Here is a 144,179-nt window from a genome sequence, read left to right on the forward strand (position 1 = left end):
ACTCGTTGTGGGCCGCATGCGGCCCGCAGGCAGCCAGTTTACCATGCTTGCTGTACAATATGAGGGTCTGCGTGTATTTGAGTTCTGACAGAGAACGTATTCATTGATGCTTAGGGGCACACCATCAAAAACCTTCCTTTTTATCCATGTCATGATAACCAATATGGTTATTATGTACTGAATAAATAAGTGTGTAACAAAGCTTTTGATAAAGAACCCATTTTGAATGCATCCATTCATTTTATGAATCCCAGCTCTGGGTCCGTGACCCAAGAGGCAAATATTATTTTAATTCTGTGTGTGAACGTAAGGAGGGAGGTGGGGGGGGGGGGGTTACTTGTTATCTTTATAGTACAATTAATGTTAAAAATTTTTTTTTTTACAAACAGAACAGATGTAACCTCCTGTCCATTTCCCCTTGAGGCAGATGTGAAAACTGTACTTTTCGTCACATATTCTCTTCAGTGGCCCTCAACTCCCTCCTATACAATTCATAGAGGCATACTGCATGACCACCGGGGAATGGGCCAGCTTAAGACAGTGGTCTCTGGTGCATCCCACTTGATGCGGGGACTATTGTTCCTCCACTGAAACTTTTACTGGTTTACTTTATTTAAAGAAACCCAGCTAGGATTTCAGTCAGACTAACCACAGCCGTGCAACCTTTTCTACACAAGTGGCTGAACAGTTGTATAGATAACTCTTAGTCAATAGATGTAGGGAAGTAAAGTGTATTAGTTCCCTTCTTATAAAGCCTTTCATTAGCTCGAAGGGGCCAATCAAAGGCCCATGGCATGTTCCTACCTATCTCCAGTTTCAGAACATCCATGTTCTCTGTCGGTGACAGGTCAGATACAAAATGGACTCTTGTTACTTTAAACTTTTAACTTCCTTTGAGAGGTTAATGATATTGATCAGGACCAATAGCGGTACTTTAGCCTCTTCGTGGCTGCTCTCCTGTTAGAGGAACAATCCACCCTAACTACCCCTCAATTGTTTGTTGTTGTTGTTACAGGGTAGGAAATGGGATGGGGGGGGGGGGGGGAGTTGGGCGGTACTCCAGAGCTGAATCGCACAATTTTTAGCTTTGGGGAGCCCCCAATCGGGGACACCCCAATCTCCAAAATACTTACTGGTAGTGTTACCATTATTACTTCCTGGCTTTTACAGGGGATGTAAATGGCCATATAATAGAAAGCCGCAACTGATGATTTAGCAGCCTCCTATTGGTCCAAGATTTGGAATCCATTTTGTTTCCCCTAGGGGAGATTTAAACCCAGTAACTTCCCCGGTAAGTGTCTCGGGAACAGGGGGCTCCCCGGGGGGGGGGGGGGGGGGGTCACCAAAGCTGGAAATTGTGGTATTTTGTTCAAACAGACCATCCTCCCATCCTGTAAAAAATAGGGTCTAAAAAAAACGAATAGGTTTAATCTTCCTCCTCTCTTTAGCTGCTGTTGCTTAAGAGGTCAGAGTAGCTCCACGTAATACCTAATTAACTAGCAGCAGGTAGATCATTATCTGTAAGGAAGGCCTGAGTTATAAGCATTGGGAAGAAGGGAGCACAGAAAGTGAATACGGGGACAAGAGGAGTATGAAGAGATAATGAGGTCCAGAAGGGGCAAAGGGAGAGAGAGTAAGTTATAGGGGAGGATTTGGAGTGTAAAGTAACAGAGAGGTACAAGGGAAGGGGATATTATCATTGCACACAGTGAGGAAAACAAGGTAAGAGGCACAGGGCAGACAGGGATGGGTACCATTTCTCACCATTAACTGAGCCTCCCATCAACCTATTAAAAAAATTGAGCTCACACGAAACAAGTCAGAGTTACTGTACTAACCTCACTTTTGCCTCCCCGGTTTGATTATTGAACAAGAGCACACAGCCTCATTTCCCCACTTAAGGGGTATTAATCTGTAAATGAAGGGGACATTTTTATTTTCCTTGGACCACAATTTCCTGGAAGCCCTGTATTTTTCTAGCAGCCTTTTTCTATATATACAGTTGTTGAATAGGTCTATTAATGGGGTTACCAGCACCTTACAACCTCTTTTATCTCCGTAGTTGTATCAGCTCTGATCACATAATATTATCCATCTTTGTCAAGTTCCATCGATGCATGTTTTTCTTTGAGTACTAGACAAAAGCATTGTTTAAGGTGCTTACTTTATCCTTGTTTCTCTCTACACATCCAAGCGCTTTGTCTAGCATTACCACCGATCCTGTGTATTTTCACACGTTATGTATATAAATTAACCTAAAATAAGTTGTAAGCTCAGTTTCTCATCTGATTTGCCTTTGCATTCCCTATTGCTGCACTCTTATATACTATCTGATGTAAAGCCTAATTCTATTTCTTTTAAGTTGGCTTCTTAAGTTTTAAATGTTCTGGTGCTAATAATTGTATTGTATGTCTTTATTTATATAGCACCAAAAGTGTACTCAGCGCTTCACAAAGAATACAGTACAGGGAATTATAATTATACAATAAGTGCAGCAAAATCAGACAATAGGAAAGGAAATCACTGCCCCGAAGAGCTTACAATCTAAGAGGTTTAATGGGAAACTTACAGAGACAGCAGGTGAGGGAATAAGTTCTGTAGATGGCAGTGCTTGGTCACAATGGGTGGTAGGAGTGACTGAGTGTGGGACATTAGCCATGAGGGCAGGCTATTGGGATGCTTGATTTGTGGGGTAAAATTTAAGGAAGGTCAGTGTTAAATGAAAATGTTAAAACCATTTACAAGGAAGAGGTGGCAGGGAGGCATGAGTGAGATCAGGCGTGTATGTCTGGCTTCAGGCTTAGGGAAGATCCCCAGCAGCAGGAAGGAGTAGATAGAGGGTGAGAATAGAGGATTTGTGTGGGTGTTTTTTATTGAGGGGTAAAGAAGTTGTTGGGAGAGAGGTGTATAAATAATGGTGCAGTGGGGAGTGGGGATGTTGTAGAGAACAGAAATGCTCACAAAGGAGTGAGGAAACTGTAAACAGAAAAAGAAATAGGGAGGGCATAGTGAGATGCAAGAGGAGAGAGTTCCAAGGTACTGGAGGATAAAAGTGTACAAATAAATCACAGATGTTAAAAGTTAATGTCTCATAGTGGCAAAGTTGTAATGCAGAGTCCAGATCTTCCTCCAATCTTCACCTCCAATTTCAATTCCAAAATTAACTCTTGTAGACACTTTTGATGTACACTTATGATCAGGGATAGCTTTCCCTCTTGTGGGGCCCAAGGCGGCATGCTGGCAGCGGGGCCCCTACTTCAGACTCCAGACTCGCCCCTTCTCCGGTAGCGTCATGATGTCATTACATCATGTTTGCATGTGACGTTGCGTCACCAAGACAATGCAACGCTGCAGGACAAGGGCCACTCCGGAGAAGGTAAGACACCCCGTAGATACACACACACACAACCCACACAACAAACACATAACACATGCAACACACACATGTTGGGGTGAGCAGTGGAGCAGTGGTCCTGTGCTGGTCCCGGGACTCCCCAGCTCCCTCCTCCAGATCTCCCCTCTCCTGTTGGGTGGAAGTTGGATTCAGCACCAATAGGCACAGGGCCCAAGACAACCACCTTGGCCTAAGGCCTGCCCAAAAAATTAACAAATAATATAATAGTACATTTTAATGTGTTTAATACTTTTTTTTTACTGACAGAGAACACTAAGGTCTAAGGCAAAGCTCCTTTAAATCGGGGGTCATAATGTAACGTTACCAAAAACAGAAGCAGTCTTTACTGTATGTTCCCTGAGTGAACATAGTATATTCAAGTGATTTGAATAGGCGCCACAATTACCATGTGTATTGATAAAAAAGAAAAATATTAAACAAACTAGACAAAAATAAACCACGAAGTGTAACCCGAAAAGATACTTCTCAACCTTTCCTGGAAATATGCGAAGATTTCCAACAGATGCAGTCTTGGTTTGGGGTGGGACGGGAGCGATCAGATCAGGAATATATCATGTGAATAAAGAAAACATAAAGACAATAATTGTGCAGTATATTAGTGCAATGAGGACTAGATGAGAATCTTGGCTCTTTGGGATTTCCTACTTACAGCAAAGTAAAAAATAATATTGCAGTGATCTGACTCAGTCAGAAAGTATGGAGATAGGTTGCTTTTCTCTTGATGTAAAATGGCCCAGATAGATTCTCCTGCAGAGGGACTATTTCGGCAGAGATGATGCTCAAATCCCAATATGATACATGCAATGAAGAGACTTCTTCTCTAAGCAGCTGCAGCAAATAGGTGGCTCATATAGGCCGATAAATTTGAATTTCGGGAATTAATTCCCTTACGTCAAATTTATCGGCCTATATGAGCCACCTATTTGCTGCAGCTGCTTAGAGAAGAAGACGCCGGACGCTTGAGCTCTAACACAGTCCCTCTCCCAGCGTGTCGCCATCCAGTACCACCGGATGCGGTCACCCGTGAGCAGGAAGTGACGTCAGACGCCACCGCCGGCGGCGAGGCTGGAGATACAGGAGGAGTGTGAGAATACTACTTGGCACACTATCGCCGAAAGAAACCTTTATATGTACAATCTATTTGTACTTATTGTGAGTACATCTCCTATTTCTTTACATGAGATAAACTATTTGTTTTGCAACCTAGACTATTGGGCTGTTTTGTCTCTTCATTGCATGTATCATATTGGGATTTGAGCATCATCTCTGCCGAAATAGTCCCCCTGCAGGAGAATCTATCTGGGCCATTTTACATCAAGAGAAAAGCAACCTATCTCCATACTTTCTGACTGAGTCAGATCACTGCAATATTATTTTTACTTTGCTGTAAGTAGGAAATCCCAAAGAGCCAAGATTCTCATCTAGTCCTCATTGCACTAATATACTGCACAATTATTGTCTTTATGTTTTCTTTATTCACATGATATGTCCCTGAGTGAACATGCTATCCTCAAAGCCATGACATGTTATCATAGCATAACATTGCAATTTCTCCCAATTATGTGACTTTAAGTACGTCTTGGTGTTAATCTGGTCTGATCAAACCCTGAAATAGGTCTTCAGCTCGAGTTAAGAAAGGGAGGAGAGGCCTATAATGACCGGGAATATTATGGCCCGGATACATCAAACTCAGTAAAAGCGGAGTTAATATCGCACCCGGTAAAAAATAAATACAAATTAAGGGCCTTATTACCTCAATTTTTAGTTAGTATTCATTAACATTGTGGTAATTTACTGGGTGCGATATATTCGGCCAAAATTGCGATGCAAAATTAATGTGGCTGTTAATAATGTGTTAATTACGACATTGCGCTAATATTTGTATCATAGTCTTCTATAATAACTATTATTACAGAAGCCTATGACTGAAATAACATTAACCTGTTTGAGGTCTATGGTTACCAAGGTATACCACGGGCACCAAAGGGGTTAATACATAACAATATATATATATTGTTAATATATATATTACACTACCTAACCCCATTGGCCACGTTAGTGCCGAGTAGAGCATTGCTTTACCTAGGACCTCTCAAAGGGGGGCCTAGATTGCCAATGTGGCTATCAATGGTAAGCTATAAGTAAAATGAGCAAATCACAATATTAAAATACATTACTTATCGCCTACCTACTGCTAAGGTAATGAAAGGGTTAACCACATTATCCACACCTCCCTCCCCCCCCCCCGAACCCCGCTAAAAAAAATCTACCCCCCACTAGACTAATGCCCAATATCCCTATTTGCCACATCTGTCTAATATTGCTTTTGGGTGTTCATCCCCCCCCAAAAATACACATGTATGAAAACATCAATCAGAACATTAAAAAACAATGTCAGTCAATGGTACTCAATAATTAAATAAAAGAGAAATGTACAATATTAAAAGACATTACTTACCCCCCTTCATTACCTTGACATGGTAATGCTTTACTAGCCGCTAATGTGGGTATGTAGTGTAGTTTTATGTTTATATTAGCCACTCTGTAGTCAACTGTTCATGAAAAACTATGACTAGTTGACCCGTGGGCTACTAAGGGGTTAATATGTACTTTAATGTATTTTAATAACTATTTTATAATATATTTCAGATGGGTTTAACTTATATTTTCTATGTATATAATGGCAATATATTGGCTAACGCCAACCTAAAGTAGCTGATAAAATATTTGCGTTATTTCTACAGTTAACCCCGTTCCAATAAACACCGGAATTTGTAGGATTGCATATTTTTACAAAAAGATTTGGTATTCTGACTATTTTTACTACTACCGATATTTTTAAGGCTTTCGATAAAAAAGTGCAATATTTTCATGGTGTAACATTACTAGATAGCACTATAAAAATAACGCATTTTTACTTTACCGCAACTTAATGTATCCAGACCAGGCATATATGTTAGTTGAATTATGCAAAACTGGTGTTGTACCCATCTAGAACCTGTAAAAGTCATATTTCAGTGTCTTAATGACTTATTACTTAATTAACGTAACGTTAAATCCCTGCGTTAACCTTAACAGATAGACAATGCAATGATACCACTTAATTTACATATCATTTGCATGTCCTCATCACGAATACTCGTTTTTGTTAACGCTAACATTACATGAATTAACTTTCGGTTATTGTCCTTTGAGGATCCACCGTTGGTTGTAAAGTGATGTTGTTATATGTTGTGGCTAATATGGTGTTTGGGCGAGAATCAGTGAGGTAAAAGTAGGAACCTGGCCAATGTCCAAATGCTTCTGAGAAGGACATTGGGAGTCCTACAGTATATGTGTAACCCTCGATTAGGCTGTATGAACTCATAGTGATATTTTAAGAGTCAAAAGCCATTCTTCACTTCCCCTGTGCGTTTATAACCAGCTCACACATAGCTGTTGAGCATCATGAGAGCAGGACTAGCACAAAAACAGGCTCCTGCTGGCATTGAGCAGTAATGACCACAGTAGGAGAAAATAGTAGATTTTAAGATTAATACTACAAGACTGAGCTGTGGGAGAGAAGACAGCTGCCTTTCTCTATGCTGTCAGGTTATAGCCAAATACTGATTCCCACTTGAGCAGCTGTTCCTCATTTTTCTCCTTCATAAATATATTTTGAGTCTATTTATCAGTCGCACAGCTGCAAAACTAGGGCAAAATCAGAGAGAAACAGCCAAAGAAAAGGACTCCCTTTGAAAGCAATTAGATTGTTTTTATTTGATAAATCTGGTGCTGTTTGTGTCTTGCATTGATTTTCCTCCAATTTTGCAGCTGAGACTTTAATAATTTTTTTTATTTTTACTGTGAATGCGTTTTTCCCCCCTTGTTGACGTTTCCAGTTATCTATACATGTGTCAGTGTATTTAGCGTGCAACTGGGAATGTTTGTACCTGCAAATGTTTCAGCATTTCTATATGGGCCTTACATATATGTATGTAAGCAGGTGTGTGTGGGTGGGTGTGGGTGTGTGTGTCTGTGTCTGTGCATATCCAGAAACAGGAAGAGAAGAAAGATATTAAACACAGAAATAATCTAGCATCAAGGATCACTGAAAACATATGTGTCAGTGCACTGCCACCCAAATCAAACTGTAGGGCAGTGGTTTCCAACCTTCTTGGTTAAGGAACCCTAAGTGAAATTCTGAGGAACCAACACTCTCCAATAACAACCCTGTGATCAGATGCATTGTAAATTCTTCTGTGTTTGATACAATTTTCAAATGACCAGAAAATTGCAGGGAGCCCTTTAGGGATGCCAGGGGAACCTACGGGTCTTTAGGAACACTGGTTAAAAATCACTGCTCTAGAGGAAGAAATTTGAGGAACTCTGAACCTGGTCACAGATGTTGCGATGGCACAATATATCCGGTAGATCTTCATGATCAATTGATGCCAAGTGACAACTGTGTAGTCTGGTCTTCTGCAACATCTGATAAACCTCTCCGACTCTCCATGTGATCTTTCACGTTGCATTCACTTGACAATGCTGTTATCTTTAAAAGAAACACATTTTGAACTAATATTGTATCATGCTTTTGACCATAAGTGAAGCAATCTATGCTGCTTTTGTGTTTATAAAATTATCACTGGGGAGGTTTCCTAGAGCGTAACTTTTGCTAGGTCATGGTTCTGGGGAAACTCCTGGGTCTGCTGCTATTTTGTTGTTGTTCAGTCCTCCGAGGAAAAGAATATCTTCCTGGGAGCATTTTATGGCCACGGAATTATCTTGTTACTGATTGACTGGTGCCAAGTAGAGATGTGCAAATTATTTGCCGACAGACTTCACCGCGAATATGGCTTTTTTGTTCGCAAGCGCCAATGTTCGCTGATCAATTTTAAAAAAGGGCTACTGTATTCGCCTACATTAATTCGAATATACAGTATGCAATACCGCTGCCTGCCACTATTCACACATTCGATTTTCCCCGAATTTCCAGACCCTGAAATACAGGTATGCGAGGGGAGAGACTGCTATTTTACTAGAGTCCAAGTGTTATATATCCCTTTAAACAACATTTGGAGGGACACCTGTGTGCAAACAATGGGCACATCTGAGATATCTTTAGTAGGAAATATGCAAATTATATATGCTAATGACTCATATTAGCATATTTCCCAGGTGTCTCAGGTGTGCCCCATTTTTGTGCACAGGTATCTCACCTTCCCTGTAACAGAGTTCAGGGCACTGACGAAAAGCCCAAAAGGGACAAAAAGCAGGGAGCCTACTTAGTGAAAAAACCGTAGAGGCTTTATTGGAACATTAACAAAGTGGTACTCAAAACAGTCTGTGTCCTCCCACGCGTTTTCTCAAGGAGTATACTCACTTATTCCCCTGACGGATTGGAATGGATTTCCTCATTTAATGGGACTTTACCTGGGTTTTCACTCAGAGGTTAGTAGCTACATTGCAGCCTCCAGGACCTTACACAGTTCCCTAGCGGACCTCCTACCATTCCTCCCCCCGGTCCAATTTTACCTTCCGTCATCGGAATCAACGCATTCCGGAGTGCACGACAGCACTACTCTCTCTCTCACCTTCCGTCCCCAGCAAAACCCATATTTCAGGGTCAGGAACTTCTAGGTGAATCGAATATGAAGTCGAATCGAATGTTGAAATGGACCGCCGTCATAATTTCATATATTTGGTCAATTTACATTTTTTTTTAAAAACATCTTCACCTGCAAATATTCACCCGCAAATTGAATATTGCCTAAAACTCTGCGAGTTTTTGGGTTCAATTTGGACACATTCTGTAGTGCCAAATTAACGATTCAGTCATGCAAGTAGAATAATTTATCTCCTAGATGTAAGTATGTGGGAACATATGTGCATGAGAGGGAGGCCTGTGGAAGCTCGGCGTGGGACAGAGGGATAGAGGCATGCAGGCTGCTGCTGAGGGGAGAGTCGGGGTCCGGCCGCGAGATCACCGGCCGGAGCCAAACTTGCAGTGCCGGCCGCCGGGCCCCCACATCCACTGGACCCAGCCTGATCATCCACAAGGTAAGTAATTTTTTTATTATGTATTTTGGGGGTCATTTTAATATGTATTGTGGGGGTGGGAGTCTTTTTTTTATATGTATTGGGGTGGGCTTTTTAAAAATATGTATTGGGGAGGTGGGGGTCTTTTTTAATATGTATTGGGGAGGTGGGGGTCTTTTTAATATGTATGGGGATCTTTTTAATATGTATTGGGGGGATGGGGTTTTTGTATATGTATTTGGGGGCTTGGGGGAATTTTTATATGTATTGGAGGGCTTGGGGGAATTTGTATATGTATTGGAGGGCTTGGGGGAATTTGTATATGAATTGGGGGGCTTGGGGCAATTTGTATATGTATTAAGGGGCTTGGGGGAATTTTTATATGTATAGGGGGACTTGGGGGTATTTTTATATGGGTTGGGGTATTTATTATATGTATTAGGGAGTGTTGTTTTTTTATATGATGTGTATGTATATGTGTATTGTAGGAGGAACGCGCACAGAGGTATGCAAGGGAGACTTGTTATGGTGAAATTAAATAAGGCTTTTATTGCGCCTGTTTCCTTAACATCAGAAAACAATCCAAACAAGGGGTCAAACAAAGCTTCTATTCACTTGGGAGTATTTCTAGTGAAACCTATGCAGTCCACAACTCCCTTTAGATAAGCATGTCTCCCAGCCCCAAACATATATCTTGATATGAGCAGATATACCAAAAGTCTTATAAAGGAAAGTCTTATCTGTTTCTTGTAGTTGGAGGGAAGTCTTCTCTGTTCCTGGGTTGCTGCCTTTTTCCTCAGATTTTGTCAGCATTCAGGTTTAGAGGTGTTTCCCCTGTGTCTTGCAAGCAGCTCTGCTGTTTCTTCTGGCAGGCTCAAGACATCTGTCCCCATGGTCAGTCTCACAAGTTGTGAGACTCAGGAACAATCTCTCTTCCTGTCTCAAAAGACAGGCTTTTTTAAGAAGCTAATCAGGCAGGTGGTGTTGGATAATTGACTACCAGCAGTTAACCACCACACTGCTGGATTAGAGGCACATTTCCTGAACAGGGATAACTCCCCTGTTACATACCTCCCCTGTTTGTGGGAAGCTCGGGCTTGCCATGGCCAAAGCACATCCTTCCACTCTCATTCTAGATATCTCTGTGACTTGAATGAGAGTGGATGGAGGAAGAGAACCCTCAGTCCCTCTGGGATCAGAGCCCTTTCTCCAGTTCATTCGTGTCTCCTCCCGAAGATGCTTGAGATCAGCACTCCTCAGTCGCTTGAGGAGGACTTTTTCTAAGTATCGTCTTTTTGCTACGTGCGCGGTCATGAGATTTCCCTCGCGTCGGGTGCTCGTTTTATTGTAGGCAGACTGTATGGCAGCAGTTGCAGAGCGTATAAAAACAGTCCTTTGAGTTTTCCGCTCTTGAAGCTGTCTCTCTGCACTTTTCCCACTTAATGGAGTTGCTAGTTCAGCCTCTTTGGGATTAAGTTGCAAATCCATATCCACTTCCAGAGAATGTCCCATCTTTTCAGCTTCATCAGCTAAGGATTCTTCTGGTTTTGATGCAGCACGTGTACCTTCTTTTGTTGCCTGTTGGGTGGCTGAAGGTTTTGCTAGTGCTTGTTTAGGTGGTTCTAATTTTGCAACCTTGTTTTTCAGATGAGTGGTATTCCCAGCTCTCACTGTACCCTTGTCTTCATGGGTTTTTGTGGCTGTGGGATACTGACGCTTAGTCAGGGTCAATACTTGTCCTTGTAGAACTGTCATCTCATCCGCGAGAGATCCCTGTTTTTTGAGTGCGTCTTGCAAGTCTCTTCTCAGGGAATTTATCTGCACACTTTGCTTTCTCTGAGCTTGCTTCCACATTTTCACTGCATTGTGAAGCACTATGAATTTCTTTGCTCGGGCCACAGTTACTTGTCTCAGTTTCTGGACCTTCTTGTGCTCCCTTTTGTGCCGGGTCACCTGGGTTCTAAGCTTGGCCTCTAGCGATGCTTTGGTGAGGCTCAGGGTAGCCTTCAGTTTCTCATGCTGGCCTGCGGGGACATACTGGGTAATCAGAAGTTCCTGCAGCACCTGTATTTCTTTAACAGCCTGCAGATTGTCTTTCTGCAGAGTTTGCTGCTTCTCCTCGGCCATCTGGAGGTGCGTACGCAGACCTTGCAGTTGGTTCTGCAGTCGGTGCTCTGCTTCAAACTTCTCACCTTCTAAAAGTCTATTTATTTCTTTAAGCTCGTGCAGCTTTTCATTCTTTTCCTTGACGTCGTCTGTCAAATGAAAATTTTCTTCTTCCAGTTTTAAGTTTTCTCTTTTTAATCTTAAATTTTCTCCTTTTTCAGTCTCTGTACTATTCAAGGCCTCTTTGCAGTCCTCCTTCCATTTACGCACATCTGCTTTGAGAATGACAGTCTCCTGGCGTGAGACTTCCTTCTCTAGGTTGAGGGTCTGAAGCTCCTTCTGAGAGACTTTGAGATCTGTATTAAGATTGACAATAGTTTCTTTAGAAATGTCCAGCTCCTCAGTGAGACTGTGAAGTTCCTTCCAGGTCTATGCGGCAGCTGTTGGTCTCATGATGTGAGGCATCCAGTGCTCTGCAGAGTGTCAGAACCTCTTCCTGAGATACGTCCACCTCTGTCCGGACACTGTTGACCTCCTGTTGTGAGGCATTCAGCTCTACGCGAAGAGTGTGAACCTCTTGATGAAAGACTGTCATCTGCTTCAGTGCCTCCTCATACTTCCGCTTCAGCTTAGCCATCATTTTATCAGATTGGCTCTGCTTTTCATCCATGGCAGAAATAGTAGCATTTGCAGTATCTAGCTCAGTCTTGAGATCGTCCAATTCTGTCCTGGTCAAAGAGTAAATTGTGAGCACCTCTTTCTGTAGCCTCACGTTATTTTTCTGTAGCTCTGTGTAACCATCTTTCTTTTGTTTCAATTGTTCATGGAGCATATCACAGTCATGCCTGGCATTTTTCAGGGCATATTCAGGGCTGGTCAAGGGATCGTCACTCACTGGTTCCGGCTCCGCTTCCCTGTGGTGATTGGTTGAGGGTTCCTCACTGATGGTACCGGACAGACACTTCTTTGCGGTACACGACTTCTGCCTTGGGCCCTCTGGATATTCGATTATTCGTGGGACAAATTCTCCATTTTCTCTAGGCTGCAGGGCAACTAGGTCCCCCTTTATCTCCACAGGATCTGCGGACGTGTCTGTTCCTTCCACGGTAAGTGAAGAACCGCTTTTCTTTTTCCGCCTTTTTGTTTTGGATGACTCCGTCCGATCCGGAATACTGGGGTCTCCTTCTTTATTTGCTACTTCAGCGGCTTCATTGTATATGCCAGGCTTTTCTTGCAGTTGCTTTAGCTGACAGAAATATTTGTTGATCTGCTGCTCCCGCTCACTCCTGTCGACCATATTCGTCATCATAGAGAGTGGTCTTTTTGGTTTGTGCCGAGTTCAGGCACCCCCACCATTCTTGGGGTGTTTTGTGGGTGTGACTCAGTTCGGGTTCCCCGAAAGAGATGCCTTCCTCTTTATTGGACTGGAAGGGCCACTCGTCCGAGGGGTAGGGTTCATTACAGGCACGCTGCATCTTGTCCTCCATTTTGGGGCTATCAGGTGTCATTTTCTTCCTAACCTCAGGAGGCGCTATTGCAGCTGTTACCACTGTATTTGCTAGAACCCCCAATTGTGGTAGTCCTACAGGTGGGCATATTTTGCTTGTAGAGGTCGTAGCTCTCACAGGCATCTCTGTAGACTTTTCTTTTTCTTGGGTAAGTTTTACAATATCAGCAGTCCTGTGCACTCATTCTATCTCTTTAGGTATACTGGATGTGCAGTTGCTAGGAAAAAACTTCTGTTTGCTTTACACCATTTACTTACTAGGTATAATCTCTCATTAGGTATACTGGATGTGCAGTTGCTAGGTAAAAACTTCTGTTTGCTTTACACCATTTACTTGCTAGGTGCAATACCCTCCGCTTCAGCCAAATAATGTGGTTTTCTGCTTGAGATTAGTAATGTTCAGTCTCAACTTTGGGTATTATGGCATTCACTCTTCGCACTTTGGGATACCATTTACACAGCTCAGCAATTCCTTTTTCCCCAGTAGGGCAATTTTACCCTCAGCACTTGTTTACTGAAAATGCCCCTGCTTCAGCACAATCTTGCATCAATTTTCACACTTTTCTGCATATACTCCATTCACAACTGGTAGTCCTATGCGGTGTGGCAGCCTTTACTTGCAGAATCAGTACCGCTCGTGTGTCACCATCTGTATTCACTGCTTCAGTGAAACATTTGAAAACAACAAACACCTATCCCTTTTAAGGGCTAACTTACTTCTTGAACCCTGACTACTGCTGGAAGGAAAACCCCCTATTTCAATGACCATATTACACTTTATTTGTGATAGACAAATAAGGTTTACCTGCTTCAGCAGTCTCTCTCTCTCCTCTTGGAATCAGGGAAAAGAGTCCATCTGTGGTTTTGTAAGTTTCAGTGCAGTGTAGATTTCCTGTCTGGGTGTGTATCCCTTTAACTCTGGTCTCTGCTGCATGAGATCTTTGTTTATGTTGCTCAGGCTGTTTGTAGGCAAAAAGCACAAAAAAAAATTCACAGGCAATCTCCGGGGCCAATTTTAACTTCAAGGACCACCTCTCGTCCCACTTCTGACGACCATATGTAGGAGGAACGCGCATAGAGGTATGCAAGGGAGACTTGTTATGGTGAAATTAAATAAGGCTTTTGTTGCGCCTGTTTCCTTAACATCAGAAAAACATCCAAACAAGGGGTCAAACAAAGCTTCTATTCACTTTGGAGTATTTCTAGTGAAACCTATGCAGTCCACAACTCCCTTTAGATAAGCATGTCTCCCAGCCCCAAACATATATCTTGATATGAGCAGATATACCAAAAGTCTTATAAAGGAAAGTCTTATCTGTTTCATGTGGTTGGAGGGAAAGTCTTTTCTGTTCCTGGGTTGCTGCCTTTTTCTCAGGTTTTGTCAGTATTCAGGTTTAGAGTTGTTTCCCCTGTGTCTTGCAAGCAGCTCTGCTGTTTCTTCTGGCAGGCTCAAGACATCTGTCCCCATGGTCAGTCTCACAAGTTGTGAGACTCAGGATCAATCTCTCTTCCTGTCTCAAAAGACAGGCTTTTCTAAGAAGCGAATCAGGCAGGTGGTGTTGGATAATTGACTACCAGCAGTTAACCACCACACTGCTGGATTAGAGGCACATCTCCTGAACAGGGATAACCCCCCTGTTACATGTATGTATATGTATATATGTATATATATATATATATATATATATATATATATATATATATATATATATATATATATATATATATATATATGTAGTATGTATGGGGGGTTATATGTATTGAATAGGTGTTTTTTTTATATGCATTTGGGAATGACACGGAAGCTTTGAAAAGCAGAGAGATACCGACACCCACTTCGGAGGTAAGTATCTCTGGAGCAGGAGATCCCCAGAGCTGACATTAATGGGGTTCAGCTTCGGAGACCCCCTGCTTCAAACCTATGATAAAACAAAATTATAATAAAAATAATGGCTTGGATTGCTCCTTTAATGCCATTTTAAATGAGTTTTAATATACTGCACATCCTTTGATATCTATAGCCGGTTTTAGCCCAGTCCCCAGCAGTGTAAGATCTTTGCAACACTTTCCTGTTTGTGATCATTTGTTGCCAATATTTGAGCTGCAAACTGTAACAATAGATAATGTTACATTCATACAATGTAGCTGCTGAGTTACAGTGACTGAAGGATTGATTTAAACTGAAAAGCAGCGATTTATGAACCGTGGAAAGCAGGATCTTTACTGTTCGATCACGAGAGAATGAATCGATTGGCAGCTTAGGTTATTAATGTTCCATACATGTAATCAGAGACTGCATATATTAAAATGAAAAAGGATTTTTTTTTAATGTGCCGTTTGAATTGTCTCTTTAAGTGTGGCCATTATATTCACTGTATATTCATAAAACATATAATATGTTTCCCTTGAAACATCCTTATACTGGGATAAAGTTAAAGCTTTGTTATGTATATTATTTTTTTTAACCTTGGGTGTACTGTATTACCAAAATGTTAAAGGAAAGTGTCAGGGCTCATAAATCATGTCATATTCAGACAAAGAATGTGGAAAAGCTTGTAGCAGTACATTTTGGAGCTGTCTGTTATAGTTCAATGCTACAATTCAATTTAAAGTTGCCACTCCGTCTTTCTAACCATGTTTCCTTTTATTAATGATACAAATTCACTCTGTACTCATCTATTACCCACATTATTACCACTGGGGAATTGTATGTGTTGCAGTTGTGTTTGTTTCTGAACTATGTGTCAGTGTTTCTTTACATTTCAGCGGGGAGACGGCTGTGTAGCAGAGAGTGGTAGTAGTTCCGCACTGCTCACAAGTCACGGCGCAGATTCTAATATCCCTACGCGTTTCATCCGAGTATACAGACTTCTTCAGGGGTCACCCCTGAAGAAGTCCGTATACTCGGATGAAACACGTAGGGATTTTAGAATCTGCGCCGTGACTTGTGAGCAGTGCGGAACTACTACCACTCTGCTACACAGCCTTCTCCCCGCTGAAAGGCTCTCGCGTTGCCACTGATGCTACGAAGCCCGACACCTCCCCTACCATTGGAGGACAGCTGGATACAGATCTGTGACGTCAGACGCTGCCCGAAATGCGGCAGTGAGAGACTCTAAACAGAAGAGTCAAGCGAAGCTGTGCTGGTGGTGCCGTTCCTGAACCCTGAGTGGTTACACTGCCTTTTTTTATCATGGAGCATGTGAGTGGACTGGAGCTCACTGCTCTAGATGTGTTTGTTGATGAAACTGTATTACACTATATATTTTTCTCTCTTATTTTGCCATATGCTGTATACTGTGACCGGATTCCTGTGAACTACACTTCCACCTATGAGAGGAGTTCTTGCGCTCCGTGTTCTTCTCCCGTTGCCACTTTGAGGGATTGCGAAATTCCTCACACCAGCAGCATCTCCTCTTGGTGATATTTACCTTTTATTGTTTTTATATTTTTGGGTTTGCACATACTTTTCCTGTATCACCACAGGGAAGAATACCTTCAAATATTTGACTTGTTTTTTATGAAGAGGCTTAATCTGGTTGTCTGGTACTATCCTGGATATACGTCTTCCGAACATGAGTTCTTGAAATGTGATAATGTCTTGATTGAATAGTACGGGTTTGTTATCCATTTTGAAATTCAAATAGCTAGCAAAATTATGATTTTTTTTCTCCCATTGCTGCTTTTAACCCAAAGTAATTTGAAGAACAACAGCTGTGGGTAAAAGCACTTTACAAAAAGAAAAGAAAAAGCAACTTTATTTTGTTTGCATGGAAGTTTAGAAGATTTGCACATCATATCCCGTATGAATTAGAATCCAGCTCACACATAGAACAAGTAATGCTATTGGAAATAAAAAGGTCACGCACTGTGACTGCTCATTTGTATGTCATTACCCAGAATCCCTGGTGGCAGTGGAATCATTGTATTCTAAGAGATAATGGAGAAAGGCAGGTGTGCAACACCTGTCCGACACGTGAATGTGCTCACAAGTGGTAATTTTATTGGGTATTACAAACTTAATTTTTTTAAAAAGTGCAAATAACTCTAAAGGTTAATTCTAAATGGTACTTTTCATATAAATGACTATGGAATACAATAATGTGTACAGTACATATAGACATAGCCAGCGTTATTGCACCTGCTGCTAATGCAGAATATCACAGATTTTCCCTAGAATTCAATGACCGGGATAATAAAGAATAACCCCCTATAATGCACCAGCGATTGTAGAGCAATGGCTGACATCTTCTCCAGCAGTAAGGAGGTTAAAATGTAACTTGCAGGAAAAACAAAATTTCCCTCCACGTCGTCTGCTCCACCTGTTGCCGCAGCCAGTTGCCACAGATGGTGTGTTTACTACAAGTAACAGTGGGGCTCTTACATACCCAAGAGGGGCAAAGCACTTGAGTTTGCAGCTGACATATCACGTATGTCAATGGCCGCTTAATGCCATGGCGAGCCGTAAAAAAAATAAAATCTTACATTTGCACACTGAGCAAAAGAATAGATATTGTGTGTCTGAGGTAAAGCTGTTGGAAAATTGTTTATACAAGACTGATTACCACAGCTTTGTCACTCAGATATAGACAGGCATGAACTGAATTAATCTGCTTAGGGAAATACTATGAAGAATGAAGTTTCTTCGTGTGACTAAACTCTATAACACTGCATCACCCCCCAACACAGAAGTCTAGATAAGCCCACATGTATCATTTTTTCTAAGTGGTGTCTTAATAAATGTGTTTTGCTTTTATTGCGCCTGATGCAAGATTATCAGTAACTTGAGTAAAAAAGAGCAGAGTGGTTGTATTAATTTGCACAATGGTTATAGATTCTCATACCCTGATCCTTCCTAGATCTAGTTATTCCCAAACTTGTAAGACCTCAAGTTGCACGAAAGCTCCCACGCAACTAAAACAAACAAAATAACTAGCAAGAATGTATAATCCGTTAATATTTTCTACCACACTCACACATATGACAAAAGATTTTAGTTGGGTATTTCAGACATTTCAGAACCCTTTTGCTGCCAGAGAGGGGCCAGGAACACATTTCAGGGTAAATATTTGCAGAACCCAGGCATATTTAGGGGCCCGTTCTAGTAACTCCAAAGTGTGACAAGCCGCGTCTAAAGTGCACATCAGAAGCAGATTGGCACGCTTAGCTATTCTGTAAGCCCATATCGCATGTTTAAACCGCATCTAAACGGCTTTTTTTTAGGAGTTTCACTCTTGCTCTGACAATCCAATCGGTTTGTCAAAAAAAACTCAGACGCGCATTTTTTCCCCACAACTGCTATTCTTGTAGCTCCGTTATGCAAACCGCTTCTAAAAACTTGCATTTTTTTTAACACTAACTAAATGGTGGCGACATTGTTATTGCAAGTTACACCCAGAGCCTAAAATATGGGTTTGGCTAAGAGAGCAAAACCTGTAAGTCAGACTGGGGATGGCGTTATCACCACCTCTGGTCATTCCGCGTATAAATTACAAACCGGGCGGATTGGCTGTTAAACTAACTTTATTAGCTTCGATAATAAAGGCTGTGCCAATGGGAAGAGGATTCTGGGACAACGCCTATTGAATGCATTGAAAAGCATGGAGCATTACCTTCCATCACTTGGCATATGGGGCATTATTTAAAATATACAACGTTGAATAATCAAGAGGTTACAAACACAAATGTAGTTCCTGTAAGGAATCGGGGAGCGCGTCCCCGCAGCTCGATCCCTCCTTACCTGCTACCTCTCGCAACCCCGCTGTCTCTACAGCGCGTGCGTGCTCAGGGAGGAGCTTTGTTGACATCGCAGAGTCTGGCTCTGTCCCCCGGTTACGGCGGGCTTCAGCGTCGCGCGGCGCGCGCACGTGACGTGTGTGCATCACTCCCCAGCTGCGCGTCAACTACCCTCATCATGCCAACCTGTCTCCTGCACCACTCCACCTATACTTGCCTCCGCTGAGGCCGCACCTCTACACTCCCCCCTCTCTCTCATTGGTCCTGCTCTCCCATATATGCTTAGCTGTTCCACTTGCACTTTGGCTGAGCATAGTTCCTGGTAGCGCTTGTTCTGCCACTTACTGGTTCCTTGCCTTGCCTTGCTCCATGTACCTTCGCCTTGTTTTCAGATTGATCTCCTGTGTACCGACCCGGCTTGACCCTTGGACTCTGCACTTCTGGCTTACTGACCCTGGCTTTCCTCTGACCTTCCGCATCTCTCCAATCCTGACCATGGCTTACGGACTTCTATGTTTCTACTGGCTCCAACCCCTGACCACGGCTATCAGACTCCGACCATTCTACCGGCTCCTACCTCTGACCTCGGCAAGTATCAAGACTACTCTAACCTCTCCATCCCGACCTGGCTGCCTGACCATCCACTCTCCAGACGTGCCCTCGTGACTGTGGGTGGCATTTATACCCATTCCCACCTCAGTTCCGGGGTCCCGCCTTGTTTGTGGTGAACACAGTGTTACAGTTCCATAGTCAATAATGCAAATTCCATGCCCAGTTGATATGTTTAAAGATTGGGATTGAATGAGCAAAACTGCAAGTCACTCTTCTGCTCCTCCTTACATCTCAGCCCTAATTTCTCGCTATACACCTGCCCGACTCTTGCATTCTGCTCAAGGATGTCTTCTCTCTACCCCCTTTGTATCTAAAGCCCTTTCCCACCGTAAATCTTTATCACTAACTGCCACCCACACCTCTGGAATGGCCTTCCCCTCAATACCCGAATAGCACCCTCTCTATCAACCTTTAAGACCCACCTTAGACCATACCTGCCTAACGAAGCATATGAGTAGCTCCGTGGCTGATACTATACACCTGATACATAAATCTTGGCACCTTGCAGACGCACTTACCAGAACTCCCTCCTACTGTCTCTGTACGTTCTTCCTACCTACCAATTAGATTGTAAGCTCTTCGGAGCAGGGACTCTTTTTCCTAAATGTTACTTTAATATCTGAAGCACTTCTTCCCTTTATGTGTTATTTATATTATTTATTATTTATATGATTGTCACATGTATTACTGCTGTGAAGCGCTATGTACATTAATGGCGCTATATAAATAAACAAAGGTATGTGGGTATGTAGCACACCAAAACAGTGCAAATAAATGCAAAAAATGCGATACTTGCGCACAATGCCGGAGCTCCTGGTTCAAGGATGGCCTATCTGCAGCAATCCAAGTATACAGCAACAGGAAAGATGATCCAGGGCTCCACGGGTTTTTAGCAAAAGAATTTATTCATAATACACTGTAAATTACGAATAAATTCTTTTGCTAAAAATCCGTGGAGCCCTGGATCATCTTTCCTGTTGCTATATAAATAAAGACATACATACATACATACATACATACCCAAATACAGGACTTGTAAAAGCCCTCAACAAATGGTTTGAAATAAATTCCTTAACCATCTACAGTAGGTAACGACCTTGGTTGTTGTTTTATTTATTTATTTGTCAAGAGGACAGAAAAGCTCTGACGCTCAGATGCACTGAAGTGGTGTCACTGTATCAACAGAATAAACACAATAGAAAAACTAACAGTTATCCCAACACATTATTTTTCATCCGCATCAACCTTTAATATGTTTACCCCTTGGATATTTACTCAGACAATATGAACACTGGGAATAAGAGAACACCAACATGTTTCATTGTTGATTAATTGAAAATGCAATTATCTACCCAAACTCATTAACAGATGAAAAACAAAACAAAACAGGCTCGGCAAAAGAAAATACTGCCTCTGGAGTGTGGTTCTCAGTTGGAAAAAAATGCCCCGTTTACTTTGCTAACATTTTCCACAAATTGTATTCCTACTAAACAAATGCAACAATCTACAGAATTTCACAGGAAAATTATTTTAGCTCCATTAAAGAGATGTTACAGTATGAAGTGACTCCAGCCTCTCTGAAGACCTTGAGTCTGTGTCTTTTGTACAGTTTTTGTGAGATGTCCATGCCTTCTCCTTTAAAAGCACTACAATTATCAAATTACTTTTGCAACAGGGCAAAGTAAACAGGGCACTAACGAAAATGTGAGTTGCAGTTGGCTTGGCAATCTCAACAAACATTTGAGTGGCATTAACTGCATCATTAATACAAAACATAGTAGGGAGATGTATTTACTTTTAACTATTTGTAGCAGGGATCCCCCTTCTTACCTCCTGGGGGGAGATCAGCTCTGTTGCTCAGGAGAAGCAGCAGTGTTGCATTGGCCGTGTTGTGGTTGGTGCGGCCTCTCAGACTGTTATGTGTGGTGCGGCGGCCATCTTGGGTTTGGTGCCGCCGGAAGGAAGAGGTACTGAGAAACGGGATTTCCTCCGCGGAACCAAGGTGACTTTGGGTCAGAGTATCCGGAGCCAGACAGGAGTGAGGTAGTGTCCGGGGAGCCCGTCAAGCTCCTGGACTAGGCCCGAAGCATTCCCCTAGGCCCCAGGTAGTTCCCTCACCTTAGACAAGTGTGCAGGGCCGGCCATATACTTTAAGGAGCTCCCAGTAGCTAGTGACTGCAGCGGAGTAGGATCGGGGCGCAGATGAAAGAACCCACAGTGGGCCGTGTCACCGTGCAGCATCCGGACGTGAGGGGCTGCTGTGGGTAACCCCGTGGCGTGGGACCCTGCCATTGCCTTTTCTTCGCCTGGAAGTATTCCCTGGTTAGGCCTTAAACCAGGAAGGTATCTGTGCACCACCGCAAGGGGGAGGGTAGCGGAGGGTTGTTTGCTGGACACTGGGTTATAGATGCCGAAGCACCCAAGATACTATTGGGCCTAGCTACCCCAGGGTCGATCCTATTGTTATCATTGTTATTATTGTGTATTGTGTATGTGGGTAATATTTGGGCCTACTATGGGACCACAGTAAAGGAGTTATTATATACCCGGTTGTGAGTGTGTTATTGGAGTATATCCTAAAGGTATACGAGTTCCTATGAGGAGCTATCCTGCTACGCAGGATCTTTATAGGTGGAGGCGCTGCACCAGAGAGAGAACACCCAGTCACTCCAGGCTCCCCATGAGCGGAGGCTCAGGCCTTCTGTAAGTCTAACAGGTACTGTAGCACCAGTGACCATAATTACCACTGTTTCCCGTATGGATAGGGAAAGGGTGTTACATATTATTTTACATTGCAATCTATAAGACAATGACCTATATTTACTAAATGGTGCTTCTCGATAAGAAATCTTTGGCACTGCTTTGTAAATACGGCCTCTGAAGACCCATTCAAGTAAATGGGCATATGGGAAAGACTATCAGGTTAAAGATGGTTATATGGTATAGTTCCCATCCACCACAACAGCTCTGCAATCTGAACCCAAACCATAGTGGTTTTCAGGGTAGCCGACAGATTCCACCCCCCCCCCTTTCGGTGGTTTTATGAGGCCCCCATTTCACACCAATTTCCCCTTCTTCCCATGTATTTCTCTCCCCCATCTCACTATTGCCCCTTCTCCCTCACTCCTCTCTTCCTCACTCCCTCTCTTACACCCCCTTTCACTTTCCCCCTCCATCAATTACCCCCTCTCACTTAATCCCAATCCTTTAATCCCCCTTCCTCACATTCATTTCCTCCCCCTGGTCACACACACAATCCCCCCACAATAATTACCCCCCCCCCCCTTGCAAAAAAATTATACAAAAAACCCTGCTCCCCAAATACAAAAAACTCACTCCCAAATACATACAGAAAAACCCCCCACCCCAAAAAACATACCCCAAACCCCCAAATACATACAAAAAAACACCCCCCAAATATATACAACCCCCCAAATACATAGAACCCACTCCCCAGGTACATTTAAAAACCACACCTTGGGGATGGTCTCAGGCCCGGGCTCTTCCAAGCTCTGCAGGCCTCTCTCACTCTCCCACGCCCGGCCTCTCTCTCAAGTCGGTGTGCGTGCCGACGTCAGAGAGAGGCCCTGAGTGGGACATTGAGGGAAGCCTGCAACTGCGGATAGCCGGGGCAGCTGGGCCCGACCATTGGCCCAACTTCTTTGTCTGGCTTCCGGTCCTCTCGTTGCAGCCGGGCCCTGGATCTCCCCAGCTGCAAGCCTCCCTCACTGTCCTGTGTCGAACCTCTCTCATTCTGGTGCGCCCTGGAAGCTGGGCCCAGCTTCTGGTGTGCGCTGAAGTCAGAAAGAGGCCCGGCGTCATAGGCTCAGCGTGAGACAATGGGGCAGGCCCGCAGCTCAGGAGAGAGGGCCGGTGGCAACGAGAGGACCGGCAGCCGGGCAAAGAAGAGCCCAAACTCTGGCCAGGCCCAACTACGAGCACTGGCTGACCGGACCCCCGCAGCTACTGGACCCGAGACACTTGTCCCGGCTCTCCCCATCTGTTGGCGGCCCTGGTGGAGTATATGGGTAATATTGTTTTATTACTCGCAGTCCTTGGAAAGTCACCAGAAATGTTACAGACACTGTCAACATCATAATCTGTGCACTGCAGTACGCCAAGCGGTTATGTGCAACTCTACATATGGAAAGTGACACTGGGAAATGTACAAACGCCGCAAAAAAAATATTCCAAGTTTATCGGTATTAGGACAGATGGCTATTTATCTGCTACTGTCTGACAGTGCTGCATATGGTGTCATTTTGTCACCAAGTGGCTCTATTGTAATTTGTCATTAGCAAAGGAATATAATAGTACACATTATTATCTATTTACACAATAAAATCATTAACTGAAAAATGTCAGCTGCAAGCACTAACCCAGAATTCAGTGATACACCACTGACGATGGTGATTAGCAACCGTGCAAGTCTTATTTATTTATTCTTTAAATATTTCATAATAAAAGGTGCATTAAGCTAAGCCCTGGATAAAAAAAAAAGAGAAACTGGCTCCCCAGTTTACCCTTTCTCTCTCCCTTACCATGGGGGCTGCTGCGGGGGCGATCGTGTTGCCGGGGGCTCCCGGCGGCATCAAGGACAGGGCGCCGCCATCTTGGAAGTGTCCCCGCATGCGCGGAGGTTCGCACATGCGCAGTAAGTGTTTGGAGTCGCGGCGGCCATTACACTTAGTGCAGGGACTCCATAAGGTTGCGCATGCACAGACAGAGCCCGCGGCGGCAATAACAATGTCGCGCATGCGCAGCAGAGATAGGAAAGAGGCTCTAAAGGAACTACATTCCCCAGAAGCCTCTTGGGATTGCCCTTTCACCCATATCACCTGCTGCATTGCAGCCAATAGGGCTTACAGATTCTCCTGCTGCAAAGGGGATACATTGTTGTGCGCTGGAGTCATTGAGTCAGTAGGAGCTGGGACACAGAGAGGGGAGGGTGTATATGTGCAGGGAGGCAAGTAGCCTCTGCACTAGGCCAGAAGCCTCCCCTTGGGCCCCTGCTAGGCCCCACTCACCTTCAGCTTGTGGCTGCTACAGGGACGTCCTTAGGATAGGGACAGGGTCCTGTAGAGCCAGCTTTAGTGAGGGTCACAGCCAGGAAGCATGGAATTCCTGGCCACTGCTATGTTGGTGAATTAGCCTCTGTAGTATCAGAGGCAGAGACATTCTAACGGTGGACCACTCCAGACGGGAGCTACCCATCGTTGAAGCGGAGGCGTCTTAGATCATCTCCTGGATCAAGGGATAATTTCCAAGCCAAGCATCTGCGCGCCCGGGTGTGGACACACCCGGCAGGTACCATCATCCCTACACGTGCACCAACTATATACCTCATCTTAGTGAGCAGAGCTGTTCCACACTTGGGTGGGGTTGTGTGACTCTGGGTACAAGGTGTTGGGGGAGAATAAGGTATGGGGTAAAGGCCCTGCGAGGCGACCGGGCAGTTGTACTAATAGTGTTACAGGGGTGACACTCAAGCTGTTGATGTTATTCTTGTTATGTTCTTTATCTGCATACAGTAAACTGTTTTACCTATACACTGTGTATGTGGTTACTGTATGTGGGTCCTGTGTCAGGAGTTATTCTACACACTAGAATCCTACACAGGTGGAGGCGCTGTTATTGTGAAAATCGTTCCAGGATACACCCCAGGTTCCCATCAGCGGAGGCTCAGGCCTCCTGTGAACCTGACAGGTAACGCACCACACCTGGTAATATGTGTAGTTCTCCCACAAAGGTCCCTAGATGAGATCAGGGGGGTGGGGGGTGGATACATGTGTTACAAGTACAATAGACATAATGAACAAAATGACATGTTAGTAGAGAGTTCAGCATTGCTGGGGATTTACACGCACCTGTTGATATACAGTACTGGGTCCCTGTGTGACAGATTCTGTAACCACAGCTGAAACATATGCTGTTAATGCACTAACTCTAAGCCTTTGTATATGTGACAACCGCCACTACTACACTTCAGTTTGTATTAAATCCATGCAATAAATACATATCCCACTGTGTTTACTACAAAATGAACAGGGTTTAAATGAATATATATATATATTTTTCTTAACAATAATATCAGTTGGAATTGCACTAATTATTTAGCAACTGCTATGTAGGCACCACTATGTAATTACTAATAAGGCCTGGTATCTAATACACATGAAAAGTATCACCATTTATTAACACCTGTTGTACAGTGGGAGGGCAGTGTTACTATCTGAGCAGATGAAATGTGAAACACATTGTAGCTGGGAGACTACACAGGGATGTTGGGGGTGAATCGCCCTTATTCTGTGCAGCCACTTCCCAGCTCCAGTCAAATAAAGGAGATTAAATTAATCTCCAGCACAAAGAAGAGACTCCATCATTGGGAAGAGTAGGAGAAGATGGCAGGTATGGGCACTCGGCAGTATAAACACGTTCCTGAGCCTGTCCTCTCAGGAGATTGTGGGAGTTATTTCTTCCGTGAAGCTGTTATTCCTTTTTGAAGTGAAACTTCCTTAGTGGCACCTCATTCAAACTGGGGTAAAAATGGATTGTGGAGACAGAAATGAAACGGATGTGACGTCAGTGCTGGCCTTTGAGGCCGGGCTGTGTTCTGGCTCAGCCCGACCCCAACACTGACATGATCCCAACCGCTCAAAAAATCATATGCGGCGGCGGCGATAGCCGCCGGTGCCGCTCCCCCCACACAGCCGCAGACATATGCGGCTACGGCGGCGATAGCCACCGGCGCCGCTCCAAATGTCCGCAATTCCCCCCACGTGCATTGCTAGTGTACAGCGGCTCCCCGGGCTCTCTGTCCCAGCCGCGACATATGCGGCGGCGGTGATAGCTGCCGGCGCCGCTCCTAACGGCCGCAATTTCCCCCAGGTGGAGATGGGCATGGGCGGCATCCAGGGTAGCGGGGACCCGCTGACCGGCTCCTGGGACCAGGCCCGCTCTCTGTCCCAGCCGCGCGCTCTGCCGGGCTCAAGTGGAGACTCAGACAGAGCCCCCCTGCGCATGCGCTGCTGGGCTCACTTGCGTACAGGCAGCAAGGGGAGCTGTTCAGCTACCACCAAGCTCTGTGCTGCCCGCGCCGCACATGCGCAGTAGTCATGGCGACGCTGTTGGATGCCAAACATGCGCAGAAGTGGCTGACAGCGGCGCTGTTCCCCCCACACACTCCTAATGCCCATTGACAACGGTGCCATTCCGCCCTCCACTGACGCGGGCGTTCGCGGGCCCCCTCTGTATGCATGTGTGTGTCAGTCAGTGTGTGCATGTGTGTCAGTGTGTGTGTGTGTCAGTCAATGTGTGTATGTGTGTGTCAGTCAGTGTGTGTATGTGTGTCAGTCATTGTGTGTATTTGTCTGTCAGTCAGTGTGTGTATGTGTGTCAGTCAGTTTGTGTATGTGTGTCAGTCAGTGTGTGTGTGTATGTGTGTCAGTCAGTGTGTGTGTGTGTATGTGTGTCAGTCAGTGTGTGTGTGTGTGTGTGTGTGTGTGTATATGTGTGTCAGTCAGTGTATGTGTATGTGTGTCAGTCAGTGTGTGTGTATGTGTGTCAGTCAGTGTGTGTGTATGTGTGTCAGTCAGTGTGTGTGTGTGTGTGTGTGTGTGTGTGTGTGTGTCAGTCAGTGTGTGTGTATGTGTGTCAGTGTGTGTATATGTGTGTCAGTGTGTGTATATGTGTGTCAGTCAGTGTGTGTGTGTCCTGCTGCAGCCAGGGGCAGGGTGTAACATTGTGCACCACCTCCCCCCCTTCCGAAATTCTGCGCACCCCTCCCCCCCGGGGGGGACATGCGCCCGGCACGGGCATGAGTGACCGCGGGCGAGGTTACCCGTCCATTGTAAACTGACTGACATGCATACACACACAGACTGACACGCATACACACACTGACTGACACGCATACACACACTGACTGACACGCATACACACACTGAAAGACACGCATACACACACTGACTGACATGCATACACACACTGACTGACACGCATACACACACTGACTGACACGCATACACACACTGACTGACACGCATACACACACTGACTGACACGCATACACACACTGACTGACACGCATACACACACTGACTGACACACACACATACACACACAGACTGACACACATACACACACACTGACTGACACACATACACACACACACTGACTGACACACATACACACACACACTGACCGACACACATACACACACACACACTGGCTGACACACATACACACAAGGAATTCACACTTAGTGCAAATAGCTAATACAGGGGATGTGTGCCGAGCATGCGCATTATAAGTCAAATGTATTTGCGTTTTGTCAATGAAATTGTATTTCAATTTTTAATTAAAACATCACCAATACAAAAGTCAAAGAAGTTTCACTTACTATGCGCGTGCACAGCACACACAGCTTCTTTTTTTTTACATGAAGATGTTTAAACAGAATTGCTGCCTACTGTGCGTCTGCTGCTGAGTAATGCCGTTAGTGACCTTCTCAAAATACTGTTTCATGCACTTTCTGTGTCAGTTCAGTTGCAGTGAATGCAGCTGGTGCAATCTGCAACTATAAACTTTGTATGGGTTTTTCTTCCAGCAGACTGTTTATCTTTTCACGCCCCTTCATGTAATAAATACCCAGCCCTTTTTGGTCAAAAATAGTATTTTCTTTCAAGTTTAATGTGTAGATAGGTACTAGGTAAGGGCGCTTCAATTATTTTTCACTACTTATTTGGAATTTACTTGGTGCAGGCAATTATGCAATGACTCCTTCCTCCAGTCCAACTCTGCATTGATTTGAAACGTCATACAATGTCCCTGTTTTGTTTTCAAAGCATCACCATGCGTATTTGCTAGTGATACAGCTGTAATATACTGTACGGATGCTACTAACAAATTCTATAGAGCACATCCTATAACTAAAATATTGGGGGGGGGAGGAGGAATTCATGTAAATTCCTTTAAATATTTACAGAAAAAGCAGTCAGCAAGCAACTGTCCTTCTATAGCCTTATATATCATGTATTGCTGCAGAGTTTTTCTTCCTAAACAAATCACCGAGGGATCTGTTGTATGACATATCTTTCTGCTGCTTCTGTCCATGCTGCAGATACTGAGAAAAACAAGCTATTAACAAGGACTATAGGGATTGCATAATTGTCAGTCATGAGTTACCAACTGATTGTTCTCAAGTTCCTTCTTTTACTATACAAGAATATTTAAGGCATCAGTCCCGCTAAGCAACGTACAGTATTTTGTATACATGATAAAATGAAAGCCCTCTGGTATTAGTCACCAGATGTATCACTTATTAAAGTGTCTTTCATAGTATGTGACTTTGTTTTATTATTGTTAAACATTTTTTTATTAATTTGACAAAATGCTATATAAGTGTACTGAAAGCTTAAAAAATGGACCTTCAGAACTTTGATAACACATTCAGGTAACAAGTGTATGAATAGATAAAAATAAAAAGTGCTGTAAAATAACAATTAAAAGATGGACACTAAGGACGTATTGTTAGAAGATTATCAACAGCATATCAAAGTATTTAGATGCCTATTTAAATGAATAATCATCGGAAAATATTTTTTACAAGAGTTACAGAATTATCCCCCAAACCCATTGAGACTGGGATTTACTAGGCACCAATTTAGGGTGTTGCACCATGACAAGACATTAACTGTTACTGACTTGAATGGCAGTTAATGCCTGAGCAGGGTGCGATACCCCACATGTGAGCTTAGCGAATCCCATAGCAGCTGTAGCACCGGTGTGAGATTCCTAATTACAGTAGTTTAAGGGGTAAAAAGGGATTTAAGGAGTTAACTCCTAGTAATTCCCCCATTTTGTTATACTGTTGCAAAGTAACCTGTATTCTAAAACATGCAGTAATGATCACATGGTTCAAAATGGCTCAGCATAGGCTACATTCTGCCACTTTTGGGGTTGTGTTATAAATCAGAGGGACCTAGAGCTCCACGTTCAGATCCCAGGATGAACCAGAGGAGAGGTCTCACCTGTACATACTTAAGTATTGATGTAACTGGGGTAGAAGCCCTTTCGTTGTTTTGATAGGCTCCTTAGAAATGTAGGAGTCATAGAAGTACAGGCTCCATGCTGGGAGGCCCGTGTTCCCCAGAACAGGGAAGTACTCGCTAAAGAAATAGGCTCCCACTACATGGCCCTGAGGTATATACCACCCACAATAGGAGAATACGGGTACTTCACACTAGGGTCCTAGTAAAATCCTAGTTGTATCACAAGGGGATTACATCAGGGGAAAACATCTCTCCAGTTCTGTTCCAAGTGATAGGGTGAATGCTTAGGCGAGATGGCACCCTGCCCATGGATCTCAGTGGTGAGGAACCACCATCATCTGTTGTTGTTTTTCCCTGCAATGCGGATAACCAAGAAAAGAATTGTGAAAAGGTAAAAACTTTAGCGCATGAACTTAAAAACCAGCAGTGGTAATTATTTTTGCAATGTTATTATATAATATAATAAAAATAAATAAATATTTAATTATTTTGGATGAACCGAGATTCCTAAGGACAAAACCGTGAAATGTATATAGCCATGGCTGGGCCAGCTATCTTTCTGCCTTCCCTGTCACGTAAGATTCAGACAGTGACTATTACTACTATTGTCCACATTTTGAAATTCACATAAAGTGAAGAACTACCATCTGTGGATTTATTTCAGATCAGCTAATACACAATAATTTTGTGGACATTGCTATCCACATGTTATCATCTCACTTTTGCCAAGTTTTCTTGGAGTATGACTGCAAAATTCTAGTCATATCAGGTATTGATTTAGCTTAATCAAGGCTCATGTTCAGTTTAAATATATGTGTGGCTGACTTAATATATTTTAATTTGTTTTAATGTATTTTAATAAATGTCAATTTATATGTATATATAAGTTTCACTGTTTTGTCCTTAGGAATCTCGGTTCATCCAATTTGCTAAAATAATCACCACTGCTGGTTTTTAAGTTCATGCGCTAAGGTTTTTTCCCTTTCACATATCTCTTTCTAGGGAGCTAGTGACCCCCTTAACCTCGGCTGCAGAACATCACCCAACATTTATTCACTTTTGAAGTTAAAAGAACTTATACACCTTTTATATCACAATTGTAGATTCTTCACATTAGCACCCTTTATTTCTTTTCACAAGGAAAGAATTGTGCCTCTTTGGGATGCTGCCGGAGCATTCAAGATAACCTGATCAAACACATGACACAAAAACATAATACTTTTTCAACATTTATTTACCAACAAATGATTCAACATTCAATATGTGTGTGAAAAAAGTATGTGAACTTTTAGATTCAGTACCTGGTGGCGCCCCCTTGAGCTGGTCAGTCGCTCACTTAGGTTTTGAGGAATTTTGGCCATTCCACCTTACAGAACTGCTTCAACTCAGTGACATTTAAGGCTTCATTGCATGGAAAGCTCGCTTCAGGTCCTGTCACAACATTTCAATGGTGTTTAGGTCCGGACTTTGACTATGCCATTCTAAAACGTGAAATGTCTTCTTCTACAGCCATTCTTTTGTAGATCTGCTTGTATGTTTAGAATTATTGTCTTGCTGCATGACCCACTTTCATTTCAGCTTCAGCTCACGGACGGATGGCCTGACTTTCTCCTCTAGAATCTTCTGATACAATGCAGAGTTCATTGTTGTGTCAATGATGTCAAGCTGTCCAAGTCCTGAGGCAGCAAAGCAGCCCCAAACCATCACACTCAGATCACCATGCTTGACGTTTAGAATGAGGTTCTTCTGTTCGAACGCAGTGTTTGTTTTTTTTTGCCAAACATAACGTTTCTCATTGAGGACAAAAAGTTCTACCTTTGACTCGTCTGTCCAGAGAACATTATTCCAGAAGCTTGTGGATCGTCTATTTGCTCTTTGGCGAGCTTCAGACTGGCAGCAATGTTCTTTTAAGCAGTAGTTTGTTCCTGGCTATCTTTCTATGAAATCTGTTCTTGTTCGGTCTTTTTCTGATAGTTGAGTCATGCACACTCACATTAGCCAAGGCGAGAGTGGCCTGCAGATCCTTGGATGTTACTCTGTGGTTCTTTGTGACTTTCTGGATGATTTGCCAGTTTGTTCTTGGGGAGATTTTGGAGGACGACCGCTCCTCCCCGGCTGTCCAATAGTAACCCTCCTGCTCCGGTCACATGTTACCCTGGCTCCCACCGGCATCAGCTGTGATAGGATGTGTTCCGCTGCTACCACCCGCTCAACAATGACGTCCTCTGCTGCCACCACCACCAGGATGTCTGCCACTGCTCCTATGATGTTGCTGTTGTACTCCTCACCCTTCGTAGCGGTCCTCCTCACCCTCTGCCACTGGCTACAGGTAAGTCTGCTGATGCTCTGCTCCTGCCGTTCTCCAAAAGGACGATAGAGTTAGCAGAGCAGTGTGGAAATTACCGGGTACTGGGTCCCAGCTGCCTAGTGCTGGGTAATTTCCGGGTACTTAAAATAGTGCCGGGTACTGGGCAATTTCCAGGTACCCAGTACATCACTAATATATAGACATGGCAATGCTCAGTCTCTCTTACCTTTTCAGGGCGCTGGGCTGGTCGTGGTTATGCTGATAGATTGATGATAACAGGAACATTTATAGTACAAACAAGGGCTTTATTCATATCCGTTGGTAATGCTTGCATATAAAAACAGACCTCACTTCAGACATTAACAGGTGGCAAATAACATGGCTACTCTGTGCTTCTTTCCCTGGTAGCTCTTACTCCTAAGGTTGCGTGGTACTTCTGCTTGTTTCCCTTAGTAATAGTTAGATTGGCAATCTCCTGCATAGTGTCAATAGCGCCCCATCTCAAATGGGCCTATGGTGGGAATATACTCTGTCCTTTGGGTTCAGTTTCCTGTCACTCTGTACTGCCTACCTCCATTGTACAAGAGTTTTCTTAGGACCTTCCGGTGGTGCCAAACTGATTATGCTCCGGAGCTACTACTCTGAGCACTCCTATTAAGCGATGCTCACTCCTCTTCCCGAATGAGAACAAAAGTGTTTAGTATATCCTAGATATGTAGCAGCACATCCCAATAATTACATTTCTTCTTCTCATGATCACAGCACTGAATTGTAAGTAATAGAGTTAATTCTGATTAATACTGGGGTGTGCTTACAGTATATAGCTTACAACATGTTCCACATGAAGCCATAAAACAGGCCTTTGTACAATGAGTTTGTGTTTTAACAAGACCTGTTTGATTGTTTAGTTGCTCTTGGTTAGTTCTCTGGAGCTAAGTTTCTTCAAATATTTGTCTTTCACAGAAACATTCTTCTACACCCCCAACAACTGTGTACTGTACATGTCAAGATTATAACAAGACATTCCACTGTGAGTTAGATAAGATGGTATACCTGCAAACCAAAGTACTACAGTACCATGTTCCATGGCAATTAATGTCAAATTGACTGTGTTCTTTTCTTCTGGTTGTAGATGTCAGTGTGACTAAGGGAAATTATACATCAAAGTCTTCCAGCTGCAAAACTAGGGCAAAAAAAAACTGCACCAGATGTATGCGTTGATAAATCTGTTGGAGTATGATTGCACCAATTTTTCCTGTTCTGATGCCAGGAAACGTTGATAAATTACTCTTTAAAGGTGCAGTCCTATGAAGAACCAAATGTAGTGAATGGCAGTTCCTCCTCTGCACTGCCAGAGGTGACTGCAACACAGGGGATAAGCAGAGCCTCTGACAGCATAGGGGTAAGAGCAGCAGTCCATATTGTTTTTTTACCTGAACCTGGGGGCTATGTGGTGGTCCCTCAACCACCAGTCCTTATGATCATATGTCCACCAAGTTCAACCTATGCTAGACAGATACTGTAGATATAAGTATGTTGATCCAGAGAAAGGCAAACAAAAAAACCCAGTGAAACACAAACACACATATATATGTAATGTGTGTGTTTTGATTCAAGAAGGTCATCATGATAAAACGATGGAATTTCCATAATTATCATTGAGGTTCACAAACTTTTTCTCGTCACTGTATAAGCTACTCTTTCGCTTGAACTTATACACCAGAAAGACTAAATAAAATGTAGCCAACATCCTCCCCGCTGTGCTGCAGAGGATGCAGAGAGACAGGACATATGCTACATACCTGGTGGGAACGTAACGAAATAATAGATCTTTGGGCTCAAAAATACAATTTTATAAATAGAATGCTACGTTTCCACCTCACACCAGATCCATGTTCGGAATTCTGTAACAGACCTATCCCAGGAATATGCAAATTCCAAACTAAACTCATCACGCACTTATTTTCGGCAACACGATGTAGAATAGCAGACGACTGGAAACAGTCGGCCCAAGAACTCCCCTCAATATTAAATAAAATGTGGAAGATTATGCAAATGGGAAAAATTACAGAATTTTTACATGGAACAATGGATACATTTACTGCAACTTGGGAACCATAGGGAAACCTATACCCACAACTACAAGCGACCATGGATGTTATAAAAATATGACTATATATATATATATATATACACGAGAAGAGGTAACTGTGACAAATGACTGTATTAATTAAGATGGATGTAACTGTCCCCTGAATTCCTACCGCCGCTTCCCCAATACTCCGGTTTTCTCTACCTTTCCCCCCAAAACATTTATGATTAATAAAAAATAGGGGGGGGGGAAAGCCAATCACAACAAATTATTTTTGGGGCCGTTTATCATCGTTTATAAAATGTATTCAGAATTCCATATGTGTTTCTTTAACTTGTAGATAAAATCCTGTGCCATCCTTTATTTTTGCAAGCTTAAGTTTTGCTTCATTATAATAGTTGCATAAGTGAAGGATCCCCTAATAATGATTTATTTGCATAGATTACAACCTGTGCCACACAGTGCATGTGACTATGTTTGTTTAAAAAATAATAAGATACCATGAAGAAATAGCGCTAGGAGAAGCAGCAAAACATCCCACTAATTGGGTTTCCTGCTTGCAAGCAGCCTTTCCCTCATCACAATAGTCACTAATACCTCTGTTTATTAAATTAGCAAAAGCAATTTGATGCAATAAAAACCAGAGGCTCTCGCTGTGTGTTAGGATTATATGTGCAGAAATACCGCTACAAAAGTAATCTCATTTGCATTCACTTTGAGTCAAAAGTGTTTTTGTTCTCTTTGATGCTACAGTAACTCTGTCCTGATATAGGTGAGGGACTATTTATTCAACTGCAATAGTGTTGATCAGGACTCTGTTGCACAGAACCTCCTATTGAAGTCTCTCTTTCCCGTAGATAGATGGAGAGAGCTTGACCTTTGTTTGTGAGGTCAGATATAGATGACACTAAAGGAATGAAATGCCCACAGAGAGTGTATTGTTGTGTTGGGGGCATGAACCGGCAGTCGTTGGGGCAATGCTATCTCTGAATTGGGAATGCAGTCTCTGTGTAGTCATGGACACTCTCTCTACACAACTAAATACAGCATAGGAATGGTAAACATTTATATTAAGCAAACTGGGTTTCAAACTAGAAATAAGCCCTTAATATGTATAGGTACGAGTTCTCATTCTAGAAATGTGGCTCCATAGGAAATATAGGTGTCAGATTGTCTTCCAAGATGGAACAAATGATTACAGTGTGGGCTACAGATAGAGGTCCGAATATAGACAGATAGTTATATGTATTTATAGGTAGACTGAGATAAATGTTTTCAAACAGTTACTGTATGGTTATGTATTGTATGGAGAGAGGGGTGGTGGGGGGACGACACAGAGAGAAGAGACTGTTAGAGGGCTGTTAAGGAACTGCCAACCCAATAAGTACACTCATACATTAGTCATACAGGTCAAGTACAGGAATAGAGACAGACATGCAATAAAGGCAGCATAGCGGTATACAACTAGAACATTTATTAGACACAGAAGCATTAGGGACACTGACTGTTACGAGGCTGAATCTGTCCTGGGAGGCTATGCTATCACCATTGAGTCTCTTCTGTTTATCGGGGAGAAGACATCTCCAAGAACTGGGCAATTCAGTGACCGGGGCACATCAGTCAGGAGTCTCATTGGTACACCAATGATCCAGCCAGGTGGTGAAGCCAGCAGACATCAATACTTGCCCAATATCAACTGGCCCCAGATCAGCCTGTATACAGATACTGTAGGGTAGGCACCAAGGCTGCTTATCAACTTCAGACAACGTGGGGGCGTTTACATTTTTATCGACATAATCAGAGTTCATTTTTTAACTTGCATGGATATTTACAATAAGTGTAATGAAAATGAGTCTAGGATCACAACATGAATGACACATATAACATGTCAAATCTATATATATTTAAGCTATACCCATAAACCTGGTGAAAACGAACAAGAATTGTAAAACATACAGGACACCTACAAGCTCATATTGAACCCCCAAAATAACCACAACATATATATAAGCATATAAGTGTCACAGAGGAGTGCAACTGAGCATGGCAATATATATTTAAAACCAGAGACAGAACATGAAACACAGACAGAGCTCAGTGCACATCCAGTGAAACTTATACACGGTACAGTGCCTAAATATATATATTGTGATGCCGACACCACATTGCAGTCTCTTTTGTCCCAAATGATGCAGGAAACACTGTATTTCTCTATACGTGGGGTTTATTTACAGGGATAAATAATATGAATAGGCCCACCGTCCCTTTGAGAAAAACCAAATAATAAAATCAAATCCTATTTCCTTTAGGAAAGCTAACTACACATTTCAGCAGCAACCCTTACTAACCCGGCTGCCAGCTAAGCCAGTTGTCAGCCCCAAAACATGTACATTGCATACAAAGTCTCTGCAGATAATAACAAAGCGCTTGCCTTATCTTTAGTCCTTTAAGGTCCTCTGCAACCAGACGTCACTGCTTCAGCACAGCTCTCTCAGCAGTGTCTCTCAGCAGTGTCTCTCAGACTTCTTTTACCAGCCTCCATTAGCTGGGGAGCTCCTCTGTCTCATCCCTTCTCTGGGATAAACTGTCTCTCTGTGCCTTGCAGCTTCCAGCCTTTTAAAGCACTTCCTGACTATTCAGAACAGGTTGATTAGCTTCATTAGTTATCACCTGAATAGCCTTTCCAAGGAGGATTAAATTATCTCTTTGTGGTGAAAAAGTCCAATAGCGTCCCCATTCAGCCCCTAGAGGACAGCGATGGCACCACAATGCATAGATAACTATTAAATAAAATGGTCTTTTAGTTTAACATTTTGGTCAAAGTGTTGTAAGCCCTTGCGCCACTACACGGCAGACCACATCTCAAGGGTACCTAACACTAATACAAATTCTTAATAACCTGTGCATTACCAGGAAGAATGATTTATAATAAATCTGTCAAAATTAGTTGCATAGTTCTAAGTCTGATTGAAGCTCTTAACCTCTAGATTACCAGGAAAAGCACTCTGTATTAGATTTGTCACAATCAAACTGCAAGCAAGCAAGTTCCCCTGAGAGTGGGAGATGCAATGGAGTGAGCTTTTAAGCATTGAATGTGGGAGGGGGTGAGCTTCAACTAGGTAGGAGGAGCCACCCTCCAATCAGCTAAGACCAGCTGAACAAGAATTGTAAAACATACAGGACACTTACAAGCTCATATTGAACCTCCAAAATAAGCACAACATATATATAAACATATAAGTGTCACACAGGAGTGCTACTGAGCATGGCAATATATATTTAAAACCAGCGACAGAACATGAAACACAGACAGAGCTCAGTGCACATCCAGTGAAACTTATACATGATACAGTGCCTAAATATATATGTATAGATAACTATTAAATAAAATGGTCTGTTAGTTTAACATTTTGGCCAATTTGGTCTGATTGAAGTTCTTATTAATGGTAATGTCTTGCTTGCTTGCAGTATGATTGTGACAAATCTAATACAGAGTGCTTTTCCTGGTAATGTACAGGTTAATAAGAGCTTCAATCAGACTTAGAACTATGCAACTAATTTTGACAGATTTATTATAAATCATTCTACCTGGTAATGCACAGGTTATTAAGAATTTATATTAGTGTTAGGTACCCTTGAGATGTGGTCTGCCGTGTAGTGGCTCAAGGGCTTACAACACTTTGGCCAAAATGTTAAACTAAAAGACCATTTTATTTAATAGTTATCTATACATATATATTTCGGCACTGTACCGTGTATAAGTTTCACTGGATGTGCACTGAGCTCTGTCTGTGTTTCATGTTCTGTCTTTGTTTTGAAAACGAACAACCATGAACTCGATACAGTTAATAAGGCCCATTACTGTGTGTATTGTAGTGGTGGGTGGTTTTGGGATGTGTGAGGGGGGTAGTTGCCCCGGGATGGGTGGTTAAGCGTTTCCAGGGGTTATGGGGGGGAGGAAGGTACTAGAAGTGTTAACCCCTTGATTACCTTAGCGGTTAGCCACTAAGGTAATGAAGGGAGGTAATGTATGTTTATGTAAGTGTTCCGGTCCTGGCTTTGGCTGGAACTCAACCTTACAAGGCTATAGAGCTTCCAGGCTCCCTGTACTTGGCAATTGGAATCACCTGGTTCTGGACTCACACTGCAGTCTGCTTCATGCTGCCTACTATGCAGCTCTGTCCCTATTGGCTTCCCATGCTATTTAGGGTCAGCCCTTCCCCCAAGGAGGTGCTGAGCATATATCTTCTTGCATTTAACTGTGCTTGCCACAAGCACCTCTGCTTGGCCTTACTTGGCCTTCTCATGCTGTCTTCAAGCTTTTCTTATCCTGAAACCACCTGCATCCAAAGGCCGTTCCTGTGCTGTAGCCCCTGTGCTAAAGCTTCCTGTCCCTGGCAGACTACGCCTTCATCACGCTGAAGCACTTCTCTGAAGCGGCTACACTGAAGTCCTCAGTGTTCCCGTGGCTGTCTGCATCCCCTGTTCCCAGTGGCCTTTTCTACATCCTGTTCCCCTTCCAGAGGCCTTCATCGCACTGTAGCGCCTACGCTGAAGTGCCTTCACTGAAGTTTCCTAATGTCCACCCAAGCTTGTGACCATCGCTCCTGTGTCACCTGCCCTGACCCCAGCATGGAATAAGTTTACTCTGCCTTCTCCAACCCCGACCCGGCTACACACGATTACGGACTATGCAATCTGGACCCGGCTTCGTGGTCTAAGATTGTGATTCACTATCTCCACCTCAGCCCCGCGGTCCGGTCCTGGTTTGTGAAGAGCATGAATATTACAGTTTAATGTTTTACTGTGTTTTATTATTTTTATATACTATGCTGCAGAAGGGGGCCTCCGGAGGTCATCCCCATTCATTTTAGCTTCGGTGGACCCCCTGTTTCCGGAGATACAGACCTCCATAGGGAGTGCCGTTAGCCACACCGGCTGGGCCAGGTGGTATGGCATAAGAGCTTTAAACCCAAGCCAGAGTGACTACCGCATGCGTGGCTGGCCTGGTAGGATTAACACTGCGGTGGTCCCATTCAGAAGCAGGGACCCCGCTGAGTTAATCATCCTCGGCAGCTTACTGCTTTCTTGGCTGTGATCGACCCAGACCCTTCTGTACTCTGGCACCGCAACTTCGCGCTCCCACGAAGGCAGTAAGTCCTACATCTATATAGTAATATCTTTTCACCTAAAAATGCAGCGCTTGAAGTTATTGGTCGTCAAGGTACATTATTGTCTTCATGAATTTTGGGGATGTGGTAATAAAGTGCAGATTTGTTACAACGTTTCCATCATTTCCTACTTGTGTGATGAAGTGATGCAAGTAGCATAGACGTTATTCCTGGAGACGTGCCTGCAAGAGATCCTGGGTCTAAGAAAAGAATGAAAGAATGAGCAAGTCTTGTCGGACATGGAATTGGAAGACAACTAGGCTTTGGAGAATTTGAAATTAGTTTTTTAGACTGGAGACACGAAAGTGAAGCCATCTCTATTGAATCTCTATAACCGTGTTAACTGAAGGAAAAAAGGACTGTAGGCAGCTACCAGCCACTGCCGCCCAATCATCAATGAAGTGTCCCTATCTTTCTTGTTTACAAATTACTTAGGATGTATCTATTGTAATAACTTTCAAATGTAGGTCTGAAAGCTTAACTTCAAACAAATGAAGAACAACTATTCCGACCAGGTGGTAACATGGTAATTTTTTTTTCAGAATGGTGGGAATAACTAATCTCAGCTGAGGCTTTATTTACAGAACATTATAGGATATGTAGCAGGGCCGGCCTTAGCTTTTGCGGGACCGAAGACGGTACGCTGGCAGTTGGGCACCCCCTGTAGTAATAGGTTAGGGTATTTACCCCACCGGCTTGGGTGTTTCTATGAAGTGTGGCCCTCCTCCTGCAGCAAAAAATGACATTACGGACTCGTGATGCTGCATTTCCATGACGCCGTGACATCAGGTGACATCGCAGTGTCATGTGACATCGAGTTACCATGACGACTCAAAGCTGCAGAAGAAGGGCCTTTCCGGGGAAGGCAAACACCCCTGTTTAATGCAAGATAAGATCTTATTAGCCTTTGCATGTACTGCAATGGCTACGTTATTGCAGAAATCCCACCCTTTTCCCCATGTCTTCAAAAGTTAGGTTATGCAAGCCAAAAAGAGCTTTAATGTTGTGGAATGAGTCATAGTATAACATTTAACATTAAACTTTAAAAATGCAAAGATATTTTAGAATATATTCGAGTTCTACAGTAGAGAAATGATTTATTGTGAGCTGCAGCTTCCGCACTAGGAGGGATACTTTATTCTACTAATTTACAACGAAATTAATCTGCGTGACTTTTTTAAAATATAATTTTCCAGAATGGTTTATTTCTCATTTGGTTTTAGCTACACATTTTGGGGCCTATGTTTAAACCAATTTTGTGTTATAAGTGATGCCAGAAGAGTAACAAATGAATGCATTTTGAGGTAGCAATGTTTAAAATCGACTTCAATGTGTTGTGTGGCAAGTGCTTTAACATGTTTTCACTAAGGCCCTGGCCATGGTGCCTTCCTCTGTGTGGAGGCTGTGACGTCACCCGCGTGAAGCGGGTGCTTTTCCTGTCCAAGGTAGACGTGTTGTGGGGAGCATGCCTAGGGGCGTCACGGAGCTGGTTCGCCCTCAATGGGCGAACCGCTCACATGACCTGTGTGTCGCTCCAAGAAATTATTTGAAACTGTTTTCTTGTGCAACGCGCGCCCCCTCCTGCCGGCGTGCAATCTGATCGCGCCCCGCGTGGACGCCTCCACACGATCTCCAATATCATGGACTCAGCCTAAGGGAAAAATACAATTACTTTTTTTTATTAAGAAAGACATAGGTAGGTTCCAGGACATGAGAGCCGTGGATAATGGCCTTAAGCCATATTGACTTCCCGAGAATTAGACTCCCCGTGTAAAATGTTAAATCTCCAATAGGTAGACTAAATAGGCCCTTATTTAGTGATAGCAGTTTCAAAAATATGTATAGAAGTTTCTGTCAATTATGTATGCTTTAACTAACCACACTCCATCTTTAAATAAATAAATAAAATCTTTTTATTGGAAAACTTACAATTTTGTACATGTTATACATTTCCATTTTCACATGGTGAAACCTACTTATTAACAATACACTATATCTTGCATCGGCAGTTTCACATTTTGTAAGTCCCCCTTTTGTTTTGCAGTCATAATATGTAGCCCTGCTAAGATTTTGGGCTATATGTCTATCCTCCTACTGGTATAAGCCCTGCTAAGGGCAGGCCGCCAGTAGTTATCATGGGTTTCCCCCGCTTCAAGCCCTGGCCTGATTGGTGGAGGTAGGCCCCTGACTCTGTGTGGAAGGCAAGAGACACAGGGGAGGGGCCTGCTGACATCATGATGGGCAGGGCTGTCTCAATTTAGTTGCAGTTCCTGTGTGTTCTGTGGCCAGTGAGTCTGGTCTTGGAGTTGGAGGGAGACAGATGGAGGAGAAGCTCAGGCCAGACTGAGTATAGCTTATAAAAGTCTAGTGTGGTGGACCAATGCCCCTCACCCTACAGGGGGTGAGGGGAAAGCTAGCCTCACCCTGAGGGTCTACAACTTGGGGTGGAGGCTGGGAGTAGTGGAGCTCCAGACAGCCCATCCTGAAGGGGTACAGCCTGGAGGATAAGGAGAATGAGGAAGAAACCCTGTACATTGTCTATTGCTGCTGCTGTGAGTTGTGGAGAGACCATTGTGCTAATAAAGAGACATTGCTGCTTTTAAAAGACTTGAGTGAGACTGAAATCTCTCGCCCTGAGACCAGGGCTCTCTGGAAGTATTTCACCCTACATCCTAAGGGCTTACCAGAGATGGAGGCGCTGCATCGTTGCTAAAGATGAAGACATTAACCCCAGAAGCCTGTCCCTGTTGTCCCCTATACCATCGCGGGAGACTCAGGCCCTCCTGTTCCTCACAGGTACGCACCACCATAAGACACGTAGCCAGCCCTCACTACACCCTCGTGGTCCAATCTGCGACCGGGGGAGGAAACATGGGTTACATTTGGAGGCGAGCTGCTGAGATCCAGAAACAGGACAGGCTTTCAGCGAAGCAGAGCTGGAAGTGTTAAGTGCACCTTCCATGCAAGTGCTGTAGGAAGTAGGGCATATATGCATACCAGGGGTAGTCAGGGGAGTGTGGACTCTCGCACAGTATGCCCTAAGAGAGTGTTGTAAGATGGGTGTGTGGCTATAGCTGTTCTAGTCCCTTGAGGCAGATAGTGTGAGGCAACTGGGGGGGTTAGCCTGTTAACTTGTCCAGTGACCATGGCCCGCACTATGAGTGACCAAAAGTAGGAGACGCCCGTACTTAGGGAGATGCCCGGGTACACTAGCCAGCACCCACATAAAACACACCACAGAGTACTTGCAGGAACCATCAGCGAGTGCGGTGCACAGAGAAAGAGTTCTGCCTAGCCTGGGGTATGCCATACATCATATCAGTGGGTAAAGCATTCAGAGAGCATGCAAAGAGCACCAGAGAGTCTCAGTGAGAACAGTCAGTGTCTAGGAACGAGTTATGCTCTAGACACTGAGAATAGTACAACTACACATTTGGAGGGCTCACTAAAGATGGCGGCCGTCACTACATGTGCTCCGCGGAGCAAGAAGGAGTAAAAATGGCGACAGCAGCGTCATCCACGGCCCAGCAGCTAGCAGCCGTCCCAAAATGGCGACTCCCGCCAATCCTGGATCGCGCACGTGAAGCGTGCAAAGAGACTGTGAGAGAAATGTGGCGGGAGATGTGCAGGGGTTTGGCGCCAAACCCAGATTCCCTGCAAAAGGAGCGGAGCGGCGCGAAAGCCGGAAGCCCAACCACCTGTGCTGTGACTGGCCGACAGACAAGGCCACGTCACGCTGAGCGAAAGAGTGCCACTCCTCTTGTTTCCACCAGAGGGAGAGGGCACTGTGAGAGCCAATCAGAAGTGTCCACTCAGGAGAAGGGAGGGACAGGAAGTGAGAGCGAGGAACTTCACTTTAACCTGACTGTTGAAGAGCAAGGAGCTAACAAACTGAGCTGTTCAACCCCTGCGCAAAACATGTCAGAGCTGAGCATGACCACCTTCCAGTTTCCAGGAGGCTTCCTGGTGGTGGAGATCGACGGCCGAGATTACCTCCGGTGCCTGTGCATACACTGCAGGACACCCGGACCGGTCCCAAGCACGGAAGCACGATGCCCTCAATGTGGCACGTTCTACCTGTGGCCTACCGAGCCATGGCCAATGATCAGGACCCCTCGGGGTGCCTCTCCGGGAACTCTAACGGAGGTGGCGGACGAGGCTGCCCTAGTTCCCTGCATCACAGCTGAGGTGGGAACCAAGGCCCAGCCAACTACAAAGCCGAGATGCTCCTTCGGAGAAGAGCGTGACCGCAGTGGAGGTACCGGAGCGGGCCCGTTTCGTACCACTACCCACTGGCGGTGCGGCAAAAGACCCAGGTGACTCCCTAGCGGAGGATCCGAGCAAGTCGTCTTCGGAGGAAGAAGATGGCGTACCATCTTTGGCGATGTGCCTACCGGCGAACCACCCCAGCTGTAATAAAGATGGCGGTCCACTTACCAGAGAAAGGGAGCAGACGAGTCCGGACACCTCCCGACGGCGAGCGCTGGTGCGGCCTGAATCCCGTAGATGTCCCACGGCCGTGGTGACTCCCAGTGCGGCGGAGACGGGATCCGAGACGGCTCCGGAGGAACCAGAGATCATCAGCCGGCAGCAGAACGGTAAGGTGACACCCACACCCCCTTACTCCCGCCAGGCGAAGACGGAACCTGCAGAGGGCGAGAGAGAAAGGCTTGCGGCCTACCTGTCCATTCGCGATTCCGAGGAGACACCATCGCCCCTTCCGGTCCTCGACGCACTTCCGGTGCGAGACCACGGAGCGGATGGAGATTCCGCGGGCACCAGTGATGACGTCACTTCCGGTTCTGGCTGGCACGGAGGCCCAGCAGCGTTATTTGCAGCAAGAGGAGCAGCCATGGCAGCTGCGCTGGCCACACTGAAGGCCCAAGGCGTATCCCGAGGAGCACGAAGCACGCCGGAGAGGGCAAGTCGAAAGATGCCCAATGGTCGCGGCATTGCCCGACTGATAGACACTTTTACGGACATTGCCGATACCCCAGCCCCTGCCCCTAGCGCCATTGCCCCGGCCACTGCCCCTGCCCCATCACGAGTCATGACACCGGTACCTAACGGGTATAAATTAACTAAAAATCCCAATATACTCTAAAGATTGGAGGGATTGGGAACTAAGTGATGAAGGGTCTGATGGGGAGATACCGTATGCAAATGTTATTCATGTGTCTAACCCTGTACCATTTTCTCCTGTGTCTAGAGGGAGGACCCGAGGGTCCCATACCACTGCGGAAGAAGGGCCTGTGAGTAAGGTGGTACACAAGATGAACCCCACCATTTACACCAATGATACAAGAGGTAGACGCAGAGGCTCGCACTCTACTGAGGCGGCCACGTCAGGTGTGTCCTCACAGACGGAGTCAGAGGCAGGTACTTCCAGTGCAGTGTCAGGGTACAAGCATCATGACAAGTGGTGGGCACCTCTGTTTACAGGATACCACAAGGGTATGGACCGTACAAGGTTCCTGTTAATAAGGAACAACATAGTTGACCATTGGTGGGCTGCAGGTGCCTTTACCCCCCAGGAGGTGGCGGATGAGTTAGAGAATAGATGCCAGGAGATTGAGCAGAAGAACATCCTTCCTAAGGGGGCTGCAATATATTGTATGATGATGTTGCCCCAGAGGAGCCTGAGTTTTGGGTACTGCCAAGCAGGGCAGGTAACCGAAAACTTACCAAGCTGAGCCGAGCAGACACGGCCATAGTGGCCAGGTATAGACAATCTCATGGCTATGAGTTTCCCTATGTGCCTGAGCCTATAATGCAGGAGATTGAGGACCAGAGAGATAGCTGGCTCCGAGAGGCAGTGAAGGAGTACTTACGAACAAGGTTCGGTAAGGCGGGTTATCACAATGAGGATAAAATATGTGATGTGATCTGGGCCTGGAGCATTGGGAGAAGCATTTACATGCACAGTGTAGTGTATCGGCCGGAGTATGGGTTGGTACACCCATACTATGTAAAGGTAACGGATCATAATGGGCGGGAAGTAAGAAAGCCTGACCCGCGACATTATTATTAGTTGGTTCTTCATGTTGGGAGTAATCGTGTGTTTTTGTTATACGCCATCCGGGTGGATGGTCTGATGTGCAGACACTAACTATGAACTGTGTTTGTTTCCCAGATTGTTCATTTGCAGGATGGAGCTGCTAAAGTTAGGTCCAAGTGGGGACCATTGGATTCCACCTGAGGGAGAGTGAAGCCTTGGTTAGATTTTGGGATATATGTCTATCCTCCTACTGGTGTATGCCCTGCTTAGGGCATGCCGCCAGTAGTTATCATGGGTTTCCCCCACTTCAAGCCCTGGCCTGATTGGGGGAGGTAGGCCCCTGACTCTGTGTGAAAGGCAAGAGACACAGGGAAGGGGCCTGCTGACATCATGATGGGCAGGGCTGTCTCAATTTAGTTGCAGTTCCTGTGTGTTCTGTGGTCAGTTAGTCAGAGTCTGGTCTTGGAGTTGGAGGGTGACAGATGGAGGAGAAGCTCAGGCCAGACTGAGTAGAACTAATAAAACCCTAGTGTGGTGGACCAATGCCCCTCACCCTGCAGGGGGTGAGGGGAAAGCAAGCCTCACCCTGAGGGTCTACACCTTGGGGTGGAGGCTGGGAGTAGTGGAGCTCCAGAAAGCCCATCCTGAGGGGGTACAGCCTGGAGGATAAGGAGAAGAGGAAGAGACCCTGTACATTGTCTATTGCTGCTGCTGTGAGTTGTGGAGAGACCATTGTGCTAATAAAGAGACATTGCTGCTTTTAAAAGACTTGAGTGAGACTGAAATCTCTCGCCCTGAGACCAGGGCTCTCTGGAAGGATTTCACCCTACATCCTAAGGGCTTACAGAGATGGAGGTGCTGCACCGTTGCTAAAGATGAAGGCATTAACCCCAGAAGCCTGTCCCTGTTGTCCCCTATACCATCACGGGAGACTTAGGCCCTCCTGTTCCTCACAGGTACGCACCCCCATAAGACACGTAGCCAGCCCTCACTACACCCTTTGGGTCCAATCTGCGACCGTTGGGGGGAAACACGGGTTAAAATATATCTCGCCAACCAGTTTATAACACAAACTTGAGTACTCAGCTCCTGGTAAATCACCCAAGTTTACACATCGTCTGCACACAAACACCATCAACTTGTGCTGTGGTGGCTGTCAAAAGTCTGGTCTCTCTTCCTCTCTTAGATCCCCATCTTGACTGTATAATATTTAAATTCTAATTGGGGGTTTCTGGCCAGCGTGCGTGTCACGAACCACACTGTGTATTGGAAATGTTCTTGTATTTTTAGCTTTGTTTCGTCTGATTGTGTGGCAAGAAAGATCTCCCAAGTTTGAAAAAATGTCTCCACCTTCTTATCTCTATCTGTCGTTGCTTTTACCCAATCTAGTGTGAATAAACGAAAAAAATGTATTTCCATAACTTTAGTGATGGGGGGGGGGGGGGGGGAAGAGGAGGGGAGGAGGTGGGGCATTGTGCATCCATTGTTGTAGAATCTTTTCCTTGCTGCCATGGCTATAATTTGTATGAATGTACTTTTCCCAGTTTTGGTTCCTCCTTCCCTTAGTGTATCTGAGTTGGTAAAATTAAATATTGCATATTCTGAGTCTATACTGTATGTATGTCTGTGTATAGTGATTCTTTGCAGTATTTACCAATCTGTTACCAGAATTTTTAGATAACTGGACAATTCCACAAACAATGCAAAAGGCTAATTGTGCTTGAAATCTAAATTTAGGTGTAGTATATGTCCTATGTAAAATACTGTAGTGCATTTCTTGGTATATTGTGGATGGGATGATTTTTAGCGACCTTTCAAATTCACATAATATTTTCCATACATAGATTCGGGCAGTCTGTTAGCCAAGCTCCTATACCAGGTGTCCTATCATCAACATATAGTATTTTCTTCAAACACTGGTGGATGTTTGAAATTGAGGTTGTCCTAGATCTCGACATGTAAAAGAGATCATCAAGCTGACTGTTCCTATCTTCTGTTGAAAAATTGCTTAATAATTCTAGTGTATAATGTCTGGCTTGAAGGTACGCAAAACATTGTGTATTAGTGTATATTTATCTTTTAGTTCTTGGAACAAGTACATCATATTCTCTAGTTTATGTAGAAGCTGTCTTATACCAAGAATTCCCTTCTTTTCCCAGGCCAGAATTGGGTAGCTCACTTTCCCTTTCTGACATTTTTGATTTTTAATAAATGGTAGATATAGTGATTTGTCTCTTTGTAGGTGGAGTGCTTTCCTAGCTCTGTACCATGCTTTATACATGTTGAATAACAGCGGATTTTCTTTTATAGATATTGGGATATCTTTAGATGACATATGCAATAAATATATCAAATTTATATCCGGACTTAGTTGCTGATCAATTTCTTGTGTTGTCAAATAATTTGTGTGGTTAATCCAGTCCCTTGCATATATTAAAAGTGCAGCCAAATTGTATACTGTAAGTGAGGGAAGGTTTACACCTCCGTTTCTTTTGTGTTGATGTAGCTTTGCCATGCTTATTCTAGGTTTTTTATTCTTCCATATAAAAATCTGGAAAGATTTTGTTTTGAGTTTTTTCATCTTTATCTTTTATAATACATAGGAGCTTATGCAGAGAGGTAAGTTAAGTTAAATTTCGCCAGGTTAGAGGCAAAAATGTCCGCATTTAGACAGTTAGTGGCGAGAACTTGGCGGGCCAATTCAAATTCGCCAGACGTGTGGCGAGAAGCGTGATTTCGCCAATGCTAAAACACGCACGATTCCAGTAGCTCCGATGCGCATGTACGCGCCAATCGGAGCTACTAAATGGCGCGTTCGGGTGAAATTTTGCCCGCCAACAAAAGTTGGCCGTATTGTGGGCAAATACAGCGCGCCACTAAATGGCGAGTTTCACGGTAAGTGAAACTCGCCTAATTAACAATTTCATGCACACCGCGCTACCGGAGTACCCTGCATAGGACAAAATTAAATGCCAATCCTGCGGCAAATTTAAGCCTTTCTGGTACGTACCTCTCTGCATAAGCCCCATAGTTACATAGTACATGAGGTTGAAAAAAGACACAAGTTTAACCTATGCTAAATTTAGACAACAGATACTTTATCCTATATCTATACTTACACTGGCGACACACTTTATTCGAGCTCGGCTAGTCCCACGAATTCGGGTATACCCGGGTGTATTGAGGTTTGTGACTGTTTTCTGCCCGAGTGCATTGAGGTATTTTCCAGGCAGGGATTGAAGCATTTTATTCCCGCTGGCTGCAATACTGCACAGTATATATATATATATACTGCATTACAATTCATGAATTTATGCCATCTGGTAGACACACGAAGCATTGCAGCCTATTAAATCCTAATCATTATCATTTAACAGATCAGCCGCCTGTCAGCCAGGCATGAACCCAGGCTGGGAAGGCAAACGCAACGGGGCTTGTCAGAGGTGAGGAGCGGCGCATTCCAGGTATCTGCCAGGTACATACTGGGTATTTGCTCGAATAAAGTGTGTCGGTGCAGTACTTATTGATCCAGAGGAAGGCAAACAAAAAACCCCATTAAGGGGAAAAATTAATTCCTTCCTGACTCCAAGAATTGGCAATCGGATTAATCCCTAGATCAACATCCTTCCCATGTATACTTATTTGGTATATCCCTGTATACCTTTCCCATCTAAAAAGATGTCCAACCTTTTTTTGAACAAATCTATTGTATCTGCCATGACAGTCTCCATGGGTAATGAATTTCACATTTTAACTGCCCTTACTGTAAAGAACCCTTTTCTTTGTTGCTGGTGAAATTTCCTTTCCTCCAACCTTAAGGGATGGCCCCGAGTCCTTAGTACTGCCCGTGGGATAAATAGTTATTTGAAAGCTCTTTGTATTGTCCCCGAATGTATTTGTATATAGTTATCATATCCCCTCTTAGACGCCTCTTTTCTAATGTAAATAAATCTAATTTAGCTAGCCTCTCCTCATAAGTTAGATTGTCCATCCCCTTTATTAATTTGGTGTCTCTTCTCTGCACTCTCTCTAGTTCCATAATGTATTTTCTCAAGATTGGTGCCCAAAATTGTACTCCATATTCAAGGTGTGGTCTTACTAGTGCTTTGTAAAGGGGCATAATTATGTTTACTTCCCTTCCATTCATTGCCCGTTTGATGCAAGATAACATCTTGTTTGCCTTTGCAGCTACTGCATGACATTGGGCACTATTGCTAAGCCTGCAGTCTACAAGCACTCCTAAATCCTTCTCCATCAAGGATTCCCCCAATATATCTCCATTTAATTTGTAAGTCACCTTTTTATTCTTGCATCCCAAATGCATAACCTTACATTTATCTGTATTAAATCTCATTTGCCATTTACCTGCCCACGTTTCCAGTCTCTCCAAGTCCTTCTGAAGAGAAATTACATCCTGCTCTGATTCTATTACCTTACACAATTTATTATCATCAGCAAAGATGGAGACTTTGCTCTCTATCCCAACCTCAAGGTCATTAATAAACAAGTTAAAAAGCAGGGGTCCCAGTACCGATCCCTGAGGCACTCCACTCACGACTTTAGCCCAACCTGAAAAAGTTCCATTTATGACAACCCTCTGTTGTCTGTCCTTTAACCAGTTTTCAATCCAGGTGCATATATTATTAGAGTCCAATTTTCTTTATTTTGTACACCAACCTCTTGTGTGAAACCGTATCAAAAGCCTTTGCAAAATCTAAGTAGACCACATCAACTGCATTACCCTGGTCTAAATTCCTACTTACCTCCTCAAAGAAACAAATAAGGTTAGTTTGACAAGATCTATCCTTCATAAATCCATGCTGACTATTACTAATAATTTTGTTTTCCATTAGGTATTCCTGAATATTATCCCGTATTAAACCTTCAAGAAGTTTCCCCACTATTGAAGTCAGGCTTACAGGTCTGTAATTTCCTGGTTGTGATCTAGCTCTCTTTTTAAATATAGGCACCATACTGCTGCGGCCAAGTTTATTCGAGCATTTGCCCGTTCTTGGCCGCAGCAGTAGCCTGGCGCGCGCCCGAGTGTGACGGGCGCGCGCCGAAGCAGCGGAAGAGTGCCCTCCGATCGGGGCGCTCTCCCTACCGCTACCGGGTCCGCCGGGTCCCCCGGAACCCCCTGCCGCCGTCCCGCAGATCGCGGGACACCAGGGCTCCCTCGGGGAGCCCTGGACGCGCGTGCAGGGGGCGCAGGCTCCCGAAGACGCGTGACCGCGCGTCTATGACGCGCGGCACGCCGAGGGGCGGCCACTAGCAAGCCGGGAAATCTCCCGGCTTGCTGTACCGGCCACACTTTAATAAAGTGTGTCGGTAGTGTATCTGCTTTACGCCAATCTTGTGGTACTGAGCCTGTGGAAATGGAGTCATTGAATATTAAATATAATGGTTTTGCTATTACTGTGCTTAACTCCTTGAGAACTCTTGGATGTATGCCATCGGGGCCAGGTGCCTTATTTACTTAAATTTTTTCAAGTCACTTATGAACTTCTTCCTCAGTTAACCAATTGTTTATTAATATGGAGGTTGTGGCTTCCTCCTGCGGCACTACTATTGAACTTGATTCTTCCCTGGTAAACACAGAGGCAAAGAATTTGTTTAGTACCTCAGCTTTTTCCTTATCTCCAATAATCTGCCTACCCATCTCACACTGAAAGGGTCCTATATTTTCTTTTCTCGATTTTTTTTATTAAGGTACTTAAAGAACTTTGTAGGGTTGACCTTACTTTCTATTGCAATCCTTTTTTCATTATCCATTTTTGCTAATTTGATTGCCCTTTTGCAATTTTTGTTTCATTCCTTATAATACTGATACGATGTCTCCGTCCCTTCTGACTTAAAGAATCTAAACACCTTCCTCTTCTTGTCCATTTCCTCCCCTACCTGTTTATTTAGCCACATTGGTTTTGACTTATTTCTTTTATACTTATTACCAAAGGGTATACACTGATAAGTGTGCTTTTCTAACAATATTTTAAAGACTGCCCATTTATCTTCTACATTTTTCCCTGCAAAACATCATCTCATTGTATTACTACTAGATTAGACCTCAGTTTATTAATATCTGCCTTTCTAAAATTTAAGGTCTTTGTTGAACCCAAGAAATCTATTTTTTTGATAATTTATTTCAAATGAGACCATGCTATGATCACTGTTACCCAAATGTTCCAGGACTTGAATATTTGTTATTACTTCTACATTGTTTGATATGACCAAATCCAGTATTGCCCCTCTCCTGGTTGGTTCCTCAATAAGTTGGGTCATATAATTGTCTTTTAGCACCCCCAAAAACCTGTTTCCTTTTGTTGTAACGCTAATCTCATTGCCCCAGTCTGTCTGGATAATTAAAATCCCCCATTATGCAAACATGACCCAGTTTTGATGCCTTTTCCATTTGCAAAAGTATTTTAGCTTCCTCAATCTCACAGATATTTGGTGGTTTATAGCATATTCCCACAAACCTTTTCTTAATACTTTTACCTACACTTATAATTTCTATCCACAACGTCTCTACATTTTCATCATTCCCTTCAAAAACATCATCCCTTATATAATAGGTTTTAGATCCGGTTTAACATATAAACATACTCCACCTCCCCTTCTATTTATTCGATCCTTCCGAAAAAGGGAATAACCCTCTAAATTAACTGACCAGTCATGAGTTTTATCCCACCATGTTTCAGTAATGCCTATGATATCATACTGCTCCCTTGCAGCTATTAATTCAAGCTCCCCCATTTTATCTGTCAGGCTTCTTGCATTAGCAAGCATGCATTTAAGTTTTTTTTCAGCCTGTACTATTATCTTATCTGCTCCTTCCTTTCTGCGCCCACTTGGTTTAGTCTTTAGAAGTTTTCTAGTATTATCTGTATTTACTATGGGTGTCTCCATACCACCTTGTATCCTCCTCTATGCCATTTAGTTCATTATCTGTTTCATTCCCCTCCCCCCTCCATCCTAGTTTAAAATCTCCTCCAACCTTTTTAACATTCTCCCCCCTAGCACAGAAGATCCCTCTTCATTGAGGTGCAATCCATCCCTACCATAAAGATAGCACCTCAGAAAAGGAGTCCCAGTGCTCTAAAAACCCACACATCTCCTTCCTGCACAACTTTCTTAGCCATGCATTAACCTCCCTGATCTCTGACTGTCTCCCTGTGGTAGCGCATGGCACTGGTAGTATTTCAGAAAATACTACCTTGGAGGTCCTCCTATAATGATAGGAAGCATCTGTAATATATAAAGAATTTTAGGTAAAATTGTCATTTTTACAAGGTGGCATCTCCCCAGAAATGTTACATTCAGGTTTTGCCATTTTTGTAGTGTTCGTGTGATGTTTACTATCAACGGTTTTATATTGATACTGCATAGGTGTTGTATATTATTGGGAATAAGCACACCTAGAAATGTAAAAAAAAAATGTATTGCCAATTTGAAGGGGAAAGGCCCTCTCCATTCCATTTTTTGTTTGCTGTTAAGTACTAGTGCTTCTGATTTTTCATAGTTTATGGTTAAACCTGATATTTTGCTATACAGTATGTCTGTATTGCTTCTATAATGGCTGGCATTGCCTTTTAGGGGGTTGAGATGAAGAGGATCATATCATCTGCAAAAGCTGCAATTTTTAGCTCCTTGGCTCCTATTTGATACCTTTTTGAAATTCCACATATTTTTTAGGTGTCTAATCAAAGGATCTAATGCTATATCGAATAACATTGGGGACAAGGGGAAACCATGTCTTGTTCCTCGTTGCAAAACAAGAGTCACAGTTTAGTGCATTTGCTGTGATAAAGGCTCTAGGTGAGTGTCACGAGAGAACAGACAATATATCTAATAACCGGGCCAGATTGAACAAGACTAGGATATAGTAAACTGAATTAGTTTATTTCCTATGAGCAGAACAGACAATACATCAAGCAAATAACATTACAGAAATATTTACACTTACTGTGGTTGGACAAGGAGATATTCCGCCGAATAGCAGCTCCTTAGTTGTTATAGGTCACAACAAGCACGACAAGCCCAGGAATAAGGGGTACAAGCAACTATATAGATGCAGGCCTCCCATTCCTAACATGGCAGTTCAGTTATTGGTGAAAAATTATCTTGTCCCAATCACAGGTTGCCAGGTAACGTGAGAAGCCGGGTTTACCCAGCCCCTCATTAATACAACCCTCCCCTGTAGCTACTTGGCCAGCCCATTTATAAAAAACTATGACATGATGCCTTCGTTGCCATCCTGTCTAGCAAAAATGCTTATTGGGCAGGGGTTTTTCATGTAGGATGTTACGTTTGACAGGTCACAATGGTTAGTACCCATCTGTGAGATCTGGCTGCATAGGCAATGAGGCAAGTCACCTCCATTGATGTACACGTTTTTTCTCACCTCTGAGGAACTTCTCCACAACAAAGCCTTTCAAGTAGCCTCCTTTGATTGTACAATTACATATCAAAGCGGCCATTTGGCAAGCTTCCAAACCTATCCAAAGTTATAGTAAAAACAGCGATAACTCATAACTATATTTCCCATATATTAAATCAGATTAACAATATGTATGCAACCTGGTTCGTTGCATAGGAAAGCATATCCACATTTCAGCCTTGTAGCACAAACACATACAGAGATAATGTTCTAATGGGTTTACATTATGACAACTACACAGTTAACCCCTCTCTCCATGTTAATACATAACATAGCAATTAATTCTGCTGAAGTGGGGGAATGCAGATCAACAGATCACATTAACCCCTCATATCCATATCATGATAACAGGATATATACAATAACACACAGTACTGCTGGGGAAATACATCTACTGTAAGACCTGGGACAACTTGGCTGAAGCGGGGAAATGCAGATCCACATATACACATATACACAATATGGTTAACCCTTTCCCTCCCGACATGATTTATACACACATAGTAATATAAGACAGACTGCTGGGGAAAATACATCTAAGACCTGGGGCCATTCTGCTGAAGCAGGGGGATGCAGATCAACATATACACAGATCCCATTAACCCCTCATACCCCGATCATGACAGTGAGTCATAGATTGTTTTCATTAGTGATATACATCTTCCCCCAAAGTTTTGTGCTTGGAGTATCCTGGCAATATGTCTATCTTAATTTTATCAAATGCCTTTTCGGCATCTAGGTTTACTATTAAATGGTTCCCATTGGATTGCCCTGAGGCTACCAGTGCCGCCACTGCAGATCTTACACTTGTGACTGACTGTCTCCCAGGAACAAAGCCTGTTTGTTCAGGGGATATTATGTTAAGGACTTTACATTCATATGTGAACTGTGCAACCATAACTGTTACTTGTGTTATACTTAAAGAATGCTGTAATACTGTATATTTATTCCCCTCCCCTTCCCTCCCTCTTTTGTTCTGTTCCTATTCCTACAATGCTTGAAAAATTACAATGAAAACTGAGAATAAAAATAAGAAAAAGTAAGTAGAGACAATGGTCAGATTAGGTGTGTGGAAATGATACATACAGTATCTTACATCAAGTGATACATATCCATATTATTTTTTGCTGAGTTATGGTAAAGAATCCTGGGAAATGAAGGTGTTGAGCAATATATGTCTCTTTTTGCATCACACTTGTGATTAGCAGAAGGCCTTCTCATTTTTCCATAAAAAATGACATCCTATGATGGGTTCATGCAATCTAGTAGGACATTTGTTTTTTTAGTGCAATAATAAAGCACAAGGGAAATAACTTATATGTCTACGTTCTAATTAACATGATCTATTAATTACTTTTGTAGTAAATACTCTGAAAACTGCAGTGAATACGATGGAATATGAGGCACAGTGATGTTTCTAACAAATGGCTTACTTCACGGGATGTGATTATTAATAAACATGAAGACATAAATTAATGATATAACTCACAGGTCTCAGAGCTCAAATGAATTATTTAGTCACTACTCATAACTCCTAATTAATAAACGCTAATATGCTTCCTATGCTTCCACATTTTTTAAATATTGCTTCTGTAAAACGAACTGCAAGTGAAGTAATTTTTTTTATTAATTTACATTAATTACATGTATGTGCAATTAGATATTTACCGGAAAAGATTAATAATTGATTTGTGTGGTCCGACAGTAGAAAATGATCTCTTTCCACATAACAAGATGTGCAAGGGTTTCTACAAAACACAAATATGGTTCCATTAACATTGGCACCCAGGAGTATTTGTTCCATTGCCTGTCACATGGAAGTTCTGCCCTGTATATGCTACCTAAATTGCCCTACTATCTTGTAAACAATTTCTTCAAAGTACAGGTGTCCTCTAGGACAGCGGTACAAAGTAGAGCTCTAGTCATAAGTTCATAAGGCAATTCTCCATTTAATGTGACCGCCAAAAACAATGGAAAGACAATGTTTCAGGTCCCATATGGACCTTTAATCATTGACCTGATGAAAGGTCCATATTGGACCTGAAACGTTGTCTTTCCACTGTTCTTGCTGTTACAATAAATGAGGACTTGCATTGTGAACTTGTGAGTAGAGCTCTACTTTGTGCCGCTGTCCTAGAGGACATCTGTACGTTGAAGACATTTTTGTTTATGTTGTGTTGGCTGCACAAGCAGGATTTTCCTGGCCTGAAACTGTTTACCCGCACTTTGGAACGGTCCTACTATCTTGTAGATTTTTTGGGTGCCAAAGTACAGATGCAAAGGATTGTGCTTACACATTTGACTCTATATCTCCCTGATGTGATTGGGCCACTTCATAAAATCTACAGTAACTGTTTGCCTAAGGCAGTGGATCTCAATTCCAGTCCTCAAGACCCCCAACAGGTCAGGTTTTAAGGATATCCCTGCTTCAGCACAGGTGCCTCAATCCGTGGCTTAGTCAAAGACTGAGCCACCTGCGCTGAAGCAGGGACTGATTGAGCCGCCTGTGCTGAAGCAGGGATATCCTGAAACCTGACCTGTTGGTGGGGGGGGGGGGGGTCTTGAGGACTGGAGTTGAGAACCACTGGCCTAAGGCATTAGTCCAACTTGCTTTAACGGCAATAAGAAACAAGAACAAATTGAGTTTAAAATATATGCCTAATTTTAGACCTTTTTTACACTTCAAAATTAAGCTTACTTGTGCTGCAACTTCAGACCAGTTTTTAAATAGCCCAATTGTTTTTTATAGAAAGCTTTTTGTAAAGGTTAGTGTAGTGCAGCACTTGAGTATTTGCAGCCTTGCTAGAAGCGCTCGAAGAACATTGATTCAGCTACAAGGTATAAATAATATCTGGTCATACATTATTCAGCTTGGTAATGCCTCCTAGAGTCGTATTAGGAATACCTGGGACCAAAAAAACCCGTTCCTTTATTGTAGATTGACATATACATTGAAACAAAGCATCATATAAAGAAAACATATGTTTACATCATATACATGGAAAGCCATACAGTACAACATTTTGACTCCAACTCTTTAGATTATCGGTCAGATCTATGAGGCATGGTTTCTTACATACTTTCTCGTATTTTCTCTTTATAGAAGATTATAAAATAAAAAGGTAAATAAAATAAACCAACCCAAACAGCGATCACATCTGATCAAATTAAACATACTAACAGTTAAACAAAAATGTAAACAAAACAATGATGGCCTCTAAGGGGTTCTACCGATGTGTGTGCTGAGTTACCTGTGGCTCACAGGAGGGCTGAGCCTCCGCTGCTGGAAGCCTGGGGAGTGCCTAATCCGTCAGGAGCAAACGCTTCCACCTGTAGCGGGATCCTACTATGTGGGATGACCCTGTTACAGGACCCAAATAACAATATACACGTAGGGATAGATAACAGTTTTACTGTAGGCAACCAAACAGAATAACAGTACCACACCAATGTAGGCCTCGCACAGCCATTTCCCCCCACAGTGCCCATCAACGCAACTCTCACACCCTGATGTAATGTCCCCTCAAAGTACTGAGGTGCTCCAGGGCACCTAACCTCCCTGGTGTCCACAAAAGCTAAACCACCCAAATGTGTGAGAGGGCTGCCCACTGGAACTGAAGGTGTACAGTTGGTGCACTTGGTGAGGTGAGGTACCTGCTGGATGCTCCAACACCTGGTAGCGCTGATACGGTAAGGTAGGATCCCACCCACTGTCCTTCACCCGGGAATTGAACCAGGCTCAGTGCCAGTCAGTGTCTTTACTCCTTCTCGCCTCTTCTGCTCAAATTGAGCACACGCCGAACATTTTCTCAGCAAAATCACCGCTGGCACACTTCACTACATCAAAATCATCATAAAAAGTCCTTATTGAAAAACATCTATTGCCAGAGGCTCTAACCATGCTAGTTACAGATCCTGTGCACAACTCTTATTTAATGGCATTTCCGTCTAAAAAGATATACATTGGCAATATCGATAATATGGGCTGTGCAACACACAAAAATATTGTTTCTCCAAGACTCTACTCAGAAAAAAATCATGTATACAGTATCTTGGCATTTAAAACGTCTCCAGACACAAATGATATACAGTATTAATGAAAATCCTCCTTTCAAGTAAAAAGCCTTTGCTGTTAAAAGGCACAGATTTTCTTAAGCTTTTTCTCTTTTTACTAGGTCATGCAAAGAACGCTTACCATCTAATTACTAGAAGGCTTATTCTGCCTTGTAACATATTACCATTCAGAAAAAAACACATTAGACGTTGGAAAGCAATACACTATCACATTGGTAAGAAATAAGAAAGAAACAGTGAAGCTCCTGGATAAGTTATATGAAAATACATCAAATTAAAAAAAAAAATAGCAACCTGCACATGCAGCTCTGAAGCAATTAGTGGCCTTTAAAAACGTCATGTCTACTCTTAATTTTCCAACTATCCCTTTTGCCCCTTCTAAGCCTTTTCACACATCAAAAGCTAATGAGGTTGAGACGTGTGACCAACTGGAGGCGTCCTTTATCTTAGTCTTTTCATGTTGCCCGGGCCACTGACAGATTTCCACTGTATCATCTGCAGCTGTCAGCTCAACATTATGCATTACCCAATTACTTAAGCCACCTGTACCACTATAATATCAAAAGCAGAAAGGGCTCTTATAGCTTTTAAATAACCTTTTTCATAGATGGGATTAAGTCCTTTGCGGGGGCGATGCTCATGGAGCAAAAAGAGGTTAAGCAATTAAAAAGCAAAACACGGAGCTTACAATTTCAAAGACTCGGAGAAAGTTCTAAATGTGTTTTTTTTTTTCAACTTCAATTTTATTGGTTTTTGCATACATGGCAAAGCAATACGTTATCCATTTTGTCATATTTTTAACTTCTAGAATTCTGCCCTTACAACATCACTTAATGCATAACTCTAAAGACAGACAACATTTAACTCAGGACAAAGGGGAGGGGAGGGGAGGGAGGGGGGGGCGAGTCAGAGGCATCACCTATCCCAGAACCGCTCGTCCTGTTTTCGATCTGTCGTCTATTTTAGTTACTGGTAAGGAGGGGGGATGGAGGGGGCCTTTTTTGGCATAAATCCGCGGCCTTTTCTGCACCTTGGTTTCTACTGCTCTCCCTGTCGTGTGTCATCAAAGGAGAACTCACCTGTTTCTGTCAATGCCATATGGTAGCAGAGCTCACTCCCGGAATATCTGTCTGCGCCAACCAGGGCAGCCAGACCTTTTGGAAATTTGAACCAGTGTCATTAACCAAACTCGTTAACTTTTCCATCTGGCAAACAAACCAAATTTTGTTTCTGATTTTTTCATTGGATGGAATTGTGTTTTGGTTCCATAATGCTGCGATCTCGCTCCTCATTGCGGTTGCAAAATGTGCAATTAATTTGTTTCCCGCTTTAGAGACGTCCTGCGTCGGTTTGTTAAGTAGGAACAGCCACGGGTCAGATTTAAATTCGAGGCCCAAAATCCTCTGTAACCAATCTTTGATCTGTACCCATAAGGGTGCTATATGGGGACAAGACCACAGCATGTGCAACAGGTCTCCGACCCCCCCCGCACTGTTTGGGGCATTGTGGGGAGGAACCCGGGACAAATTTGGCTAATTTGACTGGAGTGAGGTACCACCTCATTAATACCTTATATGAGTTCTCCTATAATGTTGTGCAAATGGAGCTTCTTGCTGCTGCCTTAAAGATTTCAGTCCATTTATCGCCCTCTAAAGTCTCCCCTATGTCAGATTCCCATTGGGTCATGAAGCAGAGTTTCCGTGCGTTGTCGTCTACTGAATCGATCACCTCCTTGTATAGTTCTGAAATTAGTCCCCGTATGAACCTCGCACACAGAGATTTTCAAAATTTGTTAGTGGTGGCCGTGTTGTGTGTTTTGTATAAAATGCCCGAACCTGGAGGTACCTAAAAAATTCTGTGTTGGGAATGTCTTTTTCTGACTTAATAAGCTCAAATGTTTTTATAGTGCTTCTGTCCTCCAGGTCTTTCAGTCTAATAATCCCCCGTTTTTTTCCACATTTCGAAACTCTTGTTGTCTCGCCCTGGTGCAAAATCTGGGTTACTGTACAGTGGGGTCATCAATGAGTACTTTGAAGTCAATGAGCACCTAAATTTAGTGGCCTCCCAGACTGATAGCGAGTTGCGTACTGAGCTAAGCGGGTTGTGTAATGTTTTTAACCTACATTTAGGGTACCAAATTAAGTTATGTAATTCTAATGGGGCACACATTTCTCTTTCTAAAGCCACCCATCTTCTCATTTGTGGCTCTGCATGCCATTGTATAATTTGACCTAATTGGGCCGCTTTATAGTATGCCATCAAGCAAGGTACCGCTAGGCCACCTGATTCTCTAGGTCTTTGCATAATTTGCGCTTTTATCCGTGGTTTTTTGTTATTCCAAATGAACTTGGAGATCTGAGCTTGCATGGATAGTATATCTAATGTCACCACGGGTATTGGCAGAGTCTGAAACAAATATAATAACCGGGGTAGAAGGTAGAAGGTAGAAGGTTCATCTTGACGCTGTAGATTCTTCCAATCCATGAGATTCTATACGAGGACCATTCCCTCAATTCTCCTCTCAGGGACTGCAAGAGTCTGGGGTAGTTTGCCTGATATAGTAACTTAATGTTTTTCGTGATATTTACACCTAGATATTTTATGGCGTTGGGCTGCCACTTAAAGTTGAAATTAATTTCTAATAATTTTTCTGTTATTTTTGGAATATTTAAACTGAGGGCTTTGGATTTGGACTGGTTGATTTTGAAACCAGAAAGTCCATTAAATTTGTCGAAGAGACTGAACAGGTTGGGTAACGCGGTGAGAGGCCTTGACAAGGTCAAGATGACATCATCCGCATATAGTGCAACTTTAGGCATTTGTGATTTTATTTGGATTCCAGAGATGTCTTTATTGCTTCTGATCTGTGCTGCTAGTGGTTCCATGCATAGGGCCAACAGCAGGGCGAAAGCGGGCAGCCCTGCCTTGTACCACTCTTAATCTTAAACAGCTCCGACAGGACTCTCGCTGTTGGTTGTGTGTATAACGCTTTGATTGCCCTTAGAATTTTACCCTCCAGACCAAATGCTCGCAGAGTGGCCTCTAAATATGGCAAGTCTATTGTGTCAGAGGCCTTTTCAGCATCTAAACTCAACACTATCCCCATTATCTTGTTGGTGTTGATATAGTCAATTATATCTATAACCCTTCTGGTGTTATCAGCCGCCTGTTTCCCTCTAATGAAACCAACTTGATCGGGGTGAATTAGCCTCGGCAGAATAGCCCTCAGTCTATTGGCTAACAATTTGGAGTATATTTTTATGTCCGAATTGATTAGGGAGATCGGCCTATAGCTTTGACAATTTGTTGGATCCTTTTCTTTTTTGTGAATTAGAGAAATTGACGCCTGGAGCATCTGGTCTGGGAAAGGCTCTCCGGCTAAGACTGCATTGAACATCCTCAGCATGTGCGGAGCCAGAACCCTGATGAATTTCTTATAATATAAGTTGGAAAATCCGTCGGGGCCTGGAGTCTTGGAGGCCTTCAGATTGTGTATCACCTCTTTTAGCTCCTCCAGGGTAAAATCTGTCTGGAGTGCCTCGCTCTCCCCCCTGTCCAGTTCGGCAAAGTCGAGTCTGCTAGGAAATTCGAAAGGGTGTTACTCGTTTTGACACTGTGATTTACCGTCTCCCCATTATATAAGTTTTCATAGAATGTCTTAAACTCTGCCACTATGCATTTGGGGTTAGAGGTCAGATCACCTTTCTGGGTTCGAATTGCATGTATGTTATAATTTGGCTGCCTATTTCGAATCTTGTTGGCTAGCATGGTATCTGGCTTGTTCGCCATTTCAAAAAATTTCCTCTTAGTCCAACTCAGCGTCTTTTTGGCCTGGGAGGTGAGGAGCAGGTTGAGTTCAACTCTTATGTCCTTTAACTCCTGTATAATTTCTTCTCTACCTGAACTGCTATGTAGTATAGAGAGCTCATGTAACTTTGTTCTCAACTGGGTTAATTTAGCTTCCCTCTTTCTTTTCCTATTTGCCGCTATGCTGATTAATGTCCCTCTCATTGTGGCCTTATGAGCCTCCCACAAGTGGAGTGCGATTCCACACTGCCTGTATTTGTTTCGAAAAATTGTGCTACTTCCTCCTGGATGTATTGAGCCAGTTCAGGGATCTTGATAATGGATTCGTTAAGTCTTCAGTTTGCACCCGGGCTAGCCAATCTAATCTGTGTACACCCCAGCTCTACGGGGGCGTGATCCGACCATGAAATATCATGGATCTTAGTATATGTGACCTGTGGGACCATTCTGTTGGACACAAAGAGGTAATCAATCCTACTGTAGCTGTCGTAGGGGTGTGAATAGAATGTGTAACCCCTCTCTCCTGGGTGTTGCTCTCTCCAAACATCAACTAGATTCCTATCTCTGAGACCTTTTACTAGGGCTGTTGTGCTTACACATTTTCCTCTACTCTTTGGGGTTGATCTGTCTAACGATGGGTCGATACTTTTGTTAAAATCCCCTGCTAAAATTATACCTTACCTTCTGCCAATTTTCCTAGTTTTGAGAAGAATGACGTAAAAAACTGGGGGTCATTTTCACAGGGAGCATACACATTTGCTAGAGTTATTCCGCCCTACCAGGATAAGAAATCTACCTTTCGGGTCTCTTTTTATTCTCTCCATCTGGAATGGCAGTTTATTATCAATCAGTATGGCAACCCCACGTTTCTTAACCTTCGCGGATGCCAAATAAAATTGCCTGCAGTTTTTGTCTGGGTACTTTGGACTACTTTTAATGCTGAAGTGCGTTTCTTGCAGGAACATTTTGTGACAGAAATGTTACAGCCATTTGTGTATGGTGTGTGTGCTTCCGCAATTTTCACTCACCCTTTGTTTGTCTAATTTTCGCTGTCGGTTGAGCCTCCCTTTCAAGTCTCTCCGATTTTGTTGGTGCGTACAGTACCTCTTTCGCCTTTCTGAGGGGGGATATGGGAGGGGGGAGGGAACACACAATGGGGAAGATTGGGTAAGACATACATTGAAAACATTTGAGTCAGTGCCGTTTTTAGGCCATTCCGGCCTAGGCATCGGTGCCCTGGGGTTACTTGGGCGCCCTAGGCACCATCGTCTCGGGGACCTCGGGCATGCGTCATCTGCTGACCCATGATCCCCTGAGACTTGGGCAGTTGAATGGGCTGCGCCCATTCCCCTGCTTAGCCAGCACATGCCTACGGATGGAGGAGCAGTGCCCCTGCCCCTCCTCCAACGCGTTAATATTTCTAATCCGTTAACTAATTATACAACATTTTCTGTATTTGGTGAACATTTTTATTACTCCCTGCTAGCCACTGGAGTTTGATAACCGGTAACCTTTTACTAACATTTTTAAAGTTAACCTTTAACTTTATTGTGGCCTGTATCCGCTGATCTGCTGTAGGTAGCCTTCTTTTCCCCTGATCTCCATTATCTTTGCCTGAGGTTTTCCTCGTCTATCGTGTATCGCCTCCTCATCCTCATGTGTACTTTGTGACCCACTCTTACTCTTTTAGTCCAATACCTACTATCTCTGTATGACCCCCATGTCTCTCTACATAATCTGTCTGCTAACCCCCTCTACTCCTCTATCTTTTCACTTTCTGTTCTGTGACCCTGTGTGCTGCATGGCCTCGTTTTCCCCTGTCTCCTAGTACTGTGTCAATCTCCTGAGGAAAGGTGTCACCCCCTCTTGCGTCCGGTGATTCTTCCTCCTCCCTGAGAATTCACACAGTTAACCTCCACTGCAGTGTCCTGACCCTCTCGTGACCAGATCTCCTGGTGGCGGAATACGCGTGCCCCCGCCGGTGATCCCTCAGTCTCGGCTTGACAGTCCAGGCACTGGGGACTCTCCTGGGTAACTCTGTGTCTCTCCACTGCTTGTTTCCGGAAACGCTCCCTTCTCCGAGTCGCGGTCGCTCTTACGTCATCGAGGGCGGACTCTTTCTAGGCTCGTCTATTTCGCGCCTTTTTCCCCGGTGGCCATTTTGGATCGCGCGCCTTTTCTGTCTTCTTCTCCGTTGGGGATCAGATCGCCATGCTGGACCGCCATTTTTTCCGTCTGTCCTTCGCTCCCTTTCTGCCATACAGTTACCTCGTGGGGGTCTACGTGACTGCGGAGTTTAGATCTCGGAGCTCAGGTTTCTATTTATTCCACGGGGCCGGCCTGCATCTCAGAGGTATTGCCATTTTAACTGTTTTCTGAACGTTTTATATTTTGAGGACTGGCCCCTTAAGGCATAAGTGGCTTCATGTTGCCATTTACTCCCCCGCTTTGCCTCTTCTCTTGTCCGCCGCACTGCTCACAGTTCTCCAGCTCGTTGTAGGGGACAGACGTTCTTCTTCAGCTGCTGGGTGAGTTAAACTCTCATTTATTCCGAGTTTCTTCAGGAACTCTCCGCTTTCTGTGAGGTGTTTAAGAATAACGGAGCGCCCATTTTTCAGGACCATTAACCTGAAGGGGAAAGTCCATTTGTACCTGGTCCCCTTGTCTCTCAGGAGTTTTGTGACCGGCTGTAGGGTCCTTCTTTTGCTGAGGGTGGTGGGGGAGATATCCTGATAGACTTGCATCTGCACGCCCTCAAAGCTCACCCCGGGAGAGGTTCGGGTGATCCTGCAGAGATCTTCCTTCACTTTATAATAGTGGAGACACAGGATTACATCTCTCGGCGGGTTATTGGGAAGGGGAAATGCGCGACGGGAAAGGAGATGGCGGCTTAAGTTGAGAGCTCCACCAATCCCCAGCACAAAATAGCATAAAAAACGAATAAAGTGAACAGAGAAAATCCCCACGACAGAAGTCAGGACTAGGGGTACACCCGACGATGAATACAAGACTTCAGAATAAGAAGCTAACCCTTGTCTTAAGATCATACTTCTCCAACATCGAATCAGCGCGGGAAACAGGGGAAGCAGAAATGTCCGACACAGACTCCTTATGTGATCTAGGGGGAAACCCCGAGGAGCAGGCTGTAGTCAAAAAGGACATTACTAGGCTGCTCACGGAACTGAAATCATTTTTTCATGGAGAAATAGAAAATCTCCGTAAAGACATGGATGGCACAATTAAAAGCCAGAAAGCCTCCGACAAACACCTGAAACAGCTGGAGAAAAGAGTGGAAGATCTAGAAGACAAGCAGGAGGACAGGGAGAATAGAGATAGACGAAATAATTTGAGAATACGGGGGATCCCAGAGGAGGTACAAGATGTGGAAGAGCTCCTAAACAGATGGATGACCTCGCTGCTCCCTGGGAAACCCGAGGCTGGGCTGGCAATGGACAGGCGTTATAGGGCCCTCAGAGCAAGACCCGTTCTAAATGTGTTTTATATCAAGAAGAGCTAAATATGCTGTAAGTATTATGGACACATAATCCATTTTTGGTGCAATACAAACCTTCACATTTAAAGGCCGTTCTAAAACTTTCTGCTCTAGCGTTAGCAAATAAAATATTTCCTTCAATGTATTATTTTAAAAGAGCACAGAACACTAATTGTAATATTTTTTTAAAATGCACAACTTGTATAGTCAAAATTAAAGAGACCAAAAGTATTATGCTTGATATTAAAATATATTGTCGCTACTGAACGCCTTTATAGCTATATCCAGGTGGTCACACCACCCCATATACTGTATCTTTTACTTCCACAGACAAAAATGCCAATTATGGGTGCAAAATACTGTGACCATGTGATTTTATTCACAGTCATGAATAAATTAAGAGGACCTTGCCAGCACCATGTGTGTACTGTATATGCAAAATTCCTAATACAGTCAAACATCCTCCCTCAGCCATACCCATACAAGGTTTTATCACACCTTTTCTCCCATTCACCTGAAAGGGAGTAAAGTTGTGCTAAAGCTTTGCACCCTTTTGTGGATTTAAGTCTTGGTGGGCAAATCCAAATTAAATAACCAGCATTCAACAAGAGCACACCACCAACAGCAAGTATTGGCTCTGTATTTTCCGCCATGAAAGGATAGCATCCATCTCTGGGGTAGATCCTCAGAAGTCCATTAAAGTCTTATCGTTACGTTATCACCATTTTACGTATTGATATCCATAATGCGTATCCCTGAAGGGGATTTGCGTTACAACACTCTCGCGTTAATGCCAAAAATATTGCATCAATACATTTTAATATACATTTGACTTGCTCTATGCACATCATATGTTAATGAGCCATTTACCTAGGACTGGGGATCCTCAAACCTCCATTAAGGTTAGAGCATGAAAATAGCGCAACCCTTATTTATTGAGAAGTATTCTGTTATTTTCTGCTTTATAGTGCTCTCTACTTCAGGCGAATTCAGTAGAGAGTCATTTAATTTCCAATTATATCTCGTATTTTTACCAAAGGGGAGAGAGAGCACTAGATCAATAGGGGCATGATCTGACATAAGATATTGAGCCAATATTTGACTAGGATGATGCCTGGAGAATATCCTTGATACCCAGAAAATAATCAATCCTAGAGTAGGTCTGATGAGGTATTGAGAAGAATGAATAGTCCCACTGTCCTTGATGCTGTGCCCTCCATATATTTATCTGAAAGGGAGAAGTCTTTCAGAAAATCTTTAAATTTCTTGGCGTTAGATATGGTTGATCGAGGAGGTTCAATGCCCTGGATATTTGATCTTTCTTGGTCCGGGGTACTCATTGTGTTCAAATCTCCTGCCAAAATAATGGAGAAAGGCGATTGCTTACTTACTATCTCTGGAATCTCCCTGAGGAAAGGTACCTGTCCTTCATTTGGTACATAGACGTTAATCAGAGACACTTGTACTCCCGACAAGGATCCCTGTAATATTAAATATCTACCTTCTGGGTCCAATATCGTTTTTTCAGGGGTGAATGGTATATTATTCTTTATTAAGGTAGCCACTCCTCTTTTTTTTTAGTTTTACAGGAGGCATGTAATGCTTGTGGGTATGTTTTGCTAAAAGTATTTGGAGGGGAGTTAGTATTAAAATGCGTCTCTGGCAGGAACAAAATGTCTTTAAGTTTATTTAGTTCCTGCAGGACCAGTCTTCTTTTGCCTACTGAGTTTAAACCTTTGACATTCATCGAGATTAATTTTAATGATGTTGTACTGGCCATGGTTGCTTATTTATCAGAGAAAGGAGTATATCAGCCACTTTCCCAAGGTGGCTGTTCTTAGCTTTTGTTTTTGTTTTGTGACAGAGTGGAGATCTTCTCTTATATTTCGGAGCCTTAGACCAAAGGTAAGCCCATGCGGGATAGGGGAATGGGCGGGACGAGGGGGTCTCCGATTGAGTCTCCATTGAGACTCCAGTTGAGTCTACGATCACACTATGGGAAGCCCATAAGGCATCAATTAGAGGAGCCCTCATTTCAATAGCGTCATACCAGAAAAAAATAAAATAAAAAATATATAAGGAACTCTCTGAAAAAATTAATTTATTGGAACAGGAACATAAAAACAAACCTTCTAAAAAAACTTTCTAAACTCTTAGATAAAACAAGGAATGAATTAAAACAGGTTCAACTAGAAGAGGTAGAGCGGGCTCTTAGATGGACTAATCAAAGGTATTACGATAAGGGAAACAAGGCTGACCGGCTATTGGCCAATAAATTAAGAGGTCTAAGGGTTAAATCCCAAATCCCTATAATTCGAACTAAAGCAGGTCACAAGACATTTAACGAGAAAGAAATTGCCTAAGAATTCACAGAATACTATACCAATCTGTACAATTTAAACTCCCCCCCAAAATACACAGCCTGAGTTGAGAAATGTAATCTCCCTGTACTTTCAGAAGAAACCTCTCACAAACTCAATGAGAAGATATCATTAGAGGAACTCTAAGAGGTAATTAAACAACTAAAAATAAACAAACCACCAGGTCCAGATTTATAGGAAGTTTAAGACGGTGCTCTCCCTGTATTTGATAGATGTTTTCAATTCATTTATGGAAGGAAAGGAGGTCCCATCCTCTATGTCCATGGCCAACCTAGCAATTATACATAAGGAGGGAAGAGACCCACTGCAATGTGGTACTTACAGGCCGATTTCCCTTCTCAATTCAGACTTAAAATGTATAGTAAAATTCTAGCAATAGATTGAATCCGATTTTACCGAGCTTGATTCATAAAGATCAGGTTGGGTTTATTTCAGAAAGACAAGCTTTGAATAATACTTGAAAAATTATTAATATTATCGACCATGTGCACTTCACAGGAGTAAAAGCCATCCTTCTAAGTCTGGATGCAGAAAAAGCATTTGACCGAATAAAGTGGGCCTTTCTAGATCAAACGATGATAAAATTTGGCTTTAAGGACCCATATTTAGAGGATGTTAGAGCTCTATATACAGTAAGAGACCAACTGCATATGTAAAGCTTCCAGGAGGAGACTCTAATTCCATAAAAATTAAGAATGGTACGAGACAGGGTTGCCCTTTATCCTCGCTTCTTTTCGCACTGTCGATCAAACCCCTCGCAGCAACAATTAGAAACGACATAAATATAAAAGGGATCGAAATTGCTGAAAATGAATACATTTCCTTATTCGCGGATGATGTAATCCTAACTCTAGTCTCTCCTCTGACATCCCTCCCAAACCTACAGTACCATCTCAACTAGATAAATTTGGTAGGATCTCTGGGTATAAAATCAATAACAACAAGACAGAGGCCTTGAATTTGTCTCTTCCAGCTCCAGAAGTAAAACAACTCCAAGCAAATTTCAATTATAAATGGAGCTCCTCAGACATTATCTAGGAGTCAAAATAATGAATTCCTATGAATCTTTTAAAAAAAGTAATTTCCCTCCCCTTTTTTCAAAAATTATAAAGGACCTACAGAGTTGGAATAAATACCAAATATCTTGGCTAGGAAGAATAGCTTCAGTTAAGATGAATGTTCTTCCAAGGCTTCTGTATTTCTTTCAAACTCTACCAATTTGTGTCCCTATTTCAGATCTCAAAAATATTCAAAGCAGGATTTTCCAATTCATTTGGAAGACTAAGAAGCCAAGGGTGGCAAGATCGATAATGTTGGCCTCCAATGAGTGCGGAGTCTGGGAGTACCAGATATCATGAAATATTTGTATTTAGCGCACCTAAAACAATCAGTAGTCTGGAATAACAATCCGGTGTCTTGTTGCTGTTTGGAAATTGAGTCCTCGTATGTTTCTCCCCACGATACTTTGGTCCCGGGACAGAGGAAAGATGGTCTCAGGCAAGACTACCCTAGGAGCAATGAAGTGTACATGGAAGATATGGTAAAGGAATAGAAGATTGGACTCCTATGCAATGCTCACAGGGAATGTCCATGTATCAATTTTAACCATTCAATTGTCTTTCCATAAACACACAGCGTAGTTAGGTCGGTATATCCATGTCACTTATAACCTTTGAAAGCCACTCTGTGTGGACTCCCACTAACCTTTGTAAGAGGTATATTTTGTATGGGTGTCACTGGCTATAGGTGCAGTGATAGAAATGGAAAAAGTAAAGTAAGAATAAACTCACAAATCACTGAAGATCCAGGTGCTGTGGGGCGTGCTCCTACCGAAGAGGTATGCAATGCAGAAGATTCGTGGATGGCGGTGCAGCTGCTTTGGAAAAAATGCGTAGGACCAAACTTGCAAAATACTGAGTACAAAAAGGTTTATTGGCACATAAAACAGCAACAGCAAATACTCTGACGCGTTTCAGCCGCAACGGGCCTTTGTCAAAGAGAAATCTGCATTACATGGAAGATATGGTCTAAGAATAAAAAAAAAAAATACAACTTGTCATCCTCTCCTTCCTTATTAACCCCTATTTTTGGCAATCTGGATTGTCTTCCAGGATGTGCCCCTAAAGAATTCAAACAATTTAAAGAAGCCAACATCAAATAGTGATAGATTTGGTGGAGATAGGGGTGATCCTGTCATTTAAAAAAATGCAACAGAAATACCACCCCCATTACTTTCCATTATTTAGTTTCCTTCAGATCAGACACTTCTTGGTAGCAATTTCGCAAAAAACAAAGTTCCCAGAATTAACAAAATTTGAAAAACTATCTGGAAAAGGAGTATATCAGAGAGGTCTGATCTCGGAAATCTATACAGGAAGAGCGCTCTCAACGGAAGCCGTCAACCATAATTACATGATAAAATGGGCTGAAGACCTCAATATGGAAATAGATAGAGACGACTGGGAGGATATCTGGGAATCGGCAGCCAAAACATCAATTTGCACTACGATAAAAGAAAATATATATAACATTTTATTTCAATGGTACTTAACCCCGAGTAGGCTGAGCCAGATCTCCTCAGGTATGTCTGACCTTTGTTGGAGGGGGTGCGGCCAGAGAGGGGATCTGGTCCATATTTGTTGGTCTTGCCCTCAAATTCAAACATTCTGGAATATGATCAGAGTGATGATCCAAGACCACACTGGAGTATTGGTACAGATGAACCCGCTGTCTTTCTTGTTGGCCAAGCCTATAGAGGAACTACCGAATTCACAGAGGAAAATGGCATCATTCATCCTCACTGCAGCCCGATGCAATAGCAGCTTAGTGGAAAAAAATTAAAGCACCTTCAAAACAAATGGTAATCCATAGAATCAAAGAGGTCAGAATCATGGAACATCTCTCAGCCCTCCTCAACCAAAAAATAGACCAGTTTAACAAGATCTGGGAGGCATGGCCCGTGACATAAGAACATGAGAATTAAAATGAAATAAAAAAAGAAGAGGAAAGGCGAGAGAGAAATAAAAAAAAAACCTTGCAGCGGGCCAGGATGCAGGCAGGGGGGCGGGGTGAGTCCCCACTCCCCTTCTATCTGAGCCCTTTCCAAAAAAAAAATTTCACCCCCTCTCTCTTCTTCCCCTCTCCTCTATCCTTTCTTACTTCCTTTCTTTTTATAATATCATCCATGCTTAATTTAATAGAGCAAAAAGACGCAAAGCACAAGAACAAAGTGAATAGAAGAAAGTGGCACAACTAAGTTCTAACCATTTTTTCTTTTGAAAGTTATTTTGACCTAATGTCACTGTATGTTTCCAGAAGTTTTAATTTTTTTTTTTTAAAAATGGCATTTACTGTACTGTTGTAAAGATAATTCCTATAACGTCTCTATGTTGCTTTCACCAAAAAATAATAAAAACATTTGAAATAAAAAAAGAAAATAGCGCAACGATTATTAGGTGAAGCCAAAATCTGGCATTACTCACATTCAGACCATGATTGTCATTGCGCTATTTCTGGGAATAAAAGCAATGTACAGTATTTAGTATATGACTTTAAATACAGAGAGTTACAATTGTCATATCCTGTACTATATATTAGGAATCATATAAATGTATGAAACACACGTAACACCAACATGAATACACATATGTATAATGATGGACATGCCCTCCAGCCAATTACTATGAACCAAGGAAAGGACTGAGATGATAGGATAACATACTGTAGAAGGATGACATAATGAAAGGAGAAGTGAAGAGAGATATCTAGCAAGAGAGGATCATTTAAGGAGGAGAGAGAGATATCTAGCAAGAGAGGATCATGTAAGGAGGAGAGAGAGAGATATCTAGCAAGAGAGGATCATGTAAGGAGGAGAGAGAGAGAGAAAAGGAGATGTCCCAGAATAGAGCCCTGAGGTACACCAACAAACAGATCAACAGAAGATACAGACATGTTAGCAAAAGAGACAGAAAATGCGCGATGAGAGAGGTAGGATGAGAACCAGGATAGGGCTTTGTTGCGGATACCAAGCGAATTTAGAATATACAGGAGAAGAGAGTGATCAAAAGTATCAAAAGCAGCAGAGAGATCGAGTAGGATTAGTAGGGAAAGTGACCCTGGAATTTGGCTTCATGCAGATCATTGGTTACTTTAGGGAGCACAGTCTCTGTTGGGTGAGCTGTCTGAAACCCAGATTGTAAAGGGACCAGGAGGGCATGGAAATTAAGAAAGTTTAAACATCTGAAAGCTGGGTTAGAGGCTGAGGTTATGTGGTAATGAATTCAAGAGAGAGGGGGCAGCATAGGAGAAGTTTTGCCGGCAGGAGTGACAGGAAGTAATAATGTGGGAGGAATGGCGGATGTTGTGGGCAGAACGTAGGGGGTGTGTAGGCATGTATTTGTGAATGAGGGCTGAGATGTAAGGGGGGGGCAGTGTTGACCTTTGTGAGTCATTACTAAGGTTTTAAATTTAATTCCGAAGGCAATGGAAAGCGAAGGTAGGAATATGCGAATTGGAGAAGTAGAAGTAGAGTGGTGAGGGAGGTAGATGAGTGTAGCAGCAGCATTTTGGATAGATTGGAGTTAAGAGAAGCGGACAAGGGGAATGCCAACTAAGATGAGAAAGTTGCAGTTATCAAGGAGGAACAGGATGAGGAAGTGAATTTCATTTTTAGTTACATCACGAGTGAGAAAAGTGTACATTTTTGTAATATTTCATAGGTGGAGATGGCAGGACTTTGTGAGGGGCTCAATGTGACGAATGAAGAAGACATCACAGTCAAAGATGACCCCTAGACAGTGGACTTGAGGTGTTGAGGAGATTGGGGTGTTATTGACAGTGAGGTAGAGTGTTTGTGTAGCGGTGACAGTAGAAGGAGGAAAGAATATAAATTCTGTTTTGGACATGGTTAGCTTCAGGTACTGTAGCAGTGAGACATCCAGGAGGAGATTGTAGAGAGACAATTGGAGACATGGGACAGGAGAGAGGGTTAGAGGTCAGGGTAGAAGAAATAGATTTGGGAGTTATCAGAATGAAGATGATACTGAAAGCCAAAAGATTGTATTAGATCACCAAGAGAAGAGGTTTAGAGTGAGAAGAGCAGAGGGCCAAGTGGTCAAGTCAAGTGGAACTCCAACAGAAAGAGGGAATAGCCAGGAGGAGACATCAGAGAACGAGACACTGAAGGAATGGTTGGATAAGTAGGATGTGAGCTAGGACAAGGCTGCACCATGGAGGCGAATGGAGTGGATATTTATTAGAATGGGGTGATCAACAGTGTCGAAGGCAGCATAGATACCCAGGAGAATTAATATGGAGAAACAACCCTTAGATTTAGCTGTGGGTAAGATCATTGGTCACTTTTGTTAGTGTTGTCTCAGTAGAGTGTAGAGAATGGAAACCAGATTGCAAAGAGTCAAGCAGGGAGTTTAAGGAGAGGAAGTGCCAGGCGGTTGTATACAAGTAGCTTGGAGACAAAGGGGGGAAGAGAGATAGGGTGGTAGTTAGAGGGGAGGATGAATCAAGTGAAGGTTTCTTGAGAATAGGCGTCATGAGAGCATGTTTGAAAGAAGATTGGAATGTGACAGAGGCGAGAGAGAGATTAAAAAGGTGAGTTAGGTTGGGGCTTAGTGTGCTAGAGAGGGTGCGGAGGAGATGTGAGGGAGTAGGATTAAAGGGGAAGAATGTAGGGTGAGATGATTAGAGGAGCATGGAGACCTCATCCTCGGTCACAGAGGAAAATGAGCTGAGAGTGGATTTAGGTGTGTGCGTGTGGCGCTTTACATGAAGAGATTTCATGTCTAATAGACTTAGGGCCTCATGCACTAAGCGCCAAAACGCGTTTTATCGCCATTTTCTCGCCAAAAAAGCCTTTGCGATTCAGCGATTCACTAAAATGTGACGTCATAGGCCTTTAAAAGCCTATGTCGTCTCATTTGGAAGGCAGATGCCGAGGAGGAAGGACCTCCGGAGAAGAAAGAATACCAGGGCGTGGCCGAAGATGACAAGAAGACCCCGGAAGAAGATACAAGTGTAGCCAGGTCACCCCTCTCACCTTGTGACCCCCATCCCCTCCGTGGCCAGGATCGATGGCGGGTGCTGCCGTAGGCAAGCGGCAGACCCGACAGCCATTCCAGAGGGTGGGGGCCGAACAGGGAGCGCTCCGGTGCGCTGGAGATCTTTGGCGGCTCCCGTGCAGGGCGCCGCCATGTTGCGCAAGTTTGCGCATGCGTGGTAAGCTCCCGGCGGCCCGACAGAGTCGCGCATGCGCAGGGCTAGCTAGCAAGTCCAGGCGGCCATTAGGGAGTTGCGCAGGCGCAGGGAAGGCGCGCAAGCGGCCCCAATGTAATTGCAGCCTCCACGGGACTACAACTCCCATGAGGCTTAGGGCCGAGCACACCAGGTGCATGAGTGTGGCCAATGAGAGCCAAGGATCCCTATGGTGGGAGCCATCGCAGGTGGAGGCGCTGTATCGAGTAAGTGGTTACCCCTAGTATATATTGCCCCAGGTTCCCCGTGGCGGAAGCTCAGCCCTCCTGTGAGCCAACAGGTAACGCACCACACCCATGGTAACACCGTATGTTCTCCGCACCCACAGTATAATCTGCGATTGGGGGTGGGGGGGGGGGAAACCGTTACACAAGAAAGAAGAATACAGATGAAGATGGATTACAAATAGAAGACCCCTGGATTGTCGTGTGTTATTATTTTATGGTTTATTATTTTATGGGTTCCTGTGCGTGGATTGGTTCGAGAGTAAGCTGTTCAACGGGAGTCGGTGAGTGGGTCAAGTAATGGTAAGTGAACAAAAGAAATATATTTTATTTAACTTGTTCTTTTTTTGTTTTGTACATGTGTTTTTTTTTTTTTTGGTATATCATTTCTTGCCACTGTATGTATGTATGTATGTATGTCTAGATCGATATATACATACAGGGTAAGAAATGATGTTGTTTTAAAAGCTTGTTTTGCTGTGTTTAAAATGTTTTTGCTTATGCTGCTATGCATAAATGTGTGAGTAATGTATTTAAAAATTAGATAGATGTAATTGTTGGTCTTGTATGGTGTACTTTAGGTCATGGTGAGGCTTGCTTTTGTATATTGTATTCTTTTTGGTACTTATATGTTGTCTGATGGTAACTTGTTCTGTGTAACGATTGAAAGAGTTAATTGTTTAATTGTTAGGGATGGAATTTAAATTGTTTAGTGATTTAATTAATGAATGCTAATTGATTTATGGTTACTTTGATTGGTTTAAATAGTATACTTGTTTGGATGCATTGGTATTTTGTTTGGAATATGTTATTGTTAACATTCATTGGCAGAGTGTTCATGGTGCATAGATTGTATGCATCATGTATGTACAATGTAAATGCAATGTTTTGAGTGGCATTTGAGGCTTTTGATTGGCATTTGAGGATTTTGATTGGAAAATGAGATTGGATTTTTGTTAGGAAATTTGATTTTATTGTACTGTGTCTGTATGGAGAAGTGGTATTTGTAGTAGAGCATGTTTTTGAAAACCCTTCTACATTTATTTGTATATTGGTTCATCATGTGTGTGTGTATATATATATATATATATATATATATATATATATATATATATATATATATATATATATATATATATATATATATATATATATATATATGTATATATATATATATATGTATATATATATAGTTGCATGATGAAGCCACTGTACAAATGAATAGGTGAAGGGTGGGTATCGGGCCAGGGTGGTTTAACCCCGTTTTTACCTTTGCGGTTATTATTCGATAAGGTGATTATGGGGTTAATTGATATCTGAATGTAATTGCAATGTATTGGCTATGTATTTTGTGGGCAACGGAGGACAAGGATTGTGCTGGCGACAGGGGCTTCTTATTGATGAGGTCAGTAGAACTTTATTTATTTTAATATGCTAGTTAATGTGTTTAATAATGGGCAAATAATCTATTATCCATATCTGGATAATAGTTATTTGGCACATTATTGTACTGTAGGTGTTGGGGGGAGGGGGATTGATGTATTGAATGTATAGGTCAGGTTTATTTATTTTACATTTAGGGTTTGTTCCTTTTGGTGCTGCGTGAGACCTCTGGAGACCACCTGCGTTGGGTCTCCTGCGGGGAAGAACCGGTGGCCCCACATCTGTGGTGGCACCGCAGACCTGTAGTGTGCGGGGAAGAACCGGTGGCCCCACATCTGTGGGGGCACCGCGGACCCATAGTGCCACCCGTGGGTCCCCAGACCCCCGTGAGAACCACCCGAGGCCCCTCAGACACCTGTGGGTCTGACCCGGGGCTCCCAGACATCCGTGGGCCTACCGTGGAGACCCAATTGTGGCCCACGGTGACCCGAGGACACCACCTGGGGGCCATGGCGCTTGTCGGGACCCACCAACAGGCCTCCAGAACCTGTATGAAACAAGTTGCTGGTACCCTGTAGGTCTGTTAGGTGACCCGTCAGGCCCACCGTGGACTCGCGTGGGCCTGGGGTATGAACCCTGTATGTAAAATGATAAATCATGTATTTATGTGGGGGCACAGGGGGTGGGTAATGTATTTAGTAAATAGAATGATGTTTATTGTGGGCCAGTGTATTGTTTTAATTGTGGGTACTGGGGGTGGGGGGAGGGGGTATTGGCCCCAAGGGTATGTGGGTAGGCCTCCCTTGTGGGTAGTGGGTGAGGGTGGTTAGGCCTCATGGGGTGGGGGGTTAGTGGGGGAGGGTATGTAGGCCTCCCGATTGGTGGGTGAGGGTGGGTTAATCCCTTAATTACTGTAGGGGTTAATAACCGCTATGGTGATTAAGGGGTTAGGGGACGTTACATTGGATGTTTTTATTCTTGTTTCTGTTTTGCAGCAGCGGATGGGGCAAGGGCAGGATGAAGATGAGGATGGCCTTCATCGTGGCAGCCTTACAAGGGTGAGTGCTATATGTATTTAATGTATTTATTGTTCTTTATGTATTTTAAATGGACAAATGCACTATTATCCATTTGTGGATAATAGTAATTTTGCCCATTGCTGTATTATGCCTTAACCCCTTCATTGCCTTAGCGGCTATCCGCTATAGTAATGAAGCAGCATTAATGTATTTTAATAATATTGTGCGGAAGCAGGGGGTCCCCTGAACTGAACCGCATTGATTTGTGGCTCAGGGACTCCCTGCTTCCCGAGTTACAGGCCCCGGTTTGGGGCATCGGTTCCAGTTTTTCCGCCATCTTTATAGCGTCCAAGACGCGACGTGGGCTCTATAAAGATGGCGCGACACTGGCACCCGATGCCCCTTACCGGGGCCTGTAACTCGGGAAGCAGGGAGTCCCTGAGCCAAAAATCAATGCGGTTCAGCTCAGGGGACCCCCTGCTCCCGCACTATTTTATTAAAAATACATTAAGGAATGATTGTTTATTTATATGTGTGTTTTACTCATAGTGTAGATGTGCAGAGGGTCTCCGGTGCTGAACCGCTTTTGTTTTAGATCCGGGGACCCCCTGTTTCCCGAGATACAGGCCCCTTTATGGGGTGCCGGTATCCCTCTGCTTTGTTTACATTCTGTGGTCACGTGATCGGGACCTTTAAATGCAAAGGGATACCGGCACTTCATAAAGAGGCCTGTATCTCGGGAAGCAGGGGGTCCCCGGACCTGAAATCAACGCGGTTCAGCTCCGGAGACCCCCTGCACATGTACACTATGAGTAAAAGTTGTTTTGATATGTTTTTATTTTGCTGATGTTTGCGCAGAGAGAGAGGCAGATCTCTCTCTGCTGCAAACACATATCGGCAGAAACAGCTTATCACCAGGCTATCGGGAGCCAGGCTTTTTTATCACCGACTCATCGGAGTTTTGCTTTCGCAGTGATTCGGCAGGGATTCGGCCCTTACTGAATACTGCGAGGGCACATCGCCAAAATCATGCCAATAGGGAGCACTTGGCGAATGCATTTTTTCAGCGCTTAGTGCATGAGGCCCTTAATCTTATCTGTGAAGTAGGTGGCGAGGTCTCTAGCTGTGAGGGTGGGGGGGAGTATAGGTGTAGTTGGGCAGTGACGTGCGTAAAAGATGGCAAATAGGCATTGAGATTTAGAGGTCAAAGTTTGTATGAGTGAAGAGAAGTAGGTTTACTTGGCAAGGGAGAGTGTAGTGTTGTAGGAGGAGAGCATAAATGTATAGTAGAGGAAGTCTGCTTTTGAGCGGGATTTCCTCCAGAAACGTTCTGCAGTGCGTGCACACTTTTGGAGATAGCGGGTGAACGGTATATGCCACGGTTGTGGCTTGGATTGTCAGGGGCGATGTGGGGTGCTGGGAGCAGTCTTGTCTAAAGCTGATTAGAATATTCTGTTTTATATAGAGGTTGCTAGGTTGGGACAGGAAAGGGTACTAAGTAGGAGGGAAGTGAGGGGAATGAATGGTGGTGAATGATAGGAGGTGATGGTCAGAGAGTGGAAGGGGAGAGATGGAAAAATCAGAAAGCAAATTGTTTTTAGTAAAGACCAGGTCCAAGTAGTGACCATCCTTGTTGGTGCTGGAATTCATCATTGGTGGAGACCAAAGGAGGGGGTTAAATAGGGAAGACAAGATGCCCAGTTGATTGATGAATCATCAATATGACAGTTGAAGTCCCCCAGTATATCCAGACATACCTCAACAATAATAATGAATATGACATTTTCAAGATTTTAACAATAATGGAGATCTGTGGGTATGTCACTTTAATAATGCATCTCCATTTAGCTCCAAACCGTAAGTAAACCTTCCACCATCATAGCTATTACCCCGCCATGCTCCTTATTGACATACTATGTTATAAATAATGTTAGGCATATGCATTATAAATAAATACTGCATGGATATGATATTGTCAGGCTTTGTTCCATTCAGTCATCCTTAACATATACCAGGACAACATCAAACTCTGCAAAACCCTGACTCTACATATTCCTGATGCCCCACCCAATGCTAAAAAACCGCATCCCCCATTAAAATGATGTATTAACCCCAGTGGGTTATATACAGTATTATCCCTAATCCCTGTACCATGAGAGCACTCCATCATTAAGGAGTCGATCCAAAAAGCTCTGTTAAATAAGGCAACTAACGTGACATTACCTGAATAGGTAATGGACGTTACAGTCCCTGAGTTTAATGGCGATCTACAAAGCTACATTTATGCAAAAAAAAGTCTGATAGGACACTCATTTGCATTTGGATAAGGCGGCATTCTTTAGGGCCCTTGGGGAACTTTTTATGCAGTGAGGTCTGTCTGGTGTAGGGCAGTATAAATGTAGGGTATGGTCAGCAGGACAAGTCTGTGATAGGGGTATTCTTTTGCAGGGTTAAGTGTCAGGGATAAATTCTGCAGCTCAAGTAGTCTCGTTGTTGGAGCATTAGGGTTAGGGCATGTTAATTCTGAGGAGGGTGTAAGGCTAGTGGCTAATAAGGTGAGGTAGTCGTGGGGGCTCCTAAAACAAAGGCTGAGTTGGCTAGTGAAGGAAGGGAAGTTGAGGAGGAGTTAGAGGAGATGAAGGAAGGGGAGGGAAAGATTGAGGATGCTAGTTTTAAGGATGCTTACCTTTGTTTGGCTAGCCCGCTGGGATTGCATATGCCATTGTTGGTTAAGGAGTGTGTATGGAAAGATGAATATGTGGATTTGTTGACATTGTTGCCAGGTTATAAGGCGACGTCAAAATCAGATAAGAATCAATAGTTCACATTATGTTGAATTGATTTGACAGTTTTACTTATCTACATAGTATAATTTCTTTTCACGGTCATGTTGTGATAAATTAATACAAGGGTCGCACACTTCATTCTTGTATTTTTTTATATAATAACAGTCCCGAAAGCCACACCTGTGTGCACGTGACTTGGTATGTAAAAGGGATTCAAACATCCAGGTGTCTCATTTACCTCACTGCAGAGTCCTCAAAATGAATAATACTGTATCTCCCCCCCAAAACGTCACACTACAAATGAATTACGCTGCCACCGCTAAGAATAATTTTAGTTCTAACTTTAGTAGTCTCTGGTCTCATGTTTACTAGAAAAAAATATGTAATTAATACACAAATAAAAATGTAGCGAAATGTGTCAGAATATGCGGTTAATCACTTCAAAAAGGTACTAGGTTCAATTACAGCCAAAAGACTGTATTATTAAATGTTAGTTTTAATATATCAAAAGTGTTAGGCTGAGTCCATAGACATTTCTCCCGTGTGGAGGAGCGCGGAGGCTGAGGGAAAGCGGGTGCTTTCCATGACCTTATTACGAGCGCCGTCCGGGGGCGTGTCTATGGGCGGGCCAGTGACGTCACGGAGCTGGTTCACCCTCGTTGGGCGAACCGCTCACGTGACCGGCCCTGCGCTCCCCTCAGCGCGTAAACTAAAAATGTTTTGACTACTACGCCTCCGCGCGCCTGCGGAAGCGTGCGCGAGCCCCTGCTAAAGCCGATCTCATTGCGGCTGCAGGGGCTCACTGGCAAGTGTGAGTGCGGCTCAGCGGCTAAGCGCTGACCATGCCCGCGGCCTTACTGTGCTTGGTTACTGAAAATAGAATGTTACAGAGACATAAGAGATAACTGGTATGTTGTTTTGATACCTGGTATGCTCAATTTGATATAAAATGTGAAACCAACTATTCAGCAAATAGTTTTCTTCTCTGTAGCTACTTCATTTTTAACAATGGCAGTATTTGGGGGTATAAATATCTAACAGTAAAGTCTTTACAATAAGAATATACTTCAAAAGTGTTCATTTAAGTTTTTGCTGCATTTCTGTATAATCCTTTAAAATGTTGTAATTTTTCCTACTGTCGGAAACTGCATCAATTAATGTTTTTTTAACGTATTTTGTAATGCTATATTTTTTTCAAGTATAGCCAAAGCTCAATTGTATACGCCACCACTGCAAACTTCATACAGTTCTGAATGATTATTTTTTTTGCAAAATGAATCAGAAATACACGGACAACAGACACTCATTAAACATAATGATCTTAATTGTTGTAGTACAACGTTCTAGTAGGTGTATTGGTCCTGGAGAAATGTACATTCGTCGTAGGTTGTGATACCCTATAAAGTAGGGGTGGGAAACTCCAGACCTCAAGGGCCGCCAACAGGTCAAGTTTTCACGATATCCCTGCATCAACACAGGTGGCTCAATCAGTGGCTCAGTCAAGGACTGCCACCTATGCTGCAGCAAGGACATCCTGAAAACCTGACCTGTTGGTGACCCTTGAGGACTGGAGTTGCCTATCCCTGCCTTATAGGGTACACTTGAAGAAGAAACCTGTGAGGTTTTAAAAGCTCAGTGCACTATAATTTTGTCTTAGTAATTGAAATAACTTTAGAGTATTCCATTTTTTATGAGCATGATATAGAAGAACGCAATATCTTTAATGATCAGTTACTAAGATGACCTTTACTTCTGACTGTTAAAATGAGCAATATTCTCTTGAGAAAACGTCTGTCATTTCCACTAATTAAGAATCAGTTCCATAACCTTAACCCATGTCTAACTTTCAAGGATGACTAGAAATCAACTAATAATGATTAGTTTTATATAATTTTTATAATATTTTATATAATATTAGAAATATTGGCAATATTTTATAACATTTACGTGGCATGGTTTACTGGCAAAAATGATATGGGTATTAAATGACTTGTGCATGGTTATTAAAAACTTTGTTGAAAAAAATTGTTGATATTTAAGTATTTGCACTGCACTTGAATAATGTCTTTAGAACAAAATAGAAGATTAAATTATATTCTCACAGCACTTTGCACTAGATCATTTTTGTAGATGTAACATGGCTGGCCCTGATTGCCTCTCTGCCTCCTGTCCCGCATGTCCTTTGTAGCTACAGGCTCTGACATGCAATCCTGTGGGCTTTTGACCCCCCTCATTCTGACTCCCTGAATGACAGAAGTGGTGGTGACATAGGAATCTGTGTGCAGCCTATCATGGTGCAGATCCTGTGCCCTCCCCGTCTGAGCTTCAGGGAGGAAGTGCAAATTTGTAGTTAGTCCACTTCCACCCCTCCTAGGGAGTGGAAGTGTGTGTCATCTCCTCCAGGCTGGGAGGGAAATAGGCCAGTCAGTCCCTCATGGGCTGGCTGGCCAAAGAAGATCTAAGGCCTCACTATTAGAACAGAGCCAGCACCATCCAGAGGCCTGGAATCCTCTGTAAATCCTGCATCCGCTGTGAGAACATCTGCAGTGACTGCAACGATAAAGCCCTTTCGTTTTATATACCACTGCCTGAGTTCTCAGTCTATTGGGCAGGGGGAGGGAAGGGGGGGGGGAGGGAAAGAAGTCTATTCCAATGGGAGACTTTTTCTGGCTATCCTGGAGCCACTGGAGCTGGAGGTGGTCACCAGTAAAAAGAACATCAAGATCATCAAAAGCCTGTCCTGTTCCCCCACTACATCGCAGACACTCAGCTCTCCTGGACCCTCACAGGTATGCCAGCATCACAACAGCAGTAGCCATAGCAGTATCTTCCAGAGGGAGGGGGGGGGGTGCATGTGCTACATAGACTTAAAATATTTCTCTCTCTTTCAGAATGATGTTGTGCATTTAAGGTGAACAATAAAGCCATTTACTGTATGATATCCACTGCCACATCCAGGACACTGAGCACCTAACATACTCTAATGTAAATTGCCCAATTGAGCAGATAGTGCATTCCATCACTGCCTTGCAAGGCTTGATGGAACTTTTAACCCTTCCACATAGAGCGGTCATGGTATCGCACTTCAGAGCAGTGATCAAACTGTGGCATCCCTTAACCTGGATACAGAAGAGGAGGAGTCCTTCTCTTCCATTTCCCTACACAGCAGATCTTGTACTGCGCTCCATAGGAATCAAGCACTCTGTTGACTTGGCGTAGCCAGTATGCCATGGGGTCCCTGGAGTGCTAGACCCCATGACGTAGTGGCTACATCTTGGGGCACCCAAAGGGTTAATGGAGAATTCCAGGCAAATCTTGTTTATATTCATGCATCCATGGCTCACTGCTGACCTCTGCCCCAGTGATGTCTGCTGAGAAGGTGTATCATGAGCAGCTGTCTGTTGCTGAAATCCGCACTGCCTGCTATGAGATTGCAAGCCAGATGGTGAAGTGCGACTCTGGATATGGCAAGTACATGGCCTGCGGCATGTTATACAGGATGTCAAAGCAGCCGTTGCCACAATAAAGACCAAGTGCACCATCCGTTTCATGGACTGGTGTCCAACAGGATTCAAGATGGGCAACAGTCACCAATAGTGGTCCCAGGAGGGGACGTGGCCAAAGTTCTGTGGGCTGTGTGCATGATGAGTAATACATAGGTTTTACATTGCAGACATTGGAATACAAAGAATTACAATTCAATAACCATATGCAAAGGTGTCAGGAAAGCAAGATGAATGTATTGACTCCTCAGAGCAAGGATTCATTGTTATGTTCTACCCTGCACAGCAACACATAGGCTAGCAAGCCTTTAGGTAGTTGAAAATAATAGATTCAAGGGTGATATTTGGGTGCTCAAGTAACAGAATTAAGATAAATCAAATCTTCAAGGTAGTTATCAAGATAAAAAAATATATGCAGAGAGCTCCATAGTGAAGTGGGTGCTTCCAGTGAAAATTATATATACACCGTTCTTGTATACAGTGAGAAGTCTTTAGGATTATGTTGGTAGATGAGGCAGGTGTCCCCAGAAGGCCAAATCCACACTCCTCTACACCTCATTAGGGATGTCTTCAGGCATATCTTCAACAAGACTCAATTACCCACAGTTTTCTTCATAAAACCTTTTGTTCCGCGCCCACTTCAGGAGTCTCTGTTTAGGTGTGACAACCGCTGGTGGCAGGATCCAGATATAGAAAAACAAAGGGAGCAGCGCACAGCCCAAGGGAATGAGGTTCAGAAAACTGATTAAATTAGCTTTATTGGGAAAACATAACTAAAAAGGAGGTACACAAATTCTCTTATGCGTTTCGTACACAAATGTACTGTATCAAGGAGTAAGATACAAACATCTCTGCAGTCTCTTTTAAATCTGAGTGTGTGACATTTTCGCGCCATGGACCATGCCCCGTTCCTGTAAATAAAATTTGTTATCAAACAAAAAATAATTGTGCGTGTGTAGAAAAGAAAATGGGAAACATTAATATATTGAGAATTTGATGGATTTTTTAATACTTTTTTTTATCTTTCCTGTGAAAATCTTGTATGTCAGATGGAGGTATTTTGTGTTGTATTTATTGTGTCTTGTTTTGTATATGCTTAATGTGGAATCTTTTCCCTGCATGCTCTCTGCCAATGGCCATCGAATATTTTGATTGGGCACACACATCACGTGTTATCCCTTCTGGAGCTTATTGAGCTTCAGTTTTTGCTTGACTTTTGTTTTATTTGTGCCAAACTATTTCTGATTTTTGTGTGTGCCTATCCGCGCACGTGGCATCTGGGGTTGGGGGGGGACGGGGGTGTGCGCATGAGCGGGCATGCATGTGTGCTCCGTGACATCATGACGTTGCTGGTGTGGAACATCACCTGCAATCAAAAAGATACAGCAGGGATGTTTACTTCAATTGTTGCCATGGTGTTCCTGTTCTGTGTGGGCCTGCTGTCACGCGGGGCACCTGGCGTCTGGGGGGAGGGGGGCATGCGCGCATGATGTCATGACATCCTTGGCGTGAAAACATCACACACACTCAGATTTAAAAGAGACTGCAGGGATGTTTGTATCTTACTCCTTGATAAAGTACATTTGTGTATGAAACGCATAGGAGAGTTTTTGTACCTCCTTTTTCCCCAAAAAGCAAATTTGATCATTTTTCTGACCCTCATTCCCTTCGGCTGTGTGCTGCTCCCTTTGTTTTTTCCAATAGTTGAAAATAATAGCAATATATTTCAGATAGAACTAAAGCATGAATATAGGCTTGCAATGAATTCTTCTGATACAAAGGTCCTTAGTGGCTTCTAAATTGCATCTAAATGAAAGAGAATGAGGTAATCGGCTAATTTTAGAAATCCCCAAATATTATACTTTGAGTAAATTATCATCACATTCTCCTCTTTAAAATTCAATTTCAGTAATAGAAATGCTGTTTATTTAAGTGCTCTAAGCTTCAAAAACAATTTATCTAATGTAATGGTTTCTATTGTATGTGGGGGATCACGATCTCAGATGAAGAGATCCCTGTGTTGTATGGAAAACACAGGATTTGCTCTTAGTGAGACACAGGTTGCCTGATTATTTGTAGCATGCCATCTTCCAGTTCCATTTTCAAAACTACGCACTTGCTAAACATCTCCCAGGGGAGTATGATATGAGTAAAGATTTAATAAATCAACTTTACAGCACGCTGTCCTAAATAGACATTAACAGATGTTTTAATATTTATACATGCTGACTCCTACAATAAATCGTATTACACTTACCTTTGGCAGCTGTCTCTGAGATTAAGGTCCAAAACAGACACAGACTCAAATTTGGAGGGGGGAAAGAGTGTCTTATTACAATAGCATCTGGTGTTATATTGACTGCTCCCACTGTTTCTGTCTGGATAGGGACAGGATACGTATTGTGGAATAAATACTAAAAGTACAGATATAAATCTAGTGTAGATGCTATGTTCTCTCTTTTTTAAATCTTTGTCTGTGATGTTTATTATTTCCCTCATCTGTACAAATCTACTCGACCCCAAAAGTATCACATTTAATTCAACAGGTGCTATTTGCAGCTGAACTGAACAATGAATTGTTTTCACACTTTCTGTCACTATCCACAACAGTGCACAATTAAATATTGTGTATCATTCAGTAAGTTCTAAAAAATGACTTGTTACAAAACTATGTATTGACTTTTTTTTATTTCCTCGTAAATAATTATCTGCTTCCATGATGGACCACCATATTTCTGAAATTTAAAAAACCTGAGTTTGAATCTTCAGGTAACATGCAGTTTTTGAAAATACATATTTTGAGCAAGCCTCCTTCTACTACTACAACATCTACCCTTAAGTCAAGGTCTTCAGTGATTATTTGAGAGAGAAACCAACACAATACATGATCATGTTTTTTTCACGTAAACCACTTTTTATACACTTACTCTATAGCTGAAAAATAAGTCGGTGTCATGTCTATTTACTGAGGATGAAATGCCAGTTACGCTTTATGCTCTTTTCTACCACCTAGCCCACTGATCATTATCTCCACACACCTTCCATGTCTTCAATATCTCTCTCAGCCTTTTCATATTCCCTTCTACATTTAACAATGCATATATCACTGCAAACCAGAATGGCACCTCAGTATGCAAAACTCTTTATGGCAAACCTGGAGGGGAATTCCTGGAACAGTGTGGTAAAAAAAAACCTTTGTTATATCTCAGATACATTGATGACATTTTCATAATTTAGACATAAGGCATAAGGCATAGGTGCTCTTAAAAAATTATTTGGGAAACAAAAAACCTGTACCCATATGTCATAATCTCTTTTGAATGCTCACAGAACAGCATACAGCAGTTACTATCAAAGATGAAATACTCAAAAGAAGCATCTACTGTACCAGAAGCCAACAGAGCACCACAGATAATGCCATAGATCTACTAACAGATGTACTAACCATCCAATCCATGTTAAACAATCTGCCCTATGTAGTAAGAGTCTACAATACCACAGGCTAAGCTCTGATTAACCAGTCAGAAAGCAATTCCTTAGTCCACAGAAAAAAGCATTTATTGAACACGATACTCTTCCTGGCATATTGACAGAATGAAACATGGAACACATATTTCAAGGCTATTATAATACAAGAAGAAAACAAGTTTCCATCTTACTAGTCTTGAAGGACATATCCCATGCACCACCTCTACTGGCATTTAAATAACAACCAACCAATCCAAACTGATCAATATAAGCACACTCCTCTAGGCACAAAGTAACAATTTTAAACCATGAAATAACAAACATGCACAAACATATACACAGGCGACATTAGATTAGACTTTGCCAAACAATATTTAAAAAAGCCAGCCCAGTTCTGGAACAGCATTCTTTGGAAAGATGAAACTAAGATCAACCTGTACCAGAATGATGGGAAGAAAAAAATATGAAGAAGGCTTGGAACGGCTCATGATCCGAAGCATACCACATCATCTCTAAAACACGGTGGAGGCAGTATGATGGCATGGCTTACAATGGCACTGGGTCACTAGTGTTTATTGATGATGTGACAGAAGACAGAAGCAGCTGGATGAATTCTGAAGTGTATAGGGATATATTGTCTGCTCAGATTCAGCCAAATTCAGTGAAGTTGATTGGACGGTGCTTCACTTTACAGATGGACAATGACCCAAAACATACTGCGAAAGCAACCCAGGAGTTTTTCTAAGGCAAAGAAGTGGAATATTCTGCAATGGCCGAGTCAATCACCTGATCTCAACCCGATCGAGCATGCATTTCACTTGCTGAAGACAAAACTTAAGGCAGAAAGACCCACAAACAAATAACAACTTAAGACAGCTGCAGTAAAGGCCTGGCAAAGCATCACAAAGGAGGAAACCCAGCGTTTGGTGATGTCAATGCGTTCCAGACTTCAAGCAGTTATTGCCTGCAAAGGATTCTCGACAAAGTATTAAAAATGAAAAATGTATTTATGATTGTGTTAATTTGTCCAATTACATTTGAGCCCCTGAAATAAGGGGACTGTGTATGAAAAGGGTTGCAATTCCTAAACGTTTCATAAGATATTTTTGTTCAACCCCTTTAATTAAAGCTAAAAGTTTGCACTTCTATTGCATCTTGGTTGTTTCATTTCAAATCCATTGTGGTGGCGTACAGAGCCAAAATTATGAAAATTGTGTCAGTGTCCAATTATTTCCGGACCTAACTTTATATACTGAATGCAGGTGATATCCAGGATCCCTTCGAACATGCTACTGCTGCGACACACTTTATTCGAGCAAATACCCAGTATGTACCTGGCAGATACCTGGAATGCGCCGCTCCTCACCTCTGACAAGCCCCGTTGCGTTTGCCTTCCCAGCCATGGTTCATGCCTGGCTGACAGGTGGCTGATCTGTTAAATGATAATGATTAGGAATTAATAGGCTGCAATGCTTCGCGTGTCTACCAGATGGCATAAATTCATGAATTGTAATGCAGTATATATATATATACTGTGCAGTATTGCAGCCAGCGGGAATAAAATGCTTCAATCCCTGCCTGGAAAATAATGCAATGCACTCGGGCAGAAAACAGTCACAAACCTCAATACACCCGAGTATACCCGAATTCGTGGGACTAGCCGAGCTCGAATAAAGTGTGTCGCCAGTGTACTCCATTCTCAAAGACCACTCTACGCGAAAGCCTGTGCTTGCTTCCTTAGGGGATGAAGTATAGTTTAGCATTGTCCATCATAGTCAAACCTTGACAATTGGAGCTTTTGGAGCATTTGGACAACTGGAGCATTGTCCCTCCTGGACAAACCATAAACCCTTTCATAGCAAGAACAAATACATTCAACATATACAGTACCGTGTGTGTTTAAAGGAGACAAGTTGACTACAGAGCATTTATATACATATATCATTCTTTATATTATTGGATAATTCTATAGGTTTCTTAAATTAAAAATAGAAAATAGAACAATAACAGGCATTATGAAATAAATGGATATTTATTCATCTATGAATACTAGATAATCCCAACCAGTTTGAAAAATGATTGGAGGAAGAAAGTTCATTTATTTGTAAAAAGATCCTTGTGTATCCGTTTCAGTAGAAATGAAGCACGGGACAACGATCTCTTAGTTGTTCCTAATCTTTATTCGAGGAGGAAAACTAATAAACTTCAGATACAGTATACAGGTATACGGACTAAACAGGCATACAAGCTATGAGAACGTAGGACATTTGTTGCTGGATGTAAGTCGTTCATTCTGACAAAATGGTTCTAGGGAAAACCTAATTAAGAAACCACCTTGTTAGCAGCCAAACCCTATGTACAGTGTTAGTATGAAATAATAATAAACAATATTAGCAGAACAACATACTGTATTGTCCTTCATCGTTGGATTTAGTTCCCCAAAAATACTTGAAACGCATGACCATGGTCTACTCTATTATATATCTTAGTACATTGCATTTTCCTTGTAGGGCTCCCTTATGTTTTCACTTCTAACACATTAGATATTTCAGTCTTGGTGCCCCATAACAAGCTTTTTTTTTATAAGTTATGATTATAGCCGCATTTTTTTAATCTTTCTTAGGTCTTTCGATTTGTATTTTGAATTCCTATAGTGTACTGCAATTGTGCCAGAATGTTAGCAATTGGCCATCAGGGATCCCTGAAAGGGGTGTTGACTTGAGTTTTTTCTGTATACTTTTTTATTCAAACCATTTATTCAGGGGATTTAAAATAATTATTATTAAGTTTAGTGATAAATTCATGAACCAGACCCACAGTAACATTTCAAATTAATAGGACATCAACAATAAATTTTAGCTAAAGCTCCAAATGTTCAGAATATTTCATGATATCACTATTGAACAGATTGCATTCATCCCGCTATCCTAGGTACAAATGGGTTTTGGTAGGGTACATGTTATACTGTACAATGGTGATGTTGTTTGCATGAAATTAACTTTGTGAATACACGTTAATCTTAGGGAAAATAATGGCTATTAATGATTTTGATAATGGTCTATGATTAGCTCTCAGTTAACTGACCTCTGTGGATATGGGCCTTAGAGTTATATACTGTATATGAAAACTTATAAATATATACTGTATTAAGAACAGTTTAGAATATTTTACACACATTTAATCATCTTTTGTAATATTGACTTTTTAGAGCTATTAATTTTTTTTTGCCAAGAGTTATTTATGGTTGTATGACTGAATAAATACTACCTGAGGGTAAGAGGATGACCTCCTATTAATCGATTACATTATTGTTGTTCTAACGCGGTTCATGCTGACTATTTCAGCATATGCAGTGGGACTGAAGGTGTTAATTGGATTGCACCTAAATGGTTACAAATGTAACAAACGGGTATAAAGCTTGATTGCTGAGTTCAGCCCCCTATCCCTCATGAAGCTCTTACTGTACAGTAAGTTTAGTGAAACGCACATCAGGTCTTTAGGTTTTTCATGACGTCATACTGGAGACAGCCTAGCTACAGTAGAAAGTTGGGGAGCTTAATCAAAACGCCCCTTTCCTGATCACCCTGGCAGTGGGCACCATTGGGTTAATCTCTTCTCACTCTAGGTAGGACAGGAAATAGACTTTTGCAGGTAGGCCATATAAGGCCCCTCCCTCTACCTGCACCTTAGTCTTTTTCCTGTCCTCACAGCTAGGAGTAGGATTTTTTATTTTGTAAAGGGACTCACCTACTGCACCTTGTGCAGATATCCAGGGTCTCAGCCTCTCTGCCCTGAAGCTCCGATCGACGCGCCCAGCTGGTGGCAAGACGGAGACCCCTTAGAGTCGGGGAAGCCCCTGGAACCCATTACATCCATGGGGTGGGGGAGCAGCTGCAGCCGCGGGCGTGGAAGCTTACATGCAAGGAAGCCCCAGTACCAAACGAAAGGTAAGCAGAAGAAGGGGTGCATAGCAGCTGCAGCTGAGAGCCGTGGAGGCCCAGACTCACAGCATTAGCGTCTGGTACGCTGCGGTAAAAGTATCCCAGGAGCCCGCTACACGTGGAGGGGGGAGCAGCCATAGTTGTGAACCGGAGAAAAGGTTCAAATTGACCGCGCTAGTGTCTGGAACACTGCGGTAGAGGGAACAGTGCACGCGACCGCACGCATCACGTTCCGGCCGGCAGATGCGTGCACAGACACGCGGGCCGTGCACGAGCACTTGATACGTCATAGAAGCGACGGACACACTGTGTATGTGTGAGTGAGAGCTGCAGCATGGAACGCTCAGCAGGGAGAAGCCAAGTGCTGGAAATGGATTCGAAAATGGAAACACCCAAAACTTCAATTCCCAAGACTAGGTGAGTCCTTAGTTTTTAGTTCTACATGGAAAAGAGAGATGGTCTATATACATTAGGGTGTATGTTTAGTATTTATTTTGTTTTTATAAAATAGTTCGGTGGTTACCCTCCCAGTAGCAGGATCTTCAAAAGGGACGGGGGAATCCCTGCAACATAAAAGAAAGGTTGCTAAAAAAACTAAATGGTGCGCAGCTTGCGAGAAACCAGCCCTAATAGGGAAGAAATTATGTGAAGATTGTCTTAAGGCAGCTGCAGGGGATTCCAATGAACAAATGAGCACTTTCCTTGTATTGATGAAGGAGGCTGTTAAACAGAGTGTTGATGCGGCAGTCCAGTATGCTGTTAACCCTGCGCAGAAAAGATCTAGATCCCAAACCAGTCTGGATAAGGGGAAAGGTTTTTCATCAGATGAGTCTGACATTGATTGTTTTCAAATATCAGAGGGTGAAATGGATTCATCAGATCAAGATATTCAGGAAGAGGAATCTGAATTTGATGTAGAAATGGTGGATCCACTCATCAAAGCCATGAGACAGGCATTGGAACTAGAAGACACCGAGGAGTTAACCCACAAGAAGGATAAACTTTTTGGGGCGAGACAAAGAAAAGGTAGAGTCTTTCCTATCCATCAAGTAATTAAGGACCTCATTCAGGTGGAGCTGGCTCGACCAGACGCCAGAGTATTTACGCCTAAAAGGTTTGGGAAGATGTATCCATTCCCACAAGAGGAGGTAAAATTTTGGGAGGTCAGCCCAAAGGTGGATACTGCTATTTCCAGAATAGTAAAAAAGACCACCATCCCAATAGAGGAAGCTGCGTCATTGAAGGACGCTATGGATAGGAAGATGGATTATGTATTGAAAAAAGCATAAATTACCGCAGGAACATCCTACAAACCTGCCATAGCAACTACGTCAGCAGCAAGGGCTATGCGAGTATGGATTGCCAACATTGAAGAGGCAATAGACAAAGGCGTAAAAAGAAGTGCTATTCTTAAAGCACTGTCAGAAGTAAAATGGGCAACAGATTACATAGCGGAAGCCTCATTGGATGCAGTAAAATTAGCAGCCAAATCTATGGCGCTGGCGGTATCAGCAAGAAGGGCTTTATGGCTCAGACAGTGGATGGCTGACACAGCATCAAAGAACAGCTTGTGTGGATTACCATTTGAAGGTGAGTTCCTCTTCGGTAACAAACTGGATGCGATAATAACAAAAGCATCAGGAGATAAGAGCACTTTTTTACCTCAGGAAAACAGAGCCAGAAGATTCGGTTTCCAACAGGCTAATAGAAACCAGTATAAAGAAGCAAAGGCATATACAGAGGCGGCACATTTTATTTGAGTGCGGCTAGCTCTGCAAGCCTGGGGATGCCCCGGCATGCTAACCGCACTCCCTCGGCGTCATCGGGTGCCTGCGCCCCCTGCACGCGCGTCCAGGGCTCCCCGAGCGATGTGGGGGACGGCGGCAGGGGGTTCCGGGGGACCCGGCGGACCCGGCAGCGGGAGGGAGAAAGCCCCAATCGGAGGGCGCTCCTCCGTGTCTTCGGCATGTGCCCGGCACCCTCTGGCGCGCGCCAGGTTACTGCTGCGGCCGAGAACGGGCAAATGCTCGAATAAACTCGGCCGCAGCAGTAGACCTGGCAGGTCATTTCCAAGACAAACAACATGGAGGGGCGGCCAGAACCGGCTTTTTCGTGGCGCCAGAGGAAGAGGATCATTCACAAAGAAAAAGTCCACATGAAGGTCAGTGGGCCCAGCAGTTGTCAGTAGGAGGGCGACTGAAGCAGTTTTCTGCAACATGGGCCCAAACAATACAGGACAATTGGGTATTACAGACCATTCGTCAGGGGTACAGTATAGAATTCAGGGAGATGCCAAGAAGAAATATGGACGTAATAACATGTATACAGTCCAAGGAAAAAAGAAGGCAGATGAATTCGGCTTTAAAGAAATTATTACAAGCAGAAGTAATAAAGAAGGTACCTCAGGAAGACAGAGGAAGCGGAATTTATTCCAGGATTTTTCTAGTAAACAAACCTACAGGGGATTACAGAGCAATCCTAGACCTAAGAAAGGTAAATTTATTCTTGAGAATAAGAAAATTCAAGATGGTGTCGTTGAACCTGATTATTCAAGAGGTACAACCAGGAGACTGGATGGTGGCGATAGACTTAAAAGACGCTTATCTACATGTGCCCATAGCAAAGGAACATCAAAGATTCCTAAGGTTTGCAGTAAATCAAGATCATTATCAGTACACAGCACTGCCATTTGGTCTGGCTACTTCCCCAAGGACGTTTACAAAGGTTCTAGCCCCTCTAGTGGCAGAAATGAGAGAAAGAGGGGTAGAAATATACCCCATACCTGGACGACATCCTGGTAAAATCAAAGAGTCTGGAGAAACTCCAACAAGACCAGAAGATGGTAATAACCTTCCTGGAACACCACGGTTGGTTAATAAACAGAGTCAAGAGCCATCTCATGCCCACTCAGCTGTTAAGATTTCTGGGGGTAGAATTCGATACAGCAAAAGGAGAAGTGAGACTACCAGACGCAAAGAGGCAAGACATACTGTAGCCATGCAAACAAAGAAGCTCAGGAAAGCTACCAGGACTTCAGCAGAAGAATGCAAGAAGCTCCTAGGGAAATTCGCTTCAACATTAAGCGTCACAAAATGGGCAGCACTACATATGAGACCACTGCAAAACAATTTTCTGCAACAATGGAACGGGAATCACAAGGACACAAGACAAAGAATCTTGTTACACCCACACACAAAACAGGAATTAAAGTGTGGGAAGATACCCGAAACCTGGAAAAAGGACAAACACTACAACCAGTGCACTGGGTAAGAATTACAACAGATGCGAGCAACACAGGTTGAGGTGCCCAGATGGGAGTAACATTGGTGCAAGGAACCTGGACAAACCAGGAAAAGCATCTTCCATCAAATCTGCTGGAACTAAAAGCAGTACAAAGGGCCTTAGAAGCTTTCCAAGACCATATAAGAGGTGGCTGTATAAAAATAGAATCAGACAACAGGTCAGTTGTCAAGTATATAGCCAAACAAGGAGGAACCAGGAGCAGAAAGCTGATGAACCTCACAGCAGAAATCCTCTTTTGGGCAGAGCGCCACTTGTCGGAAATTACAGCCATACATATCCCAGGACTAGAAAATGTCACAGCAGACTTTCTAAGTCGGAACATCATACACCCAGGAGAATGGGCATTAGATCCACAGGTGTTTCAAGAACTGATAGAGCGATGGACTCATGATAGAGCCAGACATAGATCTCATGGCGACACACCAAAACCGCAAGGTAAGGAACTACTGTGCCAGACAGTTTCATCCAAGCGCACAAGGTACAGATGCTCTCAGTTTCAAATGGCACTTCAAGTTGGCATACCTGTTTCCTCCAATTCCCCTAATTCCGAAAACAATCAGGAAAATCAGGGAAGACCAAGCAGAGGTAATATTCGTAGCACCCTACTGGCCAAGAAGGCTTTGGTTCACACACTTGGTAAATATGGCAGTAGATACACCATGGCACATACCAGATCGCAAAGGTTTGATGCGACAGGGGCCAATATAACATCCGAATGCCAAACAATGGGCCTTGACGGCATGGCGATTGAGCGGGAAACATTGAGACTGAAAGGTTGTTCAGACAAAACAATCCAAACCCTTTTACAAGCAAGGAAAAGTTCCACATCGAAAGTATACCATAGAATCTGGCTTTGCTTTCGCGATTGGTGTGAAAAAGAAAAACAAAATTTCCTTTCACCTAGAATTGTATCAATAGTGGAGTTCCTGCAAAAAGGATTTGAGAAAAGTCTCAGTCTTAGCTCATTGAAAGTACAGTAATAGTAGTGTCTGCACTATCAGCCTTGTTGGAAAGAAATCTGGCAATGGAAAGATTGGTCATCAGGTTCTTTCAGGCAGTTAAAAGGTTAAGGCCTCAAATCAAGAACAGGGTACCTACATGGGACTTGTCCCTAGTATTGGATGTACTAACAGCAGCTCCGTTTGAACCTATACAGGAGATAGGCTTAAAATGGTTATCATGGAAAATGGCATTTTTGATAGCAATCACCTCAGCAAGGAGAGTGGGAGAACTACAGGCTCTATCAGCCAAGGAACCATTCCTAGTCATACATCAAGACATGGCAGTTCTCAGACCAGTACATCAATTTCTACCAAAGGTTGTATCACAGTTCCATATGAATCAAGAAATTGTGATTCCGTCATTCTGTCCAGAACCAAAGAATAAGAAAGAAGAAAGACTACACAAATTAGACGTGGTAAGATGTCTAAAAGTGTACCTGGAAAGGATGCGAGATATCAGAAAGTCAGACAGACTATTCATTCCAGAGGGACCGAAGAAAGGTCAAGCAGCATCAAAGACAACAATTTCCCAGTGGATAGTGTCTTGTATTAAAAAGGCTTATGAAAGCAAAGGACAAGATAAACCTTTGAACATTAAAGCTCATTCTACAAGGGCCATGTCTACTTCATGGGCATTTAAAGCCCAGGCTACACCAGGACAGATATGCAAAGCGGCAGTCTGGTCCTCATTCAATACATTCTTGAAATACTACAGACTAGACGTACAATCATCTACTGCAGGTAGAGGGAGGGGCCTTATATGGACTACCTGCAAAAGTCTATTTCCTGTCCTACCTAGAGTTAGAAGGGATTAACCCAATGGTGCCCACTGCCATGGTTCCAGGAAAAGAAAATTACGGTAAGTTGTTTTAAATTTTCTTCTTTCTCATGTTATAGTCGGTCTGCTACTACAGTATTTAACAACATTATTTTACTTCATCCGAGGGAATGAGCTGGTAATACACATTGCCAGAAGTGCTACCTTGTGCTACTTTGTGTTACAGTTGAGTGCTGACATGATGTTATGAGAATTAAACAGACTAAAACTAGATCATAACTTGTTACAATTGGTTGCAAGAGATACTAAAGGATCGTCAGTGCATGTTCTATGAATTTCCTCTACTCAGAGTGCACCTTCTATACTGACTATTAGCTAGGTCAGTGTTTTTCAACCAGGGTTCCTAGGAACATATGGGTTCCCTGCGTATCCCTAAAGGGTTCCCTGTAATTTCCAGGTCCTTTTAAAATTGTACCAAATACAGAAGAATTTACAATGCATCTGATCTCAGACGCGCTGTTACAGCAGGGGCAGGGGTTCCTTACAATACTTACAATACTATGGCGGCCACCAGGACATGGGAGGTGCAGAGCTCCATCCGGACGCGGCAAGAGTTTCTACTGCAGCCCCACGAGCCCTGCTAAACATCCCCCACAGACTGGCCTTCTTAACCCATTTCTACACCGCAGCTCACTGGTTGAGCGAGCGGTGAGCTTGTTGTTTTATTCTTATTATTAATAAAGAGTTTAGCCTATACATTCTGGGCTGACAGATTTCTTCATTTCCTTTGGGAGAGAACCATCACCATCAGAGGCTGGCACAGCCCCTATCCAGGGACTCCAGACGGACTATACAAGATACCTTTCCAAGTGGGTACTCACACTTGGCCGTGTGAGTAAATATTTATATTTATATCTATACATTGTTCTATTTGCCATAGAGTCACAGCAGGCACTTTGGTATACCTTCCCCCAAGTGTGCACTCACACATGCCCGTGTGAGTGTTTATATACTTTATTTATCTATGTGCCACCCCCTTGTTGCACTATTGTGGTTTTACATCTATTACTGTTGATACCCCTATGTATTTCTTCTGAGGGTGATACAACACGCAAGAAAAAGGTGAGGTACAAAGAAGACAAGGGACATCAGATCGAAAGAAAAAGGGCCCTGACGAGAAGCGGAGACTGAATCCACAAGAAAAAGAACCAAGGACGCAAAAGATACCTTGATACGCAAGCATTCGGACAAGGCCATGAGAGTGTTTAAATTATTTTAGTTTCACACCATCCACTTTTCAGTGTCCCACACACCTGAATCAGATTTCACTCTACTTTATTACTCCACCAGTGCTCCCCCTTCCCCTTCTTTCTTTTTGCTTCCATTTGAAGGATCCTGGGTAGATCCTCCATTGGGGTTAGAGTCACAGGAGGACAAGAATCAGAGGGAAAACCTTGTCTACCATCAAGGTTTTTTGATACCATACTTACCCTATTCCTAGGTAGCGTCCAGGTATTTCCATTCCATAGTTCCTTACAATGCATCTGATCTCAGAGACGCTATTAGAGAAAGTTGGGGTTCCTTATAATGCATCTGATGTGAGACGCGCCGTTAGAGAGTCTGGGTTCCTTACAATGCATCTGATCTGAGACACGCTATTAGAGAGGGTCGGGGTTCCTTACAATGCATCTGATCTGAGACACGCTATTAGAGAGGGTTGGGGTTACTCAGAATTTCACATAGTGTTTCTTAACCAAAAAAAATTGAAAACCACTGAGCTAGGCTTTCAAATACTGTAATATTGGTGTATATACTGAAGGGATCAGTGCTGTTTATTTATGTTTTGCTTATTTAATTTTAAATGATGAATGTAAAAGTTATACAGTATTTGAATAGCCTCATAGTTTTCTTTATTTCACAGAGTAAGTTTCTTTACTTTACAGAGTTTTCTTCATTTTCCATTCTCTCACTTTGATGATACATGGGACTAAGGAATTGGCCACAGAATTGTTATATATTAGTATTAATTGGCCACAGAATTTTTATGTATTAGTATTGATTATCTTCATAAAGGCTGCTTGAATTGAAGTCTATTTTGTAAAAAGATTGGCCAAGCAATTAGGGAAAATTGTCAAACTCACCACAGACATACAAAGAAAGATATGTATTAAAATCAATAAATGTGCTCCGTGATACCGTTGTATCTCGTGTGTGAAATACATGAAACCGTTCTGTGAGCGGTAATTGATCTCCTTAGCGAATAAATAAATAACACCAGCTCAGAACTTGAGATTACAGTATATTGGGAAACTGAGAAAATGTATACAAGCTTTGATATCTCCCTTTATAATTCTGTGCCGAGCCTTCAAGCACCAACTACTGTAACTTGGAGCTGGATATCTTCTTGCCACAATATTGTAATAAAGTCTTACACCAGACATTATAGCGTAATAAAGTGGTTTATTCGCAGGTTGCAAATGCACAACGTTTCATGGATCTCCCTTCCTGCAAACCTGCAAAATAAACCACTTTATTACGTGTAGCCCTGTTTCCTTCTGAATACAGTAAGTACAACTACCAATGCTGTATAACCTGCTGACTCACAGGGCCTAAGCCCTGGGGCAATATATTTATATAGAGTACCTCTTATCAGATGCAGCGCCTCCACCTGCGATGGCTCCCAGCAGAGCGGGAGATGTTCCTCGCAGGACTATAATACAATACTACTCACACAGCATGTAAAAGAAACAGTAGCTTTACTAGCAGTAACCATAACCATGCATTGTATATCCCTATTGGTGTTACTCCTCAATGAGACACTATACTACCGCGTCTCACAGGACACGACCCTTCACCGTGTTCCCACACCGTGTCCAATACTGTGTGTGACTGCGCAGCCACTAGTATGAATGTTATTATAGTTGGTGCACTTAATGGATGTGCGCTCGGACCCGCAAACAGACTTCACAAAGGATCCGACGACGCAGAGCTGCTTGTGATACCTTCCGGGGCGATCCCACATGGATGGCTGATGATATGCCTGAAGAGGTCTGGTCCCAAACCTCTGGGATGGTGCCGTGACAGTCTCTGTGTCTTTCGCAGCTTCACTCACTAATGTGACAGGTTCCTATTCTAGGGCCTGTCCCTACATTAACTCTGACTGACTGTGACTCAGGGCCTATCTGGGCCTGGGGGTGTACGGGCCTATTGTAGAGGCTACTTGCCTCTCTACACGCTGAGCTCCTTCCTCGTCCCCCTCCCGATCTTCTCTGCCTGCGTGCTCCCCTGCGCAACCTCCTAACTCTTCCTGCAGAGTCTCCTATCGCCCTATTGGCTCCCTGGCATCACCTGGTCTGGCTGAGGCTCATGGGACTTGTAGTCTCCGGGCCTAGGCCCCTTCTGATTGGCCCGTGCTTCGTGCACTGCCGCACCCACTCTCTGCTCATGTGCTAATCTGACGCCGTTGCCTCCGAGACTCTCTGCGCATGCGCAAGTACCAATGGCGGTGCCCTGGACGCTCGGGCCACCGCTTAGCCTCCGGTGTACCGAAACGCTCCTTGCACGCTCTGCAACCTTCCCTTATTCTCCCAATGCAGCGGAGATAAGGGTTAAGCCTGGGACCCGCTGCGCCCGGCGGCGCGGGCGGCCACACGAGAGTTCCCCACCAGCAGGGGAATCCTCCTGAGCCGGTCCCGGTCCCCCCTGGCTGCACAGCTCACTACACGCTGTGACGCGTCAGCTGCTAGGGGATACAAGAGAATTGTAATCCCTAGCTTCGACGCGTCACGTGGTGTGGCTATGAGCCAATGAGGAGGGGAGGCTTCGGGAGGAGGAGAGGCTTCGGGGAGCGGAGAGGAGAGTGGAGGGAAAGCAGCGTGAGTGCCTGTCTGTGTGTGTGTCTGAGTGCCTGTCTGTGTGTGTGTATGTGTGTGCCTGAGTGCGTGAGTGCCTGCGTGTGTGTGTGTGATTACATTGTGATCAGCAGCTCCAGCCCGAGCCCGTGGAGGGAGGGGGGGGAGTAGCGGGTCCCTCCGCTCAAGCCTCCCACTCCCGCCCACCTCCCGCTCCGGCTCCCGCTCCCTACAGACCGCATATCGCGTCTGTGTATGTCAGCGCCCCGCCTGTCTGCAGCGGGGCCTTAGCCTAAGCCTGGGGGACCAGGCTACACTGGTGTAAGACTTTATTAGAATAGTGCAGCAAGAAGATATCTAGCTCCAAGTTTAACTATGTGTTCATCTGCCTGCACCTTACAAAGAAAAAGGACACCCACTCCAATGGGAAAGTTCTAAAACCTTTATCCTAATTCTAACTTGCTAGGCTTCTAGTGCTTTATTCAATAAGGTCCAAAGCAACACATCGCAATTGACTCGAATAGTACTTTTCAGCCACCTCAAACCTTATTACAAAATTTAAATGCCACAGTGTTAAAGTAATTTAATTATAAATTGCCATACGTACTGTACATACTGTACTCCCAGAAAACTTTCTTACATATAGGTGCAACTAGTCTAAGTTTTTTCATTAATATTGTAATCGGTCTGCGATCTGCAGTACAATGAAAAATCCCCATATTTTGAGCATTTAGAGTAAATTTTAGGCAAGGGTATTATGTGTATAGTTGCAGTAAGTATGTACTGTATTAATTTCCCTTTGTTAGAACCATGTACCCGTCAATTATATATTCTATATCTTTTAGCATCATACTTATGGAAACACACAGTGCCGATTAGGTCACTATCACAAGGAAACTATTTATCGCTTTGGGCCAAGTGTTCAAATATCACACAGGGTACAATCATGTAATGCAATTGCGGTAATAACAGTATTCTTTTTTTTTTTTTTTTTTCCGGGTTTGATAATTAGTTTGTTTAATGGCGTTTGATGTATCTAGGCTTAATTATTGGTTGCTGGCCTAGGACATATACCCTTTTGGGGAGCAAAATATGTAAGTATAGACCCCTTTTTTGAACTATTATAAAAGGATGAGTGATAATATAAAATGTGCAGGATAGAATTGAATAGAATTGAGGTAAGAATGATTAGTTTATATTTGAATTGCAAGCTTTTATACAGCAAGAAGTAAAAGCTATTGTATACAGTTCTAAGGTTTGAGATTATAGTGTGATTGGATGCTCATCCAGATGTAACTGTATTGGGGTCACTTCCAATCTAGGATACAGTATATTGACAAATGTCGTGTGCAGACATGTGAAATTTGCTATTGGTTCCAAGTTGAAGTTACCAAAAAATAATACTGATATAGGTATGATCAGAATATCCTATACTGTTTGTTACCTTTTTAATTTTACTAAATGGGTGATTCTTCCAGTAACATAATCCTGCTCACTAATACATTAGGCACTTATATGAATCCCGAGACAAACTCAGGTATTTTTTTAATTTATTGTTGGTCTATAATGTTCTGCAACTTAAGATGTACATAGTATATAAATGAACATGTAGTAGTGCACATTTTTGTTGTCCAAACTGCAACACTTTTGAATTGATCTCTATCAATGTTTAAAGGATATTTGATGTATTTGATGTGTAAAAAATTAAATTGAAATCACAAAGATTTGTGCAATATAGTGCAATTGTTTTATCACCAGACAATAGCCTCCGAAGTTTGGAAACTCCTCGATACATATCCAATTAAAAAAATATTTCTATTTCCTTTAAGAACCCCATATTTTACTCGTAGAAAAATGAACTAGACAGCACTCGTGTTGAATAAATGAGGTGAAATCAAAATAGGATGGTGCACAGGGCAACTGGGAGGACCCTACTTCCTCCCAAATAACATACAGTAAATAGCAAATTGTAGTCCCCTGGTACTTCCCTTTACCCTGTAACTGAATCCCTGAAATAAGCATTGTCAAGCTGTTAACCAATGAGGTCAATGGAAGTATCAACATCAATGTGCAAAATATGGATGCTGCAAAGGTAATAGCTGGCAAAGCAAGGCCCCTGGGGGATAAGGTCCCACAGACACAGACTGTAATGTAGACCAATGCAGACAGCACTACTCAAATCCTGAGGGAAGCAGCCCTGATGCAGCAAGTTTGCCTTGTACAAACAGATCAGGGGACTACGGTCTCCCTGGGAATGGGCCTGAAGAAGGGGTTTTATACCCCGAAACGTTCATTGCCCCCCTTGCCCTGGACTTTTTCCCCCCTCTTTACCCCCATCTATCCCTTCCCATCCTTTCCTCCCTTCCCTGTTTCTCTCCCTGTCTCCCTAGTACATTTTGACTATTTTTTGCTTTTGTTGTGCATCTTACATGTATCATTAAATTATTTTTGGCTTATCCATTTGTTCATGCTCTTTCTTTCACTTTGAGTGCCGGGAACATTTGTTTGCTACCCATATTTTACTCATTTCAAAATGAAAACACAGACACATATTTTACTCATTTCAAAATGAAAACACAGAGACAGAATAGTTAACATAATTATTGGTATTTGGTAAATAATAGAAATAATTACAGGTAAAGCTATTGATCCAGAAGAAGGCGAAAAACCCTGGACACTGAGGCCAATTTGTGTCACAGGTAAAAAATTCCTTCCTGACCTCGGGAAAAGGCGATCAGTCAAACATACAACCCTGGATCAAGGGCATTTGTTTAAATACAGCAGTTTATGTGGGACTTCCTAGGGGAGTAAGTGTAATGGAAAACATTTGTTTCTCTGCACGAGGTGTGTTTGGTTTTTCCTGCAAAACAATGTCAAGTTAAATACAGAAATGCAGCCGACTGGATCTGCAGCTCCTCATAGCCTGAGAATCCTAGCAGGTTCCATGCAATGTTCACAGGTAACATTGGGGATTTATTATTAGGCTCCTTTGTCACAGATACGTGAAAAGATCCTAAAGTTTATAGTTGCTGCAGGATCTGTAGTAAAAACATCAGATTAACATGAATAGGTTTATGATCTCGAATTTTAGGATCTGGGGTTGGGACGGTTCCTACCGAGTGTTGCAAGCACTGTAAATGAAAGGGGTTGGGATACGATATACTGTAAGTCAGGAGAGCGCAAACTTTTTTCCCTGCATCCCCCTGCCGGCAGTTCCCCTCTCTTCGCGCCGCCCACCCCCCTCTTACTTTGCTTCGGCGTCATAACATCGCGTTGCCATGGCGATGCGTGTAAGAAGCCGCCGGAGCCAAGGTAAGGTAAGTGAGGTTTACAGAGGCCTTTGCCGCTCCCCCGGCACTTAATTTAAGTAACTTTGGGAAGCGTACGGGGCCTCTGTAAACCCCGTGCCCCCCGCAGACAGTCTCGTGCCCACCCTGGGGGGCGCACCCCCCAGTTTGCGCACAACTGATGTAAGTAATAGAAAGATATGGACCATTACAACACATACTTTATACTCACGTCTTTATACTCACCTGGTCCTGATTCCTGCTCTCCCAGTGACTTCTCATGTTGTCTGACTGTAAGACCAAATTGAATTTTCTAATTGAAAGCCCTTTTCTTTGACGTGTCTTTTTCAGTGCACATCATTACAATTCCTTCATTCATGTATATTATTGATATACTAACATTAGTTGTATCCGGGCTGATCCTGATTCCTGGTTCGGAATCCTGCCCTTTCAAATTTCTAAGATGTGTCTTTGTAAGTAATAGAAAGCTATGGCCAATTACAACAGATACTGTATGTAAGGGGGTCAACCCTCGGTTCTCCTGATCTTCCTTTGCCCCCTGCCTTACCCCTGTGCCAATGGGGGAAGGGGACGGCGACGGCGACTTCTCCCGGTGGGCGCCGCCATCTTGGTTGTGGCGCGAGGTTCACGCAATGCGCAGAGAGGTTGGCAAGGGTAGCGGTGGCCATTACAAGTGTGCAGGAGCTCTGGGAAGTTGTGCAGGCGCAGTTAGGCGTGGCGGCGGCCATTGCAGCTTTGCACAGGCGCAAGAAAGATCGCGCACGCGGTCCCCATAGGAAAGAGGTCCTGAGTGGACTACATCCCCCAGGAGCCTCTGGGGAATGCCCTATGATCCCTGTCACCTGCAGCCAGCCAGCCAGCCACCGAGACTGGCAGATTCTCTGCAGCAGGGAATTGGTTACATTGTTGTGAAGCACATGAGTCAGTCAGACTGAGGATACAGAGGGGGAAAGAAGGGGGGCAGAGAGCTGCGAGCTTCTGCCCTAGGCCAGAAAATCCCCAGGCTAGAGCTGAGGCTCTGACTCCCCACTAGTGAGGGTGGGTGGTCACAGGGACAGGCCCTAGGATAGGGACCTGTCACAGTGAAAGAGAAGGAGCTCTGTGTGTAGGGAGGCAAGTAGCCCCTACATTAGGCCCTATACCCCAGGCCCAGTTAGGGACCGAGTCATTGAAAGGTTGGAGCTGCTACAGGGACATGCCCTAGATAGGGAAAGGATCCCCTCAGCAGTCAGGTGTGTTATAAGATAGTCAGGGACACAGCTGTGTGCACGTGGCCTGGCAAGTTTGGTCTGGTGACAGACCTGTTCAGGAAAGAGACAGTCTTCAAGGTGGGATCGTCTGGCGGGACATCACCCCACGCGGATCAGCGGATCCTTTGTGAAGATTCATCATACCGAGTGTGGACACACTCGGCAGGTACAGTCACCAAGTGCACCACCATTACCGGTACCACACAGGCACTGATCACGCCTAAGGTTGCATAACTCTTGGGACACTTGGGACTCAGGGAATAAGGTGTGGGGTACAAGGCCCTGTGAGGTGTGTGGCTAGTTGTGTCTTCAGTGGGTGGAGTGATAAGATATTATCATAGAGTTATAAGTCAGTACATTAGAGCGTTAAGAGATATGTTATGTTCAGTAAAGCCCTTTGCTATTTCACATCCAGTGTATGTGTTCATTTGTATGTGTCCTGCGAGGAACAACTCCCGCTCTGCTGGGAGCCATCGCAGGTGGAGGCGCTGCACCATATAGTAGTAGTAAGGGTAATTCACCCCAGGTTCCCCGTTGCGGAAGCTCAGCCCTCCTTGTTGCCAAACAGGTACAGCACCACACTGATAAGTAGTCAGATACACCTACCCACTTCAATCTCACTTAGGGTAGGGGTAAGAGGGCTACATGTATACTCACTGTCTGCAATCACCTGGTCCCGATTCCTGGTTCTGCGTCCTGCTCTCCCAGTGACTTCTCATGTTGTCTGACTGTAAGACCAAATTGAATTTTCTAATTGAAAGCCCTTTTCTTTGCATATCATTACAATTCCTTCATTCATGTATATTATTGATATACTAACATTAGTTGTATCCGGGCTGATCCTGATTCCTGGTTCGGAATCCTGCCCTTTCCAATTTCTAAGATTGTGTCTTTGTAAGTAATAGAAAGCTATGGCCAATTACAACAGATACTGTATGTAAGGGGGTCACCCTCGGTTCCCCTGATCTTCCTTTGCCCCCTGCCTTACCCCTGTGGCAGTGGGGGAAGGAGACGGCGACTTCTCCCGGTAGGCACTGCCATCTTGGTTGTGGCGCGAGGTTCGAGCAATGCGCAGAGGTTGGCAAGGGTAGCGGTGGCCATTACAAGTGTCACTTAGGGTGGGGGTAAGAGGGCTACATGTATACTCACTGTCTGCAATCACCTGGTCCCGATTCCTGGTTCTGTGTCCTGCTCTCCCAGTGGACTTCTCATGTTGTCTGACTGTAAGACCAAATTGAAATTTCTAATTGAAAGCCATTTTCTTTGATGTGGGTCTTAGGCCAAGTTCCCACTGGCTGCTGCAGCGCCCGCTGTGGTAGACACTGCAGGAACAAGAGTCGCCCCACAATGGGACCGGGCCCGCTGCAAGGGGGGGTCGCCGCGCCGACAGAAACTCCTGCTCTCAAGAAAATTGAACTCACAACGGAGGGCTAGGCCATGCCCCTGGCGGTTCAGCATATGAGGGCGTACCTGCCAGGTGAGGTCATGACCACGCCCCCGTCACTCCTACATCACGCCCCCTGTCTTTCCCTCTGCAGCTCTCCGCAGACGGGGGAATTCGGCTGCATGCGCCGCCAGCCTCGCAGACACGCGTGCAGCGCAGGAACTGGGGCCATAGCCTTAATTCAGTGCATATCATTACAATCCCTTCATTCGTGTATATTATTGATATACTAACATTAGTTTTATCCGGGCTGATTCCTGGTTCTGAATCCTGCTCTTTCAAATTTCTAATTGAAAGCCCCTTGCTTTATACTCACTGTCTGCAATCACCTGGTCCTGATTCCTGGTTCTGCGTCCTGCTCTCCCAGTGGATCATGTTGTCTGACAGTAAAACCAAATTAAAATTTCTAATTGAAAGCCATTTTCTTTGATGTGTGTCTTATTCAGTGCATATCATTACAATTTCTTCATTGCTGTATATTATTGATATACAGTACTCACATTAGTTGTATCCGGGGTATATCATCAAGTTTTATCCTGTTGCATATATCCAATGTATATAAGTAAATATAGCATATATATTTTCATCATCTTTGGTGTATGTATATCCATTTTATATCATCTAGCGTATAAAACAAAACAAAACAAGCATACAATTAGCACTACAAACTTAACAGTGCCCTCACAATTATAATAGTTATACCAAACAATTGGGTATAGTGACCGTGATGTCTCAAGGTGAACACAAATGGTTACAGCCTAAAAAACCTTGGGCTTTCTCAGAAACCCCAAATAGTCACGGTGTGTGTCAATGGTTCTCTTGGGCGCAATGGGTCACTCCAGGGAAAATGTGGAAAGGAAAAACACAAATAGTGTAATAAGTTCAAACAATAGGGATTTTGCTTGTGGAACATTTTGAACTCACTTTCCTTCGCTTGAGTTTCACGCTCATCTCATGGTACTTGTGTGCTCAGCTGTCAATCAGGGAACTAACTCCCTTACTCTCTCCACAGCTGAAGTTTACTGGAAAACAAAGAAAGGGGAACATATTGAGTATAGATAGAGTATTTAGAGTATATGAGATGTACAATCTACATAATTGAAATTACTCCTTTTATGTATTTATGTCAAGTGCCATATCTATTGTGTATATAATTATATGCAATAATAAAACAACTTATACACAGTATATATACACTGCTTATAATATTTATGTGTAAAGCTATAAATTATGTTATTCCGATCTTGACTCCCTACTATATTAAATATCTCACCTCCCTTCCTTGGTAATTATCCAGAATATCTCCATGTCCAGAAAAGCACTGACATGGTAGGTAGGTAGGTAGGTAGGATAAGCTGTCTCCTTCCTCCTGAAGTTCATCTTTTGATCTGTGCTGTAAGCCCAGAAATTGCTGCTTACATACTGTCAGCCACCAGATGTCAAAATACCCATGTGATGGGGCTACTTTTGTGACATCACATGATGACATGTCGTGGTGTCACACGTGGAGGTTTTGTGGCATATTGCAGCCAAATGTATAAAACTACTTAGATAGATAGCAAATGATTATATTACTAGGCTTTTAGCACAGGCTTGAAACATTACATTGCAGAAATTATTCTATTTGAGCCTTTAGTTTATAGATTTTCTCAAAGGCTACAAGAGAAATATTGCTTGGGTTCATTGTCTATATAATCTAAGGATAAATATTAGTATATATACAAAAAAAGAAGCTATGTACTGTATGTAAGCGCTGTATGTAATCCAAGATCTCCCCTCACATTCCTTAAACTGGAGATTTAATTGTAGTTTACAGCAGGGCTTTGTTGAGGAACTGAGCTCTGCCCCTTTTTTTATTCTTACAAACCCTTTTTTGGGGATCTAGGAGAAACTCCATAAAGTTATTATAAATGTATTATTGGCCATGTACTGCAGTACTAACTGGGATATAATAAATACACTCTAACACTTTAGTGTTTAATTGTTTCTTTTTTTTTTGTTACTTAAATTTGTATTGATCATTTTATATACATAAAGAAACAGGGTATACAAAAAAGAAAACAAGAAAAGGGGCGAGATACAATAATACAAATAAATTAGTTGTAATACAATAAAGGGGAGGGAGATCAAGGGGAAAAAAAGGTGGGGGGCAGCATTTGTAACAATATAACACAGTAAGCAACAGTTTAAATACTACATGTATCACTCTGTTCTAAGTATTAATTTTTCTAACACATTTTAGTGTTTACAGATTAATTCTTTTTTTGTAGTTTAGATATAAATATGACTTTGTGTACATACTAAAAATAGAGGTTATCTGCAATTCCAGTTTGGGGTATACTGTACAAGTCCAGTTTGGGGTATACTGTACCGTACATCAGTACACTCTGCAAAAGCTGTCGTTTGTGACATCATTGATGATGTCACAGTGCACTACCAGATAACTAGACTCCTTGTAAATACAAAAAGGCATTTAATGTTGGGGTTTAATAGTTCAGAAAAGTGTAATTTGTATTCCATTTCTGAGTGTAATTGAAGGAGAAATGGGCAGGCCAGCCCTGCAGGAAGGCAATGTATTTCTACAATTGCTTAAGGACATTTGCATGTATCTGTCAGGCACTACCTCTCTGACACACCGGATGGATGATGATGGCTGGCAGCGGCGGCAGCAGCTCGACTCTCGGGCGGCCGCCAGCCAGCCAGGAGCAGCAGAGTTAGGATTAAAGGGGTATGTCGTCACTAATCTGATTCAGAAACTTTAACTTCTTCATGGCTGTTACAGGGGGTTAAGCAAAGACACTAGTAATCCATTGGTGGGGCGGCACACAGAGGGATTTATTTTTCTTACAAATAGGTTTCTCAAAAAAAAAAAAGTAACATCACAAATGTCCATAAACAAAATTAGAAATTAAATATATTGTGTTCCTGCAGGACTGACCTGAATATTTCTCCTTGAATCTCAGAAATGGAATCAAAATTAAATTCTTCTGAACTATCAAAATAGGCTTGTGCGGGAACCTGGCGTGAAATCGCTTTAACAAGCTGGAAGCATGGATCTGACGAAGAGGTATCCATGAGCGATCTTCTGGTCCATAGCCTTTCCAGTGTACAAGGAATTGGACACCTCCTCTGGAGAATCTGGAATCGATTATGGATTGAATTTCAAATTCTTCTTGACCCTGTACGATGACAGATAGATGTTTAGGTGAGATGTCAGGAAACTGAGAACTTCGATTTACAGGTTTTAACAATGAGACGTGAAAGACCGCCGGGATTCTCATAGATTGAGGCAGTTGTAAGCGGTACGCCATAGGATTGACCTGTTTGAGAACGGTGAATGGGCCCAATGATCTTGGAGCCAGTTTCAGTGTAGGTGTTTTCAATCTTATGTTCTTAGAAGAAAGCCACACTTTGTCACCTGGCCTAAATTTGGGTGCCTCACGGCAAGACGATCCGCCTGTATCTTTTGTCTGAGTACTGCCTCCTGCAGAGTCCTTTGAATCCTCCAAGAATTTTGGAGCGTGTTCACTCTGGAATCTGCTGCTGGAACTCCAGAAAGATAGGAAGAGATGGGAAGGCACGCTGGATGAAACCCGTAATTTATAAAAAGCGGTGACTCTTGAGAAGACTCATTTCTGAGTGAGTTATGATTGGATTCGGCCCATGGGAGTAGTTCCATCCAGTTATCCTGTGAATCAGAAATAAAGCATGGCAGGTATTGCCCTAGTGACTGGTTTGTTCTTTCGGTTTGTCCGTTGGTTTGGGGATGATACCCGGAAGAAAAAAGAAGAGAGATCTCCAACCTTTGAGCAAAGGCACACCAAAATATCGAGACGAACTGTGACCCCCGATCGGACACTATAGAGAGTGGGACTCCATGAATACGAAATATTTCCTTGATATAAATATCTGCTAAGGGGGCAGAGTTAGGAAGACCCTTAAGAGGAATGAAATGGGCCTGTTTGGAAAACCTATCAACAATAACGAGAATAGTATTCATCCCACGAGAAACAGGAAGCTCAACAATAAAGTCCATTGAGAGGTGGGTCCACGATCGGTCCGGAAAAGGTAAGGGACAAAGCAGACCAGACGGCTTGTTGCAAACGGACTTATTTCGAGCACAGATGGAACAGGAGTTGATGAATTCCTTGATATCCTTAGACATATTAGGCCACCAAAAGGTGCATCTGATCAAATCGGAAGTCCTCTTTGTACCCGGGTGACCGGCTGACTTAGAAGAATGACCCCACTCAAGGATTTTCTGGTGAAATTGAGGTGCAGCATACAAGCAACCCTCCGGCACTTCCATACCCTCGGGAATGAGCGTCTGAGTCTCCAAGATCTTGTCCAGCACATCAAAAGAGTTAGCCGAAATGACATATTTGGCGGGAAGGATGGTCTCAGGAATGTCTTCGGATTTGTCTTCACTGACGAATTGACGGGATAAGGCGTCAGCCTTTAGATTCTTAGTACCAGGAATGTAGGAAATTATATAGTTGAATCTGGAAAAGAACAATGCCCAGCGAGCCTGACGGGAGCTGAGACGACGGGCACCCTCGATATATAATAAATTCTTATGGTCTGTAAGAATTGATATAGGATTTTCAGTACCCTCCAGGAGGTGTCTCCACTCTTGCAGAGCAAGTTTGATGGCCAAGAGTTCCCTGTTGCCGTCATCGTAGTTTTGTTCTGTGGGGGAGAATCCTTTTGAGAAGAACCCGCAAGGGTGTAGCTTATTCTGAGGGGAATGTCTCTGTGAGAGTACGGCTCCTGCTCCAATATCCGAGGCCTCTACTTCCAACATGAAAGGAAGTTTAGGGTCCATATGGCGTAAGATAGGAGCAGAAATGAACACTTTCTTAAGGGTTTCAAAGGCCTGGCATGCCTCAGGAGACCAGGAGGAAGTGTTTGCATCTTTCTTCGTCAGGGCAGTAATGGGAGCCACTGTGGCGGAAAAATTATGGATAAATTTATGATAATAATTGGCGGAGCCAAGAAACCGCTGAATCGCCTTAAGAGAAGTGGGTTGGGGCCAATCTACCACTGCCTTAAGTTTTACAGGATCCATAGAAAAACCCTTATCAGAGATAATGTATCCCAAGAAAGAAGTGGATGTTTGGTGGAAAAGACATTTCTCCATCTTGACAGAGATGATTCTCACGTAGATGTGAGAGAACTAGCTTAGTGTGCTTGATATGCTCGGATATAGATTTATAAAAAATAAGAATATCGTCAAGGTAGACAATTACAAAAATGTTGATGACATCTCGAAAAATATCTTTCAAGAATCCTTGAAAAGGCCGCTTGGGCATTACAGCGCCCGAAAGGCATGACCAAATATTCGTAATGGCCGTCTCTTGTATTGAAGGCCGTTTTCCATTCGTCCTCTTGTCGGATGCGTATGAGATTGTAGGCCCCACGAAGATCGAGTTTGGAAAAAATGGAAGAACCTTGTAGCCTATCAAACAATTCTGAGATGAGTGGCAAGGGGTAACGATTCTTCAGGATTATTTTGTTATGACCCCTATAGTCTATGCATGGACGGAGTGAACCATCTTTATTCTTAACTAAAAAGAACCCAGCCCCGGCTGGGGAAGAAGAAGCTCTAATGAACCCTCTCTTTAAGTTCACCTGGATATATTCGGACATAGCCTTAGTCTCAGGAAGGAACAAAGGATAGGATCTGCCTTTAGGAAGGATGGTAATGGGCAGAAGCTTTATGGGGCAATCATAAGGGCGGTGCGGATGTAAAGTTTCAGAGCGAACTTTATCAAAAACATCAATGAACTTTGCATATACTTCAAGAAGTGTAGGTTTGGCAAGAGAACTGGCCTCTATGCCAGCGATAAGTTGTACCGAGGATTCAGGAGCAATCTCCGAGGCAACACCCCATTGTATAGGTCTCTTGTCTGTCCGGTCTATAAGCGGATTGTGTTGTTGAAGCCAAGGAAGGCCTAGAATTACCTGTACAGAGGGTGAATGAATAACATCCAGTGATATTTTTTCCTTGTGACCGTCACTAGTGGAGAGAGTAAGAGTAGGAGTCTCCAATGAAATGAAGGCTGGCTGGAGAGGAAGTCCGTCGATAGCCTCTAGACCCACCGGTATTGATTTCTTGATCAGAGGAATCTTATGTTTGGTAGCGAAATCTTGATCCACAAAATTTCCCCCAGACCCGGAGTCGAAGGCAGAGGCAGGAACTAGGAAGCCAGGACCCTCAAGGAAGAGAGATAGCATGACCCTGGTAGGTAGACCTCTCTTACTAGAAGAAGAAATGATACCCAATGAGACCCCCTTATACCTCATTGGGTATTGGCGTTTCTCGGCTTCGTGGGACAGTGAAGCACCAGGTGATCCGGCAGTCCGCAGTAAAGACATAATCCTCCAGTTTTCCGAAGTTGTTTCTTTGAAGGGGAGAGCTGGTTAATTCCTACACTGGCGACACACTTTATTCGAGCTCGGCTAGTCCCACGAATTCGGGTATACCCGGGTGTATTGAGGTTTGTGACTGTTTTCTGCCCGAGTGCATTGCGTTATTTTCCAGGCAGGGATTGAAGCATTTTATTCCCGCTGGCTGCAATACTGCACAGTATATAAATATATACTGCATTACAATTCATGAATTTATGCCATCTGGTAGACACGCGAAGCATTGCAGCCTATTAAATCCTAATCATTATCATTTAACAGATCAGCCGCCCCGTCAGCCAGGCATGAACCCAGGCTGGGAAGGCAAACGCAACGGGGCTTGTCAGAGGTGAGGAGCGGCGCATTCCAGGTATCTGCCAGGTACATACTGGGTATTTGCTCGAATAAAGTGTGTCGGTGCAGTAACTGTATTGGTTCTGGAGCCTCAAGAGCTGGGAAAGTAGAACGAGAGAGACTGGGAACAAGAGCAGTTGGTGTGACAGAATGCGAGTGATGGCGTTCAAGCCTCCTTTCTTGAAGGCGTTGATCCACCCTAATACACATGGCAATAAGATCCTCGAGCACCGTAGGTCTTTCTTGAGCAGCTAATTCATTCTTTAATGACTCAGAGAGACCTTGCCAGAAAGATGCAGATAATGCCTCATCGTTCCAGCCCGTCTCTGCCGCGATGGTCCGGAATTCCAGGGCGTATTTTGCAACCGGTCTGTGACCCTGAGAATTGTGAAATAAAGACGAAGCAGCAGTAATCTTATGGCCAGGGGTATCAAAGACCTGCTTAAATTCCTTCTTGAAGCGTGGGTAAGTTCCGGTCTCTGCTCCCAGATGGGGGATGCCCATGCCAATGCGTCTCCGGTTAATAAAGCGATAATATACGCCACTTTAGATCTGTCAGAAGAGAAGCGGGAAGGGGTTAACTCGAACTGTTTGTCACATTGGTTGAGGAAACCTCGGCATCCATGGGGATCTCCCGCATATCGATTGGGTGTGAGGGAGACGTGGGGAGAGGGAGAGAGAAGCTTCAGGGGAAGAAACAGACAAAGAAGCAGCAGGTCTAATAATTCTGGATTGTGATTGGTTAAGAGAAACCATGGCCAGGTTTTGAGTAAGGGAAGCAATCTGATTATCCAGGTATTAGAAATGCTCAGAAATCAAAGTCAGGGCTTGGCCCACCACAGGGGGGTCCATGTTTGTTGGGCTGAGCATACTGTAAAGCTTGCGCTGCCCACGAGCAAGACAGGACCCCGGTACTGAGGTGGGGAAGTAGCAAACCAAGCACCCACAGCAACGGAAGAGTGCCTGGCAGGCAGATTGTCAAACGTAGCCAGGTCTGGATTGGAGAGAGTGGGTTAGTGGATACTTGCCAAGGTCTTGGAATGGAGAGTTCAGAATAGTCAAGACCGTTAGCCGTGGTCGGGGGTTGGAGAGGTCAGAATTGTGAAAGTCCGTATAGCCGTGGTCTGGTGTTGGAGAGGTTAGAATCGTTATGGTCCTTATAGCTGTGGTCTGGGTTGGAGATATCCGCAGAGTCGAGGGTAAGCTGGGGTCAGTATCCAGAGGGGTGTCAAAGTCAAGCCGGGTCAGTACACAAAGAGTTAACTGCAAGAGATCACAGGACAGGGAGCAAGGCACAATGAACGCAGGAGCTCAAGGCTACAACAAGTTATGCTCAGCAATGACTGGGAGTGAGAGCAGGGTACTTATGGGAAACAGGAACCAGTAGCAAGGGAGGCGGAGCGGAGGCACAGCCTCCGCGGAGGCAAGGATTGGCTGCAGGAGACATGTGGGATAAAAGTACTTGCCACGCAGCTTGGGAGCAGTGCACGTCGTCACGTGTGCGCCGCGCAAGAGAGAAGCGCGGCGCATCCGAGGGGGCGGAGCTAAGCTCCGTGGCACATTATAAGAGCTGCGCGTGCTCTGTAAGCAGAGCGGGGGTGCTTGCACGCGCTGTTGCCACAGCGGAGGTCTGAGCTAAGACAGGTAAGGAGGAAACACGCCGCAAAGGACGTTTTCCCCGATTCCTTACACGATCACAGACTCAAAATGACACAGCAATCGCGGCTCTAGAGCACCTCCAGTCATATATTGCATTTCTCACAACTTCCACTCTATCCTTACCTAATTTTCACTGCCCAGTCCTCACCCACCTCTCAACATGAATCGATCACTCCTGCCACTGCCAGGCCTCATCTACTATTTATATTTGCTCTGACCTCACTTTTCAAAATACACTTTTCTTTCTACCAACCTCATTATTCGTCTAACTACATTTATATATATCTCCATCTCTCCTTCCTTCTCCACTTCTTACTTCACATGAATTCCTTTCCTATCTGCACCCTCTGACACTGCACAGCTATACCCCCTGCACTAAAACACACCCCTATAAATCCTCACACATTCTCTTTCCGTTGCTTCTGGGGATATCTGTCCCAATCCTGTTCCCTGCCTTATTTCTACATGCTCGTCCTCGCTTCCCAACATAAAACTTCCTCAACTCCACGTATCAACCCCTCTAACCTCATTCTGATCCCCTGTCAACCTCCCTCCTTTCTCCCTTTATCCTGTGCGCTTTGGAATGCTCACTAACAAGTTCCTCTGTGCACGTCTTCTTTTTCTCTCACTCTCTGCCCCTCTTTGCTTTAACCAAGACTTGGCTCACTCTCTTATGGTGGCCTTTCTTTCTCCCACACTCCGTGCCATGATGGCAGGGGTCAGGGGGGAGGGGGGGTTCTCCTCCTCTCCTCTATCTGCCATTTCCAAACCCTTCCAATTCCTTGCTCTTTCTTTTACTTCCTCTGAGGTTCACACTATCCAGCTTTTTTCTCCGCTCCCTCTCCACATGGAGGTCATATATCACCCACCTGAGAAAGGCAAACAAAAAACTCCAGTGAAATATCCAATGATGTCTCACCAGGCTGCGTCCCCGCTAGCGCTGAGCGGGCGGCGCTTGCGGTGGTTACTTACATACATATATCTACATAAGTCCCCGCTCATGCTGTGCGCACGCGCGCTCGTGCGTGGGCACACACGCTCACCCGCGCACGGCGCTTAGGTAAACGAAAAAATCTAACTTTCCAGTGTGCTCAACTACCCGCAATGCCCCCACGCGCGCATAAATGCAGGATACCCAGCGCCCATCATGAGCGCACTCAGCGCCAGCGGGGACTCAGCCTTAGGGGAAAAAAATATTCCTTCCTGACACCAACAATGGCAATCAGACTGCTCTTTGGATCAACATCCTCCCATGTTTACTTATTTGGTATATTGTTGTATACCTTTCCTTTCTAAAAAGATGTGTAAACCTTTTATTGGAAGATTCCTATTGTACTATATCTGCCACCAGTGTCTATGGGTAATTAATTCCACATTGTAACTGCCTTTACTGAAAGAACCCTTTACTTTGTTGCTGGTGAAATCTCCTTTCCTCCAACCTTAAGGGATGGCGATGTATTGTTTTTACTGCCATTTTGAGTAATATTTCTTTTGAAAGTTTCTTGAATGGACCCCGAATATATTTGCATATAGTTATCATATCCCCTCTTGAACACTTATTATCTAATGTAAACAAATCTAATTTAGCTAGCCTCTCCTTATATCAGATTTTCCACCCCCTTTATTAATGTAGTGGCTCTTTTCTCCACTTTTTCTAGTCCCCTAATATTGTTTATGGGGTGGTGCCCAAAACTGTACTTCACATTCATGGTGTGATATTACTTAAGCTTTAAACAGTGGCATAATTATGCTTACTTCCCTTCCATGCATACCCTATTTATTTTTAAATTTTTTATAGACTAAATTGGTTTATTATGTGTAACAAACTCACTACTCAAAAACATGTAATGTTTTACAAAGATATGAACACTATCAATTAAAGGAATGTGCAGAGACGCATTCCAGAGGGGGGTGGGGTGGGGATGGGGGAATTAACTCAGAAGCTTTCAAATAAGTTTTAAAGGCAGTTTTTTTTTTTATTCCTTTCTTTCAAACATTATTATTAGGCAATGATACATTTAGCAAACATTTCAATATAGACATAGCCTAATACAATAACAAGTGTTTCCCCCCCCCCTTAGTTGAGAAGGGGGGGACCATTGAAGGTAACCGCTCAGAGAGGTGGCGGGCCTCCAGGACCACTCTCTGGTCCAGAGATCAAGATAAGAGAGAAAAAGAAGGAAAGAGAGAGGGAGAGAGAGGGAAGAGAGGGCGGGGAAGGGAAGAGAGGGCGGGGAAGGGAAGAGAGGGGGGGGGGAAGAGAGGGGGGGAAGGAAAGAACCCTTTCCCATGCCTGCCGGCTCCTCCTCGTTCCAGGCCGGCATTCCGTCTTTATTAGCTTTACTGAGAAGAGTATAGACTGGGCGAGGTCAGTGGGTCAACCAGGGGTCCCATATATTATAAAACTGCTCTGTCGAATGTTTAAGAAATGCTGTTAACCTTTCCATAAGCATGACCTCATTCAGTCTTTTCCTCACGGTTTGTTTTGTGGGGGGAGATATCTTCTTCCAGGAGGACGCCACTGAGCATCTTGCTGCTGTTAAAATGAAGGGGATTCATTTCCATACTGGGCGATCAATTTCCTCCATTGGTCTGCCCAGTAGTCAGAGGATCTATAGGGATTGCGAGGTCTGTGACCTCTTTTATTAGATTTTGAATTATACTGCACCGACACTTTATTCGAGCAAATACCCGGTATGTACCTGGCAGATACCTGGAATGCGCCGCTCCTCACCTCTGACAAGCCCCGTTGCATTTGCCTTCCCAGCCTGGGTTCATGCCTGGCTGACGGGCGGCTGATCTGTTAAATGATAATGATTAGGATTTAATAGGCTGCAATGCTTCGCGTGTCTACCAGATGGCATAGATTCATGAATTGTAATGCAGTATATATATATATACTGTGCAGTATTGCAGCCAGCGGAAATAAAATGCTTCAATCCCTGCTTGGAAAATACCTCAATGCACTCGGGCAGAAAACAGTCACAAACCTCAATACACCCGGGTATACCCGAATTCGTGGGACTAGCCAAGCTCGAATAAAGTGTGTCGCCAGTGTAAGACAATATTTCTGAATTTCTGGACATAGCCACCAGATATGGGCCATATCCCCCTTTTGTCCACAGCCTCTCCAGCATAGATCTGATGCCAGAGGCTAGATTTGTTTCAATCTTGCTGGTGATACATTATCTTATATATATTTTCCCTGGATGTGGTACATATGGAAGTTCCTGATGCCGAGTCCCATATATCTTCCCAGTCCTCTCTGTCAATAACTATATTCAATTCCGCTGCCCATTTGAGCATATAATCATGTGTGGGAGGGTTCGCTGGGTTCTCCAATTCAGTGTAAATTTTTGTTATTAGACCTTTTTGGTGCGTGTCTACCTGACACAGTTTTTCAAATTTTGCGAGGGGGAAATTCTAATGCTGGGGACATCTTTTGCAGAAAATGCCGGATTTGGAGAAACTTGAATGTTTCCAGTTCAGGAGCATCGAATTTAGTGCGTAGATCTTGGGAGCTCAGGAGCTTCCCATTGCTCAATAGATTGCCAACCGCTCTGATCCCCTTTGTGTTATACCGCTCGAATTGCTTTGTCTCGCATCCGGGGGGGGGGGGGGGACTCGGGGTTATTGTAAAGTGGCGTGAGCTGTGAGCCCAGTGTCGAAAGTTGGAATTTAGCTTACGCCTTTAGCCATATTTCCCATGTGTGCTCCATCGCCCCTAACTCAAATTTACAAGCCGCCATGTCCCCCCTGTTCATTGACCATAGACGAGCTGGCAGAGAAGGCGTTTTGGAGTATTGTGACTCAATCTCTAGCCAGCAGAGCTGGTCTGGGTCCGAATTCCACATAGCCACCTGTTTCAATTGGGCTGCTTGATAGTATTTTGAAATGTCTGGAACACCCATACCCCCCCTTGCTCTCGGCGACAACAATACTGATCTGGCAACCCTGGGTCTTTTTCCTTGCCAGATGAATTTAAAATTTTTGTTTTGGATGTTTTTCAATTCCGACCCTGGGACCTGGAATGTCTGAAAAAAATACAGTAATCTGTGGAGTATGTTCATTTTAACTGAGATCATTCTCCTGGTCCATGACATTTGATATCCTTCCCATTTATCCAGGTCCTTTTTTGATTTTTTCAAAAAGGGGAGGGTAATTGTGTCGATATAGGAAGCGGTAGTCCTTTGATACATTAAATATTTGGCAGTAAATGTATGAAGGGCTCCACCTATAGTTAAAATTTAATTTCAATAATTGTATCTCTGACTCTGTTAAATTAAGATTCAGGGCTTCTGACTTGTCGCTATTTATTTTGTAGCCTGATATCTTGCCGAAGTCTATCAGTTCTTTATGAAGATTGGGGAGGGAGGTATGGGGGTGGTACAGGGTGAGAATGATATCATCGGCAAATAGTGAGATTTTGTAATTTGTCTTTCCGATTAGTATGCTTTGGATATCGATGTTATCCCGTACTTTTGATGCCAGAGGTTCAATTGTTAGGGCAAAGAGAAGGGGGGAGAGGGGGGACCCCTATCTCGTATCATTTTTTTATTGCAAAAATTTTTGTGGAGCCCCCCGGAAGTTTGACCACCACTGATGGGCTGCAGTGAAGTGTGCGGACTCCCTCCAGGAATTAGTCTTTGAAACCGAATTTCTGCATTGTTTGATCAAGAAATAGCCAGTCAATTCTATCAAACGCCTTCTCTGCGTCTAGGCTTAACAAAACCGCCTTGGTGTCTGTAAGGTGGACATGATCGACTATATTTATAATTTTGCGAGTATTGTCAGAGGCCTGTCTGCCCTGAACAAAGCCCACTTGGTCTATGTTTATTAACCTAGGTAAAATTGAGTTCAATCTATTGTCATGAATTTTACTGTACAATTTCAGATCGTTATTTAATAAGAAAATAGGGCAGTAGCTCCCGCATTGCAGCGGGTCTCTAACCTCTTTGTGTATTATAGCCAGGCTGGCTTTAGTCATTGACGGGGGGATTGGAGTACCCTCCATAAATGAATTAAATAAACTTAACAAATGGGTAGATAGGATCGGGAGGAACTTCTTGTAATAGGCATTGGAGAAGCCGTCAGGGCCCGGGGCTTTGGAAATCTTTAACGTTTTTATTGCGTCAGCAAGTTCTTTTTGTGTTATTTTTGTATTGAGTAATTGGTTTCATAGATACCCTATTTAATGCAATATAAGATCTTATTTGCCTTTGTAGTTACTGGAAATGAATAGGTCATGGATAGCTAAGTTTATTGCAGACAGATTTTGCATTCAATAGGGCACAGGAAAGGGGAAGTGAGAGGTGAATGGGGATAAAGTTGGAGTGATTGTCAGTGCATAGTGAAAAGGAAACTTTAGGGGTAGGGTGTGAAACTGAAAGGATCGGTACTGTATGTGGATACGGTCAGGATTAGGTGATATGTCACCACAGAGTAGGAGTAATAGTATGGAGAGGAAGAGAGCGTAGGAGAGAGTGAGGAGTAATAGTATGGAGAGGAAGAGAGCGTAGGAGAGGGTGTTGCTGGAATTCTTTGAGTGATGGGGATGAGATGTGAGAAGCAGATGGTGTTTTTACGTTTTTAAAACTACTTATAGGAGTTTCATTTTTTTAAAATAAACTATCAGCTAAATTTCCTTGTTTAAACATGTTACTGCCGGTGGCTCTTTTAGGTCCCTTGAGGGACCGAGCCTTTAACCTTTTCAGTGCTGGAGGTCTGGCAGCACCAGTGTGCCCCTGGACCTCTTGTATTCATGGTAATGTGATCGCCGTCGGCTGGTGTAAATGAAGTTTAAGGGGGCTCTACTTACATTTCAATCAGGCTGCCGGCTCCGTTGGACTGGTCTGTCCGATCAAGAAATTTTGCACCTTTGCAATGACTTGCCTGGTACATCAATAGGGCCTCTGGCATGCGATGAACTGTAAGGGCACTCTAAGGCTTAAGAAACGTTACCACGTGAGGCATCCCATCAGTAGAGATTAGTATACATTAAATAGTGTTATAAACCTTGTTCCAACAACAAAAAAAATGGTCACTAACTATGAATTAAAATGCTTCTCAAGCATTCTGTAGCACTGACATTTTGGTGCACAAACAAAACATTTTTTTTAATACTGATAACTTCTGCAAAAGGAAGGAAGTACTGTACTGCTTAGAAAACAGTTTTTGAACTCAAAATTACATTTAGAAAAAACACTTCAGACTTTGATATATTAGGTTTGCTAAGTCAAATACATTTAGTTTTAATGAAAATTGCTTGATTAGAAAGGATGTCTATCCTCCAAAATCCCTCAGCAAATTTGTATTAGCAAATGAACAGCATTCGTTTTCACCAAAAGGTTATGTTGAAAGGTTATAGTCTTCTTAAAATAGAAATGATTGGACTTGGCCTTCAAGAAAACCTTACTTTGAGGGTAAGTAAAATCAATATCTAAATGAATGCAAAGAAGAGTATTTCAAGTTTTGCATCTGTCTGCATGAAAAAGGTAGGTAAAACTTTGTTAAAAATTGACTTTCTTACATACAATATGTTTTCTATCTAAACTTAAAAATAACAAAACTAATAGAGTCATGTTTAGGATGATAACCAATGCAACTCTGAATGGTCCATACAAATGTGCAGAGTTGATTAAATATGCTACAATTGTAAGGACATTTTCCTTCAAGGAGGATAGATACTCTAATCACACACAAACACAAACACAAACACACACACACACACACACAAAGGGATAGGCACACCAAAAAATATGCAAAAATGGTCCAATAAATTAAATGTGTGCATTTTAATATAAACAACCTCCCCCACCCCCCCCAATGCATACAAAAAACCCACCTACCCAATACATATATAAAAAAATCAATACATATACCCCCCCCATATATACATATATGTATATATATTACATAATGTAAGGATCCGCGCTGCAGGTATACCCGCTTCTAGCTCTTCCTTACCTGGTCTCTGTGCCGCCCAGGCTCCCCGGCAGCGTGCCTCACTCCTCACGGCCCCCTCCACGGGCGTTCCCGCACTTCCGGGGCGCGCGCGGACCCAGGCTGCTATTTGCTGGCACCGTGCGCCTGACTCCTCTCCTGCGGCTGTGCGCACAGTGTGCGCTTCTCTGCCCCTGCTCCCGCAGCTCCACCCCCCAGGCACGTCTCCCCTATCGGATCCTTCCCCTGGCTGCTCCTCCGCTCCTCCCCTTGCTGGTCCCAACCTCCCAGATACTTCTCCCTTATTAGGTCTTCCCTCGGGCCGCTCCTCCGCTCATCCCCTAGCCCCAATAGGCCCCAGCCTCCGAGACACTTCTACCCTTCCAGGTCCTCCCTCGGGCCACTCCCCCATTCCTCCCCTCACTCTAATAGGTCCAAGCCTCCCAGGCACTCCTCCCCTATCAGGTCCTCCCTCGGGCCGCGCCTCTATCCCTCCCCTTCCTCTGATAGGTCCCAGCCCCCTATTTAGTCTTCTCTCACCATTACCTCCTTGCTCTGCATAGCTTCTGTACCTTGGTGCGGTCTGCTGTTGCCTGGCCCTCTTTGTCTTTCAGTTCCTGTTCCTGTCCCTGGATATTCTGCTGACCTCCCTGGATTCTGACCCTTGGCTTTGGACTTCGTTTATGCTGCTCTCTAGTACTCCTTGGATTGGCTTTGGACTTTACTACTCTGCTGACTTCTATATCCCCTGGACACGGCTTACGGACACTCTACTACGCTGCTCTCTCCATCCCACGACCACTGGCTTACGGACTTTACCTTTCTATGCTGGAGTTGTTAAGTACGGTAAAACTAACTACCTTTGTTACCAGGACCATCTATGCTACTTCCACACTCCGGCCGTGCCCCCGTTTACTGCTAGGTATGTGGTATTACTCCTTTCCACCTCAGTACCGTGGTCTCGTCTGGCTTGTGGGCAGGCCGAGCGTTACATTATGCAGATACCATCAGACCCAGACCCCCCTGAGGTGGAAGATACCCTAACCACCATCTCCAACCACTTTACCTTCTTGGACAAACATGTCACTGCCCTTAACCAACAGGTTGCTACCTTAACCGTCCAGATTCCCCAGCTTAATGTCTCCAGTTCCGTTGTCTCTCCAGCTGCTTCCCGTGAAGGGACCGGGTCTCTGGAGTTGCGTATCTCTACCCCCAGTAAATATGCAGGGGACCCGCTTGCATGCCGTGGGTTTTTAAATCAGTGTGAGATTTAATTTGAACTGTCACCCTCTCGCTTCCCCAAGGATCGCTCTAAGGTAGCTTATGTTTTTTCCCTTCTCACCGGGGACGCCTTGGCCTGGGCTTCTCCAATCTGGGAGCTGAAACCTGAACTCACTTACAACTTCCCTAACTTTAAAAGAGAATTTCGTTTAGTTTTTGATACCCTTGGACGTAGAGAAATGGCTGCTTCCTCCTTGTTCCACATTTCTCAGGGTCGGAGATCAGTGGCTCGTTATGCACTGGAGATCCGGACTATCGCGGCTGAGACTGATTGGAACGATGGGGCACTTTCCGCAGCCTTTTGGGAAGGACTTTCGGAATCCTTAAAGGATGAGCTGGTAGCTCGTGAGAGTCCTTCCTCATTGGAGGCCCTAATCGCTTTATGCATCAGGGTTGATCTAAGACTTCTGGAGAGGCGGGCTGAACGTCAACTCCTCGTACTTCTGTTCCCATGTCTTCTAATTCCAGGTCTCCTGCTCTCGTACTACCAACATTGGATGCTCCGGAACCCATGCAACTGGGTAGTCATCAACTTCCTTCGATGGAACGTTTATGTCGGAGAAACGAGGGCCTCTGCTTCTATTGTGGATCCCCTGGGCACATTCTGCCGCGTTGTCCCTTGAGGCCGGGAAACGCCAAGGCCCAGTGAGGTATGAGGGAATCTCACTGGGTACCATCTCTTCTTTTCCCTCTCCTGTACAGGGCCTTCCCAAACGCATTCCACTCCGGGAGAAGTCCTTTCCGCTTGGATTGGAGGCTATCAATGGTCGTCCCCTGCAGCCAGCCTTTATTTCTTTGGAGACACTTCCCATTGAACTTTCTATGAATGATGGACATTTTGAACTCATTTCTTTTGATGTCATCCATTGCCCTTCTGTTCAGATCATCCTGGGCTTACCATGGCTGCAACTACACAATCCCATCATCAATTGGACTGCGGAGTTCCCCGTTCAATGGAGATCCTCCCAGGCGGATTCATCCTCTTCATCCGCTGCAGTAGTGGCCGTCTTGGAGACCATTCCCCTGCAAAACACCACCCTACCGGATGTCTACTCGGAGTTCTTGGATGTTTTCAGTAAGTCCAAATCCGATGAGCTTTCCCCTCATCGCCCGTTTGACTGCCCGATTGACTTAATTCCGGGTGCTCCTTTTCCCAAAGCCAGGTCATATCCTTTATCCCTGCCTGAGACGGAGGCCATGTCCGAGTATATTACAGAAAATCTTCAAAAATGCTTCATCCGGAAATCCACTTCTCCCGCCGGAGCGGGATTTTTTTTTGTAAAAAAGAAAGATGGGTCGCTCCGTCCGTGTATCGATTTCCGTGGCCTAAACAAGATTACTATCAAGAATCACTACCCTTTACCTCATCCCGGAACTCTTCGATAGGCTACAAGGCGCTACGATATTCTCTAAACTTGATCTACGGGGGGCATATAACCTGATTCGCATCCGCAGCGGTGACGAGTGGAAGACCGCGTTCAACACGCCCAGCGGTCACTATGCCTGGTGATGCCGATTGGGTTGTGCAATGCCCCTGCAGTCTTCCAAGACTTTATGAATTAGGTATTTCGTGATCTATTGAATTCTTTTGTGATTATCTACTTGGATGATATCCTTATTTTTTCCAAAACCCTTGAGGAACACATTCTCCATACTAAGATGGTGCTCTCCCGTTTAATGTCTAACAAGCTCTACGCCAAGATGGAGAAGTGTGCCTTTCACCAATCCTCAACTACCTTCCTGGGAGACATTGTCTCGTATCAAGGGTTCACCATGGATCCGGAGAAGCTTAATGCTGTACTCTAATGGCCACAACCTAACTCTTTAAAGGCGATTCAGCGTTTCCTCGGTTTCGCAAATTATTATAGGAAATTTATTGCTGGTTTTTCTACCTTGGTTGCACCCATTACCAAAAAAGGGGCCGATCCCTCCTCTTGGCCATTGGAGGCCACTCGGGCCTTTGAGTCCCTTAAAAGAGCCTTTGTCTCAGCTCCCATTCTTAGTCATCCCGTCCCCACCCTCCCCTTTACCTTGGAAGTCGACGCCTCCGACGTAGGAGCCGGTGTGGTTCTCTCTCAAAGAACCACCCCCGAAGATAAACTACACCCCTGTGGGTTTTTTCTAAAAATCTGTCCAACAAAAGCCTTCTGGTCTTTTACAACCCCTCCCGGTCCCGGACCGTCCTTGGAGTCACATTGCCATGGACTTCATTGTGGATCTTCCCCCGTCTAATGGTATGACTACTATTCTTGTAATTGTCGACAGATTCTCTAAGCAAGCTCATTTTATTCCCCTCAAGGGTCTACCCAATTCCAGTACTTTGGCGGATATTTTCGTAAAAGAAATTTATCGTATTCATGGCGTCCCATTGTCCATTGTCTCGGATCGTGGCACTCAATTTGTTTCTAAATTCTGGCGTGCATTTTCCCAGAGGTTGGGCATTTCTCTCCTTTTTTCCTCAGGCTATCACCCCCAAACAAATGGACAGAATGAACGCATTAACCAGTCCCTCGAACAGTATTTGCGTTGTTTTTCTTCCGATTCTCAGGATAATTGGGCTGAGTTACTTCCTTGGGCTGAATTTGCGATTTACTCTCTCAAGAATGAGTCCACTCAAGAATCACCGTTTTTTGTAAACTACGGATTTCATCCTACCCGTCTTCACATGTATTCTCCCAGATCCGGAGTTCCTGCAGCTGATGATAGGGTATCCACCTTACAGGGGTCTTGGAGGAGGATTCAAACTGTGTTACGGGAGTCCGTGCTAAGACAGAAGAGACAAGCAGATAGACTTCGTCGGGAGGCCCATAAGTTCGCACCTGGAGACAAGGTCTGGCTTTCATCAAAAAATATCAAACTGAAGGCCCCAACCCCTAAACTGTCCCCCAGGTTTCTGGGTCCTTTCTCTATCCTAAGACAAATCAATCCTGTTGCTTATCAGCTTAGCTTGCCTCCCTCTATGAAGATCTCTCCCGTCTTCCATGTTTCACTCTTGAAACCGTTTATTCAAGGCAAGCAATTTGCTCATCCTTCTCTTTGGCCTCCTCCCCCCATTGTACCTGGACAACAGGTGTTCGAAATCCAGTCCATCATTGACTCTCGCATCTCTAGGGGCAAGCTCCAGTTTTTGGTCCACTGGAAGGGATACGGACCTCAGGATCGTTCTTGGGTCTCGCATATGGATCTTCACGCCCCGTCCCTGCTCAAACGGTTCCACCAAAAGTTTCCCCTCAAACCTTGGATGGTTCGTCCGGAGTCCGACCCTCGAGGGGGGGTACTGTAAGGATCCGCGCTGCAGGTATACCCGCTTCCAGCGCTTCCTTACCTGGTCTCCGTGCCGCCCAGGCTCCCCAGCGGCATGCCTCACTCCTCACGGCCCCCTCCACAGCCGTTCCCGCACTTCCGGGTTGCGCACGTCACCCTTACGGGCGCGCGCGGACCCAGGCCATTTGCTGGTGCCGTGCGCCTGACTCCTCCTCTCCTGCAGCTGTGCGCACAGTGTGCGCTTCTCTGCCACTGCTCCCGCAGCTCCACCCCCCAGGCATGTCTCCCCTATCGGATCCTTCCCCGGGCCACTCCTCCCCTTGCCCTGGTAGGTCCCAACCTCCCAGACACTTCTCCCCTATTAGGTCTTCCCTCGGGCCACTCCTCCGCTCATCCCCTAGCCCCAATAGGCCCCAGCCTCCCAGACACTTCTACCTTTCCAGGTCCTCCCCTCACTCTAATAGGCCCCAGCCTCCCAGGCACTCCTCCCCTATCAGGTCCTCCCTCGGGCCGCTCCCCCCTTCCTCCCCTCACTCTAATAGGTCCCAGCCTCCCAGGCACTCCTCCCCTATCAGGTCCTCCCTCGGGCCGCGCCTCAGTCCCTCCCCTTCCTCGGTCCCAGCCCCCTGTTTAGTCTTCTCTCACCATTACCTCCTTGCTCTGCATAGCTTCTGTACCTTGGTGCGGTCTGCTGTTGCCTGGCCCTCTTTGTCTTTCAGTTCCTGTTCCTGTCCCTGGCTATTCTGCTGACCTCCCTGGATTCTGACCCTTGGCTTTGGACTTAGTTTACGCTGCTCTCTGGTACCCCTTGGATTGGCTTTGGACTTTACTACCCTGCTGACTTCTATATCCCCTGGACACAGCTTACGGACATTCTACTGCGTTGCTCTCTCCATCCCAAGACCACTGGCTTACGGACACTCTACTACGCTGCTCTCTCCATCCCAAGACCACTGGCTTACGGACTTTACCTTTCTACGCTGGAGTTGTCAAGTACGGTAAAACTAACTACATTTGTTACCAGGACGCTACTTCCACACTCCGGCCGTGCCCCCGTTTACTGCTAGGTGTGTGGTATTACTCCTTTCCACCTCAGTCACGGGGTCTCGTCTGGCTTGTGGGCAGGCCGAGCGTTACACATAACACAAAAATACAGAAGGTCCCAAAACAAGCACTCAGATCCAAAGTATACAAAGAGCTAGACAAAAGAATATCAAAATGTATTAATCATGGAGCGATGGCAAAAAAGAACAATGAGAAAACTAAAAACAGACATACAAATAAAAAACAAACAGGGATAAATCAAGCAGACATGAAAAGCCTAATATGTGAGTAAGTTGCAAACCGCAGGTGAAGTTACCTAGCAAAGATTCCCCAGTGGGATCTCAAGGATCCCACTTGGAGTAATAACCGGCCGGTTTAATATGACAAAAAACTGGAGTAATAAAATACGTAAAGGTCAGGTGTGTGTGCACACGAAACACAGCATAATACGTAAAGGTCAGGTGTGTGTGCACACGAAACACAGCATGAGTAATACCATGAATGCAGGAGCACAAAGAGCTACACGACCTATATAAACAGATCTCCTCACATGAAGGAACTGAGTACTAACAGTCCCATCTAAGATGGAAAAAGGCAAACTGCAATCCTACCTACAAATGTATCCCACCTGGGCTGAATAATCAAGACAAATAATGCTAAAAGGTATAAGCAGAAAATGCATAGGTGGTAATAATAATGTAGGTGTTGAGCAGAATCCACTCCCAATGAACAGCAGGAATGCAGATGGGTAGAGGAAATGTGACTTGCAATCAAAGACACAAAATCACATGGCAGGCAAGGACCAATCAGGGTACTCGCATGGTAGTCTGAATATAGCAGCAGAACAACATGCCCTGAAACTGCAAAATAGATCATTACTTTCATTGAAGCATACAAAGTGTGAATAATGACCACCAAGTGCCAAAAACATTTGTGAAAGAGGAAACATGCAGACACAGTGACCGAGTGAATATTAAAAAATGCCATAAAAACACATACAGCTACTATAGAGAAAAAGCACAGAAAGTAAACACATGGTGGGATAAGAACAGATAAGTATGAAAAGAGAGGAATAAAATCAAAAGGTAAAAGAGCACTGAAGGGAAATCCACCGGGAGGGTGGAGACCTAGAGAAACATAGCATACCCCATGTAATCATTGAGACCATGGGGCATGAGGGATCCAAGTTGTGTAATCCACCTACATTCTGTTTTAAAGAGACATTTCTCTAGGTCTCCCCCTTTAACACCAAGTGAAACCCTATCAATGGCAAAGGCAAACAGTAGCGAGGGATCAGAGTTATGTGTCGACATAAAATGTCTCTTGCAACTGAGGTAATCTTTTTGCTGGCTGAGACGTCACGCTGTGCATTTTTGATAGTGCGGACATGCTCCAATACGCAGAACCATAGTTCACGCGTAGTCATGCCCACATACATCATATGGCAGGGACAACTCAAGTAATAAACAACTCCCTTGGACTTACAATTAAGTGAGAATAGGATATTATATCCTTTTGTCCTATTACTGTTGGAAAATGTAGATGTTTGAGACATGTGTTAACAAGCTGAACACATGCGACATTTAGTAAAACCCTTTTTGGTTTTAGAACTCAAAAATGTGCTAGAGGGAGTAAGAGTATAATGACTCCTGACAAGTTTGTCTCTTAAATTAGGCGATCTTCTACTGTATTTGTCAGGCTGACTGAGTCTCCCAGAACCAGGCGTAAATCCAAATCAGACAGCAGAATACCCCAGTGCTGGTTGATGATACTCCGCAATTTAGCCCATTGGCAGTTGTACGTGCCAATAAAGCGAATAACAGAGTCCTCACCTCTGTGAGCCTTAGGAACCAAAAGTGAATCCCTCTCCCTGGAGAGGCCAGTGTGGAATCCCTGATGGATCTGTTGATGGCTATAACCGCGATTTTTAAAACGCTTTTTAAGTTCTTTTGCTCTGCCAAGAAAAATCTCCTTGGTGGAGCAATTACACCTAAGCCGTAAGAATTCACCACCCGGTATAACATAGATTTGGTGCACCGGGTGTGAGCTTGACGCGTGTAGGACTGAGTTGGTCGACATTTGTTTTCTGTGAATATCAGTGGAGATACGTCCATCTTTATCAATACAGATCAAAAGATCCAGGAATTCCACATTGCTCTTACTCCACTGTGATGTGAGTTTGATATTATGCCCGTTGTGATTGAGGACATCGACGAACAACCCAAACTCTGTGGCAGAGCCCTGCCAGAGAATGAAGATGTCGTCAATGTACCTCAACCACAACAGGACATGACTGGTGAGATGGGTATTCTCATCTGTAAATACCACCTCTTTCCCACCCCAGGAAGAGATTTGCATAGGAGGGTGCGCACGTAGCGCCCATCGCCGTTCCCCTGATTTGAAGAAAGAAAGAATTCTTAAACAAAATAATTATGTGTTAAAACAAATAATACAAATTGCATGAGAGTCTCGACAAGATTGGAACTCAGGTTTTGCATCGAGAGAAAGTACCTGGCAGCGTCCAACCCATCCTGGTGTGGAATACAGGTATAAAGACTCCACGTCGCACGTCGCCAGAATAGTCTCCCCATCGACCACAACCTGGTCCAATCTTGACAAGACATCCATCGTATCACGAATATCCGATGGGTGTCTACAGATGTGCATAAAATACAATCAAGGAAACAGCAGATGGGCTCCGATAACCCCCCTATGCCAGATACAATAGGTTGGCCCGGGGGGGTGGGAAAGGTTTTTGTGTATTTTAGGCAGCAGATACAAAGTTGGAACCACTGGATTTTTAGAGACCAACCCTTCATAATTACGTTTGGTAATTGTGCCAACTGCAAATGCTTCTGCCAAAATTTTGTCCAACTTGAGTTTAAATTTTAAAGTTGGATCACCAGGCAGTTCTTCGTAGCAAGTGCGGTCACAAAGTTGTTTATAAACCTCTAATTCATAGGAGGTTTTCGGCCACAAAACAATGTTGCCCCCCCCCTTTGTCTGAGGGCTTGAATTCAATGGTTTTCATCTGTTGAAGACTCTCGATTGCCAGCCACTCAGCCTTGGTGAGATTGGTGTTGTAGATTTTCTCTGGCAGTTGGGATATGGCATGACTCACAAGTCCTGAGAACACTTCTACTGCACCGACACACTTTATTCGAGCAAATACCCAGTATGTACCTGGCAGATACCTGGAATGCGCCGCTCCTCACCTCTGACAAGCCCCGTTGCGTTTGCCTTCCCAGCCTGGGTTCATGCCTGGCTGACGGGCGGCTGATCTGTTAAATGATAATGATTAGGATTTAATAGGCTGCAATGCTTCGCGTGTCTACCAGATGGCATAAATTCATGAATTGTAATGCAGTATATATATATACTGTGCAGTATTGCAGCCAGCGGGAATAAAATGCTTCAATCCCTGCCTGGAAAATACCTCAATGCACTCGGGCAGAAAACAGTCACAAACCTCAATACACCCGGGTATACCCGAATTCGTGGGACTAGCCGAGCTCGAATAAAGTGTGTCGCCAGTGTATATGTGATGAGGTCTGTATAGGCGGGCAAACGACTGACTTCAGTCTAATATGGCTTGCAACAGCCAATTCATTCTGTGTGGAAACCCCATTATCATCTGCTAATGAAAGCAAGATGTTGAGATTGCGATGATCAGTAGATGTAAGGCCATAAATGTCGAGTTGAGGCATCCTATCTTCACTTGATTTGAGAGAGTGCTTATACAAAAGAAGTTTCCTACAAAAAAGATGCAGATCTTTAGTCCACTCGAACTTGTCGCAAACAGGGGAGAAGGATTGACCACGTTCCAACACACTGCACTGTATAGGTGTTAGTTGAATATCCGAGAGGTTGACTATTGTCAGTCTGTCTTCAGTAGATGTTAATTAAGTTTCTTTTGGGTCTTGTACCCGTATAATTCACGGTCGCGAAGACTTCTTGGTTCCCCTCCTCGTTTGTCTCTTGGTCCCCTGGACCCCCCTGCCTCTGAATAAAAAAGGGGGGCATGTGGAGGTTTCATTTTCTGAGCCGGATGCCTGTTTGCTGTCATAATCCAAAGAGACCATATCTGAAGTGATCATACCTGATATATCATCAGATGTGGACGGACCTGTTTTTTTATAGTGACGTTTCTTGCTACTTTTGGTCTGATTCCACTTATAAACACACATATATACATACGTATGTACATACGTATGTACGTACGTATATATATATGGAATCAGACCAAAAGTAGCAAGAAACGTCACTATAAAAAAACATATATATATAATGTGTGTATACAAACATCATATAAAAAAATCAATACTTCCCAATACATATAAAAAATACCCCAACCCGTACTCTTTGATAAAGGGCTGCATAGCCTGAAACGCGTCAGAGTGTGTTCTGTCTCCCCCCCCCTCAAACCATGTACGAATAAATCTACGATTTTAACCCCATACTGCTGGTGCTGGCCCCATTCTTCAGCTGTGCTCCGCTGCAATCTCTGGATTTCGTGCCATATAAAAACACCCCTAAGCCCCCAATACATTTTCAAAAATTCCCCCAAGCCCCCAATACATATTCAAAAATACCCCCAAGCACCCCAATGCATATTCAAAAATACCCCCAAGCCCCCCAAAACATATTAAAAAAAATACAGACAGGTGTCTGCTGGCTGGGGTGGTCCAGCCGACCAGCGCTGCAAACTTCCCCCGACCAGGCCCGACTCAGCTGCCTGCAGGACCTTTCCACTCTCTGTCCCATGCCACGAACGGCGGGGCTCTCACGTCAGTGCGCGGCACACCGGAAGCTGGGCCAAGCTTACTTCCAGCACGCTGACGCCCCCCCCCAGCCAGCAGGCCCGAGACACCTGCCCCGGCAAACCCCCCATCTTGGCGGCCCTACAGCCAGCTGCTATATATTAGATAAACATCTTTACTCTAAGGCGACGTCCATGGTGTGGGAGACCGTGCGGAGGCGCGATCAGATTGCCTAAAGGCATTGATTGCGCCCATAGACCGCATGGGTGAATGCGGGTGGAGGCAGGAGGGGGCACGCATTGCGCAAGAAATCAGTTGAAACTGATTTCTTGGCGTGACACGCAGGTCACGTGAGTGGTTCGCCCAATAGGGACGAAACAGCTCCGTAACACCACTAGGTACGCCCCTAGAAACGCCCCCCCCTTCCACCATGGACAGGGAAAGCAACTGCTTCACGCGGGTGACTTCACAGCCTCCGCACGCCTCTGTGCGGGCGAAGGCACAATGGTCCGGGCCTAATACATTTTTTAAAAAGTCAAATAAATCATGTTGCAATACTGTCGCTAAAAATACTTTTCCTTTATAATGTGCATGTTATTTACTTTTTAAATTAAGATTCATATAAATACCCAGTTCCACAGGATTTTTGTTTCCTGGATAAGGGGGAAAGACATGTTTTGTTAAAGCCCCATTGAAAGCGTTCCACCTTCTCTACAATTTGTTTAATAACTTAATAAACTGTGGGGCTTATGCAGAGAGGAACGTTATTTCATGTGAAAACGGCAGGAAAATAGCCACATAATTGGAGCAAGTTATGGTCGTATGCTGAAAGCTGCGTTACCTCATTTTTCTGATGAGATTCAAAATTGCCAAGTTTTTCTGGCTAGATTGAACTCGCTATAATATAGGGCAGAATGGCGAGTTGCAGTGCATCTATGCTACCTGCATACCACCCTATTTTAACATGGCGAATTTACCAATCTCGCCACGTGTTTGGCAATTTTTAAAGTAAAGAAACCTGCTGTGGCGAATTTTATGAATCTCTCCATGTTCTCTGCAGGACAAGCTTCTCTGGTACATATTTTCGCCAAAATTAATCACAATAAAAACATTAAATACATTTTGTACTCACCCTTGTACGGCACCCACGATGAAGGCCACACGCATCTTCCTCCCCATCCATACCCTGGGGTGCTGAAATATATATACAATAAGAAAAAAAGCAAAACTAATGTCCCCTAACCCCTTAATGACATTTGTGAGTGCACTGGCCCTTTAAGGCGCATACAAGCAGTTATAGTTGAATTGGTGTGTTAGGACTGCTGTGCAAACCCCATGGATGTTTGCTTAGATATTGCAACATGTTTTGGGGTTTTTGAATAGCTTTGCACCTTATATCCACTAATATAGAGGCTATTCTACTGTATTTCATAGCGCTTGTGTTGCACATGCGCAGTAGACCCTGGCAGGATTGAATGAGCCTTGTGGGCACCCGTAGTACACCAGGACTGTTTTTTACTGCCTAAACAAGATGGTGGTGCATTCCAGCATAGGGCTGCGGTCCACAACAGCTAGTTATGCAAGGTTTTTTGGTGTTTTTTTCGTTTTTACACAGGTGAGCATGATTAATTATCACTTGGGTTTGATAGATGTGGGTATATAAGGGTATGCACTAGCATTCACACACTGCACGTCCCTGAGGAAGGTCACATTCTGATGACCGAAACGTTGGATGCAGTGCCTATGTATTTATCCTGAATACATCAGCTTTGGATTTCCCTGACTGTGTGCTGTCTCGTTTTTCCTGGATCTCTATCTGGTAAAATCTTTCTGTGTATGTATATATATATATATATATATATATATATATATATATATATATATATATATATATATATACTGTATATGCATGATTAACCAATATTCAAATAAATACTGTACATGGCCAAATACAAATCTCTCCAAATATCAAACAGCACCAAGCAAAATCAATATCTAAGAAATCCAAATACAAACACTCAATTTGACAATGTGTACATGATACAATTAATCTTTGCATCATGTACAGTATACTATGTCAACCAATGCTCCAAATCAAATACACTAATCCAAACAAGATACAAATACAATCATTAAAGAAAAACAAAGCATCAACACAATTAAATTACCATCAATTAATCCAATCACGAATCAATTACAATCCAAATCAATTACACACTTCAAATCCTACAAGCAAAATAATCGATGTCAAAGTAACCATCAAAATAAATCTATCTTCCAAAAATAAGCCAATACAATAATCTATAGCAAACAGCCTTTAACTAAACATTTGCAAAAATGAAATGTACATTATAAAACACATTTTTATACAAAGCAGCAAATTGCAATTCCAAAAAACATCCAAACAAAGCAAGCCAACAAGTTTTTATTATACCTCTATGTATGTCATCTATAGTTTACAGACATAAATACAGGTGCAATAAAAGAGCATGAAAAACAATTGAATCACATTAAAAATCAACATACAATACAACCACTGATTTGTCCTGTACGTATGTATATCCATAGTGACATACATAAATGCAGGCCAAATAAATGGACATTAAAAAAATATGGACGTCAGGAAAACAATGCCAAACAACCTGTAAAATAATAATAAAATACATTTTATTTTTTTACTTACCATTAGATGAACCACTCACAGCAATCAAGGGGAACCGGAAGCACTGGAACAGCTAATCCAACAACAGGAACCAGGTAACCATAAAATAAAAAAACTACTCAATCCACAAGTGTCTGTATCTTCTTTCTTCAATTTGTAATCCATAGTGGGGGTCTTCTCCATCTTCTTCTGTCTTCTTCCAGGGTCTTCTTATCTTCATCCGCCACGCCCTGGTCTTCTTTCTTCATAGGAGGTCTTTCCTCCTCGGCGTCTAGCATCAAAATGAGACAACATAGGCTTTTATAGGCCTATGACGTCACATTTTCGTCATATGGTTCTCACAGTCCTGATTAGGCCGTGAAAACCATGTGCTTTGGCCGACAAAAAAAAATGATGACCTCATTTAAAGGCAATGAAAGCACAGCCAATCAGAATGGCTGTGCTTCAATTGCCTTTAAGATGATGTCATGAAAAGAAAGATGGCCAGCCTCACATGGTACGGTAGCCAATCAGAGCGTGGGAACTCCATCCCATTGATTGGCTCAAGTAGACCATGTGACAGAGGCTTTGGGGAGAACAGATGTGACGTTATTGAAAGCCTGTCACAGGATGGATCATTAAAGTTTTTTTCAATTTTTTTTGGATTTTAGTAGTGGATGTCACTGTTATACTTTAGGCCATTAGACATTCTCTGTGGACATATGGTCCTTTTATGGATTATGTTTATTTTTCTTTCAGACATTAGTCTTTCAGTGGATATTGTATCCTCTAACATTTATTTCATCTGGGACTTTAAGTCCATACTTAGGATATTTATAACTTTTAGTTATGTAATTTGTTTCTGCCTTGAGTGCAACCAATAGGGGACTTTAGTGACCTCTGTCACTTTCCTTCATTATATGAAGTTCTTTAAGTACCTTAATAACAAAAAAATGAGAAAAGAAAATATAGGACCCTTTCAGTGTGAGATGGGCAGGCAGATTATTGGAGATAAGGAAAAAGCAGAGGTATTAAACAAATTCTTTGCTTCTGTGTTTACCAGGGAAGAATCAAGTTCAATAGTAGTGCCGCAGGAGGAAGTCACAACCTCCATATTAATGAACAATTGGTTAACTGAGGAAGAAGTTCATAAGCGGCTTGAAAAAATTAAAGTAAATATAGCACCCGATGGTATACATCCAAGAATTCTCAAGGAGTTAAGTTCAGTAATATTTAATATTCAAGGACTCCATTTTCACAGGCTCAGTACCATAAGATTGGCGTAAAGCAAATGTGGTGCCTATATTTAAAAAGGGAGCTACATCACAAGCGGGGAATTACAGACCTGTCAGCCTGACTTCAATAGTGGGGAAACTACTTGAAGGTTTAATACGGGATAATATTCAGGAATACTGTAACGCTCTGGCTGCCCACAAGCCAGACGAGACCCCGGGACTGAGGTGGAAAGGGTAAAACCACACACCAAGCAGCAAACGGGGGCACGGCCGGAGTGTGGTAGTAGCGTAGGTGGTCCGGGTAACAAGAATGTAAATGATACTGTACTTGACAGCTCCTGTGTAGAAGGGTTAAGTTCGTATGCCAAGGGTCGCGGGTTGGAGAGGGCAGCGTAATCGATTGTCCGTAAGCCTGGGTCGTGGAGTTGAGCGAGCAGGGTAGTAGTTTGTCTGTGTGCCGTGTCCAAGGGTTGAAGAGGTCTGCAGCGTAGAAGTCCAAAGCAAGGTCCAAAGGGTTCCAGAGAGCAGCGTAGTTGAGTTCAAAGGAAGGGTCAAATCCAGGGAGGTCAGCAAAGATTCCAGGGACAGGAGCAGCACTGAAACGACAAGAGGCCAGGCAACAGCAGACAGCACCAAGGTACAGAAGCTATGCAGAGCAAAGAGGAAATGGAGAAGAGGGATTATATAGGGGGCTGGGACCAATCAGAGAAAGGGCAGTGACGGAGGAGCGGCCTGAAGAGGAACCTAATAGGAGAGCAGAGTGTGGAAGTTTGACACCAATGGGAGTGAGGGGAGGGACAGAGGAGTGAGCAAGATAAGGCCCAGATAGAGGAGAGCTGCTAGAGGCAAAGGGAGTGGTCAGAGTAAGGGGAGGAACGGAGGGACAGACAAGGGAAGGGACAGAAAGGGAAGGAGGACCTGAGAGCCAAGGCAGATGGGGAAGGGGCATGCCGGGCATGTGCATGACCTCCGAGGAGGCGGAGCATGGGGAAGGTGCACGGAGGATCCAGGAGCAGAGAGAAGAAGGGGAGGAGCAGAGGGACGGACAGGGTAAGGGTCAGGTAAGGAGGGAGAAGCGGGGAGGTGGAGCTGACGGGACCCGAATGGCGACACGCAAGGAGCGTGTGCTGAGTTAGCGGAGGTGGAGTCAGGTGCCCGGCACCAACCAATGGCGGCTTGGGTGCGCGCGCACTCGTAGGGCTGATGCGCGTGTGTAGGAGGTGCAGGGAAAGCAGCCTGGAGTGGGGAATGCCACCGGGGAGCCTGAATGGCCTGAGAAAAATGTAAGGATGCGCTGGACGTGGGTATACCCGCAGCGCAGATCCTTACAAATACCTCATGGAAAACAAAATTATTAGTAATAGTCAGCATGGATTTATAAAGGATAGATCATGCCAAATTAACCTTATTTGTTTCTTTGAGGAGGTAAGTTGGAATTTAGACCAGGATAATGCAGTTGATGAGGTGGTACTTAGATTTTGCAAAGGCTTTTGATACGGTTTCACACAAGAGGTTGGTGTACAAAATAAAGAAAATTGGACTCAGTAATAATATATGCACCTGGATTGAAAACTGGTTAAAGGACAGACAACAGAGGGTTGTCATAAATGGAACTTTTTCAGGTTGGGCTAAAGTCGTGAGTGGAGTACCTCAGGGATCGGTACTGGGACCCCTGCTTTTTAACTTGTTTATTAATGACCTTGAGGTTTGTATCGAGAGCGAAGTCTCCATCTTTACTGATGATACTAAATTGTGTAAGGTAATAGAAACAGAGCAGGATGTAATTTCTCTTCAGAAGGACTTGGAGAGACTGGAAGTGTGGGCAGGTAAATGGCAGATGAGGTTTAATAAATAATAAATGTAAGGTTATACATTTGGGATGCAAGAATAAACAGGCGACTTACAAATTAAATGGGGATAAATTGGGGGAATCCTTGATGGAGAAGGATTTAGGAGTGCTTGTAGACAGTAGGCTTAGCAATAGTGCCCAAAATCACACAGTAGCTGCAAAAGCAAACAAGATCTTATCTTGCATTAAACGGGCAATGGATGGAAGGGAAGTAAAAATAATGATGTCCCTTTACAACGCATTAGTATGACCACACCTTGAATATGGAGTACAATTTTGGGCAGCACTCCTTAGAAAAGACATTATGGAACTAGAGAGAGTGCAGAGAAGAGCCACCAAATTAATTAAGGGGATGGACAATCTTATGAGGAGAGGCTAGCTAAATTAGATTTATTTACATTAGAAAAGAGGCGTCTAAGAGGGGATATGATAACTATATACATGTCATGCCTGTATGCCCACAGACCTGGCAGGACCCCAATACTGAGGTGGGAACGGTATTACACCAAACACCCACAGCAGTGGGAGCAAGCCCGGAGTGTGGTATAGCGTTGCTGGGCCTGTTGGAAAAGTGGTTAGGATACTTGCAATGTCTTGTAGGGTTAAACGTAAGAATGGTCGTGTCCGTGTGCCAATGTCCAGGGGTACAGAGAGTAGAATAGTCGAAGTTCAAACAAACAAACAATTATAAGCCCTCTTAAAAGTGCTGACCTACACACAAATAATTGTGAAGGGGTGATAACAAAATATGTGATTAACAATAAATTGATAAGATATAAATAAAGTAGCCTAATGGAACAAAAAAAACAACAGACTATTCCAAATCTGTAAAAAACAAATAAACATACAAATTAATCGTTCCTGGCGCTGTGAAAAAAAGTCCAAAATACCCAAATACCGTGAACCAACTAGGCAGTCTCTAGTACAGGCTTCCTAAGCCAGATTGATGGTCTTGATAGTGGTTTGTCAGACAGGGGTGTTGTCTTTTAGTGATGTTCTGCTGCCTCTGAAATCACAGAAAAAACCGCAGGGCACGCCAGGAACTACGGGTGCCCGAACAGTCCAAATCACTAAGCTCCTCCTTAGTGATTTGGACTGTTCGGGCACCCGTAGTTCCTGACGCGAGGAGAGTTCCGGTCTGCCGTATCGCTGACGTCACTCAGATTTCCGGGATCGAGTGTAGTGCGCGGCGATCCTCTCCTCGGCGGCATTAGGAGCTGTGCAGGTTGCGGACGGCATTGTGAGCTGTATTTGATACCTTGTTTTTATGTAAGTGTGATTTTAACGTTGTACTTGTGTCATTAAATCCTGTACGTTATCACACTAGTATTGTTCCATTATCTCCCCCCTCCCCCCACACATACACCTGTGGGAGCGTTGGAGTGAATTACACTGGCGACACACTTTATTCGAGCTCGGCTAGTCCCACGAATTCGGGTATACCCGGGTGTATTGAGGTTTGTGACTGTTTTCTGCCCGAGTGCATTGAGGTATTTTCCAAGCAGGGATTGAAGCATTTTATTCCCCCTTGCTGCAATACTGCACAGTATATATATATATACTGCATTACAATTCATGAATTGATGCCATCTGGTAGACACGCATTGCATTGCAGCCTATTAAATCCTAATCATTATCATTTAACAGATCAGCCGCCCGTCAGCCAGGCATGAACCCAGGCTGGGAAGGCAAATGCAACGGGGCTTGTCAGAGGTGAGGAGCGGCGCATTCCAGGTATCTGCCAGGTACATACTGGGTATTTGCTCGAATAAAGTGTGTCGGTGCAGTATCTCTATCGTCATCAACGTTGAGTGAGGGAGACTCCTGCAGACCAGACCACGTGGAATCCGTGAGACGATCTGAGGAGAAGGGACGTGTGGCACAGATTCTCTCCACTGTACTTTGCGAGCCCTTATCCTGTAAGTAGGATTTCAGGGTTCTAGATAGGGGGCAATTGATGAAACATAATACGCTATTGGCGTGCCCTGCTGTTTTTTCTGTGATTTCAGAGGCAGCAGAACATCACTAAAAGACAACACCCCTGTCTGACAAACCACTATCAAGACCATCAATCTGGCTTAGGAAGCCTGTACTAGAGACTGCCTAGTTGGTTCACGGTATTTGGGTATTTTGGACTTTTTTTCACAGCGCCAGGAACGATTAATTTGTATGTTTAGTCGAAGTTCAAAGCCAGGTCCAAGGATTCCAGAGGTCAGCAAAGTTGAGTTCGTAGCAAGGTTCAAGGGTAACAGAGAGCAGGGTAGTCCAGGACAAGCAGGGGTCAAAGCCAGGGAAATCCAAAGTAACACAGGAGCAGGGACAAGCAGGAACACAGAGGAAGCACAGCATAGGTCAGCACACACAGGGAAACAGGAACTATGCAGAGCGACGATAGAGAGGACAGACAGGGATTATAAAGGAAGACACACCAATGGGAGAGAGGGGAGGAGCAGAGAGAGAAGTTTGAGACAACAAGGATAGGTCAGGGAGAGAAGAGGAGGAGACAGAGGGATCAGACAGATAGATAGCTTGCAGGGAATGAGGAGGAGGAGTCAGGAGAGTGACAGGCCTTAGAAGAAGAGCGTGTGCGCTCGCCCTCTGTAAGCAGAGAGTGCGCGTGCACAGGCTGTGTCACAAGACGTGCGGAGCGCCGCGGGCACCCCAGCTGAGGGAAGCAGAGGACCGGAAGGGATCGCGACCGGAGGTGAGGGACTGGCAGCGGGCATTGAGAGTGTCTGGGAGTGGGGAGCGTTGCCGCAGGGGCTCGGGAACCGCGTGGGTGCATGGGGCATGCTGGCAGCGGGCATTGAGAGTATCTGGGAGCGGGGAGCATTGCCGCAGGGGCTCGGGGACCGCGTGGGTGCGCGAGGCTTGCGGGGCATGTGCTGAGGCAATAGAGCCTTGAGAGAGGTAGACGGAGCGGGACAGGAATGGGTAAGCACAGGGAGATTGGCCAGTGAAGGGACAGAGGGAGAGAAAGAAGGGGAAGGAATCCCCTGAACCGTCACAATACAAATATATTCGGGGACAATACAAGGAGCTTTCAAAAGAACTATTCATCCCACGGGCAGTACAAAGGACTCAGGGCCATCCCTTAAGGTTGGTGGAAAGGCGATTTCACCAGCAACAAAGGAAAGGGTTCTTTACAGTAAGGGCAGTTACCATGTGGAATTCATTACCCATGGAGACTGTGATGGCAGATACAATAGATTTGTTCAAAAAAAGGTTGGACATCTTTTTAGAAAGGAAAGCTATACAGGGATATACCAAATAAGTATTCATGGGAAGGATGTTGATCCAGGGATTAATCCGATTGCCAATTCTTGGAGTCAGGAAGGAATTTATTTTTCTCCTTATGAGATATCATTGGATGATATGACTCTGGGTTTTTTTGTTTGCCTTCCTCTGGATCAATAAGTAGTGTGCCAGGACGGCCTCGCGGCGGGGTCAGTAAGACGCTAGACACGGTGGGAAACGTTAAACTATAGTGGTTTATTAGCCACAACCAAAATAAAGTACGGATGGACTGTCCCTTTAAAAAAGTACTTCCTAGAAATTAAAGCCTATTCCCGTTAGGGAAACTAACTCACTTCTTGAGCCCTTACTAACAGGACAGCCAGCTAATCTGGTTATGCCCAAAACATATACAACACAAAGTATAACCAATAAGTGTAATAATAAAGTCTCATCTGTTGCAGCACCAGTAGCAAACAGGAACACGGTTCCGGGGAGCAGACTGTGTCCAGCCTCGCAGCTATGTTTATTTATATCCTGGGTTGGGGTCCCAGCTGGTCCCAGAAGCAAAGCTCCTCACAGGACTGGGGGACCAGAGCAGCAGCAGCTAAGGCTTCCTAGCCGGGAGAGTTCTCTCCACCCTCACGTGGAAAAACAAGCTCACCTTGTGTGAGCAACTTCCTGCTTTTTAAAGCACTAGTTTCACTGATATTTCAGCCCCTGTTTAATCAGTCCTCAGCTGTGCTTTCTCTGTCTGAGGAGATTAACACTCGGTGAACTGGCTGCAGCATCTCTCCATTCACTGTCACAGCCTACTGAGTCAGTGACTGTCACAGTAGGTATAGATATAGGAGAAAGTATCTGCTGTCTAAATTTAGCATAGGTTGAACTTGATGGACGCATGTCTTTTTTCTACCTCATCTACTATGTAACTATGTAACAAACAGAAAGATACATACATATATATATATATATACAGAAAGATACGTACATACACAGAAAGATACATACGTACACAGAAAGATACATACGTACACAGAAAGGTACATACACAGAAAGATACATACGTACACAGAAAGATACATACGTACACAGAAAGATATATATACATACACAGAAAGATACATACATACATACACAGAAAGATACATACTGTTACGCCGGTGCTGCCCGCAGACCAGACCCGTCCCCTGTGCTGAGGTGGGACGTAGGGATACATGCACCCGCAGCAAAGGGAGTGCGTCCGGAGTGTGGTGTAAGTGTTGCCAGGCCAGGTATAGTAATGAAGACAATACTTGCCGGTACCGGTAGTAGAGGAGGAGTAGTATTTGCAGTTGCCAAGATCAGGGATTGGAGAGTTGCGGATGGTCGAAGGTACAAGCCGTGTTACAGAGACGCCAGAAGTCACGAAGTCCAGGTGGAGCCGAAGTCGAGAGCCAGAGGGGGTAGTCGTCCAATCCGCGTCAATACCTGAGGAGTCACTGAGAGAGTATACCAATGCTTCCATACAGAACTATGTCGAGCGACGAGTGATGGGAAGCACAGGCATAATAAAGCTGGACAGGCCAATGGGAAGAGGGGGCAGGCCTGGAGGACTGCAAAGAGTCTTCCCTGATAGGAGGGAGGTGTTACAGCCCAGCTGAGTGTAGTTATTGATTTGCATGGGACTGTGTGATGCTTGGGGGCGACTCCTCACTGCAGGAGCAGTTAAAAGTGCTCTGTTAGGCGTGTGCTCTGTAAGCTGGGAATGCATGCACATAACGTCTGGAGCTGGCGTGCGTGTGCGCGTGGATTCGGTGACTGACGCACATATGCGCATGGGGTCAGAGACAGACGCACGTGTGCGCATAGAGCGCAGAGCTGGGGACACACGCAGAGGCTGCGGTTCAACAGGCACCTCTTCGGTTGGTGCAATCCTGTGATGGCGAGGAGCCAGAGTGCCAGTGGCAGACAACGGAGGTATGTGGGATTTGCGCTGCAGACGCTTGGACGCCTGAGTACCGACGGGAGGTGAGTAATGGTCGCGCTGATGGCGCTTAGACACCAGATTCCTTACAGTACCCCCCTCTTCAGGAACGGCCTCGGGACGGTCCTTAAATGGTTTGTTTGGAAACTTCTTCCTGAAAGTCTTCAGAAGAACCGGAGCGTGGATATCACGAAGTGGAACCCAAGACCTTTCTTCTGGGCCGAAACCCTTCCAGTGCACGAGGAACTGCAGTTGACCCCTGGATATGCGAGAATCGAGCAGGGACTGGACCTCATATTCTTCCCTATTCTGGGTAATAACTGGATCAGGCCTACGGTTATGGTTGGGGAAAAAATGACTGGATACGAAAGGCTTGAGTAGAGATGTGTGAAACATGTTTGGTATCTTCATGCTGTCGGGAAGTTGAAGCCGGAATGCTACCGGATTAATCTGTTCAGTTATCGGAAAAGGGCCCAGGAACCTCGGCGCCAATTTTGGGGAAGGTACCTTCAAATAAATGTTTGAGGACAGCCATACCATATCCCCTGGCTTGTATCTGGGTGCCGGACGGCGGTGGCGATCTGCCTGATGTTTGGCACTTTGAGAGGCGGTAAGAAGAGCAGACTGAATCTTGGACCATGCTGATTGCAGAGAAGTGACACGGTCATCTACAGCCGGGACTCCGGAAGGAATGTTGGAGACGGGAAGACATGGGGGATGAAAACCGTAATTGATGAAAAATGGCGACTCTCGGGTGGACTCGTTGGTAGCGGAGTTAAAAGCATATTCGGCCCATGGCAAAAGTTGTGCCCAATCATCCTGAGAATTGGAAATGAAACACCTCAGGTATTTTTCCAGGGACTGATTGACCCTTTCTGTTTGACCATTGGACTGAGGATGGTAAGCTGAGGTAAAAGTTCTCCAAATTCTGGATACGAACTGTGATCCTCTGTCAGACACGATGGACGAAGGAATACCATGAATGCGAAAGATGTGATCAGTGAAGATATCAGCAAGGGCGGGTGAGGTGGGAAGTCCTTTGAGCGGAATAAAGTGAGCCATCTTAGAAAAACGATCCACCACCACTAAAATCATATTCATCCCTTTGGACCTTGGCAACTCCACAATAAGATCCATTGATATGTGTGACCATGGACGTTCTGGGATGGGCAGAGGAAGGAGAAGACCGTGAGGCCTTTGGTGAATTGTCTTGTTTTGCGCACAGACCGGACAAGCGTGTGTATATTCGAAAATGTCTTTGGACATCTTGGGCCACCAAAAGTTGCGACGTATAAGGTCCAAAGTCTTTTTGTAGCCAGGATGACCAGCTGCTCTTGAGGCATGTCCCCAATCCAGAACCTCGGGTATGAAATTAGGTCTCACGAAGAGCTTGCCCTTGGGGACCTTCAGGTTCTTTGGAATGGACCTTTGAGACTTGACGATCTTGTCAAAGCTTCTGAAGGAAGATGCGGCGAAAATCTTCTCGTGAGGTAAAATGGTCTCCATGGAATCTCCCGGTCTCTCTTCGGAAGAATGTTGTCTTGAGAGAGCATCGGCTTTGACATTTTTAGTCCCAGGAATATATGACAGTTGGAAATTAAATCTGGAAAAGAACAAAGACCAGCGGGCTTGCCGTGGACCCAGACGGCGAGCGTTCTCTATATATAATAAATTCTTATGGTCTGTGAGGATGGTGAATGATTCCCTCGACCCTTCCAGGAGATGCCTCCATTCTTGAAGTGCCATTTTAACAGCCAGTAACTCTGTTCCCCACGTCGTAGTTCCTCTCTGCTGAGGTAAATTTCTTCGAAAAGAATGCGCAGGGATGCAATTTTTCTTGGGGTGAAGGTCTCTGGGATAGAATGGCACCGGCGCGAGAATCAGAAGCGTCCACCTCCAACACGAAAGGGAGATCAGTGTTGGGGTGATGGAGAACCGGTGCGGACACAAAAGCCTCCTTAAGTGTGTTGAAGGCGGTATTGGCCTCTGGTGACCAAACCGACGGATCGGCCCCCTTCTTCGTAAGGGCTGTGATAGGTGCAACAATTCTGGAGAAATCTCTGATAAACTTGCGGTAGTAGTTCGCAATTCCCAGGAAGCGCTGGACGGATTTAAGAGAGTCGGGTCTAGGCCAGTTAGTAACAGCTTTTAATTGGTCCGGATCCATCATGAAACCATCGCTGGAAATAATGTAGCTTAGAAACTGGGTCGAAGTCTGATGGAAGGTACATTTCTCCATCTTGGCATATAAGCGATGTTCACGAAGGCGAGAGAGTACGTAAGATGTATGAAAGATGTGGTCCTGTAAATTCTTTGAAAAAATCAGGATATCATCCAGATAGACTATGACAAAGTCGTTGAGTACTTTACGGAAGACATCGTTAATGAAATCTTGAAAAACGGCCGGAGCATTACACAATCCGAAAGGCATCACAAGGTATTCATAGTGGCCACTACGCGTGTTGAAGGCCGTTTTCCATTCGTCTCCTTGACGTATGCGTACAAGATTATAAGCTCCCCTGAGGTCCAGCTTGGAGAAGACTTTGGCACCTTGCAACCTATCAAAAAGTTCAGTGATAAGGGGGAGTGGGTAGCGATTCTTTACGGTGATGCGGTTAAGCCCTCGATAATCAATACAAGGTCTTAAAGTTCCATCCTTCTTCTTTACGAAGAAGAACCCTGCTCCAGCTGGTGAAGTAGATGGACGAATAAAACCTTTCTTCAGGTTCTCCTGGATGTACTCGTCCATAGCCTTAGTTTCGGGGAGAGACAGAGGATAAGTCTTGGACTTAGGTAATGTGTAACC

This window comes from Ascaphus truei, chromosome 2 (assembly GCF_040206685.1).
Source record: "Ascaphus truei isolate aAscTru1 chromosome 2, aAscTru1.hap1, whole genome shotgun sequence".
Classification (NCBI taxonomy): domain Eukaryota; kingdom Metazoa; phylum Chordata; class Amphibia; order Anura; family Ascaphidae; genus Ascaphus; species Ascaphus truei.